Genomic DNA, 138,670 nt, shown 5'->3' with positions numbered 1-138,670 from the left:
AAAAATTAACAGAAGCTGGAATAATTAGTAATCTTGACTGACTGCAAATGATTCTTGCGTTGAAAAACAAGGAAATTGAGAAAGTGTCTGGGAAATCCTGGCACTTCCCAGCTCTCCCCATCAGGTGTCAGCTGTTCCCAGCTGGCAGATCCCAAGGAAACACTGACCTGTCAGTGTCCTGGTGCCGAGCCCTGTCCTGTCCCTGCTCTGCCCCAGGTGTGCAAACACTGTAACCTGAGACCAAGGTCTGAGACTGCTTAAAGCCGAGCTTACATTTTCCTAAGGGGCCCAGAGACGCTGAGTTAAATAAGGGCGAATCCCGACTGTGGCTAAGTGGAAATAGTTGCTGTTAGCCTATCCAACAGAAGTACAATTATATGTGATTAAAATGATATAAAAATGCATTGATCCACCACCGTCTGCAGCAATTTCAGCCCTGTCCAGCCCCCCGGGTGGGCAGCGCTCCCTCTGTGCCACCGAGCTCACCACGCCGAGGGATCCCGACACATTGTACGTGTCAGCACACATATATTTTGAGATTTTTTTTGGAGATGCAGGATGAATGACCTGCGCTGCAGGTGCTCTCTAGAGGGCACTCGGCTCCTGCGGCAGAGGCAGCGCTGGGGGCTCGGCTGGTCCCCTCCCAGCGGGATGTGCTGGGGACACCCCAGTGCCCCAAACACAGCCCTGGCATCCTGCTCCAGCCCCGCCGGAATTCAATGGTCACACTCTCACGAGGCTGCTGTGTCCCGGTTTTGTGTGTGACTGCAGGGACGGTGCAGGTGTCCCCCTGCCTCCCGCACATCCCAGGTGTTTGTGCTCCCGTGCGGGGGTGTGCGGGATGGGCGCAGACTGAAACTCGCTCACCAGTTTGCTAATACCTCTTTGTTTTCCAAACTGCACCGGAGTATTTTGCATTGTGTCGTTAGTGGGAGCACAGTGAAACCCAGGATCTCCTCATGGTTGTAAATGTGCTGTAATGACCCTTTGCTAATGAGGGTCTTGCAGCTGAGACCCCAGAGAGAGAGCTGGGCCAGGGGCTGTTTGGAGCCACAGTGAAGCAGCTCCAAACCAAAGGGTTTGTGCTCTGAAAGTCTCTTACAGCTCTGACTCACCTAATTACTGCTCCTATCACAACCACCATCTCTGTTGGGTGGTGGAGCTTTTGAAGGTGCTCTTTAATGTTTCATCACTGCTCGGCTCTGCAATAGGGAATGAGTAACAGATCAGGCAGAATGTGGGCAGGAATGATGCTTTTCCTAAAGGAGGGATGTTTGCTGCACTGGACTCTCCCACTGCCCTTCCCAGAGGGCAGCAGGTCACCTGTCCATGCCAAGCCCAGCTTTAACTGAGCAGTGGCTGAACGTGCTGCACTGGGACCATTGGACACAACAGGACAGATTCCAGGGATGTTCCCTGTGACCACACACCTTGGGGTGTGGGTGGACACCAAGATTACACCCTGTCTTGCAGAATAGTTCAGGAGAGGCGGGACTTTCTCACTTCAAAACAGATATTTTAAAACCCTTCGCTTAAGAAGAGCATAAATAGTTTTTTGGCATAAGGGAATCACAGAATTATTTAGGTTGGAAAATCCTTCTAAGATCCTCAAGTCCAGTCCTTCACCCAGCACTGCCAAAGCCACCACTTGCAGATGATTTTCACAGAATATCACTGAGATCTAAAACAATGCTGTGTGTTTTGGGCTGTGGGAACAAACCCAAGCACTCTGGTTAGGAGCCCCATGCCTGGAGAAGAATGAGGCACCATCTTTTGACAGAATTATTTCTAATTATAAAAACACATTTATAGAAAATCACACTTTTCACGGGAAATTGTTGGAACTGAGCATTTTCAACCTCAAATATTTCTGGATGGAACTGTTGCCAGGCACCCACAGCTGTGTTAGTGGGGGGACAAAAGACTCCAAACACATTGTACCCTCACTACAGAGTGAGCAATTATGAATTGTTGGGTAGGAATTACTTTTTGCTTAGAACTCTCAGTTAATCCACTATTGAAAGAATAAATGTGATTGAGCTCTAATATATTACAACTGATCTAAATCAGATTTTTCCATTTTCAAACATCTAGCTTTTTATTGGATAAGAAAAAGGTCCTCATCATTTAAATTTTAATGGGGAAGAGAACAGCCTAATGCTATGTGTCAGGCAGCTGGAGCTCACTGGAATGAAGAGTACAAACAAGAATGATGTTCATCCTCCAACACAGTCACACTGCACAGTCTGCCTTTCTTTTCTACTATGGAGAAATCCTATGGGATTACCTGGTGATAATAAAACTGCCTGATGATCATATAATGGGAATTATTTTATAACATATAATTACGAGAATGAGTCATATTCCCCAGTTAAATATTTCATCGTTTTTTTCTGTGTAGCAGCATAGAAGAATTGAATTTTCCAACAAGACCTGACCAGAAGCAGGAAGGATGGAAAAGGATCCCAATGAAGCACCAAAAACGGGGACAACAGTCCAGTTGTGACCCCACAAATGTGCTCAGCAGCCTCGGTGGTTTCTCCCAAACACAACAGTGTGGGGAGGGTGTGGAGCTGGGCAAGGTGGTCCTGGGGGCTGAGAGGAGCTGGTGCGTGCTCAGCCACAGCCCCAGCCCCTTCCTGCTGCCACACTGCCAAAGGAACAAACTCTCCTGCAGCCTCTGCTTCAGCCAATCTGGGCTGTGCAGAGCACAAGAGAACCCAGGCATTGAAATGCTGATGAATTCCTGCCGGTGCTGGGTGAGCCACTCAGGCTTAAATAGTCCATCCTACTCTTTGGGCAGGAGCTCAGGCTTAAATAGTCCATCCTCCCCTTTGGGCAGAGTTCGTAATTGTTTCATCACAGGCAAAGGGAGAGGCCTCATTGAAACAACTGTGGAGCCACCTGCCTCCTCCTCCTCCTCCACATCCCCATCCCCATCCCCATCCCCATCCCCATCCCCATCCCCATCCCCATCCCCATCCCCATCCCCATCCCCATCCCCATCCCCATCCCCATCCCCATCCCCCAAACTCTCCATCCTCTCATCCCAGTTTCTGGCTCTGCTGCAGTGAGCAGCACCAGCCCCAGATTCTGTAACATTTCACTCTTCCATTTCACAGGGACTGCTGGGGATCCTTCCAGTTCCTGAAGTTTATTGCCATCATTTTTATGTGAAGGTTTCCCAACCCTCCAGCTGCACTTCAGCAGCATCTCTGGATTTTGCTGGAATCACTATCTAAGATCACCAGGAACCTCAGTGTGTTGCAAGGGTCTAGACAATACTCTGAGACAGAACTGCAGAGAAAATTACCAGCTCATAAACCAGCTTCCATCTTACAGCAGCTCTGAAATAAAACATTCCTTTCAGGAACTGTAACTTCTATCTCTGATCCTGGCCAGGATTTCCAGACATGATGGATCTGTCAGGCTTCTTCAGTTCTAAGGAGCTAAGTTTCACTCTTGGAGCACATTGCCTTCACAAGTTCTAGGGGGGAAATGGCAAGAAATCTTCCTCTCATGTATTAAAAATGAAGCTACGAAATTGCACACAAGCATCCTCACTGATATCTAACCATCCAAAAATGTTCTTTTGTCAAGGGAAGACAGGAAGGTTCGTTTTCCTAAAAGGAATGACTGATACAGAAGATGTAATAAAGGTAAAGTAATAGAGGTAAAAAAAACCAAAAACCCAAACCAACAAACAAACCCTTTCTGCAGAATTATACAGAACAACATGGATTTGTTCCCATGTCTCTGTATCAGTTAAATGGGACATAACCCAAGTGCTTCTTGAGCCAAAATAGCTGTGAGTATACAAGAGAATTTCATTCCCTTTGGGAGAAAAGGATTTCTCAGTGGAGAAAATGATCCCCCAGACTCCACTGAGTGCTGAGGTGAACCATTGAAATTTCTACAATGCAGGGGAGGCCCTGCTCCCTCAGATGTTTCAGAGATGAAGTGGAGCAGCAGGTGGAACGTGAGGCATGTCCTTTGCGTGGGCCAGGGTGTGCTGGGAGGGGCCTCTGCCAAAAGCTGTTTCCATAAACAGTTGCTGTAACAAACAAAGCTTAATTAGCAACAAGCACCACCACAAAGGCTGAGTGAGAAAACAGTAATATCCCAAATCAATAGAGGAAATTGGGTGTCACAGCTCCACCTACAAGGTAACAGACTGGGATTTGCTAAGGATCAGGTACCTGGGCAGGAGGAGAGGGGTGAGAGGTACCCAGGGGAGAAATGTCTGAGGCTCAGAGTGCTGTGAGAGCTCACAGGGCAGATGTACAGCTGAACTATCCACTGCATTGGGCTAAGATACAATCTTAAAAGAAGAAAATGGAGGACAGCAGATATTTCCTACTTTTGATCATGTTATGTCTGTGAATAGAAACAAAATCTGAAGGAAAAAATGCTGTTTTGATGTGGTTTATTGACTAAATCCCCAAACCAGGAATTTTACCTTTCTCCTCCAAGTATTGTATTTGTGCTGCACAGGGAAAACATCCTGATAAAATTCTGAATCCCCTTCAGGAACATGACCAATCACACTCCCAGCCTTGTCAGGAGGGACCGGGTCTCTCAACCATCCTGTATCTGCACTTGGTCCAAGGAAGGGTTTTTCCCTGCCACAGCTTGCCACACTTCCTTCCCTCAGCCTGACACAGAGCAGTTCTGCAGTTGTTGTGATACCATTTTTCATAATTAATTTGTTATTTATAAAACACAATTATAGAGGTGTGATTGAAATAATTGCTGCCATGTGATATTTGCCATTATTCACTGAGTTTTTATGAGGTATTACAAATAAGTCAGAGTAGTTCTGTGTACCTACAACGTGCATCCTGCAGTGGGCTTTCCAAAGGTAATAAAGGATTGCAAATAAGGAGCATACAGCATAGGATAATGAAAAACCTATGAAAATCTCAGTTAGCTATAAAAAAATCAGCCAGAATTCCTTGACAAATATCTGAGGATTAGAAGAGAGATGGGAACATCCACTGCTGTCCTGGACTGTGGCAGTGTGGTGCTGTGCTGGGAGGGCTGTGACCAGGACGAGGTGAGTGGGATGAATTTGTTTCGGGTGACTGTCAGCCCATGCACTAGATCTCAACAGAGATCTCCCTAATTCAGAGCCACCCAACAGAAATTACATGTTTTGTGGTAATAAACAAATGGTCACAAACACTTAGAGGAAGGGTTAAGCTTCCTGTCACTGCCAAGCATCTCCCTTTGGCAAATTAAGGCTTGTAGCCACACATGGAAAGCGGGTACTCCCTTCCACGGTGACACCCACTGTCTCAGGTATAAATGCAGAGGAGGCTGGCTGGAACTTGGAGCTATGATTCCAGAACAACTGTAGGACCAGCTTTGACTTCTCACCTGAGTTATTTGCTGCTGCCACAATGAGCTGTGGCTCCAAGCAGCCCCTCAAGAGCTGCCTGCGAGGCAGCAGCGGTGGAGGGGGCAGCTCTCATTCCTCCTCGAGGACAGTCACCTCCAGGAGCAGTGGTGGTGGCAGGTTTTCTGGCAGCAGCTGTGGTGGAGGAAGCTCCAGGAGCAGCTGTGGTGGAGGCAGTGGCTATGGCAGGCGCAGCAGCTATGGAGGAGGAATGAGCAGCAGCAGCTGTGCAGGGAGACTGGGGGGTGCATGCTATGGAGGGGGAATGGGCCACAGCAGCATGGCCACGGGCTTCAGGTCTGGGAGTGGCTTTGGGGGCTTTGCTGGAGGGGGGGCTGCTTTCAGTGGGGGCAGCTTTGGCAGTGGTGGCTTTCAGGGAGGGAATGTGGGAATTCTCTCCTACGATGAGAAGCTGACCATGCAGAGCCTCAATGAACGCCTGGCTTCCTACATGGAGACAGTCAGGAATCTGGAAAAGGAAAATGCTCACCTTGAACAGTTAATCAGGGAGTGGTACCAGAAGCAAGGTCCTATTGGCCCAAAGGACTACAGCCACTATTATGAAAAAATCGAAGAACTGCAAAAGCAGGTAGGATGCTCTTTGCCAGAGAAGCAGTAGCACTGACTGAAAGATTCACAGGAAATGTTTTCCTAACATTTTGTGTCTCTTCTAGATTGTGGCTGCAGCTGTGGAAACCCACAAGGTACTTTTGGAGCTGGATAACACAAAGATGACTGCAGAAGACTTTAGAATAAAGTAAATATATATTGCTCTTTTACAGGCACTGACTTCCTTCCTCCTGCTTTCCTGAACTTAGCTTCATAGATTCATTCCATAAACAAATATCAATCCACAGGGACTTGACTTTCTTCTGCTTCCATGGCAGCACAACTGAAATAATTTGTGAAGCTTCAAATTTTTCAGTATTCCTAGAGTGGTCTTTGATGGGTATGCTGCCTATGGCTGCAGAGCCAGAGCTTACAGAAAGTTTTATTTTTAAGAAAATAAATATTGGGATTATCTATCACTGAAAGTCAGGTTAACCAGATAGATGGAATCTGCACAAAGTTGTAGTAAGAAGAGAGGATGAAAGAGACCACAGAACACATTTTAGTACTAAAGTTTGATATTAATATTAAACTTTGCATTTATTTAGTATAAAGAATAATAACTTCATGTTATTAAGTAATATTATTAATTAAATGGCTGACCTCTGTGCCTGTCCCTGGCATAGGTACGAGATGGAGAGCGGGCTCCGGCAGAACGTGGAGGGCGACCTCAACAGCCTGAGGCCCATGCTGGACAACCTGACCCTGGCCAAGTCCGACCTGGAAATGCAGTTTGAGTCTCTGAAGGAGGAGATCATCGATCTCAAGAAGAACCATGAGGAGGTAAGAGCCAGCTCCTTGAAATGCACACTGGAGATGTGGGAATCTGATATCCAACACTGACCAAGGGGCACGGCCAGGCTGCTCCAGGGTGTCCCTGAGCTCAGCCCCCTCAACAAGCAAGGACTGGAAAGTCAAGGCTAAATAATTGCAACACAAACCCTCCAAATATATATATAAAATATATGCATATACATATATACATATATACATACATATATGTCTGGGAGTTCCTGCCCCCAGGCACCCACAGCTGTTTTAGTGGAAGGACAAAAGATTCCAAACACATTGTACCCTCACTACAGAGTGAACAATGATGAATTGTTAGGTAGGAATTACTGTCATATATGTATATGTTGTTGAAAGGCTCTGTTTGTGTTCATTGTCCTGGGGCCTGGGTTTTCTCTGCAGGAAATGAAACAGCTGCAGTCCCAGTCCAATGGGGATGTGAATGTGCAGATAAACACTGCTCCAGGAGAGGATCTGCTGAAAAAACTGAATGAGATGAGACAAGAATATGAAGCTATAATTCAGAAAAACCGTGCAGAGGTTGAGAAGTGGTACGAAAGCAAGGTAAATGGTGACAGCTCTTGGTAAGAACTTCCTGTAAAGGAATGACACAACATCCATTGATTTTACAAAATAACAGTAGAGTCCTTTTGGTCAAAATGAAGTAAATCACAAGTGGGCTTGAATTGCTCTGGCAGAGCCACACAAGCAAGTTTAACAGCCCCATTCTATCAGTGCCCCTTCTGCAAATTGTTGTGTTCCAGATGGTCCCATGATAAACTGCCATGTTTGCACTGTAAGTAAAACTCAGAAGCTGCAATTCCCTACATTCATTTTTCAGATGGAAGAAGTGAGTCAACAAGTCCACTCAAGTAGCCAGGAAATAGAATCAAGCAACCAACAGATCTCTGTGCTGAGACGTGAATTTCAGAGCCTGGAAATTGAGCTGCAGTCGCAGATCAGTCAGGTAGGTAACAACTGATCCTCATCCCTGGTGAGCAAAGAACTCAGGAGCTCCTGGAATGCCAGGATGCCAGCTGTGACAGCCAGTGAGCATCCTTGGCACACCTGACACTGTAGCCACATTTCTCTTCACAGAGAAAAGCACGGCACAATTCTCCCCAGGAATATTTCTGGGTTTCACATTCTCTGAACGTCAGAAAAAGGGAAAACACAATTCTTATCATTTGCTGTGCCTGTGTGTGTACAAAAGTAGAATGCAATGTGGAGATTGTTTACCCACAGTGATAGTGTTTTGTCTCCTTGGCCTATCAGGGCCAGGTGTGTGTGTGTGTGTGTGTGTGTGTGTGTCAGGACTGTCACTGACAGTCACGAGATTCTGTGCAGTGTGAGCAGAGTGAGTGCTTGGCAGATTCAGCTTAGATGTAATGTAATATAATGTAATATATTAGAGAATAATATAATAAATATTATATTATTTATTATATTCGTCTATGCTATATTATAAAATATAGTATAGAATAATGTAATAAATAGAATAAATTTAATAGATATAATAATTAATTAGCCTTCTGATAAGATGGAGTCAGATGCATCTTTTCTCTCCCCTCGCTGGGCTTGCCTGCAAATCCTATATGACTTCATGTTGGGCATGAGAATGAGCTAATCCTGCCCCATTCCCTTAAACATTGCATTTTGTTTTCCCATTGCAGATAGACTCTCTGCAGACCAACCTGGAAGACACAGAGCGTCGTTACAACATGCAGCTGCAGCAGATCCAGAGCATGATCGGGCCCCTGGAGGAGGAGCTGGCCAGCATCCGCTGTGAGATGGAGAGCCAGAACGAGGAGTACAAGATGCTGCTGGGCATCAAGACCCGCCTGGAGCAGGAGATCCAGCAGTACAGGGCACTGCTGCATGAGGGGCAGCAGGGCATTAGGTACAGACATCAATTAATTAACTTTCTATCGATGCCATCACGGAAAGAGGACAGCAGTAATGCTTGTATTAGGAACTGGTGCAAGGGATTAATCAAAATATTTACTACAAGCACAAGAATTCACATGGAATCTAAATTTTAGCTGGCAGCATGCAAAGCTGTACTTGTACAAAAGTGTTTAGAATTGTAATTTGCCATTTCTTCCCCTAAGTACCATCAGGAAGTGATGGCACATCAGGAGATGCCATTATTTGGGAAAATGAAAGGTAAGAAAGAAATAACACACCCCTTCCTCCTTACAGCACTTCACAGGGAGGAGCTGGTGGTGGATCTTCAGGAGGAGGAGGAGGTCATGGAGGAAGTAGTGGATCTTCAGGAGGAGGAGGTCATGGAGGAAGAAGCTGTTGGTCCTCAGGTGGAGGAAGCAGTGGAGGAAAAACCGGAGGATCCTATGGAAGATCTTCCTCTTCTGAAAGCGGAGGAGGAGGGAGTGGAGGAGGAAGTTCAGGAGGTGGAACCTGTGGTAAAACTTCAGGTGGAGGAGGTGGCAGTGGAGGAGGAGGAGGAGGGGGTAAATCCTGCCTCTCCCGCTCTTCATCTTCCCAGTCCCAGCCTGGCGACTCTTGCGAAAGCCCAGGTAAAAATGGAATTAAAAAACACATCCTGCAATCCACAATTCTCTCTGAATAGCAGGAAAGGATCTAACAGCTTCCTTCCTGGAAATATTTTTGCTACTTTTCCCAGTCTTGTTTTAAGGCCACTGTGACATTTATTCTTAGTGATAAATCAACATGAGCAGCACAAAGGATGGCACGAAGAGTTGCGTCAGAGGATGGGTGAAAAGAGGAAATGGAGGGGGAAAAGGGAAAATAGTGCCAAATCCAAAGTATGCAGGGAATTAGGAAAGTCAGAAGTTAGAAATGTGACTGGTATTAAGCTGGGGTTATTTAAAGCAGAATAGAATAATTGGAACATTCAAAACATTTAAAAGTGTCATTGGCTGCAAAATACTGAAGCAGTAAAAGATGGAGAGTGACCAAAGGTCCTGATCCATATCTGACTTCCTGGCTCTGGTTCCAGGAAGTGTTGAAAACATGAAGCTCTGCCTGGAAGGAAATAAAACATTGGAGAGAGGAGCAACCATGGAGGAAGTGTCTGAAGCCATAAAACAGATGAGAAGGGGTAAGGGTCCAGGTCCAGGCAGCACCTCAGACAAAAGCCTGAAAGTGGTGAAAATGAGCAGAAAGATGTCATTTTTAGAAAGATTCAACTCCACTTTTGGTTTTCTATGAAAAGATGGAAAATGGTCCTGCTTTGAGGTTGGCATTTACTCCTTATAATGACCAGGTTCAGCCAGGCTCTGTCCCAGACACAGTTTCCACTGCAGACTGACAGTCAGTCATGACATGAGAGCTGGCTCTCACCCAAAGGGCCTGAAGCCATCAGTGCAAACAGCAGGAACACTGCACAGACACTTCTGATGCTGAAAACAAGGCAGTGAATTCAGGAGCATTTTGTGTCATGAGGAAGATTATTTGGTAAGATTTGGCGTAGATGAGCTGTAGTTTTTAAAATTTCCTACATAGGCTTTGCAAACTCCTCTGCAAAAATTTTTTCCTCTGATCAAACATCCCCTCTGCCCTGCAACACTCCAGGGCAGTGGAATGTTATATATTAATATTAATGTTATATTAATGCTTGGTATATATATAATGCTTGGTAGGCAAGATTAAAGCATATTATGTGTCATCTCTCTTTAACTTATAAAAATCTACTGTAAATATCCATACACACACAAATGCAGGTTCTAAGTTCACCTCTATTTGGTTTGTAGTGCTTCCGCCAAACTAATTTAAAGTGATTTGCACTGCCATGGCTGAGAACAGAAGCAGATCCAGGTAGTTAATTGCTAAACCTGCACACACACTGTACAAACTCAGGTCTGGCACTGTCTGGACCTTTCCAGAAGTCTGGGAACAACCCTGATGCATTGAGAACTGCACAGGTGATACTTAGGAAGTAACATAAGGTTAAAAATGCTGAATTCTTCAAAGAAATTCTTGTTTTCCTCCATCTTTCAACAGGGAGTTTTAGAAAGGTTGAGGAGTGATGAGCAAGACCAGCATTTTCCACTGCACAACCTCCCAGTGAGGCCTTTGGACCAAGCAAGACTCCACTGAGCAAGGCTGAACGTCCCCTGCCACGAGCAGGAGTGAACTCTTGTCCAACTTACTCAACTCTGCTCACTCCAGGGGCTCTTCTGAGCTCTCTGCATGTCCTGTCTGCTTCCTCCATCTGTGTTTCTGCTCCAAATCACTGTTACCTGAGTTAATCTCCACTGTGATTGGTGCTCCTGTGGAATAAATGCTAATAAATCTTTGCTTCTCTCTGATGCAACCAGAAAGCTGTGTCTAGTCCAAGTTTCTTTAGCAGAGATTTTTGTTTGAATCAGTTATAAATATCAAACTCTACCTGTGGAATACACAATGATGTATCAGATTACCCACAAGACCCAAAGTTTTCAGGGACATATTCACCACTTAAGACTAACTGGGCAAAACTTTGCAGTCTGCACTGCCAGGAACAATGCTCTGTTGAGGGAAAACTCAGTCAAAACCCTTCTGCTATTGATTTCCATCAGGGACAAAAGGGTGGGTTTAAGGAACTGACTATTCCCCATAAAACCTCTTGAAAATATGACCTCTGTTGGGAATTTCACTTGAAAATAACCCAGGGGGTTATTTGTATATTATGTATATTTGTGTATTATGTTGTATTTTACACAACACCTGCTCACAGATTCATCCTTTCTCCTGTGCACACCTCTCCCCTCACCTGCTTAAGCCCAAATAGAACAATCACTCTATGAGTCTTTATCTCTCAGTTTTACAACCATGAGGTTTGATTTTTCTCTCTGAGGAAGGCATCACTCATGGGAGAATGTTGGGAAAGCCAGACTGAGTGGGAGACCGTGGGAACAGGAATCCCAAACTCCTGAGTTCCAGGCAGATCTGTGCCAGTGATTCACAGTGTTGCCTTACGCTGGGCTCTCAGCCATGAATTACTATTGGAAAAAAAAAAAAAAAAAATCGGATTTTTTCCCTGACCAGTGTCCCTCTGGGGGCTGGAGGAACCAGCTCACCTGCATGAAGGACTCTTTCACACACAGGCACGTGCTGATGCACCTGGCCTGACATCACAGCAATAGTGGGGATTGTTTGTCAGGATACCCTCAACTCCCAGCTGTTGCAAAATCACCTTTTCATTTTTAACCCCTTGCAGCATCCCACCACACTTGTCTCTGTTCTGCTACCTGTCCCCTGAGCCTACTATCTCCAATTGCTCTGCTCATTTACCACCTCTGGCAGGTGGTGCCAGCTATTCCTCAGATTCTTCAGGGTACTCAATTTACAACCCAAATTAAGGAATATTCCCAATCCAGGAGCCCTGCTTCTCATCTCTCCCCTAGGAGCCTGCCAAGTTAACCTCAAAAATGTTGCTGCTCAGGGTCTGCTTCCTGGCTGTCCCATGGTGATTTACAGTTCTCTGGCCTCACACTGACACCCAGGAGGCTGTTGGGGTGCTTGGATATGATTTACTCAGAGGAGCAGCCTGTCCATGCTGGACTTCACTGCTCTCTGCCACTGTGGTGCCCCTGACACCTGTTTCTCCTGTCCTTTCCAAAAATACAACTTACTTTTCGTATTTTACTGCTGGTTATCAGGCATCTCTGCATTTAACCCTGCAGAAGAAATTCTCCTGAACTGACCCCTGGAGGAGCAAAGCAGAAACTGGGATTTGGAGCGTGGGAAGGGCAGTGAGGCAGCTCAGGGGCTGAGAACCCAGTGCTGAGCACAGACACGTACCAGGGTGCAGCATGTTGCAATACTCAATGCACTTCTGCTGCTGATTTAAATGCTTATTTTGATATGTTATAATCAGTAACAATTTCTGAGCCATAAGGATAAATAATATACTCCTACTACTTTTGCTACTCAGCATTGATTGTACTGTCTTTTCCTTATCAAAAATCTGTGGCTTTCTTAACAAGATGTTTTTATAATGTTTATACATTTAATGAGTTTGCATCTTCTACAGTGTAAATCAGCTTCATAATATGATTTACTGAATGCTATGGTATGGGACAAAATAAAGACAAACCACCAAAAAACTGACAAAACTCCCTACTTAATCATGGCATTAGGACTCATTACAGACAAAAAGGAGACTAAAATGAGATGGTTTCTTACCAGACCTCAGAAGAAAAGCCAGTTTTAAGGATTCTTTCCTTTTTACATTTTGTTTACAAAATCTGCACGTGGGTTATCACTGGCACTTGCTTACTGAGAAAACAGGCTTATATGGAGGAGCAGAGCTGGAAAACTCAAAGCAGGAGTAAAAAATACAAACATTGTAGTGTCAGGTGTCAAAGCTTGGGGAGGCTCAAAGTGGGGCAGCAGCAATACTGAGGAGTGAGGAGAACTTTGCACTTTTTATTTGCATGCAGTCATTAATCAGCATAATAAGCTTTAATTTTATGAGCACAAAGTGTTGCAATTCGGATGCTTATCTGGTGCTCCTATTAGTGCTCTGAGAAGATAATTGTCGTACATGTTGGGACAAGACCTTCAGAGCAACCTTAGGCAAAAAGCAATGTGCACACACTCCTGTGTTTGTCTTTAGAGCTCCCAAGCAATCCACGTGTCCATTTGAAAGCGTTTCCAAATTGCCTGTGTGTATATTGTGCTGATGCCTCTTTTGCTGAGCATTGATTGTCAGCCCTGTTAGTTGCCAAATGCTCCCCAGGCCATCTTCATGGGCTGCACAATGAGGACAGCAGGTACATCGTGTCACAGGAACAATGTGACAGGGGACAGGGGACAGGCAGAGCCCACCTGGGCTGTCCCTGAGTGTGTAAATCCTCTGCAGAGCTCAGCCCAGCAAGACCTTCCTCCCTTGCTGTGCTGCAAGGAGAGCAGAAGCCATGGATGTCCTCCTTCCCCACCCAGCATGAGCCACAGCAGTGCCACCCTCCATGTGCCATCTCACAGGACTCTGCACGGAGCAGAGCCAGCCAGGTGTGGGTGCCCACAGCTCTGGGGGGCTCTGAGGCTGCCCAGCCCAAACAGACTGAGGTACCTGAACCTCAGAGAGAGGCAGGGACCTTGGTGTTCTGACCATGGCCTCCAGCTGTTCTGGTTTGGTACCAGCAAAAGGAATTATTCCAATCTAATTCCTTCACTCTGTAGGAGACTGGGGAAATACAGTGGGACCACTCTGATTGTGGCTCAGAAACTGCTAGAAACACTGACAGCTGACAGGAGGGAATTAGCAGCCTGCAAAGTGTCCCCAGCAGTGGGGCACACACCCCCTGAGCCACAGCTCTCACAGCTACATGGCAAAGCCCACGTGTGCAATTTTAGGATCTGTTCTTCCCATCAGCCTCCTTGCATGGAGGGTCCAGGTTATCCTGCACTAAAGGTTGTCCTGGGAGAGTGCTGGAAGTTTTAAACTTCACAAACAAGCCCACTGCTGCCTTAGGGGTTCCTGTTTGCTTTGCTGGGTCTAATTTAAATTTCTTCAGAAACAACAGTGATTTCACTAGAACATTCTGAGCTGAAGCAGGAATGAGAAGTGAGCACCGCCTCTGAGGTGAAAACAGACCCTCTCTTCTTATAAAATTTTCTGGTAAGAATGATGGGAAGAGGTCATTAAACAGAAGAAAAGAAACTCTGGTAGCTGCCTGAGGTAGCAGAATGACATTGAATTCAGGGGAAATGTTTCAATTTTTCAGCACACAGGTACAAAAGGGAGAACACATTTTCTCCAGGTCTGTTTGGAATGCAGCAGCTCCAGCCTGTTGGAGAAGTGTCCCAGCTCTGCAGCATGGGCTGCTCCCAGGGTTTGTCAGCACTCTGGTGGTTGGAAGTCACTTTGATATGAATCACAGAGACCTGATTAAAAGGAGAACAATAACAGAGTGAGAGTGAAGGAACACGGCTGGGCTGAGCCTGAGCAGAGGCTGTGCACTCAGAACATTCCACTGTGCATCACACAGGGGAAAGAGATGAGAGATGGTCCTAAACCTGATGATTCCTTTTTGGGTAATTCCAAAAATTACATCATCCATATAATATATTAGGGAAAAGCATCAGAGAACAAAAATCTTTAAAGGCTCTTCTAATGAGCTCAGAAATCAAAAATTCCTTCTGTCCACAGAACAGATCTTCTTTGCTTTACAAGTATTTGCACAGTCAAATATTTAATAATCAAAAAGTGTTTAAAAATCAGCCAGGAGGGAATTCAGTGTGTGCAACTTTACAGGAAGATGAAGTATTCATAGTTCTCCTGTATTTTTGAGGCACTTCAGCGTCCTGCTCCAGAGAGACACACAGTGACTGTGACAGAAACCAAACATGCCAAGGGCTGTTCTCAGCTCCAGGAATACACAGGAATATGGCCCAGCCTCATGGCCACCAGGGTTCCTGTAAACCAAGGTGTTCCACACCCAGGTGGAACTACTAACAAAAATGAAATAGCAGCAGTGCTAAAGACAAAACAGGAGCACCCTACACGCATGTGACTTAAAAATTACCTTAGATCTATAGGCAAAATCTGTGATTTATGATCCTCTTTTACATACAAAGAGTGGCAACAATACAAAGCTAAAATGAAATGTCAAGGTGAGTGGAAGTTCTCCCCACTTAGTGGTTTGAATCTTTCCTTTCATTGTTCTTATTTTTTAAAGTATTTTCCAAGCCTGCAATAAGACTTGTTTTTATCAGAAGAACTCTTACATATGGACAAATCCCTGCTGTGAATAGTTACATATGGAAAAAGACATAGTAAGTAAAATAGGAAATAATGTGGGTTGTCAGAAGATAAAGAAACAGATTAAGATATTATTTTGGCAAAGTTTTTACTCTTTCTTTAATCATTCTGGGGAATTTTGCATTTGCTATCACTAACAAACCCTATTGATCTTCTATCTTGGCTGTGAAAAGCATGTCTAAGGCATATCCCTGGAATCAATGATGGGAATTTGAACATGAGAATCAATTTTACTCACCACAGCAGAGTTTGGGACAAAGGGTCCCACTGAGCAAAGCAGCACTACCCAGACCCAGAGGCAAAACAGCACAAGAAAAGAAAAACCATTTTGCCTGTAGCAAACTCCCTCTTTCTGCACCAATAACAGACTGTGCTAAAGCCCAGAAACTGTTTATGCTGCTGAGGTGTCACTACCAGCCTACAGCTGAGAATCAGGAGAAATTATTCCATCACCAAAGTGCTCGGAATCTTTCATCATCCTTCAGCCATTGAGAGATCAAATAGCAAGATAAAATCAGGAGGTTTTGAAAGCAATTGCACAAGCAGCAATAGAGCAATGCTGGCACAGACGTGGCAGGACAAAGGATGCGGTCAGGAAATGTTAAATAATCCTGAATTTACAATCAACATCCCACCAAGGCAGCTTTTGGGAAGCAAGGACTGTGCTGCATTGTCATCTCCAGGAGGTCTTGGCTAGGAGAAGGAGAGCAGAGCACAAATGGCAGATCCTTGGGCGAGCCCTCTGCTCCTACACCTGAGGTTTAGGGAGATTGTTGCATTCCATAACTCCCTACAGTCATTAAAGGCTCCATAACCCCACAGAGAGGAGGGCAGGCGATGAAGACATTTCAGAAAGAACAGAACTGTCACTGGGAAGCTGTGCACGTTCTCCTGGGCAAACTGGGGACACTTTGGGTCCATCTATAGCAAGACACAAATGCTGGTGTTGTGCTGTTATTTGCACATCTGCCTTCAGACACTTGGCTTTGGTATCCAACCCACTTAGTGAGGATGGAAACTCTTCCATCCAGCATCAGGGATCTGGGGATCAGGGCAACACTGGAGTGTGGGGTCATTTCTTTTGTGGTCTCAACAGTCTGATTTCTACTGGTTTGTGTAAAAAGTCTTTCAGCTTTCCTCTCAAGATGTTATTTTAATCTCAAGGATCTTTGCTTTAAGAACAGTAGATATAATTACTTTATCACCTACAATATATGACACATTAACAATAGAGTGAGCTGCTTTATATTAAATGATAAAAAGTCTTCCTACACACTAGTTTTTAAATCATTGTCTGAAATAAAAGAGCTTCTAATTGGGATACAAATGACTTTATAATACAATTAACACCTCCTTGATCTTCATTCATTTTAGATCAACAGTGCTTTGATGAAAAGAGTTCAGGATTATTTTTCTTTTTGAATTCTAGGACTTGGCTGCTTGTGAGCTGCCCTAGCACTTTCTTCACAAAGGAGGGATCTTGATTTTTAAACAAGAATCCCTCTGCATTGTTTGAAATAGCCTGTTCCTATTAAATAAGATGCTCTCGAAGTGCTGGCAGGGATAGCAGGGATACATGAGTACAATCTTCACAGACAAGTCACACAATCCTATCAATAAAACTCTTGCACTACCACGTATGGTGAGAAATGGAACATAAGCTGTGTAGAAAATCTGAAATGCACAAAGTTGGAAAGAACAAAAGAGAACAAACAACAATCTTTAGCAATAGCAGCTACAAAACCTTAGCAGAGGAATCACCTATTCCAGAAACTTCTAAATGAAAGGAATATGTCTCTCAAAAGAAGTGAGATGTTCAACCTTAACCAAGCCTCAGAAGCCCAGATATGGGCTGGATTGCCTGAGATATCTGCACAAAAATACTGTTCAGCAAATTATTCTTGGCACAAACAAGAAGTTTGGTAAATGCCCTGGGAGAAGGAAACACCCTGATGGTGACACCCAGTGTCAAATGTATAAATACAGAGAGCTGGGGATGAACACTTGCAGTCCTGAAGCTTATCAGGTTCTGCAGCTAAATTTGGGGTTGCGGTTTCACTCTTTCCTGCTGTCACCATGAGCTGTGGCACCAAATCTTCGAGCAGTACCATCAGAATTAGCAGTGGAGGAGGAGGTGGTGGTGGTGGTGGAAGATGCAGTGGTGGAGGTGGTGGAGGGGGTAGGTCTGGTGGATACTCCTCGATGTCCTCAAGAAAATACACCTCTTCTGGAGGCAGCGGGGGCTTTTCTGGGAGAAGCTTTGGTGGAGGAGGCTCCAGGAGCAGCTATGGGGGAGGCTTTAGCAGCGGCAGCTGTGGCAGGATCAGCCGCAGCAGCTATGGGGGCAGAATGAGTGGTGGCAGTTATGGAGGAGGAATGAGCTGTGGAAGCATGGGAGGAGGACTTGGATCAGGAGGGGGTGGTTTTGGGGGAATGGGAGGTGGTTATGGAGGTGGTGGATACAGTGGAGGTGGATTCAGTGGCTTTGGGGGTAGTGGTGGCTTTGGTGGTGGTGGCAGCTATGGAGGAGGCAGTTTTGGTGGCATGGGCTTTGGGGAGGATTCTGGATTGCTCTCCACAAATGAGAAGCTGACCATGCAGAACCTCAATGATCGCCTGGCGTCCTACATGGATAAAGTGCGGCGCTTGGAGGAGGAAAACTCCCAGCTTGAGCAGCTGATCAGGGAGTGGTACAAAAGCCAAGCTCCCTCTCAGAGCAAGGATTACAGCCAATACTACAGGACAATTGAAGAGCTGCAAAACCAGGTATGAGGTACTTTGATTAACGTAGAACAGGTAGTTATTGGAGTGGCGCTTTCCTCATGCAGCACAAGGCCCCCGTTTGGAGTGATATTCCCATTCCTGGGCTTTAGTCAGGAAGCAGAATGCTGTGGGGACCAGCTGCTGTCGTGTATTTGGTGCAGGGAGCATTGCTGGGTGCAGGGGCAGATCAGCACCAGTGTCCATCACACGGCCTGTGCCATGCTCCCTTCAATGCTGGGCTGCTGCTCTCTCGTTCTTCACTCTTGAACAGCAGACTTCATCCTTGTCATGCTATTATTGCCATATTAATTGGATGTTTTTGTGAATATAGAGGATGAGCCAGCATGTGCAGTTAGTCTCATTCCAGCCCTCAGCCATTTAACAGTCATGTATCTCTTGTGTGAACATGGCTGTTCTCAAAAGTAATGGAAATTCTGCTTTCTCACTGTTTTTTGTTGGTTGGGTTGGGGTTTTTTGTTTGGTTGATTTTCTTTATTGAATATGAGGAGTTAATTTAGTTATTCTTTCCAACAAGGTATTTTTAATGGATATTTAACAGTAAAGGCACTTTTTTTATCTGGAAGCAATAAACTCATCTCTCTCAGTAGCTCCTGCAGCTCTAGTCAGGCTTGAAGGCTTGACATTGCCATAAATCGTTTCTGCAAGGTGTTTGTGCACAGGTGTTTCTTGTCTCAGACATCAGACTGAAAAGACAACTGACTAACACCTGCCCTCTCCATTTCAGATTGTTGGTGCAAATGTGGACCTTAACAGGATGCTTCTTGACATGGACAACACCAGGATGACTGTGGATGACTTCAGACTGAAGTGAGTCACTCCCTTCCTAGTTCCATCCACTTTGTCTCCCTTTATCCCCACGAGTTTCCATTGTCAATTAATCTTTGTAGAAGCTGGAGACTTTTGGCTATGATCACAGGATACAGAAATGTTGGGAAAAGCATTCTGAGAAGGATTGCTTTGGGTTTTCATTATTATTTTTCTCCAGACAAGTTCTTAAAGAGACACATTTGAGAGACTCCATTCTAAGTTTCTCCATCCTTGCACATAGATTTATAAGCATAATCCTCATGGTATAAATCTCACAGAAACTGGACTGAAATCAAACACAGCTATTGGAGATAGAAAGAGAATGGGGTCCTTTATTCTAGGAATTGACTATAGATGTAAATGGGAACTGTCCATAACTGAGATACCAAACAAAGAGGTCTGGCAGCACTTTTACTCTTTTTCTTGTCTGTATTCAGGTATGAGACTGAATACACCCTCCACCAGAGTGTGGCAAGTGATATCAATGGATTACGCCCACTTTTGGATCAACTGACTCTGTCCAGATCTGACTTGGAGACACAGTTTGAGTCCCTGAAGGAGGAACTGATCTTCCTGAAGAAGAACCATGAAGAGGTAAGTTTCTTCACACTTCAATAATTAAAGGCAACTCAGTGAATTTCCCCTTGATTTTTCCACCACCAGCAACCAGGTTTTGATCACCCAACTTGACACAAGCCAGCTTTGATGTTGAGGAGTGTGCAGAGGGCACAGCTGCCCAGCTGCCCACAGCTTGTGTCATGAGACACCAGGTCAACATGTGAAACCAGGGGGATGAATGGCTTTCAGTACAAACTACAGTTTGCTTGCTGAGCTCATGGAAGGAAAATTGGATAGACTATATGGAGGAGTCAAAAGAAAGCATTTTTACTTTCTTCAATGAGATTTCCCACTGAGAAGAAAAGATTCTCACTGCATAGAATTCCTTACAACCCTGTGGAGGCAGTGCCAGGGTCACCATGCATGCAGTGCCTGGCTGTGAGCACTGGAACCTTGGGAATATCAGAATTGTTCCATGGCCAGGGCAGGAAAGGCCTTTTTGATGGAATCCTTTTGTGTGAGGATCCATGTCTTTTTCCTTCCCTTTATCTGAACTGATGCCATTCCTCCTTACCTTCACCCTGGGAGAACCTCATGGGGTTTTTGTGATTTTTTTTCAGGAAATGAGAGGACTGCAAGGCCAGTCTGGTGGAGATGTCAATGTGGAGGTCAATGCTACTCCTGGCATTAACTTAATGGAGAAATTGAATGAAATGCGCGTTGAGTACGAGAGGCTCATTGCAAACAACCGGAAGGAGGTGGAGAGCTGGTATGAAACCAAGGTAAAGCACAGGCAGGCTTGGCTAATTAAATCCTTCACAAAGTACTGGACCTATTTACAGCTGGTGAAAGGCAACTTATCATGTGTTATTTAAGGGACAATAACTTTCAATTACTTTAGGCAGCTTTCTACAACAGGTCAGTCCTGGAGTATCAGTTATGTGGTAAAACAAGTAGAGCCTCTGTGTTCCAGCAGCCAGTGAATTACCAGGGTGTTAGCAGAGTGGCTTGTGGGAAATAAACAGTCTGCATGGAATCTTTATTTTTATTAATCGATTTCCTGATGCTTTTATGATAACCCCACAGTGTTTTCTAATGATAAAAAATGCCTCAATTTTGGATGTCAATTTTTCAGATGGAAGAAGTTAATCAACAAGTCCACACCAGTGGCCAGGAGATACAATCAAGCAACCAGCAGATCTCTGAGCTGAGGCGTGAATATCAGAGTCTGGAAATTGAGCTGCAGTCACAGATCAGCATGGTAAGGAAAGACATTTGCTTTACCTTTTCACAGTCTGTATGTGAGAAGAAGAGCTACAGCCAGCAAGTAATCCATCCAAGGAGAATGGGATATTGGATTTCTTACCTTCAATGATACCCTTTTTTCTGAGGATTTGTGAAGATCTCTTTTCCCACACAAATAAATTAAAACCACCACATTCCCATAACCACTGCATTTTGTTTTCCCATTGCAGATAGACTCTCTGCAGTCCAACCTGGATGACACAGAGCGTCGTTACAACATGCAGCTGCAGCAGATCCAGAGCATGATCGGGCCCGTGGAGGAGGAGCTGGCCAGCATCCGCTGTGAGATGGAGAGCCAGAACGAGGAGTACAAGATGCTGCTGGGCATCAAGACCCGCCTGGAGCAGGAGATCCAGCAGTACCGAGCACTCCTGGAGGAGGGACAGCAGGACCTTGTGTACGTACTGATAGAACACCCAGCTGCTGGTCAGTCACCAGCAGGAAATGTAACAGGAGACATTTGCAAAAGAGATTTTGTACTGAAATGAGGCTGATGCAGCTGTCTTGGCCAATGGCCTCCCAGGTGTGAGATAGTTCATTCTGTCAGAATGTAACTCAAGTGAAGAAAAATTAATGCAGAAATTTGTTGAATTTGCAGGCAACCCCAACAAGGGAAGAGATGAGAATCTTGACTCCAGAAGGCTGATTTATTATTTTATGATATATAGTATATTAAAAGAAAATTATATACTAAAACTATGCTAAAAGAATAGAAGAATGGATTTCATCAGAAGGCTAGCAAGGAAAGGAATGGAATGGAATGACAATAAAATCTTGTGACTGACAAGAGTCCAAGACAATTGGACTTTGATTGGCCATTAATTAAAAACAAACACATGAGGCCAATCAAAGATGCACCTGTTGCATTCCACAGCAGCAGATAATTATTGTTTATGTTTCATTTCTGAGGCCTCTCAGTTTCTCAGGAGAAAAAGATCCTAGCAAAAGGATTTTTCATAAAATATGTCCATGACGTTAATTCTGAACTACCAGTTTGGGGCTGGACAAAGAAATCCATGTAAGAGAGCCTAGTACTGTTTGTTAAGCAAATGTAAATATTCTGTAAAACTATAAAGGCAACGTGTTGTAAATGTGTACTGCAAGGAATCCCTAGGCAGAATGTGGGAAAAGCAAAAGCTCTTGCATTCAAGTTGAAGTTGACAGAGGGGATAGTTTTTGGCACTGCAGTTGTTTTGCTGTGCCGTGCTGGGCTCTAACCAGCAGTCTGACCCAGAGAGGTGCTGGCTCCTGGGCAGCAGATGCAGCTCAATGGCTTTTGGATGGCAAAGTGCTGTTGATTAACTTTTTGTCCCTTCTTTTTCTCTCTTTGCAGAATCCCAGCAGGAGGAATGGGAGGAGGCATGGGAGGAGGCATGGGAGGTGGTAGAATTGGAGGTGGTGGTTATTCTGGAGGAGGAAGAGGAGGAGGTGGTGGCATGAGTGGTGGATATGGAGGTGGTAGCAGCGGAATGGGAGGAGGAATTGGAGGAGGAAGTTGTGGAGGAGGAATTGGAGGAGGAAGTGGTGGAGGAGGAATGGGAGGAGGAAGTGGAGGAATGGGAGGTGGAAGCGGCAGCGGATGCATTGGAGGAGGAGGAGGAGGAAGAACCTCAGGAGGCATCAGCAGCTCCCACTCCTACTCTTCATCTTCCCAGTCCCAGTCCTGCAGGAGTGGCGGCGAAAGCCAAGGTAAGAACTCTGGTATGGGCATAGTGCTCTCTCAGTCACTAAATTAGTTACATCCTGACTAATTTATGCACTAATTTATACCAACATACTCTTCCAGAGGCAAACAGTACTGAGGGTAAACTAAAATTTCTGGGAAGTATTAGATTTACTGTTGCCAACAATTCTTTCCTCTTTGTGTGCAAAGGATCAACTCCACTTGCAGAGCACACAGTCCATTTCTATTCCATTCTGTAGGTGATATCAGCTGGTCTTGTATTTTAACCTCAGCTGGTTTTTTTTCCATCTGTCTCATTCTTTGCAGACTCTCATAAATCCTGCAGCCTTTGTGCCATGCTGGAGTTTTCCTTTTAGCTTTTGGAATGCTTATGGCCACTCCCACATAATCCTAATGGTGTCTCAGACATTCAGTGCCAGGACTGATGAAGTTCATGCTTGTTTTGTCTCTAAACAGGATATGGAAGAAAATCTTTTGACTAAGAATTTACATCAAGGATCCTCCAGCACAAGACCTTTCAAAACGAAACTGGCCCAAATCCGCTGCATTCCCCACTCCCAAGGAAAGATGATGCTCTGAACAGTTCCTGGGAGGTGCAGATGCCACCTCTCCCCCTGCCCTGCATGCTCTGTGCTGCCTCTGCCCACAAAGCTCTGCAGCTTCGGTTATTGGCACTCAAACTGCTGCTTTACAGATCCAACCTGTTTGGTACTCAGGTTGCTCTGAATCAGGAAAATGTCTCTAATAAAATTTAATTTCTGTCTGATGCAACCAGAATGCTGTATGGGGTTTTTCTTTCCTTCTGTAGGTGTAAACACTTAAAAAACACAAAGTCATGCCAAGACACACCTCCAGGTAGAGAGGCTGATGATACACTCCAGTAGTTGATAAAAAAATTTAGAGTTAAAACACAAATTCTGAGCAGTAGGGGCAGATCAGAATCTTCTTGGGCTGTGCCTTTTTTTTAATGATGTGTCGGATATTCCTGGGAGCTGAGTTCTGAGACCCAACAGATGAATATCAACCTTAAAGGGGCTGCAGAACCTCAGTGCTCAATAACTCTAATGGTGAGCACATGAGTGTCCACAAAGGAACACTAATGATTACAGAGCTGTGGTTATAAAATGAAACCAATGTTTCAATTCACAAAACCTTGATGGATACTCCTTGGTTTAACCTGGAAATGCACAGATAAGGGATCTTGTTTTGAAATTATAAGAAGTGAAAGGGAAATATAATTTACAGGAACTTTACAAAGTTCATTTCCATAAAATGTTAACATTGACAGCAATTGCCTTTAACCTCTGAGAAATTTAGTACATGTAAAAGGGCCTGGAATATTCACCTCTGTATACAGCTACCAGTATATCCCAGCAGCTGAGGGGCCAAAATTCCAGTGAGGCTGCCCGAGGGGAGGGTGCATCTCACCTGCACACAACCTTGCAGGCTGAGCTGCAGGTGCTGGGCTGCACACAAGGGAGAGGCCTCTGGGGTTGAGTTGAGAGTGAAACAAAATGTGAGTTCCATACAAGAGGAGCAGCACTGCTGAGTAACACAACAGATGCACATAAGTATGGATTGAGAGAACAGATACAAAACTGATTTCCAGAAATACACGTCACACTGCCATCTCAGCACTTGGAAAGCATTCAGGGAAACAGAAACACTTGCCTTACACCAAGCCAAAGTGTGCTGACATTGTGCTGGCATGAATGAGCCTTTGCAGGCTTGCTAAACAGAGTTTGTGCTGCATAAATGCTGCCAAGGACATGCAACAGGAACAATGAGATTCTAGTAATGCTCATTTCTCTTTCTTTGGTTTAGAAACTTGGACTACACACACTATCCAGAAAGAGCCATGATGTTCATGATAGATGGGCTGAGGATTAAGAATTGTGTGTATTTCAGAGCCCTCTAAGGGAGGGAATTGCATTGTCACCTCCTACAGGTGCAGGGAGAGGGACAGGGACCTCCACTGATGTCAGTCCATACCTTAAACTAACCTTGGAAGAGTATTTATTTCCCTAACTCCTCATTACTTTGCTGCCCCACAAGCACTAAGTGCTACACACCAGACAGTGAAGTCCAGAAGGGGTTAAAACAGAATGCAGACAGCAGCTACTGAGAGACCCAGGTGGAGGGAAAGATTTCCAAGATCATTTTACATCCATAAGGCACAGTTTTGGGTTTGTGTGGCAAGGTGTGGGTAGCAGGGGATACAGGGGGATTTCTGAGAAGAAATCTGGTGAGAAGCTGCCAGAAGCTCCCCCCGTGCTCAATGGAGGCAGTGCCAGCCCAGGACAGCCCCAGTGCCAGCCCAGGATGGCCCTGCTGCCCCTCAGCAGTGGTGGCAGCACCTCGGGGTAACAGAGCTACCAAGGGTGAACAAACCTGCACAGCTGCAGCCAGAGAGAGGAATGGGCTTAGTTCTTCTTCTGTAGTATGGAACCTCTTCCTGAAACACCTCTAGGTTGAATCCATCCTCCCTCTCTGTGGATAAGCTGATTTTGATGTGGCAATTCACAGCAGGTCCCACCAGCTCCTTGTGCTTCCCCTGCACAGCCCAGTGACTCTTCTGTAGAACTGCAATGCTGATATTTAATGCACAGCTGGAAATCTGAAAAGTTGTTTCTCTTCAAGGCTTTTTTTTCAGTTTCACAGGAGCCTGATTAGTAAAGACGGAAAAAGCAGCTCACTGCCATTCCCTATTGCACGGGCAGTGGAAAAAAGTACACAAGGATTTCTGACTCTCTGTTGGGTGGTGCAAGGTATTCTGTCGTGGTTGCAAAACACCCTTCACTGTAATGAGCTCAGGTAATGATGATATTTTTTCAGATCTAATCTTTGGCTGTTTTAATCAAACTTATTTTTTCATTGTATTATATAATTCAAGGATGTATTCTGAGAATTTACTATTTAAAATGCAGTGATGAAAATATGCAAAGTAAAATATTTCTCCTCTCAATTTCCTCTGAGTCCATTTAAAACCGTTACAATAAAATTAGGAGCTCTTAGATAGGAAAAGATTTAGTATCTTTTTCCTTGGACAATGTTACTTTTGTGGCTGTTACACAGAGTTTTCTTCAAGAAGAAAAAAGACTGTGATCCACGTGCTGTATGTTCAGTGAAAGCTGAATGTCAGCAGGACCTTATTCAGAGTGAAAAATTTTGAGTCAGTCTTCTTCTGTAACAGACATGGCAATGTAGTTTTCAAAGTTTTAATTTTGGTGCATTAAAGTAGATTTCTACAAAGCTGATGAAATTTGAAATAAATCAATGAATGAAGAGTCTCTTGGAGGCTGCTGGTGTCATGAATCATGTCTGTGATCTCAGGTGGAAGACTAAAGCTGAGCTACTGAGCTTCAAAGCATAAAAAGTAATGGCCACAGACAATGAAGCAGAAGCTTCATTAGCTGCCGTTACCAGCGCGATATTGCCAGATTAACAGAAACTGTGACATACGACATTGTTCAACAAAGTATCCTACAAGGAGCCACCCACAATAAATTATAGTGCAGCTAGATGTGAATCAACTAAGACATATTTGCGCTGAATGGTAATGTCTTTTACTTACCTCAGACAAAATTCCTCTTAGCACATCACTTTTGGCATGAGCACTATGGCTGGCAAACCCCATGGGAAGCTGGACTGCCTGGCAGGTGACACCCACCTGGGCAGGTATAAATAGCCACCAGCAAGGACAGCCCGCTACACTTTGATTTCCTAAACCTCGCTGTGCACAGCTTCGCACCTGGGGCTGACTACTGAACGTCTGATCCTTTCACCATGAGCTGCAGCATCAAGAGAACGTCCAGCACCTCGTACCGGAGCGGAGGAGGAGGTGGCGGTGCCTGCGGGGGCAGCGGCGGCCGCAGCTCCTCCGTGTCCTGCCGGCGCTACGCCTCCTCTGTCATCGGCGGGGGCAGCTACGGCGGCGGCCTCAGCATGGGCAGCATGGGCAGCATGGGCAGCATGGGCAGCATGGGCAGCATGGCCGGGGGCTTTGGCGGGGGCTTTGCGGGCAGCTGCGGCCCCGGCGGGGACCTGCTGCTCAGCGGCAATGAGAAGGTCACCATGCAGAACCTCAACGACCGCCTGGCCTCTTACCTGGACAAGGTGCGGATGCTGGAGGAAGAGAACGCTCAGCTTGAGCACCACATCCGGGAGTGGTACAGGAAACAAGCTCCCAGCGTTTCCAAGGACTACAGCTCCTACTACCAGACCATCGAACAACTCCAGAGTCAGGTAAGATCATCCTGGCTCCATCTCCCGCATGCTCCTCTCTCCTCTAAGGCCTTCCTCCTTCCTCTTTGCTTCTTCCTCCTCCCTCCATCCCCAGCACTGGGCTCTACCACCTGGGGGAGGGCCGTGTTGGTGGTACCTCAAGCACAAACGTGCTGAGCTGCACCTCCCATCCATCCCCTGGCTGAGCAAACCCTCAGAGCAGCCCACAGGCAGCAGGGCACAGCCCCAGGCAGCAGCAGCTCCCCAGCCACAGACACGCTGGCTCACGCCATGAACATCCCACGTTGTGCAGCTGCCTCCAAACCAGCCATGTGTGGTTTGCAGCGCTTCCCTCTGCTCCCAGCCACATCAGCTGCATGGAGTGCAAAGCCAAAGTAGGATCTGAGCTGTCTTTGTCCCTTCACACTCCTGCAGACAGGACTGAGGTCTTCCATTACAATCCCATCACACAGTACCAGAAAACCAGATTAAACAGATACTGTGAAAAAGCACTTTATATAGAAAGGGCTGCAAACACTCTTTGGGACTCATAAGGGTTGAGTCTAACTTGAGAAAAAGAAGAGCATGGATTTGGCAGGATGGTCTGTGATAGCACAAGCTTCCCTAAAAAGTAAATCTGGATCGCTACCCTTCCATATGGCCCCTGCACTACTGCAAGAAATACTTTTAAAACCCTCAATAACACCTTACCAAAGCTTAGAGCCTTGTTACTGCTTGTCCTGGAAATAGAGAACACAGAAACACTTCTCTCCACCTTTCCCTTTTGCAGATTATTTCTGCCACTGTGGACAACAACAGAATGCTTCTGGATATTGATAACAGCAAGATGACTGCTGAAGACTTCAGAATGAAGTGAGTAGCTCCCTGTGAATCTTGCATGTTTGCTAAATCACTCTCATTATCATCTAGGAACAAGGGAGGACTGCCCTGGGTGCTATTACTGAATCATCCTGTTTTACTGAAATACTGATCTTAGAAAGATGTGTGCTATTGACTGTCAGTATTTCATTTCCCCATTTCTATCTCTGTGTGTGTGACACAGGTACGAGAATGAGCTGGTCATCCGTCAGACCGTGGAGGCTGACATCAATGGCCTGAGAAATCTCATGGATGACCTGACTCTGGTTAGATCTTCACTGGAATCTGAGCTGGAGTCCTTGAAGGATGAGCTGATTGCTCTCAAGAGAAACCATGAGGAGGTATGATCCAATGATAAATAGCACAGCCAAAGACACAACCTATTGATTCTTCATGGCTCCCATCATCACACATCAAATCCATTTCCCCTTATGCCATGGGATTGTTGTTCCTTTGTCCCTTAGTAGTGCTTTGCCCACAGTCCCCAGCACAACAATTGACCTGTGTGTGCTCTTGTCTCTCTCTCTGCACTCCCTGCAGGAAATGAGGCAGCTCCAGTCCCAAACTGGTGGCGATGTGAGCGTGGAGGTCAATGCTGCCCCTGGACAAGACTTGACAAAGATCCTGAATGACCTGAGAGATGAATATGAGCAGATCATTGAGAAGAACCGCAGGGAGGTGGAGCAGTGGTATGAAGTCAAGGTATGTAGCAATGCCCAGAGTGGAGTCTCCTTTGGTGGCACAGCCCAGACACCCTGGTACCAGGACTGGCTGAAAGGGAGAGGCTCCCTGCAGATGTGAGCTCTCATTCAGCAAATCTGCTCCCTTGGGGCTCAGCAAGTGTCTCTGGGCTTTGTCCCTGCAGATCCAAGAAGTCAACCAGCAGGTCACTTCCAGCAGCCAGGACATCCAGACCAGCAGCCACCAGCTGAGCGAGCTGAGGCGCGAGATGCAGAACCTGGAGATCGAACTGCAGGCACAGCTCAGCACGGTACGGGGGCAGCATCTGCAGGCCCTTCCCTCCCTGGCACAGGCAGGCAGCTGTAGAACTCTGCTCCTCATGTCCTGTGTTTGCCTTTCCAGAAAAGCTCTCTGGAAAACTCCCTGGCAGAAACCGAGTCTCGCTACGGATTCTTGATGCAGCAAATCCAGGTGCAGGTCTGCTCGGTGGAGGAGGAGCTGGGCAGCATCCGCTGTGAGATGGAGGGGCAGAGCCAGGAGTACAAGATGCTCCTGGGGATAAAAACTCGTCTGGAGCAGGAGATCCAGCAGTACCGGGCACTGCTGAATGAGGGGCAGCAGGATCTTGTGTATGTATTTCATATTATGGCAAGGGAGTCAAAAGAAACCCTCACGTTTATTTGCCAACAGAGACCGTTTTGTCCCTGAAGCTACATCAACATATCTTTCAACTGAATATCCAGTGTTAGTAGGTTTTGATGAATTCTCTGTTGGCTTTTTTTTTTTCACAGTGCCTCCCAAGGAGCTTTCCAAGGAGGTGGAAAATCCTCCCAGTCATATTCTGCTTCCTTCTCTCATTCCCAGTGTGGAGAAATGTCAGGTAAGTCAATACTTTGTAAGCATGTTATTATTAGTGGGTTACATCTGCCCCAATAGCTACAGTGTATTTGGTGAGAAAAAGGATTGTAGCTTGGGCTGGGAAAGATTCCAAGGTCCACTAGCCTGGGAATGAGAAATCTCATTACTCTGTTGCAGCAGAATCAGGGGTTAAAATACAGCAAGTGCTGCTCTTCCCTCTGCCTAAATATAAAATACAGTTTATAAACTTTATTGGATGGGAAATACTTTTTTGCTTACTGGAATAATAAAAAATACAGTTCTGAGAAAGCGCCCAGAGTGCTACTGGGCATGGAGCCTCTGCTCCTCTGCTGCTAACACTGTCAGGTGTAAGAATTCCACCCAGCAGGAATGCTCAGACTTCCCCTGAAGACAGTGATTTGCTCTGTGCTCACACAGGGCAGTCAAGAGTGTGCTAGAGCAGCAGGAGAGACCCTGGCACCGCCCGGCTGCGACGAGAGACACCCGCGAGTTTCTGCAGCACGGCCGAGGGAAGAGTTTGGAAGAGCCTGGTCACCTGCCCCAGCACCCCCTCCTCCTGCCTGCAATGCTTGGCTTACTCAACTTGTCTTTGGCAACTCATTCTTTGTCAAAGAGCTTACACTCTGCTGGTAACTCTGCTCTAATAAATCTTTATGTCTGCAATTCAAATCACAACATGTCTGAGAAAATAAATGTAAGCAACCTCGTGCGGGTACCTATCCAGATCATCCAGTAAAATGCAGGCTGTGGAGTTGTACTGGGTACATGATCTCTCAACAGTCCATTCTGCACTAGGAAAATGGACACAGTGCTGGGATAGAATCAGTGAGTGAAAGGAAATATCAGGAATTGTGACCATGGCTGTGTGAGGTGGGACAACAGCCAGCCCCTGCCGAGGGGAACTGCTGGGTGAGGCTGGCAGAACTCTCTCTTCACAAGCAAGAGATATAAGGTTGCAAGGAGAAATCTTGTTGCCAGTTCTTGACACAATTTTTCTCCTTCCAGAGATGTTAAAAACAATTTACCATTTTGTTTCTTAATGGTCACTAAGGGATTGCTTTCTGGCCCCTTGCCTTGCCACTTGTACTAAAAAGAATGAATAATATGACTGAAAGGAGAAAGAAAATACAAATAATGGGTAACTATCAGGAGATGAACTGTTAATTTACTAAACTGTGCCCAATGGTACTACTGTGAGTTATCTGGGTCCATTAATCTCATCACAGCCAGAGTACTGTGGGAAGGAAGGTGTGACTCAGGAGAGGTTCTTCCAGTATGAAGGGGCTTCCTCACAAGTATTTCTACACCTTCTGTTGCACAGAGAATGACGTATTGCTGACTTCTCTTGGGAGAAACAGACAGCAAGACAATGGATATGTTCCCTTCAGTGTCATGCACCAAAAGCATTCCAGTGTTTTATGATAGAAATTTCAATTGAAATACTGATATAATACCAAGAACCCAATTTCTGTTGGTATACACAGCTGGCTGATAGTCTGCCTTAAGAGAAATGAGAGACACATTCCTTTCACTGAAGGTATCTTCTATATTTTACTGCTTAAGAACATAAAATATGCAACAAAATTAGAGATGAAACAGCAATACTAAATTAGGGCAGCTCCTTTAGATATATTTTGGTTTCTGAAGATCACAGTGAAGCCCTTTTCAGACTCTGACTGTTGTGCACCAGATACACGAAATCAGCAATGTATCACTTATTGATACGTTTGTCATTTTGTCCCTACGCACTGATTAAACCTGGTTTCTAGTATTTCCCATTTCATTTCACACTGAAAGATTGATCTGTTAGGGTAATGCAATTAAACATTTTCTCATCACAACCAACTTAGAAGAGTTGGATTTTGCTTAGGTCTTCTGTCAGTAACCACATGCCTTGGCTCTGCCAGCACAGCACCCTGACTGCAGCCTGCAGTGAGTGTCCACAAAGAATACATTTTCTACTTCTGTTGAAAAACTGACTTTTATCAGTCCAGCATCAGGAATTTGTGTGAATAAAAGCCTGTCTATAATGAATAAAAAGCTCATTTCAGGTTTTAACTGTATAGAAAGTGATGTAAAGCAAATGCAAACATGACTTTTGTCTCTGGAGGCTGCCAGAGCTCACTCAGGTCTCAGCGGTGTTTACTGCAGCCAAAGCAGCTGAAGGAGACATCTTTTAAAACCAGATTATGGAACCTTAAACTACAGAAAATGTCTATAACTGAGGAATGTAGAATTCAATTAGTTGCCATCATCGATAACAGGAGTGCATGGAAGCAGAAAGAGAAAAGGGAACAGGAAAGGATCCCTCTGCTGGAAGAGCTTGATTTCCCTTGGGAAGCATGTCCAAATTTGTCCTTTTTCACTGGTAGGAAGGACTATGAGTAATGATTTAGATCAGCTGTGGAATTAAAATAGCTCACAGTTAATAGGATTTTCTGTAGGATTTTCTATACATACACAAGTTTATGAGCCCACCCCACAGAGTGACATAAGAGGTAGATGAGCCCAGAATGAGGGGTTGTGGAAATCCTACAGCTCTGAATGAACTGAGCACATGCTCAGGTTGAGTGATGCTGCAGGACAATGGATGAGGAATGCATAAATGGGGTTCCTGATGAAACTCTTGGGAGTAGCACTCTTCTTACTAAGACCACATTTGACTCATTTACTGTAAAACAATTAATTACCAGTAATTGTATCTAGGATTGTCCTCTCCCTCTGGTGTCACTGAAGACATACATCCAGAAATGGCATCACAGTCTCTGTGGAAAGCACAGGCTGCTTTGGGTTCCTCTGCCAATTTGGAGCATCCAGCTTCACCAGTGAGTAAAAAGCACTGGGAAAGGATTCACAACACTCCAACTTCAAACAAACTTCTGACTTGCAGAGGTCCATGGGGCACACTATGAACAAAATGTTTGCCAGGGGAAAATGTGATTTCAAAGCTCTTACAGTGCCTTTGAATGGCTGAGGAGCCTCAACATCTACAGCAGAACATGTCTGACCTGCTTGTCCACCGTGAAAGGTAATGGCTCCTGAACAGTCTTGGCTCTTTTGGCTCTTGAACAGTCTTGGCTCTTTTGGCTCCTGAACAGTCTTGGCTCTTTTGGCTCCTGAACAGCCTTGGCTCTTCTGGCTTGTGAACTAAATCAGCAGGTCCAAACTCACAACAGCCAGCTCAGGCCAAGAGCCACAGGACAGTGGCCAGAAATGCACATGGAGACACAGAAATACCCCTAAGTTACAGAACAGTCCAGAGATTAAATGTTTGAGATGCAGTTATGGCAGTAAGGATGGTTAGAGCACCTATTCAAAAAAGAGGAGAGGAACAGAGAGACAGAGAAAAGGCACATGGTGACAGCATGAAATTACAGCATTGGGAAATGTCAGAAATTGTTGGGCCGGGTTTGGTGATGCAACGACACTGAGGAGGAGATATAAAATCAACACCTCTGGCACTAACACCAATCAGCAATAAACTTCTCATACGGGAGAATAAAAGTGCATTTCAACAATCTAATGAGGAAAATATGACTAAGGAATCACACCCTGTGAGAAAATAATTTTTATTTTTTAATAAAGATGACTCAGTCTCAATAACATATGCAAAGCACCTGGTTCTGACGTGTGGATAATTAGAGAGCTACCAATAAAACAACAATCATAATTATGTAGATCAAAGGCTTTGTGATATGGGGGTGGTGGTGTGTCAAGAAAGAGGGTGAATGGTTTTCCATGATCCTTCAGTCAGCCATAACACACATTAGTAACTTTATGGATCTAATAATCACTGTGGCTAAGAAAAAAAAATCCTGCCTGAGCCACAGCTGCAGGGTGTGTGTAAGTAACAGCATAAATGGAGAAACCAACAACAAAAAATTGAGTAAATTATAACTTCCAAGTAGAGATGGATTTGCATCAAAGTTCAACCCTCACATAATGAGACCCCTTGTCTTTCAGGCTTAAATTCACATTTTCCAAAAGTTATTTAAAGGCAAAATTTCCTTTCCAAAGAAGGGCTTATCACAATCTGCCCCCTTACCAAAATGGTGCAGTGGTGCAGCACTAAGGGACAAAAGACTGAAGGTAAGGGGGATTTAGAGGGTCATCACAGCTACCTCTGTTATACAAAGATAAAATCCCCAACACCAATTGACTAGATCAGATTTGAAACTCTCTCTTCCATCCACAACTCCTGCAATGGAAACTCTTCAAGACCCTTCTGCTTCCCATAGTTAAAAATTTCCCCTTAGTTTCCAGCCCAAACACACTCAAATCCAGACTGTGCCCTTTCCTACATGGCCAGTAGGATTGTTCTGTATTTCAAAGAGCCCTGGTACCTCCTTCCTCAAGAACCAGCTGATAACAATCTCAGCCACTCTCTGGCCAAGCCAAATCCTCCTTCCCAGGATACAGCCAATGCAGCCATATAGATTTCATGTATGTATTTCAGTTTAAGATAACCTCTGACTGATTAGAAATATGCACAAAAATGTTTAAAAACTCACAGCTTTAAAATGGCATTACTGCATGCATACCAGAGCATGAGACAGGAGGATTTCCTGTAAGTGATACCACCAGATTTTGTTGAGAACAGAAATAACACAGCTGCTGTTAAGCTCATTCTACTGTGATTTACCACTAAGTATTCTGAGAGACAGTGCCCAGAGTGAGCTTTCTTTTCTAGGGAAAAGAAATTCTAAACCTGAATTCTAGATTCTGACCTAAAAAAGAAATTCTGAAGAGATTCTGTTTCCAGAAGTGGCAGTTCTGAGGCGAATTTCAACCAGCCTCACACAAAGGGTGTTTGAGTTCATACTTCTCCGAATCTGAAATTAAAGCAGAGTGATTAGGTGGTTCTTTCACCACCTGTTTTGAGGACAAAAGAAAATTACTCCAAAGAACAAAGAACAACTATTAAAATGAGTCTCACTAAGTAGCCAGCAACGAGCTATCTCTAACAAAATCTAACTCACAGCCACCCACCCGAAATTGCAGTGCAGGCTTGGGGTGAATCAGCATGCAAACCCAGTACCTGGGGGGAGGGCTGTCCCAAGCCCCAAAAGAAATTCCCCTTAGCACATCACTTTCTGCATGAGCACTATGGCTGGCAAACCCCATGGGAAGCTGGACTGCCTGGCAGGTGACACCCACCTGGGCAGGTATAAATAGCCACCAGCAAGGACAGCCCGCTACACTTTGATTTCCTAAACCTCGCTGTGCACAGCTTCGCACCTGGGGCTGACTACTGAACGTCTGATCCTTTCACCATGAGCTGCAGCATCAAGAGAACGTCCAGCACCTCGTACCGGAGCGGAGGAGGAGGTGGCGGTGCCTGCGGGGGCAGCGGCGGCCGCAGCTCCTCCGTGTCCTGCCGGCGCTACGCCTCCTCCGTCATCGGCGGGGGCAGCTACGGCGGCGGCCTCAGCATGGGCAGCATGGGCAGCATGGGCAGCATGGGCAGCATGGCCGGGGGCTTTGGCGGGGGCTTTGCGGGCAGCTGCGGCCCCGGCGGGGACCTCCTGTTCAGCGGCAATGAGAAGGTCACCATGCAGAACCTCAACGACCGCCTGGCCTCTTACCTGGACAAGGTGCGGATGCTGGAGGAAGAGAACGCTCAGCTTGAGCACCACATCCGGGAGTGGTACAGGAAACAAGCTCCCAGCGTTTCCAAGGACTACAGCTCCTACTACCAGACCATCGAACAACTCCAGAGTCAGGTAAGATCATCCTGGCTCCATCTCCCACATGCTCCTCTCTCCTCTAAGGCCTTCCTCCTTCCTCTTTGCTTCTTCCTCCTCCCTCCATCCCCAGCACTGGGCTCTACCACCTGTGGGAGGGCCGTGTTGGTGGTACCTCAAGCACAAACGTGCTGAGCTGCACCTCCCATCCATCCCCTGGCTGAGCAAACCCTCAGAGCAGCCCACAGGCAGCAGGGCACAGCCCCAGGCAGCAGCAGCTCCCCCAGCCACAGACACGCTGGCTCACGCCATGAACATCCCACGTTGTGCAGCTGCCTCCAAACCAGCCATGTGTGGTTTGCAGCGCTTCCCTCTGCTCCCAGCCACATCAGCTGCATGGAGTGCAAAGCCAAAGCACCTGGATGGAAGGATCTGAGCTCCCTTTGTCCTTTCACACTCCTACAGACACCAGGTGGAAGGACTGAGGTCTTCCATTACATCCAACTATTTTCATATTGAGATGACTTACAGCATCGGGCAAAGCCCACGCTGCCTCCTACACCCAGAGTGCAGAACCCCATGGGGCTTGGCCATTTCCCAAAATAAATGTTCTTCTGTTCTTTACCCCATCAATATACTCTTTCATCAAAACCTTTGAAAAGCCAAAACCTTGCACACTAGTCCCTGTGGCAATTGAGGAACTTTCTGTGGCCTCTGCACTACTGTATAAAACAATCAGTAACACTCTACTAAAGCTTTGTGTCTTTTTTCTGCTTTTCACTTTCCTTCTGCCAAAGTGTTCTTTGGTAGAATCTTCTACCTGTTCTAGATTCTGGAAATCTAGAACACAGAAAGACACCTACTTCCCCTTTTGCAGATTATTTCGGCCACTGTGGACAACAACAGGATGATTCTGGACATTGACAACAGCAAGATGACTGCTGATGACTTCAGAATGAAGTGAGTAGCTCCCTGTGAACCTTGCCTCTTTTGTGTCCCAAATTTTATGAGAATCATGAATGGAGGTGGATGAAGCCCTGTCTAAAGTGGTGTGATCAAGCCTACACATCGAAATTAAATGAGTGTGCAATGCTTTGCTTTCCTTTGGTACAGGTATGAGAATGAGCTGGTCATCCGTCAGACCGTGGAGGCTGACATCAATGGCCTGAGGAACATCCTGGATGGTCTCACCAGCACTCGGTCCTCCCTGGAATCTGAGCTGGAGTCCCTGAGGGATGAGCTGACTGCTCTCAAGAGAAACCATGAGGAGGTATGATCCAATGATAAATAGCACAGCCAAAGACACAACCTATTGATTCTTCATGGCTCCCATCATCACACATCAAGTCCATTTCCCCTTATGCCATGGGATTGTTGTTCCTTTGTCCCTTAGTAGTGCTTTGCCCACAGTCCCCAGCACAACAATTGACCTGTGTGTGCTCTTGTCTCTCTCTCTGCACTCCCTGCAGGAAATGAGGCAGCTCCAGTCCCAAACTGGTGGCGATGTGAGCGTGGAGGTCAATGCTGCCCCTGGACAAGACTTGACAAAGATCCTGAATGACCTGAGAGGTGAATATGAGCAGATCATTGAGAAGAACCGCAGGGAGGTGGAGCAGTGGTATGAAGTCAAGGTATGTAGCAATGCCCAGAGTGGAGTCTCCTTTGGTGGCACAGCCCAGACACCCTGGTACCAGGACTGGCTGAAAGGGAGAGGCTCCCTGCAGATGTGAGCTCTCATTCAGCAAATCTGCTCCCTTGGGGCTCAGCAAGTGTCTCTGGGCTTTGTCCCTGCAGATCCAAGAAGTCAACCAGCAGGTCACTTCCAGCAGCCAGGACATCCAGACCAGCAGCCACCAGCTGAGCGAGCTGAGGCGCGAGATGCAGAACCTGGAGATCGAACTGCAGGCACAGCTCAGCACGGTACGGGGGCAGCATCTGCAGGCCCTTCCCTCCCTGGCACAGGCAGGCAGCTGTAGAACTCTGCTCCTCATGTCCTGTGTTTGCCTTTCCAGAAAAGCTCTCTGGAAAACTCCCTGGCAGAAACCGAGTCTCGCTACGGCCGCATGCTCCAACAAATCCAGGCGCAGGTCTGCTCGGTGGAGGAGGAGCTGGGCAGCATCCGCTGTGAGATGGAGGGGCAGAGCCAGGAGTACAAGATGCTCCTGGGCATCAAGATGCGCCTGGAGCAGGAGATCCAGCAGTACCGGTCGCTGCTGCAGGAGGGGCAGCAGGATCTTGTGTATGTTGTCTGTTTGCAAATAAGGGCACAAATTTTATCACAAGCTTTTCTCTCTTGGCACTTACAGAAGATAGAGCAGAATATTTTACTTGTCTCTAGCTGAAATCTCAGTTCAGCGACTTTTATTCTCGGCATCTGCATTGAAATGTGTCTATCGAAAACCTCATCATCAGATCAAACATCAAGGGAAACACAGAGCAGATTGTTACTGCCAGGTTTAGAGTTAATCAGTTCCTCTTGACCTGTTTGCACAGAGTGAATTCCATGAGAGGAATCACCGTGCCAAACCAAATTGTAATGAGGTTCCTTCTGTCAGCAGACAAACAATCACAGCTGGACTATGAGAGTACAAGAATTTTACTGCAACAGTCTCTTGCTGTCTCTGCTTTTATAATTTTCTTGGAAAATACAGCTGAATTGAATGAAATGAAAATATATATATATAAATACATTTGCAAGATCCAGGAAAAGCTGAGCTGTTACATGCACTGCACATGATGTCAGTATGTATTTATTGCTCCCTTCATTAAAACTCCTTTCCTTTTACAGATCATGTCAAGGAGCTCTGCAAGGAGGAGGCAGTATGTCCTCTCACTCTTACTCTTCTAGTTCTCACTGTCATGGTCAATCTAGTGATAAGGCAGGTAAGAAACATCTTTCAAAGAGCATCCAAACTTATTGCTTTCACATTTTATGTTTCACCCCTTTTCCTGTTAATACCAACCTTGTGCTATGGTTTCCACATCTGCAATTGCAGCAGGGATTAAACCATTCACAGACAAAGCTCTTCATTTCAAAGTGGTTTGGCTCCAATTCCAGAGACAGGCTAAGCTCCTTTCCCATGCTTTTGCTAACAAATGGATATTTAAATAGTGGATGGGTCTGAAATGTCAGTGCTGAAAAGAGACTCTTGGTTTCCCTATCAGAGCAATGGTTTCTTCCTTCTTTTCACAGGGCAGTCAAGAGTGTGTTAAGATACCTCCGATGTGTTGGACTTCCCTGATCCAGTCAGTGCCGTGGGAGCAGCCAGCCCTCAGCGTGGTGTGACCTACCCTGCTCTCCAAATGCTATCCATGAAATCAAAATTAATAATTACTATACTTTTCCTAAAACTATTTACCCCTCCCTTTTGATCCTGGCCAGCACTGTGATCCCTGTGCTCACACACAGGTCTCTGCAGTGCACTTGGTTCTCTACTGAACAACAATCCCTCAAATAAAGCTTTATCTTTCTGCAATGCAAAGAAAACTCTGTGTCCAGCAGTCTATTTGGTATATTAATATCCTATTCACACTTAGGTATAACAAGTCAGGTACACAAAGAAATTAAGGTTGTGTGAATTGTATAATATGGCTCCAAAGAAATACGTGAATTCTAAATCATATGATGACTGGATAAAATCCTGGAGATGAATAAACACATCCACATTAAACTCAAGGGTGACACCTATGGGGAACAGAAGGGGGTGAGGAAACCCCTTTTTCACAGAACATGTTGCAAGGGGTGTGCAAGTAGTTGATTTGCCAATTCAGCAACAGAAATGAAAAATCAGGATTAATTAACCCCAACATTTCAATAAAATTTTGTCAAATCAAAACCACTTTTCCTTAGTCATTGAACAAGAAGTCCTATTCAGACAGCTCCTTCCCAGCTTCTGAGCGAGAGCTCTGTCTAATCTTGATCAATTAAGCTAAGTGTTAGATCAGGAAATGAGTGAGGAGTACGAAAACTCTACTAACCCAACATTCAGTTGGGATTATTCCTCCTGACATGTTGGAAAATTTGAATTTTATCTGGAAGTTCCACATGAAGGAGTGTGTTGCTGTATTCCATAGGGTCATTCCCAGATCCACGGTGTGTGGAATTCTGATGGAGAATGGCACAGTGCAGACAAGGTTCAAGCTTTGTTACTGAACCTGCCCCACTTCGTGTTCCACACTCAGCTTATTTGGGCTCAGCAGAGGAATAAAATGGGTGAAATATCTCAGTCATTTCAAACAGAAATCTGCGTTTCAGTGTTTGATTTGCAGGGCTAAGGAAGCTGCTGAACAGGGTCAGCCACATAGCAGGGGAGTGACTCCACTGCCGCCCTGCCCCAGACCCTGGGTGGGTCTCAGAGGCTCCATTGTTCCCTGAACACCTCCTAAATCACATTTCTTATCCTGTCACGCAGCTTTACACTTACACTTTGGCTTGCAAAGAGTCAGGACAGGTAAAACATCATCGTTTTGGATAACAAGGTATTATTTTAAAATACATCAGACCGTTCCATGTTACAATCCAGGCAGAATTCTCAGCACAGCAGGAAAGGGATGAGTCAGAGAAAATATTTCCATGGGAAACAAAGGTTTGTAAAGTCAAAGCAGATCTGCCACTCCTTGGAGATACAAGAGGACTCTTCTGCTCTGTGCAAGTAACAGAGATTCTTCTGCCTTATGATCCCTTTTACTCCTCTCTCTTATCAACCAATGCTGACTATCCCAAAACCCCTCAGCACTAGCCAGCTATAATGGACTTTGGGATCAAATACCTTCTTTAGGCACAGTTTAACTAGGAAGAATGTCTGTAATCCCAGAAAGGAGCCATTTGGGAACATTCCTGAGTCTCCTGCTTCCCTTCTGCTCTCTTTTAGGTCCAACACGTTTGCAGTGGCAGCATGAGGGAATGCTGTTATTGAGCCGTATCCTGCTCCAGTGGCATGCCCCACAGCTCCGTACCAGGGACAGGATTTATCTGTGGGTGACAGTGTGTCCTCCACTTGGGTCGGCTCCCTGGCATCCTCTGATGGCAGTTAAGGAAACAACAAGTAGGTTTTGTGACACAAACTGCTCGAAACACTCTCAAAATTAAATTAAAGCCTCGGTCCTGGGACACGGTTGGTACAAGGAAAGAACAGATTCATTAATAGGAAAATCGGCGCGTTTTTGTTTTTATTTTTATGTCATGCCTTGGATTCGGTGGCTGTGGTTAACAGCCGGGCCTGCAGGGAGCGCTCTGTGCCGCTCCTGCTTCCCAAAGCCCCAAATCCCACGGTTGGTGACTCAATTCTGGGAATTAATCATCTCCAGGTGGATAATCCAACATTTTCAGAAGGTTTCATGAAGAGAGCGGAATGGCTGTATGGGCAGAAATTCAAGAAAAGAACCAGAACTGAGTGGACTGGGTCGTCCAAGGGGCATCACTCTGGATCAGGATTCTGACACAGCTCCAGGATTGAGACCCACAGCAATGCTTCCATTTGCAAGGGCAGCTGTCAGGTATGGACAGGTACACAGCCCACTGCTCCTGCTGGTGCCTTTGTGCTCAGTCCTGCCAGGCTCTGGCACCCCCTGGCTATAAGGAAATGGAACCACAGAGGTGGCAAGGCAGATTTCCCTCTCGGCCCACCACCGACTCAAGGAATGAGAAAAGAAACTGATTCACTGTGCCTGTAACAAACAGCAAGAGGAAAGGAAGCTGCTCCTGTGATATTTCTGATATTTACCAGCCCACCATCACCATGAAAAATAGCAGCAGCTAAGTTAAGTAAATATGAGAATTCATGCAGGAAAATCTTTTCTCTCTCTAACAATTTCTGTTAGGTTTCACATCATGTATAACACTTCGGAGTGCTAATCCTAACAAACCTCAGAATTTCTTTAAGTGTTTCCACATTGTGGCTGCTGTATCCCTGGAGGTGTTCATGGCCTGGATCAACCTGTTCTAGTGGAAGGTGTCCCTGCCTGGGGCAGAGGGTGGGACTGGATGAGCTCTGAGGTCCCTTCCCACCCAAAGCATTCCATGATCCCATGATAAAGGACAAGTGACAGCAAACACGTAGTCTCAGGCACAGCAGAGCTTGTCACTGTCATATTTTCTGAAAAACTCCTCTTTGCCCAAGATTCTTCTCCTGGGAAGCTGAGATGCCTCAGGGAAAAAAGAAAATAATTATCTGATTTTCTTCTCTTGGGTTGGAATTGGAGATTGTTTATCCAACATGTGAGTTGTTTTGACTTAATCATGATCAATCATGGTCAGGCTGGACTCTGGAAGGAGTCACGAGTTTTCATTATCATTCTTGTTAAGCCTTTTGTCTTTATTCTTTCTTCATTCTTTAGTATAGTTTTAGTATGGAATTCTATAATATAATATAATATAATATAATATAATATAATATAATATAATATAATATAATATAATATAATATAATATAATATAATATAATATAACATAACATAACATAACATAACATAACATAACATAACATAACATAACATAACATAACATAACATAACATAATATAATAATAAATGTTATGATATTATATTATAACATGGAGTCAGATTCATAACTTCTTTCCTGCCACGGGGAACCCCAAAAATGCCACTGGAGCTGACTCTCAGAGCTGTTTTAGCAGTGCCTAAAGAGAGGTTTCTGCATGCTGCAATTACTGCTAATGGAGCAGTTGGGAGCCCACGCTCTGCCAAGCCTGGCTCCAGGGAACACCTTTCCCTGCACACACCTGCATTCCCAACCCATACAGGGCTGGCATCAAAGCCACCACAGCCTCAGCAATCAACATTTTCTGACAGCATTCCCAGTCTTAGTTCAGTGCTTTCCCACAGCCTGATGTCAGACTATTGAAAATCACAGCGCTCAAACACACACACACACAAAGATTTTAAATAAATTCCAACAACTCCTTTCTGTCAAAAATGCTGTTAGAAATCATGTCACCAGATTTTTATCAGTTGTTAAAGCTGAATCCATTAGGAAAGCACGAAAAAGCACTCAGAAAGCACTTCAGTCACTTGCTTTGCTGGTGGTGGGCTGCCCAAAACACAAGACAGTTGGCACAAACCTCAGTTTTTAATTAAAGGAAGATTTAAAGCTGATATGGGTGGCAGAGTCTGGTTGAAAACCACAGCTCTTAGTTAAGGTATAACAATCAGGACTGCCCAGAAGGGACTTTCCTGGTACACACAAACATGAGTAACTCAGTCCTTTATAAAAGAGGCATAAACTGTCAAAAGTACTGAGAAATCCCCTTTGTTCCCTTAAAGCTGTGTGACCAGCCAGGGCAGGCAGAAGCAGGGCTCCAAAGGGGTTTCCATGGGCTGAGAGTTGCCATGAGGACCAAGTGTTAACAGCACCTCCCTGGCAGCAGCTCCACAAACCAGAGGCTGCAGGACTTGCCCTCTTGGATTGTCTCACTGAGCCCAACCAGAGATCTTCAGGCTCTGAGAATTCCTGTCAAGAAAAGCTGAGCATGAAACCACCAGTAGGATCAGGAAAGTTCAAATACAAGGATCCACCAGGAGGGTACTAAGAGAGCTCCTTGTTTTCTAATTAGACCCAGAACTAATGTTTAAACTAATGTTTAAGGCTTGCACACTCAAATCTCTGCCTTTACTGGAAGCTGTGGCTTACTCCTGTGATCAGAATATATTCTTACAAAATTAACAAGAGAAATAATAATATAGAAGTCTATAAATACAAGTATATGCATGTAAATATATGAGCACAGAGATATAAATAATAGACACACAAGTGCTTCACTAATGGGAACAGAATAAAACAGCTCAGCTCTGGGCTATGAGCCCCATCCTACTCTGTGTCCCTCCCAGGTCTAGGATTTATTTTTGAGCAGGAATTTTCCATGTAGTGTATGGGAAGATCCCTGTGGATAGCCCCAGGGCTCCTCCCTCAGTGCAGCATGCAGAGGCCAGGCAAGAGTCCAACAGCCCCAGCCTGGGACAGCTTCAGTCCCTTGGGCTTTGGCACTGCCTTTGCTGCTGCCTGCACAAACCTGACTTTTGGAACACATCTTCCTGTCAGTTGGATGTTTGACTCTCAAATAATAGTTTCCAGCCCAATCATACCTTGCTGAGATTTACCAGCCAGATAACAGGTTAAAGGAAGTGTGGAAGTACATCCAGTGAGTTGATTTGCACTCCCCAGGGCTTGGTGCCCCAACTGAGCCTTCCTTCCCACACAATCTTTAATCACACGACAAGAAAATTTGGTTTATTTTCCTATCTCAGGTACTTTACTCCACTATTTACTTTATCATTAGAGTTCTGGAATGATGGAGGAGTCAGGAGTTTAAAGTTAGTTATGTTTCTAGGGAAACAGGGACAATAATGAAGCATTTCCACACCACAGCCAGTTTCAAGGATTTGTGAAATATTTACACTGCTCCCAGTTAAAGTGCTTGAGCTCTTCAGGAGGATCTTCTATTTATTTTCCTCATACCAATCTGTTTAAATGTTCTATAAAAGGCAATCATTGACAAATTAAATTCTGTGCCCCAATAGCAGTGCAGCAGCTTGGGCAGGAGTCATTCCAGAGCAGCTGAAATCATTGATCCATCATTTCTGTCCTGCCACAAACAAACCAGAGCCCTGGACAGAAATGTCTTGTCCTGTGTCTTAACTCTCACAATTTCTGTTAACACAGAACCCTTACACAACCTTGTTTCTCACCTCTTTCAGTGCAGAAATTATGCATTCCCTTCACCACAATCCCTCTGCTTCACAAATATAATAATTTTGAGCAAATTCCCTGTGTTGCTCTGCTCTTCCCAACCCTCTTCTCCAGCCACTCACAGCTGTGTGCGCATGTGCTGGGACCTGCCTCTTCAGCACAGCAGCATTCTTGTCTCACAATCTATTGGCACATTCACAGAATATATAGCAATGCCAGGTTTTGAGCATTAAAAAAAAAAAAAAAAAAAAGATTTATGATGGGCTGTAAAAGCCAGACAGCTGAGAATTGTATCTTGGGTAAACCATAACTGCAGTTACCTTGGTACCAACTGCAGATCAGCAGATCAGAGCTTGTTGTCACTGGTTCTTCTCACAAGGAAGTTTAAAAGAAAAAATAGAAAAATTTTGTGCTTGAATTAAAAAGCTGCAAATACTTCATGCCTCTGATCTTTAAAGGGGGAGAAAAACATCCCAAGCTGTGTTCTTAAGAGGGTCTGCGACATGATCAGTGGGGAGGGTGGAAAAAGTTCATGTGAGCAAGAGAAGAGATGGAGACTCCAAATGTGCACGTGAAAAAGCAGCATATTTTCATTGACGGAAGCAAAGGCAGAAATAAAATATTACCAGAAGGGACAAACAGTTAAAAATTGAAAGATAAATCCAGAATAATAAATTGGCTTTGCTCATTCACTCATAGGGGCATCCATGGAAATGCAGGCACCAACACAGATGGTTAAAATGTTCAGTAAGTTCATCAAAGTGTAATTAATTATCTATCCCTGGAAGCAAATTCAGCAGGATGTGAAAAGAGAGAAGGATACAGCAGTGTCCTCAAGGGCAAGAAAAAAAGGGTTTACGGGACAATTAATAAAGCTACCCTGAAACAACTGAATGGTTTTATAAAGCGGCAGTGACTGGCAAAGCAGAGAAGATAAAAGGTAAAGCAGAACCAGTCTTGGCCAAAAGCTTGGGTGTGTCTGGATGACTCTGCTTGAAAAAATGTGTCTCCCTTCCCCTCTGATAAGGTGCAGATAAGGGAAATTCCCTGTGCTGACCATTCCTTATTGGGAAAAAGCTGACCCTACCATAAATTAGGTTTATAGTACCAGCAGAAAAAGAGACCTACACTGAATGGTACCAGCACCTTCTTCAGCTTGCTGTACTGAAGGCTTTCCAAAGCATTTAAATACACATTCTCACCTTAAGGGAGCCCTTTGCAAAACAAACACATGCAAACATTAGGGTGAAACGGAAATTGAAAGTCAAAAGATTAATAATTAAGTTTTAGCAAAAATGCTGTGTGAGGGACTGATTTAGTACTAGGGGCTTATGCTGTATTTGGTGTTATAAATCAGATTAATCCATTTGATGGTGTGTCCCAATCCTTTCTTCTTACTGACACTTCAGCCGTACCTCCAAATTGCCACTAAGAATTGCAGTTCATTCTTTGGGAGATTCTTCCCTGTGAGCTCAGGCAAACCCAACCTGCCTCCAGTACCTGATCAATATTCTAACAGTGCAATATATGGGGATTGCTGCTTTTACTCAAGATGTTGCAGAGGGCATCCAAAAGCCTTCCAGATCCCAATTTTCATGAGCTGGATCATAAAGTATTATGCAGCACCACAGATTAGTTTTTCATTTTGCACAACCCAAAAATACACTGCATTGAGGTCCTGATATGGGAGTCCAGGGAATGCTGAAGGAATACCTGGAGGGACAGATGTTCATCTCTCCTTGCACCAGGACACAGATCTCAAAAAGAACACGCTGGTATTTATTCTTTCAGCTTCTTGCTTTTCTGTTCAGTGAAGAAAAGCACATGTACTGGTGCTCTTTATGCTCTAATTATATTATATTTAACAAAAAAATAACTGTTCCACAGTAGTTTTCTCTCAGTCACCTCCTGACACCAATATTTCATCTGTTCCCAGCCCTTGGAGCAGTTACTGGCTGGGCAGGTTTGTCCCACCCAGGGCTGAACAGGACATTCAGGTCTCCAGAAGGAACTGGTGTGTCTCTGGCAGCAGGAGCATCCCTGGGCCTCTGAGGAAAGGCTGCACAGCATTGCAGTGCAGGATGGAGAGCTGTGGGAGGCAAAATCTGCACAGAGAGCAAAGAGCTCTGCTGTGGTGTCCTGGGGCAGAAGTGTGATACACATCCTGTGTGTATCCAGTGATATATTCCACACCTGAGTCACTGCAGAATTCCTCCTGCTATGGCCTCCTCATTAGCTGGTGATACAGGTGCCTTGGCTGGCCTCCCATTTGCTGTTTGCTCTTTCCCTCCCTGAATTTGCCCCGCAGTTTGACACCTCTGTACACAGGGAGTGCACCTCATTGTGTAGCCTGAAACACCTGGAGCATTTTTCATGGATACAGAAAGGCCTGGCTGCTCCCAAGAGCTGTAAGTGCCGCCAGGCCGGAGCTCTCCTTCCATTCTCTCTCTTTCTCATTCCCTCCAAATTCTATGGAACTCCTCAGAAGTGTTTTGGAGGAAGGAAGTAACAAAAGTTTTTGAAAATCCATCTTGGATAATAGAGGATCTGAAAATTTTAGAAATAACATTTTCATAACTCTCAAAGACCAGAAGACTGAGTGATTCTGTTTCTTCTCTTTGCTTCTCTCTTTCAGTAGCAATCAAAGGACTCAGTGTGTAATCAGACACTTGTTTCTGCTCACTCCCCAGGTACTCAGGGATGTCACTGCTTTTCTCTGCTACAGGTACAGCCATGGCTGCTTCAGGAGGATTCTTGAGTCTGTAGAAAACCAGACTCTCAGATACAGCACGTTCTCTGTTAGCCCAAACAGAACCAAGAGTAAAGATAGAAAGAGTGAAAACTTCCTTTCTGAAAGAAGAAATTTTCTCAAGGGGAACGAGGGAAACAGAGGGGTGGGAACGTGAAGGTCCACACACATTGTTCACCATCTGGGCTCCTTACAAGCTCTGTTATCAGGCTGAATCACTCTGTTAAAACAAGGCTTTGTGTGACTCCCTCTGACCGCGGCTTGGCCGCAGTGGGTGCGCTCCTAACCCCTTTGTTTCCACGTAGGCAAACTCTAACCAGGTTTAGGAACGCTCCCCTCGGCAGGGAGACGCCTCCTCCAAATCCCACCTTTCGCTCCAAGCTGCAGAGGTCCGGGGGAGGGGATCCCTCCCCGTGTGGAGGTACTGGGGGAGGAAACAGCCCACTGCACGGCCACTGACCAATAAGGGGAACCGCCGTGTTGGCAGAAGGCTTAGGGCTGATAAATTCCATGGGTCTCAGATAACACATTCTGGAGACAACTCCCATTGTCACCGGCATAAAAGCGGTGCGGTGGGGGAGCTGGGCACTCTCCTGCTTCGGGATCACGAATCGCTGAGGTGCGGCTTAGGTCGCGTCCTTGCTCTTCCTCCCCATGGCTAGTTACAGCTTCAGGCAAACCAGCTCCTCCGTGGTGGGGGGACCCGGAGCCTCCTCCCTCCGTTTCGGGGGCAGCTTCAGGGCCCCCAGCATCCACGGGGGCTCGGGTGGCAGAGGCGTGTCCGTGTCCTCTGCCAGGTTTGTCTCCTCTGGCCCGGGAAGCGGCCTGGGGGGAGGCTATGGTGGAGGCAGCTTCAGCAGCAGCTTTAGCTACGGGGGTGATGGGCTCCTGTCGGGAAATGAAAAGGCCACCATGCAGAGCCTGAACGATCGCCTGGCCTCCTACCTGGAGAAAGTGCGAGCGCTCGAGGAGGCAAACTCTGACCTGGAGACCAAAATCCGGAACTGGTACCAGAAACAAGGACCAAGCCCAGCTCGGGACTACAGTCCTTATTTCAAGACTATTGAGGACCTTCGAGACAAGGTAGGTGTTAATATTTCTCAAAAGTCATCTTAGATTTCCACTTACAAAGGAAGCATGAAAAGCTAAAAATATCCTTAGGGAAGCCCTAGAAAGCATTGCAGGTCATGGGAGGGAGAGGGAGATGTAAATGCAAGGAATGGGTGGGGGGTTAAAGTCAATGTCAATATGGAGTTATCTACTTTTTTAATGCTAGCCAAGAAGAAGTACAAACCAGTCAGTGGGGAATGCCCAAGTACTGAAGACTGATAATGTTGGCTTTTAACAAAGCCTATGTTTATACACACGCTGGTCATGCACACACATATGACCAGTTAATGTATATATGACCATATATAAACTGATTTATAATGAGAGCCAAGCTGTGACAGCTACCTGCCTGTCTTTGCAACCTCTCACCTGCCATAGAGCTTGAAAACCCTCAGAGGCCCAGACACACTGCTTTAACAATGAAAATAAAAACGGGTTTAGAGTAATTTCTTTTTCACATTTCCCATACTCAACCTTGGAATTAAGTGAACTGAAACATCTGGCATAGGAAAAAAGGAAACAGCAGACATGAAGTAATCAATCCCATATATAAATGCAGGATTTGCCCCAAGAGCCCATGGGTACCTGATAACAGATTGCTGAAGTGATACACACCTGCATAACACAAGGAGTAGCTGATTAACTATGTAAATAAAAGAAAGAAAACTTGAGGTTTAGTTTTCTGAGTTCAGCCTGGAGTTCATGACCGCTCCCACGCAGGTTGCTTCTCCTTGCTTCAACCCATCCACATTCACTCCTGATTTAAAATCTGATGGCAATGGGATTTCCTCCTGTTAGTATTGTCTTCCCTCCTTTGTTTTGCTCCCCTTAGTTAGGTGTGGGAAACCATACAGCTGGTTTGTGGATGAACTTTTGAGTTTTAGAAGTGGCAGGCATAGAAGACATGCTTTCCAGGTAAAACTGAACAGAGATTCCTTTAAATAAAATTTCCTTCAGAGGCTTTCATAATGCATTAAAATAATAAATAAACACCATCCTGGTATTCTAGGAAATAAAAATGTGATCAAAGATGGTCTCTCAAAGTCCTTTCCCTCTAAGCCAGCATGTAGTTTTGTCTCACTGTGGAACTTCTACCAAAAATGGCTTTCACTTCATACACTGGACACAAGGATGTGTCCAAAACAGAATCCTGGCAGAAGTATGTGATAAATCTGTATGATGTGTTTGCTGTAGATCATGGATCCTTCCCTACACCTCTATTTGTTGTAGCTACAGGTGAAATAGACTCTTCACTCTTATCTGCACAGCAGGGAAGCTGATAACAGTTGTATCGGCCTCAGTAATGAGCTCTCATTGTTTGCAGATCCTTGATGCCACCATTGATAACGCCAGGATTGTGCTGCAGATTGACAATGCCAGGCTGGCTGCTGATGACTTCAAAACCAAGTGAGCAATTTCTGAGAGGGAAAAGAACTCATGAGTAGGCAAAAATCCTTGTTGAGCCAAAGGACAATGAAACAGGAATTGAATGCCCCTAGAACCCCCGTGTGAATATTGGTTTGATCCTGTGCACGCGGTTCAACCCTTCACGTTCTTGCTAAGAACACCAGTGAAAATTTTGCATGATGTGGGATATGTGGAGAAAGGTTTAATGCTTGATGGTATTTGCTACACCATAAATCCTACAAACCCAGATGCACTCATACTGTTTCTTGTGGGCTGGGTGATCAGTGAACCTGAATTTGTTTTGCTTTTTTAAGGTTTGAGACTGAGCAAGGCCTGCGCATGGGCGTGGAGGCCGACATCAACGGCCTGCGCCGGGTCCTGGATGAGCTCACCCTGTCCAGAGCTGACCTGGAGCTGCAGATTGAGGGATTAAAGGAGGAACTGGCCTATCTAAAGAAAAACCATGAGGAGGTAAACCCCAAGAAATGCGTTTGAAAGTGGCACTAGAAGAGTGGAGTCCCTCAGGATTGCCTTGGGCTCTCCAACAGTGAGGGAAAGATTCCTGTGTAGACTGGGATCCCTCCTGCCAGTATCCCAGGGGAGTCAGTCAGCCTTAGCCCTTGAAGAAAGGACAGAAGGTTAATAACGTTTTCAGTTTACAATTGTACCCTCTTTTGTCTCCTCTGCCTTTCCCCACAGGAGCTGAGTGCCCTGAGAGGACAAGTAGCCGGTCAAGTCAGCGTTGAGCTGGACTCTGCTCCAGGCATTGACCTGTCCAAGATCCTGGCAGATATGAGGGACCAGTATGAACAGATGGCTGAGAAGAACAGGAAGGATGCTGAGGCCTGGTTCCACAGCAAGGTAAAACCCCTCCATATTGCACAAACACTTACCAGAAAAATCCATGAAAGAAACAACTATTAAAACACACAGAAAAATGCTGTGACAGCCTTATGCCCCCCACATTTCTCACACGGTGTTTCCCTGTCTCAGACTGAGGAGCTGAACCGTGAGGTCGCCGTTAACACTGAACAACTGCAGAGCAGCAAGTCCGAGGTCACTGACCTGAGACGCACCCTGCAAGGGCTGGAGATCGAGCTGCAGTCCCAGCTCAGCATGGTACGTCAGAACTGGCACTGCCTGACAAACCCCCACTGAAAAGGGCCCGTATTTCCCTCCCCACACCAAGTCCTGCACTGGCAGCAACCTCTCCTGCCTGTGCTTTGCCCTGACAGAAAGCGGCGCTGGAGGGCACCTTGGCCGACACAGAAGCTCGTTACGGGGCACAGCTGGCACAGATCCAGGGGCTGGTTGGCAGCATCGAGGCACAGCTGGCTGAGCTCAGAACTGACATGGAGCGCCAGAACACCGAGTACAAGATCCTCATGGATATCAAGACTCGGCTGGAGCAAGAGATCTCTACATACCGACAGCTGCTGGAAGGCCAGGAGTCCCAGTAAGAACCTTTTGCTCAGACTGACCATGCCATGGTGCTCATTTGCCACAGCACCTTGGTTAACACAGTACTCCTAGAGTTATACAATTTGTAACAAACTAATTTTTCTGGAGCTAGAAATGTTGCAGTTTTCATTTACATGAAGTGAGACCTCAAAGAGTTTCTAAACAGGAAGGGGAACTGACAAGCAGCACAGTAGATTAACTGCAACTAACAGTTGAAGTGATCAGCTGCATCACAGTCAGAAAAAGTGCCATTAATAATGTTTTACAGAATATAAAAATTAATATCAAATCCCCATAAACTCCCTGTTACCGGGTGGAGAACTCTTACCCAACAGGAATCAGTGTGGGAGGAAATACTGGGAAGAGAAGTGAAGGCAGTCACTGAGTGACTCCCACATGGCAGCACAGCTCAAACTCATCTCATACAGCCTCAAGGAGGAAAAAAATGAGGCAGGGGTTGAAAGGTTTTGGTTTGCTCTGTTACTTCTTTTCCATAGTGTTTTTTCCCAATGCAGTTTAAAAATGTATTTCCTAACACAACTCCCTGTCCTTTGCTGAGAAGGAGCTCAGGTAGATGGGCATCTCTTCCCTGACTGCACACAGTGTATCTGATTGATAGATAATTTGCTTTCATCAATCCTCATCTCATTTTGCATTTGATGTATTAACTCTTCTTCCAATTGTTCTCTTTGTTCCACAGGATGTTTGGCTCCCTTTCGGGAACTGCCGGTAAGAATTCCTTCTCTTTCAGGAGAAGTTTTATTTTCTAAAACCACATAACTGATAGTTGTGTCTGTTCTAGAGACTGGGCTCTGCATAATTTGTCACAGAGAAAAAAAAAAAAAAGATGTCTCTGGTTAGAATGGAACAAATTTCAGCAATTAAAATATGTCAGATATCAGAAAAACATCTCAGACCCTGCTAAAGTAAAACATAAAACACTTAATCATTTCCCCAGATGAAAGGACAGGGGAATTGAAGCTTGGCCTGCTTGGGGGAATTGCAGGAACATGCCAGTAAAACCTGCCTTGAGCTGTTAGAGGTCAGCAGTGTCATAAAAGGGATGAGTCAAATCCAGGTGATGGAAAGGAAAAGTTCTGAGAGAAGGGAATGAGAGATGAGGCCCAGCCAAGCTCAGCGCCCACCACAGAGTGGTCTGTGTAAGCTGGGCTTAAATTATTGCTGTTCTTTCTCTCCATGTTACTGCAGACAAAAGAGACAAGCACTGAAGGTCCTTCAAAGGTCATCAGAAAACTGAGAAAAAGCAGACAACACGTGCATTGAGATGGAGAAATCATTTTGAACTGCTGGAAATGACTCTTGAAGCACAGAAGGTTCTTGGTCACAAAAAGTTTAGGCAGATTCATTCACTTAGCAATGATTAAGATGCAAATTGGGTCAGCTTTACAATTATTTCTAGGTTTTGCATGTGTTGAATTGCTGCATCTACTCAAATAAAGATGATATTCTTGCAATCTTTGCTTCTTTGGAGTTATTGTGATATTTCACTGGAGTTTGGCTTTACTCAGGCAGGAATCAGCCAGCCAGCCTCCCTGAGAGTGCTCACAGTGCGGGGAGCTTGGGCTCCATCCTGATTCTGCTGGCTCCTCTTGCTGGCAGGAGCTTGGAATACAGAGGCAGTGGCACCCCCAGCCCTTGGAGGGGGACACAAGAGTGACCTGGGTGTCTCACTGTGATGCTGTGTACTCTGCAGAGCAGGGGCAGCAGGATGGGAAGTGGTTCTGGAGAGCAGCAGGAGCTGGGAGATGTTCATAGAGTAAAATACAAAGTAAAATACTGGTTCATAGATAATTCCTGCAGGGGCACACAGGGGTGAGCTGCAGCTGGGAGAATTCTTCATTTCCATTCTCTGTTCACACAGGGCTTACAAAGCACCAGCACCAATTTCAGCCCACTTACCTCTCATGCCATTTCAAGGATATTATCCTAGCTGAAATTCCAACTGGAATCACTTTTAGTTCCAATCCACTGATTTTATTTGCTACCAAAATGACAGCCAAGGAAACTTCAGGGATTGTGCTAAAAGCAAACCATGGCTCCAGCCCAACCACCCCTTCCCAGCTCCTGTTGTTACCAGAGGCACAGTTTGCTCCACAGCTGGGGAGGACTGAAAAGAGAGATATGCCCAGACTGAAAGTATCCCAACACTGCTCTCCCCAAGAGTGGATCAGTTTGCAGTCTGTGATTCAGGGAGACATCATAAAATCTTTCAGCACTTCTCTCCTTGATCCTGGGGAATGTCCATGATCCCTTGTTCACAGCAGATTAATGGAGTGTGTGCATGGCTCAGAGCACCCAAGCTCTGGACCTCTCTCTCAAGGTGGGGCAATCCTCCTCAATCCAAAGGTGCTGGTGCTTGGGTTTGGTTGAGCAGTGACTCAGGTGACCTGTCAACATCATCTGTCACTACTGACACCGACAATCCAGCTTAGCCTCTGGAATGAAGCATGGTGGCATTAAGCAGTGGCTTCACTTTGACACGGGAAAACAGTGACAGGAGAGAAGAACAGACAAAAAGACACAGAGAAAGGGACAAGATGGGGAGAACAGGGGGAAAGATGGGCAGAATCAAAGGGAGGCACATGGGGTGCAGGGGATCCTTCAGGAGCTCACCCATTTCTGTGGGGTTCACTTCTGGAAGAGCCAGGAAAAGAACTTGTGCATTCCGTACAAGCAGTTGCTGAGCGCCGACACATTAACACATGGTTTGTACCAAACTTATTCCCTGCAACACCGAGACCTGGAAACCTCCCTACAGGAAAGAACAAACAGCTCCAGGTTTGTTTTTTAATCTTAACAAGTCCCATTCCCTGAGAGCAATTTCTCGTGACCAATCCAGTCAGGGTGGGAGCTCACTGTTGCAGATTTCTGGTATTGTCCAGCTGCAAATGTGCAAATCTGACAAGAAATTGTCATGCTCCAAGAATGCAAGCTATAAGAATCCTGAATTCTTGTTTCTATAGCTTAGTTCTAATTTTATTTTATAATTTTATTAATTTTTTCCTCTATCTCTAAGGCAGAGAAGGATTGCTGGTAAAATGTTAGATATAAATCACTCAGGCACTATAATTTTAGCATCTGGTTGAGGGAAAAAAAGTGTTTTCTAAAGGCATGTCACGTCTCCTCTGAGTGATGGTTTTATCACTCATAGAGGAATCACTGAGATGACAAACAAGCTGCTGCTTGACTGGAACTTGCTGTCCTGAGAGGAGGGGCTGGAGTGTGTCAGCCCCGTTAATCCCACAGCAGAGGTAACAAAAGAGTTTGTGCAGCACAGACATGTCAGGGAATGTCTTCCAGGAAATCCCTCTGGAAGATGACAAACCAAGGAGTTCAGGGACCACAGGTACAATTCTGAGACTGTGCAAAAGGATGAGTCCATCTGTCACTGGATAAGGAACCTCTGAGCAAAGGTAGTGAGACCAGAATAAAGGCATAAGCTTGAAAGAGCCTTTCTTTTTTTGATATTTTTTTTTTTATTTCAGCAAGTGATTGGCTTCTATTTCCCTGTACAGCCTGTAAGGAGAAAATGTGTAGAAATTGTTGCCTAAATTATGTTATGGGGCATGATCTGTACTAGCTGCTTGATTTATTTTGTTTCCCAATGGTAAATATGCAACAGAAAGGAACAGCTTCTATCTGCTACCTGGTTTTTGTAAGCGTTCATCTGATACTGATCCAGATGACGCCTGGGGCATGTTAGAAAGCAGCAAAGTGTGTTTCACCATTGACCTTCCAAAGGAGTTATCACACCTGAGTGAAAGAAGACTCAATGAAAACTCCCCAAAGTTTCCTACCAAATTTTGTGGGGTTTTGTTGCTTGGGCTTTTTAAATGGAATATGATTTACTTATTGTGGGCTCTCTCGGTTGATCAGCCCCTGGCAGTGCACACACTTCAGGGCATTGATAACAGGAGTTTTTAAGACATTTTTTTATCTTTAGGAGAGCTTGTGTAAACTTGTTTCATGAGCCACCAACCCTTGGAGACACAGGGATCTGGCAAGGTACACAGACCATTAATCTACCCAGCAGCAAAACTGAAGGGCTGTGGCAAAGGGCCAGGTTCAGTTTGGAACATGTTTCCAGAGCAGTGAACACCCACCCGTGTGCTCTGCTCAGCCTGGAGCGAGTGGCTGTGCCCAGAGCCAGCCTGTGGGGACACATCACAGCTGGACTCTGCCATTTCTTCCCCTCCAAGTGCTCATCTCTGAGTGAAAATGCTGTGCATTCCCTGTGCCTGCATTAACATCTCAGCTGGAAATGTCAGAAACCCCCTTGGTTTGTTCCAACAACTCCTGTGAACCTTGGCTTATCCAAAATCCCCATCCTGAGTTCTAAGCTCAGCTTCTGTACTGCCAGAGACTGTGCTAAAAACAATGCCTTCCTTATGATGTTTTTGCAAAGGTATAAGTTTTCTTTTTTAAGCTTTATTTGAGGTCTCTGTGCTGTGCAGAGATTGGGGCGCTCTGCAAACTCCACACTGCCCACAGCCTGTCCCCAGCAGGCACAGGGGCAGCTCCTGCTTCCTCACGCACTGCCCAAATCTGCCTTCCCTGCAGGCAAGCAGGGCTGCAGGACTGAATTCCTGAATTTCACTGGCAATTAGCTCAGTAATGTATTTCTGTTTCAGACTCTTGCTTTAAATGAAGGGTTAAGGTGCCTCTTCTGAGTGTTTCTCAAGCCTTATTTTCAAATGCTACTCCATTTCCTCATGCACATTGGCATTAAACACATGCATTGCCATCAGAACTGTGTTTTCTTAAATCCTTTCTCTTTACATTTTCCAAAGTAACACAATCTTAGTCCTCCCACATTTACTCTTTTAACTGAGTTGTTTCAATCTGTGTTACCTTTCTGGTTTATTTCAAAGTGATTAATAAATTTACTGTTTCCACTCTCCCCTGCACACTGATGGATGCTGATTGTTCCTCACACAGTGCCATGAGCAGATACTTTTTGTAACAAAAATTCATACTACAAAATCTAAATATTAGTTCCAAGAAAAAAATAAAGAATATTTCTAATTCAATTCCAAAATTTTAAAGGGAAAAAAATGCAGATAAAAAAGAAGGAATAATGGTGAGATGAAGAGATGACTCTACATTTTTCAAAGAAAGGAGAATTTTACTTAAGCCTCATTTTTAGAAAAAGTTGATTTTCTGAAGGTAGCCATGGTGAGCATTGTGAATAGGCAAGTGGGTGGGGCTGAACTCACTTTGTTTTTCCATTCTTAAATGTCAGAGAAGTAAACTCCAAGTTTCAGAACTATAGCCTGAAGAAAAAACATCTGATTCATGCCTTTTGTTTAATTAAAAAAAGAAACCCCAAGCCCAAGCCCCTGCGATGTGCTGCCAGCACTGCTTGTCAGGAATGTCATCACAATTGGCCTCACCTCTAGGGAGGAGGAATTTTGGAGGGAGGGCTGCAGTGGGGTTTGTCTCCCAACACCCCATCATGAGGATATAAAAGAGGCACCAGGGCAGCGAAGGCACAAGCTGTCTTCTCTTGCAAGGCTGCATAACTGACCTTTGCTCCTTCTCTTGCTTCAGCCATGGCCACTTCCTACATGAGCTCTTCCTCCACTTACGGGGGTGGCTTTGGGGGTGCCGGGGGCAGCAGCTGCCGCCTGTCCTCGGTGCGCGGTGGGGGCGCCTGCCGGGCCCCGAGCATCCACGGCGGCTCCGGCGGCCGCGGCGTCTCCATCTCCTCGGCCAGGTACGTCTCCTCTTCAGGAGGAGGCTACGGCTTCGGGGGGGGCTATGGAGGAGGCTTTGGAGGGGGAGCAGCCTGTGGTTTTGGAGGGGGCTCCGGCTTTGGAGGGGGCGCTGGCTTTGGAGGCGGCGCTGGCTTTGGTGGAGGATTTGACCTTGGTGGTGGCTTTGGTGGTGGCGATGGCCTCCTGTCTGGCAATGAGAAGATAACCATGCAGAACCTGAATGACCGGCTGGCTTCGTACCTGGACAAAGTACGAGCCCTGGAAGAGGCCAATTCTGATTTAGAAGTGAAAATCCGAGACTGGTACCAGAAACAAGCTCCCACCAGCCCCGCCCGTGACTACAGCAATTATTACAAGATAATTGAAGATCTCCGAGACAAGGTATGACATTCATATGTAGATGGGTTATCAGAAGGTAAGAGAATTATGGAACTCCCTGTTCCATGTCTTTAAAATAATTACAAAAGAAGTAGTGAATTTCTCATCCCAAATATATTGAGGTCGTGAGCATTCTAGCAGAATAGAGTAGCCTCTTCTCAATTTAAACACCAAATATCTTACCCGGACAATGTGATGTTTGTTGAAATTAAAATGATTGCAGTAAAAGTTAGCAAAAGGTGTTTAGAATGATCAATGCATTTTTTCAGGAATCAAATAGTAAAGAATGTGACAGGTAGGCCTCAAAGGCTGGAAAGATAATTCACCTGGCTACGGATAAGATCAGGTGTTGTACAAACACATTTCCCTGTTAAGGTTCTGATCTGTGTTGCACAGAGTATCACAGCCCTCTGGTTTGCTCATGGAATGTGGACCAAATATTTTACCATTATTCACAGGAACTTTTCTCCATGTTTCTTAATTGCAGATCCTTGCTGCTACCATTGACAATTCCCGGGTCATTTTGGAGATTGACAATGCCAGGCTGGCTGCTGATGACTTCAGACTGAAGTAAGTTCACCTGGAGCTCATTTGTCTTCACTCTACTTTTCTTCACTCTCCCAAAACAGTTTTTTCTTTAGTAACTTCAGATACAAAACACCCTGGCAAGCAGAATCCATTGATGAAGGACCAATTCAGAGTACAAGCCTGACAGAACACAGCATTCAATCACTGAGCTGTTTGCATGATCAGTTATAGCCCCGTCTTCATTTTTTTTGTGATACTCAAATATTTTCAGTAGCCTGAATCACAGGGGAAAGAAGGCAGGAATAGGTAGGATTTTCACTTAGAAGGAAAGTGGCAGGAAAAGATTGCTGTGGGGCTTCAGCATTTCTCTGCTGGAGTCTGAAATTTAGAGTAAGGTGGGGTTTTTCCAGCTCCTAGGCTCAGCAGTACATCAGATGATAAAGGTCCATGTGCAGCTGCCTTCCCTGCAGCAATGCACCTGCAGGTTTCTATTTTCTCTCCTGTATCCCAGGCAGCCCTGCCCCACCTGTGCTTTCCTACGCAAATCTGGGAGGACACTACAAAACTCCTGTCCTATGTGACAATGTTTCTATTGATACTGCTAATCAGTATTAGGTTCTGCAAGGTGAAATGTCATGTCCTCCCCAGGAACAAAATCATACTGCATTGTCTGTGCTTCCTTATGCCGTAGCTGGATATTGGGAAAGAACACCTTTATTGCTTTTACACCTCTAAATCTGTATGTTTTCATCTACAGTCCACTGTTCCTCCCATATGTGATCATTTTATAGCTCTGCTGAATACAAACTCGGACATGTTCCAGTGCTTGTTTCTTTTCTGAACTGCAGGTATGAGAACGAGCTGTTCCTGCGCCAGAGCGTGGAGTCCGACATCAACGGCCTGCGCCGGGTCCTGGACGAGCTGACCCTGTCCAGAGCTGACCTGGAGATGCAGATTGAGACACTGAAAGAGGAGCTGGCTTATCTGAAGAAGAACCATGAAGAGGTGAGAGTCCTGGAAGTGCAGGGAGATCACTCCCCTTTGGAATTTATCTCTTGTAAATGAAACATACATGTAAGTTACATGTAAGTACGTGTGTCCTGTGTGAGTACACAGAGACAGAGAAGCTGTTGCAATGAGAAAGCAAATGTGATAAGTGTTTTATGTGTGTTCCATCTGTGATACTTGATAGCACAGGCACTGTGTACCACAGCAGGGATTGCTGAGGGCAGGCGCAGTGTGAGAGGAGAGCCTGATCTTTTTGTGTCCTCTGTCTGCTGCCCATGCAGGAAATGAAGGAGTACTCGAACCAGCTGAGTGGAACAGTCAATGTGGAAATGGATGCAGCTCCTGGCATTGACCTGACCAGAGTTCTTGCTGAGATGAGGGAGCAGTATGAAGCTCTGGCTGAGAAGAACCGTAAGGATGCCGAGGCCTGGTTCTTCACTCAGGTACAGCCACACCAACAAACAGCACGGCAGTGCTCTGCCTCAGCACTACCGCCCTGGCAGGTCCCTACCTCCCCTTCTCATAATGATTGATTTTTTATACATTTTTATGTGATTTTACATTATTTTTCCTTTCAGACTGAGGAGCTGAACCGTGAAGTTGCCACCCACACCCAGCAGATACAGACCAGCAAGTCAGAGATCACAGAACTGCGCCGCAACCTGCAGAGCCTGGAGATCGAGCTCCAGTCGCAGCTCAGCATGGTACGGAGCTGTCCCGACACCACGAGGCACTGCCTCACACTGTCCCCTTCCTCCCTCTCCTCAACTCGACAAACTTCCTTGTAACCTGTTCTGCCATTGCTGCACTTTAGAAAGCCGGGCTGGAGGCCAACCTGCGGGACACGGAAGGCCGGTACTGCGCGCAGCTGGCTCAGATCCAGGCGCTCATCACCAGCGTGGAGGAGCAGCTGAGCGAGCTGCGCTGCGACATGGAGCGCCAGAACCAGGAGTACAAAATGCTCATGGACATCAAGAGTCGCCTGGAGCAGGAGATCGCCACGTACCGCCATCTGCTGGAGGGCCAGGACGCACAGTATGTCACTGTCCCCGTCCTGATGAGCAGATAAGGGTAACAACACACCAGAGCTGGGGCTGCCAGGCTGACCCTGGAGTGCTCGGACACGCTCCCTGCACAACACAGCCTTTGGAGCACTGGCAAAGTCCCTGGTACTGCCACCACTCAAGATTTATGGCTACTGACATACATCTGCACATCAGTGGTGCGGGGGATTTGAAAATATAAATGCCACCATTTTGATCATGATGAATTACAAAAGGCACCAGGCCCCCTATATATGTCTCACTTAATCCTCTGGTTGCACTGGTATTAGAGCCTTCAGGCTGAGACAACCTATAAAAACCTGCTCCCAGTATGTCTTTAGCTCCTGGTTGTCTCAATTTGTGCACAGAGGTGAAAATAAATACTCATCCTCACACACCAGTATCCCCAGCAAGAAAAGAGCCTGGAACAGGCTCCAGCTTCAGTAAAATCTGCATTTTCATGCCCACTTCTCATATCTGATCTATACATGGAATTATTTCTGATTTCTGAGGAGGAATCAGCTCCTTACATAGTTACTAGAAGAGGCATTTTGAGGAGACGAGCAGTATAAGGAGACACCTAGGACAAGGAACTGGTCTGACCACTGTTCCCATTCCCTTTCAAGTACATAGGGATGGATTTCAAAGCTGAAAGCACCTTAACACCACCTCTAGTAGCAACGCACCTCAAAACCAGCCATTGAGAGCAGCTCTGTGAAACCCTGCCCATCCACACAAATTCCTAAATGGTTCAATGGTTTCAGGGGACAAGGTCAGGAATGGTCATTAATCAAATCTTTCTTTTCTACAGGTTGTCAGGACTGAACCCCAAGGATGGTAAGAAATATTTTTATTTAATGAGGGGCTGAAATGAACAGGCAAAATAGGATTAAATAAACCTTTTAGTTTTGGGTTTCTTCTTACTACCACAGATTCCATTCTCCCTAAAATGAGCATGTTCTGTATCATGTAGAGACAAAAATATAATACTTTATGTTCATTTTTGAAACCAGTAGATTTCCAAAATGATTGCATGAACTGCTCATGGGATTCTAAAATGCCCAGATCTCCCAAAGATTCATTCCTTTGCTGATTCACGTAACATTCAAGATGCTTCCAAATCCATATCTGATGTGCACTCCTAAGGTTTTCTGGATGAGGACCAGGAGGGAAAGTAAATAAGATGTAAAGGCAGTTCTGCCTTTGATATGTGAAAGATCTTGTGAGGAAACAAACACAGCCTCATGGTTCAGCTCCTCAGGGTGTTGGCAGTGCCTTAGTGGTTTTTTTGTTCCCTATTTAATTTTTTTATTCCCCCTACAACAGCATTTGGGAGCAGTTCAGGACGTCGCTCTGGCACAGATGATGATGGAAAACCCGTTTCTACCCGTGACAGGAGATACCCATAAAGAAATCCCAAATCTCCACCTGGACCCAGTGCAGCCTCACACTGGCTAATGCTGAGATAAAGAACCTTTCACTTCCCCAAAGCACAAGAATGTATCCAAGAACGTCTTTCCTTAGATTTGCTCTGCCTTTGTACACGAGCATTGGCTCGCTGGGTCAGAGATGCCAAGCCTGTTTTCTGCTGGTGCCCTATTGTGTCCTAACAATAAAGTTTCTGTTCTGCTTCTGCAAATGAATCCAGTCTAATGGTGTTTTTTTGAAGCCATTGTGCCACACACAGCTCACAGGTTCTCCCAGCATGGGCTGCTGGAAGCCAACCAGGGGCTACTCAGGGAATAACAACAGCAATAACAATAATAACCTTAAAAATAATAATAAAGATGGTGATGAACGGACAGATAAAGTGCCATTAGATTCTGCCAGCCATCTGGAGCTGGTATCAGTTAAAAACAGAGAAGATAGCATAAACAAATCCTTAAGATCTTTGTCCTCAGTTCCAAGGGCACAACAGGGCTACAATTCATGCACAAATAAAATGCATCTCTGAAAAAAACTGCATATATTTGTGTTCCTGCACTGCCTGCAGCACCAAGGCAAATTCCCTCAGCTCCTAAGGAAGCAGCAGGCACAGTCCAGGTGAAACAAATTGCTCAGAGTTTGCTGCAACTGTTTTGGTTTTCATCCATCAGGAAGAACATCCCCAGCCCATGTCACTGCTCTGCCTGTGGTTTTAGCCACACCTTCTCCCAGCTACAAATCCCCCACCAGTGGAACTGAAGAGATGCTGATAAAACTTTAAGAGCCTGGTGAACCCCAGAAGCACACAAAGCAGTTACCTAAGCACGGTACTTTGCTCACATAAACATGTTTGAAAAAGGCATCCTAAGCCCCATCACTGGACATTCAATCCACATTATAATACCTGCAAAAATGATGTAATTTCTATAATTACATATATGATTTTCCTTCCAAGCTCTATTTTCCTTCCAAAAATAGAGACAGGATTGTTGTGTCTTCTATTTTCTGACATTTAAGAAAAAGAAAGATACACTGCTGGCATCACCAGTTTGGCCATGAGATCATGGGTGCTGCTGGTAAGAAATGCACATCCTGCTGGCATTCCCACTGGAAGGAGTTCAGAAGAGGTTCTGGCAAACTGCAGCAAAGCAACATCTCAATCCACTAAAGAGGAAAACTGAATTGTATAAATGATATTTTTCCTGATCCAAAACCTAGGTGACTATTGTTTGTATCACTCAGCAAGAGAGGGAATTCCTACAGCCTCAGGCAGCTCTGCATCCATTTGTATTCCTGATGGAGGAGTTAAATCAATCAGTGATTGTTGCAGGACATTGACCTGTAAAATATACTTGTCAAAATATTCTGCCTATATTTAAACTGCAGCCTCAAAATTCAGCTCAGTTTGCTTCCCGTGCTCCAATTCAGTAAAACACCCACAATTCCCTGATGAAGCAAGCCAGGTCTGTGGAGCAGCACCACTCCCAGGGAGCAGAGCAGTCCCCATCCAAGGGTGCCACCTGCTGACAACAGTTTATTTCCTTACTCCGGGCATCACTTCCATTCTCTGTTCTGGATTAAAGAGGTGACTAAACCCAAATTCAACATTGCAGCCTGACAAAGAGTCATATCAGATTTTGAAGTAAGTTGTTTGGTCTTTTTCATCGATCCTCAGCATGTGTGGATCAAAATTGTGGCATCTTTTCCAGTTTGGAAAGGCTGAGCTGCAGGGGAAGCACTTCCCATGTCTCACATCACCTGTACTTTGGATTAATTGAAAGAGAAAATAAAAATCTGGTTTTCATGATGTACTAATTCCATTATATTCTCAGGACTGAGGCTCTGCGGTCTCCCACATTGCCAGCCTCAGTGCCAGGCAGTGTGGGAATGCCAAGGAGTAATTTCTGGTGAAACAGAGTATTCATTTTATTTCACATTCTATTATGTACATCCCTGTGCAATTCCATCTCAGTGTGATAGGTCACAGACACCAGCTTGCTAAACTGAAAATTCAATCTGAAATTGATCTCTGGTGAGATCTGCAGGATGTCATCAGTGCTATTAAAATTTGAGGTTTATTTCAAGTTAGGGCCTCAGTTTTTGTCTGATGCTTCAAGCTCATCCCCCTCCCCAGCAGCAGGGCTGACCCCAGACTGCAGCTATGTGGCTGTAACCAGAATATCTGGGGAGAGCCAAACCTTGTGCTCGCTAGAAAACCTCATCTTCAGTGAATTCTTTCCCCAAATAGTTAGAAATGACAGGATTTCTACAGAAGGAAGTGTCTGAGGAAGAGGAGCGTGTGTTCAATGTACAGAGAGGCGGGAGAAAGGAAAGGAGCAGGTGCTGAGCAGAGCCAAGGCCGAGCCACAAGGAGGAGCCCGAATCCTGCTCCGACAGGAAGGAGGCCGGAGGTACCAGAGAAGCTGGAGTGCAGCAATTCCTTATTGCTGCAGCCTTCCAAGTGAAACAAACAGTGAAAAACACATCTCCTCCTGTTTCTCCCAGGACAGTTTAACTCTGCTCCATGCAGTCTCCCTGACCTCAGCAGTCAGGATGAGCAGCAGGGCCAGGGCAGACCCTGGGGAAGGGTTTAGCCTTCACTTAGGTAAGGAAATAGCTGCAGCATTTCTGGGAGAGCCTGTGCCCACTCAGCTTCATGCCTCTTCCCAAATCTTCCTCCTCTATTTCTTCCCTCAGTCATGGACTAGAACAAGACAAGGCAAACCCACTACACCCAGCAGTTGCCACGGGACCACTCCCCAGTCTGTGCTCCTCACCAGCATGAGGAACAGGACAATCTGCAACAGCCACCCTGCACCTTTCCCTGTTGGATGATACAGTTTGGCAGAAAGTTACTGAAACTTTTGAGAAAGACTATTCCTGCATGATTGCCAGGTCAGTTTTTAGGGCTGGTAGCTTTAAATAATCATTTGAATCTTTTGAGTGCTGTTACAAACTCATAGTGTAAACATGTTCTATAGCTAAGATAAATATCTTAATAGTATTAACGCTGGGAACAAGAAACCTTTGCACTGCTGCCTATTGAGACAAGACCACTGAAACAGGACTGCACCTCAAATAATGAGAAAATCAGCATTAAAATATCTAATTCTCAAGTATTTCCCCCGGAAATGGGCAGCTGAAGGGAACAGCTGGGCATTGCTGACTCTGGACTGGAGGTTTATTTGGTTTAGAAGCTGGATGACTTCATGAAAGCCTCACATCTCCCACAGGTTGAAGCTGTTTGGTCACTAAGCTGTTCGACAGCTGATAGGACACACTGCACTTGAGAATCCACAGGATTGAGGATCCAAGGGCTGCTAATTCTACAGCCTGAGAATTACCACAGAAAGTAGCTGAACAGCCCCATCCCAGCTTCCCATTTATTCTCTTCATGAGCAGGAAAACATAACATACTAACTACAGGGTTAGAGAGAAGTCTGAGGCAGAACTGATCCTGTTCCACACCTACGGATTTTGGCCACACCTCACTATTATCATATGAAAAGAAAAAGAAAAAAAAACCCAAACAAGCGAAAGGAAAGCAACCCGGTATGCAGCTGATTCCAAACAACAACAGCGTGCAGGCTCATAAATGCTTCAGAATTGACCAAGAGGAAGCACGTTTCGTGATGACACAATCTTGTTGCTGTAGTCATTCATCGAAGGGAAACTCCCACAGGAAAAGGCATAAAGCTGCTCAGGGAAGGCGAAGAGGCTGCTCAGTGCTAGGCAGCCAAACCTGGGGTTCGATTCACACAGAGCTAAGCATGAGCACCAGCCAAGGCCCTTTCCAGTTTTTTTCTGGGTCCCTGAGGGGTAGTACAGGGTGTGGTTTGGCCCAGCAAGGAACTTCTTACAGAGCATCAAGTGCAGATGGTGGTGCCAGCAGCACACATCCTTCCTTCTCCTCTGCCAGACCCTTCTGGCTGGCTGCAGGAGGGGCATCCTGGGGAGGCTTCGGTGAGCACTATGGGGAAAGCATCTTCCTGGGTGGGAATGAGAAACAGACTATGCAGAACCTGAATGAGCGCTTGGCTGCCTACCTGGACAAGGTCCGTGCCTTAGAAGCAGCCAACGCTCAGCTGGAGAGCTGCATCCTAGAGTGGCACAGGACAAAGTCTCATGGAAAGAGGCATGACTTCAACCAGTACGAGCAAAACGTCACTGACATGCAAAGACAGGTAAGTCAGAGCTGGGACTGTGTCATTCTGTGCTCTTCTAAGGAATTGGGGTTCTACTTTATGCTGATGGCTTTCCTTTAAAGAAGTTAAATAAAACCTTTGAAATGTTAGAAATCCTCAGGAAGGCAGTTCCAGGATAGTCTTTGTGTTCACAAGGAGGAGAATGGGCACAAGAAAGGCTGGAAGGGGGCGAGGGGGATTCTGCAGAGACTGGCTGTGCTACCAAGTGTTCCTTTCTGTACTGAAACTGGGGTTTGAGTAACTGCTGCTGGCAGAACTTGGTCTTTTTGACTGCACAAGTCTTGAGCAAATTACAAAGCAGGAGGAGTGCAGAGCCTGCCCCTCTCCTGCCGCTGTCTCCAGACAGACTGGGGCATTCCAGCTCTTTGATTCCTGCGGTAGCAGACAATGAAACTACAGGAGTTTTGGGACCAATGAGCTTATGTAATCAGATGGAAAAATACTTCATTGTAATTAAGAAAATAGCAGTGACAAATTCCTTGTGGATGTTTTCACTATAATTAAAAGGAGAATTTCTGGTTCCTGCCAGTAGTTAATATTAATGTTCAACAGTAACTCTTTCAATCTCCCAAACTCACGTGTCTTCAAATTTAAGCATAATATTAATCTGTATTCATAATGAACATCCTTAGCACTGTAACCATCTGTGTGACTAATCAGTGTAATTAACTTTACATACCCATATGGGGCAAAACCCAAAGCTCTTCCAAAAGCAATGTTGTCGTTTGCCCTCCACTTTTTATAATATAATTACTTGGCATTCTCAAGATCCTGAGAAATTCTTTTTAAAAAGGCTTGGAAATTGTATTAATTCACATCTTTGCTGACTGGGGCCAAGGACTTAATCAAACTCCATGCTCACAGCTAAAAGTGTTGCCTCCAGGCAGTAGGTGAGGTGCTCGGACCACAGCTTGTGTATGGAGAGCCAGAACTGTCATCACCCATTTCTGTTTTAAGGACAAAGAAAGGTCACCATCCCCAGAGCTGGCACTTGGGCGCTTTCCTTTTTAACAGCAAGAGAAATAAAAACTTGTTCATCAAGAACATGTGTCCAGGTTGATTTGGAAGTAGTAAATCAGAAAGATTTAGGAAGACATTAAGGAGAAAACCATGATGTTGATTGGGGTGAAGCCCTCACTTTTGAGTAGGTTGTACCCAAACCATTTATTTTTAACAGTCACCCCTTAAACAGCTCTCCCTGGCCACAGACACCTGGAGGCTGGTGGCTGTCCTGGATGGGAAATGAAAGGCCAGGAAAGGATCATTTACAGGTGACAATTCAGTGATTGAACCCAGAATTTTTACTTTCTCTATAAAATATTGCAATTAGCAGCATGTCCGCCAGTAAAACGAGTGAAAATATAGCATCTAATTATTAACCATAATTAAATTAATTAAATGTTAATTTAAAGGGTGAAACTAATTTAGCACCTAAAATAAAATTTAGGCTAAATTTAGGGTCCTATATCCAATAATCCAGCATGTCTATGATATGCTGCCGGTCTGAACTTGGAGGCATATAATCATTTGGCTTCTACATTTTTAACCATACTCTCCTGGATACCTGAATTCAGGATTAATGCCTGATGGAGCAACAAGTTTTGGGAAAAGCCTTGCTCCAGCCCAACTCCATCCTAACCCAGATACACAATGAAATAGCACCTGTTCTGCAGGTAACTGTCTCATTTAAACACCTTGTGCTGCTAAATAAGCAAAGTGATCTACAGAGCATTCCAGGAGATGGAAGAAAAGACAGGAGACATGAGAGGTGAAGTCAGTGCAGGAAGCCTTCTTGGGAAATCCCTGTTTTGAGAAGGAATTGGAGTGTATTTCCTATACAATAATAATGTGAGAGTTCTTAATGAAGCTGACAGTTTGCAGACTGGTACTAGAGTCTGCAAATGTTCCTGTTGGATGCAGTAAGGAATTCCATGTGATTGTTAAGAGATAACTGGCACATGTGAGATCTCCTGCTGGCTGCAGAGCCACTGGGGCCACACAGCAGTGGGCAAAGCACTGACCAGTGCTCGGATTGCACAGAGTCACACAGCAATTCTGTACACAGCACAAAACTGAGGAACTCATGTTGTTTTCAAGGCTGGATTCAAGAATTGCCTCTTCTTTGTCACCAAATTCTAGGCAGCCAGGCATTCAGGGCATTGTTAAAGTTCTTGAGCTGGCCTTGGTGGTGTCCCAGGGCAGTACGCGAGGTGCGGATAATTGCGCAGCAAGGCACAGTCTGTGAGCAGATTAGTTAAACATTCCACAGCACCTTCTTCACTACAGAGCTGAACCTTTGACACTTAAGGAGAATTTTATCATTTCCTTGTTTCTTTGTGATTCATTGAGGTGTGGGAAATTTACTCCAAGGTGTTGATGGCTCTGTAAATGACTTCTGTACAGCCACAGTGCCCCTTGTTTTGCTCTGTGGATGCTGAGGGAAGGTAGCTGGTGGGATAGCAACCACTCTTCTCTTTTCTCTGTGTTAGAAAAGGACACAATGCCCTGCATTTATGATTTCCTGATAGTTATGTGTGAGTTCCTGCTGGAGTTCTTTCAAAGATTTGGCATGAAATACTGAACTTTTCATGCTCAGATCTATAGTTAAAAGCTATTCCATGTTATCAGGGACACATGAGCCTTTCCAGTGAGTGCTGAGTGCACCAAAGAAATAAGATCATGCTTCATCCTGCATCTTTTAGGGCAATTTTCAAATCCCAAAGCAAAATCAGACACCTGAATCAATCACTGCATGCTGCTGGTCGATTCAGAGCAGCTATAGGTGCATAACTGAATGGACCACACCAACCAGATGCCAGTGGTACTGTGCAAGAAACTCCAGGCTAAAGCCTGTGGTGAGCTGAGGGTCCTGCCAGTGAGTGGCTGCCACCATCACCAGCTCAGCAGGGTGTTCATGCACAAGCATAACATTAACTCCAGTATTTTGATTGTACTCAGACACAGCTTAATGGTTCTTACTGAAATTTGCCCAAAAGAAGCCCAAGGCAGCTTTGACAGCAATGCTGAACAGGAGCAGAATCTGGTCTCAAAACCAGAGGAAGGCAGTGACTGTTACTCTGTAATAGACCATGAAATTTGTGTAATGAAAGTCATATCCTCTACCTGGCAGGAATAAGATGCCTCCTGGTTCATTCCCTCAAAAAAAGTAAGAAAAAGAGTAAAGTAAGATTACAGAGCAAAATTGCAAAACACCTAGGTGAATAAGGAAACTGAAATGCTTTTATTCCGGTGGTCACCTTAGCATGGGAATTCCACTATTTAGATGCTTCCTTTGAGCAGCAAAGAGGCTAAACCAGCACAGATTATTTACTGTCGTACCATGGCAACACCAACTCTCCTGTTGGATTCTCTGTTTTCCAGATTGAGGATAGCAAGATCACCAATGCCAGCATCCTTTTACAAATTGATAACGCTAACATGGCAACTGAAGACTTCAGGCTCAAGTAAGCTCTTCTTTGGTTTCCTCATTAGATTTGAAAGAGGATTAAACTAAACATTTATTTTTCTTGCTAATCCAATAGGGAAGAGATTTTACTGAGGCTTTCTGCCGAAACTGGATGAATAAAAACAATGTAGAACAGGGGGAAAAAAAACCCAAAAGCATGTAAAACCCACAAATGATTGCTGAAGAACCTTGAGTCACCCTGTTTATGATACTTAGTGCAGGTCCTGACGAGCAGGTTTGACAGCAGGCACTTGATACTTGTCACAAAAGGCACTTAAAACTGTCATCTGGGATTACAAATTATCCCCTCTAAGCACTGCACTTCCCAGTCCAGCCCAAATCTATTTCCTGGACTTATCACCTCTTCTGTCCAGCTCTGCAGGGAACACCTGTCCTCGTGTGGCTTCTGCTTTGGAGTCCCATGAATTGAGCACAGTAACTGAGCTGGTGCATCACTGGCTCCCAGCACAGTCTGATTTTCAGTACATTGACAGAGAGTTCTCAGATCAACTGAAAAGACAACAATTTTGTACAGAACACTTTCAGGCAAGTCTTTCCAAAGGAAAGGATTTGACACTTCTGTAACTAAGACTTCTTAGGAATCAGGAAGATTTTTCTTCTTTCTAGCAGTTGCTGATCCGCTATAAAAATATCTCAGCTTTTGATAATATTGTGACAAACTCGGATACCCTGAGCACTGCCAGCCTTTCATTATCAGTCAGTGGTGTCACAAAAGGAACCAGTGGAACTACTTTGAGGGATGGAACTCAGACTGAATTCACTGGGTGAATGGAGAAGCACCAATAGAGCCCACAAAACACAGAGTAAAGGGAGAGATGCTGAGGTGTGAAATTGCTTCCCATGCCCAAGGGAAGACACAGCAACATCTCCCTTCCTTTGGCTCACTACAGACACTGCAAGAGGTTAGAGAGGAATTTTAGTAATTGGCTTCCATCACATTTTTCTTGTTTTTCTGAAGGACTCAGAGGTTACCATTTTGGAAAAACTAAAGCAATCAGTGCTTACTGATAGTGTTTTCAGAGAATTGTATTCTCAAAGCTTCCACAACTGGGTGAATGCTAACATGCAAAAAGGGAGGTGAGAAAAAGAAATTTTATTTCCTACCATAGAGGAGAAGTTACGAGAGAGAGGAAAGTGAAATACCAAACTAATAAAACTCATTGTTAAGACTATCCAAAAATATTTAAATTACATATGTTAGAAACAGAATTGGTTTCTCTGGTTCCCTACACAGACTGAGCAAGTCTACTTCTCCTTATACAAGAGTCGGGCAGTTCTCAACATGCAGGTTGTGTCTTCTCTTTCCTCACAAAGATACGAAGCCGAGAAGTGTCGCAGGCAGGGAGTGCAGCTGGATGTGGAGAACCTGCGGAAGGAGCTCGACGGCATGACCATTATTACCACAGATCTGGAAATGGAAATTGAAGGCTTGAGAGAAGAGCACATCCTCAGGAGGAAAGACCATGAGGAGGTAGAAAAAGTTCCACTTGGTAAAATCCTATTGCACAAATCTTTACTACCGTGTAATTAACTGAGTAAGACCCACAATCTGTAAGTGGGATTGATGATTCAGGACCTAATCCTGTTTCTGAGGCACCAATCAGAGTCAGGTGAAGCAAAAAGCCTGTGTCTGCTTTACCAATTACACTGGGGTTTCAGAGAGAACAGATTGCTGGAGTCTCTACCACCCATCTGTCATACACAGCTAATAATAACTGACATATTGGACAGAAATGTTCTCAGAAAGACTTAGATATAAATACACAGAGTGCTGCTGGGTTTTAGTCATCACAGACTTTTTCCTCCATTCTGAATATATCATTTCCCATACTCACAGAAGCATGGAGGGGTTGAGGGTTGGAAGGGATCTCTTTAGGGCCCTTTATCCACCCCCCTAAATTCAAGCAGAGTCACCCAGAACAGGCTAACCTGAGCAAAACAGATCTCAAATTCTTGAAGGATCAAAATTAAAAAGAATGGTTGGTGAAGTCAGGCAAAATTACTCATTCTTGCATAATCCTAAACACAGTAATTAGATAATTTTTAAAAGCCACACTACTCTGAATTCTCCAAAGCTATACTCAGTGCTCTCTGTTATTCCCACATTTATAATTCCACTGCTTGAAACACGCTGGTTTCGCTTGATCTGGTGTTGTTTGCAGTTATTACCCAACACCGGACCAAACATCCTGCTCAGTGTCTGTGGGTTTTTAAAGCAGAGAATTAAACACAGGGTGCACAGTGGTGGGTGCAGCTGCCTTTGGCTGACCCCCCTCCAGCCCAGGAGAGTTCATGGACACAGGGGACCAGCTGATCTGCATTCCATGATGTCATACCCCAAAAGGCTTCTTTGCCTGGGTGCTTTGAAAATGGTACCAGGCACAGAAGGTTGTGCTACACCGAAAGGAATGTTACCCTACCTGCCCAACTGGTCCTATAATTATGTTGTTTACACAGTAATTATATGCTTTAATCCAATTATTCCTTTAACAATTACATAGAACTTTTACATTACTCTCCTGTAAACTTAGTTATAGTTCCATAAATATTAACATAAAGGGTAAGAAAGATGAAATTACTGTTAGATTTTCATCAAGGTTTTAGGTTTCTAATGGATAAATAAATAAAAAAATGCCAGTGCTTCTTCATTGAGTCCATTTCTTCAAGAAACATTCTATGAAAATATCTTCTTGCATGTTTTTTATTAAGTTCTGCCTCAGAAGCAACTATGTCATTGGTTTAATTCACATCACAGTATTATCAATATATAAATTTTTCAAATAATATTAACTTAATGTATATATATAACAATTACCCCCAAAACCTCTCTGGGACTCTGTGGCTCTCTGAAAACTTTCTACTTCTATAAACAAGTTTGCTTGTTCCCTCTGACACATGAACAGGACATGGAAGCCAATCGCTCCTCACAAGACTTCAAAGTCAATGTGAAAGTAAACGCGGCCCCTCCTGCAGACTTAGGCAAGATTCTGGCTGAAATAAGAGAAGATTATGAGGCCATAATTGAAAAGAATCGTCAAAGCCTGGACAACTGGTACAAAGAACAGGTAACAGCTAGTCCCTGCTCATTTCCAAGCCCCCTGTGGCTGCACCTGCCTGACCGGAGTCTGAGTTTTTCTCTTGCTTCTGCTCCACAGAGTGCAGCAATGTCCCTGGCAGCAACCCCTAATCCTGAGCAGATCCAGCGCAACGAGAATGAGATCAAGGAGCTGAGGAGAACTCTGCAATCCCTGGACATCGAGCTGCAGGCACAGATTAGTAAGGTATCTCCTGCAGACATCTTGGGTTGCTCACTCACTCCGTGTATTCTCAGAAGTTGTCATGGACCAATTCTACATTTAAATCCACAGCCTAGCATAACTTTGTTGCAGTTGTTAAAGTATGAGGGAAAGTGGAATTCAGATCATGCTCGACTTTGCCAAAATATGCAAAATAGATTCAGCAACCATCATCAGGAAGTGAAAAATGTATGTCTCTTCTTACAACAAAATATGAGGAGAAGAAGAAGAGATAGCTGACTCCAGGTCTAAAAAGAAGACAGAAAGAAACACAAAGAATGCAAAGTTCATATTTACAAGCCCTGTTATCAGGCATGAATTACACAAAGTGTGAAAAATATTGGTGGGGAGCTTTCACAAATATTACATGGCCTTACACAGGTTAAAGCTCACATCCCAAAGACCTGGAGACTTTGGAGCAATTCTGGATAGCTCATGCAGAACAGACAGGACAGACAGCAGTGTCAGGAGCAGAGCTTTGAGCAGAACGGATATGGCAGGGATAAATGACTCAGTTTTGCCTTTCATGCACACACGGCACAGCTTTGTGGTTCTGCTGCCTTCACAAGAATAGTTATGCAAATGCATAAGTGTTTAAATTACCACAGCTTTAATTTTGCAATCTTCTAGCTAGAGACCAAATTTGCTGGTATTTCTGTGTTGTATCTACCACATAAATAATAATCATGGTCTTGGTATTATCTGCCCCATCAGAAACACATGCTGGAAGACACCTTGGCTGACACTCGGAATTATTACGCTGCTGCACTTCAAAACATGCAGCAGATCATCTCCAGGTGTGAGGAGGAGCTGAGCCAGGTTCGTCACGACATGAAGCAGCAAAATAACCAATATAAAGTTCTTCTTGGGATCAAAACACGCCTGGAAAAGGAAATTTCCACATACCGCCTGCTGCTGGAAGGGAATGCTGACGGGTAAGGCAGAGCTGCCCCGACTGGAACAGATGAAGAGTCCTCATATTTGGATTATTTATTTGTTTGTTTGTTTATGCTTAATCAAAGCTTGTGAGTCCCATACTACATCAAGGGTTGGTATTTTAATGTGACGGATCATAATAAAAAGCTGGAGCTACTCAGAGTACAGACACTGGTACCCATGTAATTTGGATTACCTACATTAATATAACTTTTTATTAAAAAAATAATAAAATTCTCCACTCCCACAGCATGGCCATCTCAGCATAGCAGAATGCTGGCCTCATTTTTATTCTCTCATCTGATTTATATGAAGTCAAAAAAGGAAGATCAGCAGCCTTTAGAACTGCAACTCTCAGGCAGGCAGGACAGAGGGGCCCCAACTGTGAGGGTATTTGTCAGAAACCAAATTGGGATCAACCTGAGCAACTCCAAATACACAAGAACCAATGCACTTGTCCCTGGGAGCAGTAGTGAATGTGCCCAGGGATGCTTCCAGTGAGAGTATCTACCAAAGGGAAAGCTCACATGGCATAAAAGCATCATTCTTTTTCCTTCTTTTCTAAAAGTTTTATCTTATAGTGGGATGAGGTCTCCTTAGAAACAGTGAGAAGGGGACAAATAATGTTTTGAAATTGAATAATTAACATTATTTTCTATTTCATTATCTTCACAGGACAGCAAGAAAATCTGAAACTAAAGGTAAAAGTCCCTTACTTTGTTCTCTGTAGTGACTCTTAATTACTGTCATTTCCAATCAAATTTTACTCAGGGCAATTTTAACCTCACTTGAGTGAAGTGTGGAAGGTGTGCATAGCAGGCTCACACAGGCCTTTGAGAAGCATTTCAGCAGGTCCTGGCTGCTGTGAAGAGCTCACTGCAGAGCCCATGGGCTGTGCCTGAGCCCCAGCCCTGTCAGTGGCCACAGCTCAGGCTCCAGACTAAAGCTTTCCTGGGATATGGCAAGGAGACTCCACTGGGTGACTAAAACAGCGTTAGGGCTTGAGAGCAAACCAAAAATCTGCATGTCTGGAAACTTGTATTCTGGCATGGGCATGACCTGCAGACATCCAGGATAATCTGCTGGATTTGCATTGGCTGGGCTCTCCCTGTGTTATTCATTTGCCCTGACCTGGACCAGACCCAGGGTGACTTTCTGGCAGCACATTTCACACAGAGCAGTAACAAATATTGACTTTAAGGAAAACACGTAGAGAAAACTTTGTTGAGGAGGCAGCAGGCAAATGACTGTAAATAAGGCTTTCCCTGCATCACCTTGTCTCAGCATTGCTCCTTGGCTAATTAAACTTTGCTTTCTTTCAGAACACTCTGAGCTGAGCAACCGAAAGCTCAAAGCGATTGTCCACGACAGCGTGAACGGGGAGGTGGTGTCCTCCACCATCAACGAGCTCCCCCCACAAGCCTGAAGGAAAGCTCTGCCCACCAGCAGCTTCCCCAGCTCCCACAGCCCCTCTGGAACACTGTGCTGTGGGCTGGCTCCTCTGGGTCAAACAGGGATCCTGTAGTGAACGTGCTTCTCAAATGATCTGCAGCCTAACACTGCAAAGTGCCACACAGAGCTGGGTCAAGCTGACTTTGGTAGTTTAAGGGGCTTTTAGTCACCAAAATGCTGGAAAAAAGCTGTTGAATTAAAGTGACTGGCTGAGCTAGTGGCAGATGTATTGTGCACATCTCCCCAGGGCAGGAATATCCATCTGGGATTCAGTTATCGCTCTGCAAATTAGCTATAATTTAAGGGGAATAATCTCTCAACTTTTTTCCTGGTCTTATGCCTCTCATCATATACCTCACTGCAGCCAATAAATTTTTATGCATTATTTGTTCTGAACCTTGGAATATCTGATTTTGCTTTCCCTTACATATGTCCAGTCCACTGTGGTAGTGTCACTGACATGGCTCAGGACAGCCAAAGCCTCACTGTTTCAGGAAGGACAATACGGGAAGAACACAAAAAAGAAAAGAGGAGACACAAGTTACAGGTGACATTTACATGAGCAAAACTATTCAGCTCCCCTATACACAACTTATCAATGTCACCATTTGAAATAGCATTATGAGTAGGAGTGTTGCAAAGTCACTTCACTAAAAATAGTCCCCCAGAAACATTTCTTTATTCTTCAGTTTGAGAGAAATTTTCTAGCACTGTCTTTACACACTTTCCCTCAGAGCCTGTAAGTACTTTTCCAGACACTCAATCTTTCTTGATGACTCAGGTAATTCAAAAAACCATTTCAGTTATTTGGTCTCAAATTAATGTTCACTGGTTCTGCAGTCAGGCCAGACTGATGTTTACAGTGCATGTTAACATCAGGGAGAGCTGTTGGCCTCAGCCAAACTCAGGTTTCCTCCCTGTTTCAGCTCAGCCCAATGCCCGAGTCAGCAGCAGACCCTGACAGCAATAGAGCTATGCAAAGATAAAATCTGGGCAAGGAAAAGAGAAATACCATTAGGATGTTTAGATGAGGAAGAGTGTAAGGCAGAAGGAAGAGAGACCAAATGGAACATAATGAGTGTGTGAGGGATTTGCATTCCAAAGCCTGCGTGTCCAGGGCAGTCTCGCATTCATCAGTGACGTTGTCATCATGTCCCGTCATGGACTCTCACAAAAGGGCTCCTGATACCTGCCTTCCTTTGAAACAGAGCTCACAAAGGAAAGTGGAAATCTCAAAGGAAATGAAGATTAAACTGAACAAAGTCCACTTCTGTGAAACAGTGTTCTGCCACTGGCATGTTCCAACCAGATCCTGATCCCCCTTTGCCCCCCGCACCCCAACTCTCCACCCTTGTTGCACAAAGAGATCCCCAAAGCATTGGATGGATTACCTAATGGTTTCTTTAAACTGGGTAAAACTTGTAATACAGGATTAGTAACTCCTGGCTAATTAAGAGTGTCCTTCCTTATGGTTTACCAGATCTAACAAGCCAGACCTGGTGTTTGCAGCATCTGGACAAAATGTGCCCAGGTCTTCTTGAACAATTTTCTGTGTTATTTACAGATATGTTCATTTATCAGATTTACATAGCAGGGCCACATCGCCGTGACACAAATAATTATAAAAACTTCTAAGTAGCCCCTTATTTCTACATCAAAGGAAAGTATGTGCTTTGTGCTGGGTTATTGTGCTGAACTACAAAAAAGAAAGAAAGAAGAAGGAAAAGCAAATAATTGAAGTGCCTTATGGAACACGCCTGTCTTTATTTCACATTCCTGAGCAATGCTCTGGCTTCACTCTGCCCTGGTGTCCCCTCATGCAGAGGTGAGATGTGCTCCCCGTGCCCTGTGTCACACTCAGCTGTGGTCCAAGAGGTGTTGGAAAAGAGGCAGCAGAATTCCTGCTAAGAGGCAGCAGAATTCCTGTTCTCCTCTGCTGAGAGGCAGCAGAATTCCCACACCACTCTGATGATTTTAACCTATTCTTACACCTGTGCTGCTGCACTCTGTACAGGTCAGAGCAGTACAGCTCACAGCACCATCCTCACAGCTCACTGCATTACTGACACCATCATGCACTGATGGCTCCAACACAGCCATTCAAGTGTCTTTCACTAAGTGGAGTAAACCAATTAGTCTTTAAACATACAAATAGGCATTACACCACATTCTGTTTCTGGAAAAAATTGTTGATTTCTGGAGAATCTTTCACAGCTTCAGAATGCTCTGTAGAACTGCAGATCTCCTTTCTGTTGAACAGCTTGTGACACTGTGTCACCAGACGTGTGCCCTGTATCTGGTGGTTACTCATTACCTCTGAATTTGTGCTCTGGTAGATAAGCTATGCATTCCTAAATGTATTTAGGGTGGGTCTGCACCCTAAATAATAAATAATGATGCTAATATTTACCACTTGCATGCACTGTTAACATCACATTCTCACACCATGCTGAGAGATGAAGTCAGGGAGATAATGAATGGGGGCAGTATTATCATTCCCATTTTATTGCCTGAGAAATTGGAAAAAGAGATGACACAGCTCGCTCAAGGCTGCAAAGAAAGTCACTGAGAGCCACTAAATTAGAATCCATCACTTCACAGCTTCTACTTAGCCCAGCTATTAGATAATACAACTTCCTGAAGAGCCATTCCCCACTCACAGCAATCCTGTCAGTGTCTGATGGCTCGGAAGAGATAATGCCCTTCATTCATTCCAAGTGTTTATGGCTGGTCAGGACCCTGCACAAACTCTGATGATGTTCTTCAATGTACCTGTGCCAACAGCCTGACTGAAATGAGTCCTGCACAGAACCCTGTGCTGGCAGCTCTGGCAGCTCTGTAGTATTTGGGAGACTTTAGGAGCACAGGTAGTGCTGCTTCTGATTTCAGAGCAGTGGCTTGAATGGAAGGAAATATTCAGGACTGTGATGATGTATGGCTTGAAAAATGACTTTGTTAATTCATTGTATTGAAACTGATTAAACTCTGCCAGCTCTTATTTGTTCTCCTTCAGTATTCCATACACAAAGAAGTGGCATTTCTACACCAAGAAAGTGATGGACCCAGGCACAAAGAAAGTGCAATTTGAAAAATATAAAGTATTATTAAAAACAACACCCTCCAAGTGAATAAATTCTATTTCCCATAAATGGAAAAGGATAGCAAAGAAACATGAGCAGGAGAGAACAGCATTTCTCAGCCTAAGTGAATGATGCAACAATACTTCTGCAAACCAACAGGATACAGGAACTCAGCCTATAAAAGGAGGCTGAAACCATCAGCGTTCACAGCTGGCTCCTTGCAGTTTCACCTGCCATTTAAGGCAGTCCTGCACGGAATAATCCTCAGCATGATTTCCAAGAGCCTTGACTGCACTCCAGCCTGGGCATGAGTCACAGCTCATTTCACTTGTAGAATTGTTAAAACTTATTAAGGTGTATTACAATAGGCAGCTTTGGTAAGTGAAGTGTTGATCCCCTGGAAGAAGTGTGCGATGAGGTAATGCAGTCATGGTTTGTGCTATTAATCACACATTCTTTTGGGGAGCTGGCCTCACACTGCTGGGGTTCAGCCTTATTTATCAACAGCCACATCTGTACAATGAAAATTTTTGCTTTCTGCCTTCCTGGTTAACATGGATGCAAAATTAACAAAGTCATTTCAGAAAGAGAAGAAAAGAAATCTTGCCTTTGTAGCACTGCTAAACCCCCGGGTTCTATGGATTATTGAAGCAGAGAGAATAGGTAGAAGAGCCAGTAAAACATTTCACAATGTCCACACCCTGACCTATAAAGGTTCTAAAGTTTTGCTAGGAGATGCCTGTTCCTGTGTATGAATCATTTAGAAAAAGGATGAATCTATAAACAGGGAAGTAAGGAAAGAATAATGCTGGAGAGGCTGCACCCCCTGTCCCCCCATGTCCTGCATTATACCACAAAAGCATGTTAATTATTGACTCTACCTGAACAATTTGCTTGCTGAAATCCCAGCTTAAGTTTTAATGTCTGGTATTTCCTCACCATTTCTCTCTGTGTAAAAATTTTTATTCTTTTCAAGCTGTGCTTTTATGATATCCTTAATTGTGTGACTATACGGAAATGACCTACTTGAGCCCCTGGCCTAGGACTGCCACAAATCAACTGCAAAAATATTCCATGAAACAGAAGTGCCAATGTGGGACAGTTTAAAATGTCCTTATGGCAGGAGCTCCCAGAGTGAGAGAGAAATGATCTAATGGTGAGGCAGGTGCAGGGCTGCTTCTTCTGGACATGTTAATTTGATTTTTGAATGTCTGAATATGCATCAGAAGCTTAAAGGCATAAAATCATAACACCAGCTGTGGTAAAGACACTTTCAATAACTATATAGACTTCGGGGGTAAATTTTTTGGCTTTCCAATGTCCTAAGGACAAGTCCAAAAGAGTCAATGTGACACGCTGTAATTAGGCTCTATAGAAAGCAACAAAAATGAGGAATATAATTTGGAAAAATGTGTTTCAATTAAGAAGCATAATTAGCTGGAGCAGGCAGGGAAATGGAGAAACAAACAGGCTGAAGTAGCTACAAACTACAGTTCTTCCTTAGAACAGAAGTTAAAGGTGTGCTGCCTCTTGAGAAGTACCAGCTTTGGCTCAGCTCTGCACCTCCAAAACAACTTATGAGAAAATAAAAGATCTAGTGCATCAAACAAAAAACTGGGAGTGACTCTTGCCAGAGCAATTTCAAAGCAGGAAATCTGTAATGTTGCTGCAAGCAGACAGAAATTGTAATCATAAAGTTACCTGTGCAGGAAAGAGAACACATTCCTATGTCCTATTAATGAAAAAAATGAGTCATTTTTGAAAGCCATTCCAGCACCCAGGCTCTGCTTCCAGGTTAATCTCACAAGAGACAGTTTCAAGACATTCTGAGGATGTATCCTCTGATACTGTAGAGAACAAAAACCTTAAAAACACAACCAAAGAAACCTTCTCTTTAATGTCTACAGCCTATCACTGCTTAAAAATTTAGATACTCAAGCACCAGTCATATAAAAGGGTGCAATTCAAAAGGATAATGAACACTCTCTGTCCTCAAAGACTCACATATCAGAATTTAGAAAGATAGTCCATGCTTCTTGCCACTGCTTCCAAACCCACTCTATACACAGCACTGAACTCCATAATTATGGCTGGTGGCTCTGAAGGAAAATATTCCTCTAAACGTTTGGCCACACGAGCGATGCAACTACATTTCCTGTGGATATAGGGCCAGGAAAGTGGATAATAGGAGAAATTTCCTTATGTAATCCGTAAATTTTATTCTCTCGTTCAAGTTGCGCACAGATTCTCCCGCGGCGCTCAGCACGGGGAGGGCTGGAGGCAGCTCCGTTCCGAAGGCCGGTGGTGGCCTCTAGTGACAACCAGGCAGATCCGCACGGAGCCCGGTGCCTGTCCCTGCTCCTGCCGCTCCTCCGGGGCTCCTGCGGCTGGGCAACAACTCCCTGGAAATTTCTGCTGCAGGATTTGTGCGATGAACATTATTAACAGTGCCAGACTTCCTTCAGGGGAGTACGGAGACGGATTTTCGGCCTGTTTCCTTTATTTTGTTTTTTTGCTATCTGCGTTCCTGACACAGATCTTGATGCTGGGAGGGTATTTTGGGTTCCAAGCAGCCCATAGCTTGCTCCTGGTTGTACAAACCTCGGGAGTGGGGATGCCGTGGGATCGCTGGGATGCACTGAAAGGATATTCCAGAGGAGTACCCAAACAAGAAGCTGCAGCTGTGCCTCTGCCCAGGCACCTCCTGACATTATGAGTGGAACTTTACCCTGGGGGAAAAAATGAGTTTTTCTTCTGATTTGGGGGCTCCAGGTGTGACACAAGTGAGATCTCCAGAACCACAAGAATTTTTTTGTCTACATAGATATGCAATATAGTGTGTTTGTATGTATATTTTGCAGTGTACAATCAGTGTGCACTTATATTTGCACAGGGCCATGAAAATGGTATTTGCCTCCTGAATCACAGAAATATGCAACATTTTTCATGGGTACTGAACTACTCCAGCATTCTGGAACTGAGAGAGTCAGTAGGCTGAAATTCTCTCCAGTTCACTGTTTTTTTCATTCCCTTGACACTTCAGTTGCACAGGGTTTTTCCAACTGAGAGAGATCTGCCAGCAATCCTGTGTTAGAGCTGATCTTAATGGCACTTTTGGGGAAGAAAAAAGAGAAGGTTCGTTTGTGTGGCCTGGAGCTGTTTTTGTTGGCACTGACATCTGATTCTGTTCGAGGAGAGCAGCTGAGACAGGAAAGGCAGCTCCTGACTTTCATTTTCCACCTGTGGCTGGGGAGGGATGGAACCCACACACTGCCTCCCGCACCACTCCAGGAGCTGGAACACCTCTCTAAGTACCATAAATATGTAATATTTTAACTTACCCCTTTGGTCAAAGCTCCAAGCAGAAAGAAATAAGATGCAGTGGTTTGATGGTTGAGATATTTTCATTGGACAAAAGATAAAAAGGAGAGGGAAATGAGGGGAAAAAAATACGTGAGGCAGACAGTGTAAGATCTTAAATTGCAAATGCTCAGGGCTTAGGTGAATCCAGCTGAGTTGGTGACATCATCCAGAACTTACTTTGTTCTGATCCCATTCAGCAAAGCACAAAATACTTTGCTTTGCTCTTTGGAGAGAGCAGGCTTCACAGGCATTGGCATTAACAGGAGATGCAAAGGTAATTAAGAAAAGAAGGAGGGGAATATGTCAGACCCAGAAACAGTGAATACTGGAATAAGGCTGGAACACTGAAAATGGAATGCATCTCTCTTGAATGCACTTTGCACAGCCATGTCCTTTCAGGGCTGTAGTGTAGATCTTTCAGAATCAAACTCTTATGAGACAAAACCCAAGCACAGGGACCAACAAAAATGTGTTGGATTTCACTCCTAGAATGGATCATCTCTACACATTGAACTAGACTTTGCCTTATTTCAGTCTCTATGTCAGCCAAAAGAAAAGCATCTGTTCCACCTAAAGGCAGCAAAATCTCAGACCCACAGCTGGGTGTGTCTTTTTTCCTTGAACTCTCCAGACTGGTTGCCCATGGCTGGTTAGCACAGGTGAGTCAGATGGAATGGCATCCACATTATCAGAGCCCTGCAGAACTTATCTCCATGGTGCTCTAATGCACATTAAACTTCTGTCACACAGGTGACACTTCTTCATGAAATCAAACAAATCATTAGTGTGGCTATAAATGTTTTATTGTGTCTATAGGCAATCCACTCTGAGCAACCATGTCACCGAAGGGCAGTGCTAGCCGTGAACCCACAGACTGTTATCTACAGCTCCCACAACAGTCTGGAGCTGAAACTGCTGTGCTGAGCTAAGCACCAGCAAATGTTACAGCACTTCTTCAATGCTGACCAAAACTGCAGTACTGGGTTTTTAGGCTGCCCAACATCTATTTAGGTAACTTACTCTTACAAGCAATCAAGAAAATAAATAAATAAAAATGAGGCAGCCCATGTTCTTGCAGATAATTCCTGGGCATAGTCCAGGGGTGGAGGACACTGAGGCCACTCCCAACTGGTGCCTTGAGGAGCCCCTCGCCCTCCAGCCTGGCTGGGGCCTCACCCTCCCCTCACTGCCATGGCTGCAGCTCCAGGGCTCCTTCTGGCAGTTTGCACTGATTGATACAACCAGTCAAGATGTGTTACATGGAAAAAAGTGTACTAACCAAAACCAGGAGCAAGCCCCACCTCTGAAGTGAATCTATCTTGATCCTAGCAAGTATTCTAGCTTTTTGGGGAGGATAGAAGCATGTATGAAATTATAAGACCAGAGAAATTGTCAGTAAACAAATGAGGGATGAGAATAAAAAGAACACTAAGAAAATTCAGCCTTGTATCTTTTCACATTGGGTTTGCATGATGCCACTGCTCCTTGCTTCCTCTTGCATACATCTTGGGATGCTTCAGCTGAATAGTCTAGAGGAAAATAATTGCTGGAGGTTCAGTTTCAACAAAAGCAACAGAGCCATAACACAAGGCAAATGTCTGACCTAAGCCTGATGCTTACCTTAATTCAAATCACTGACTTCTTTTTTCATTTGCTCACTCAATAAAAAAAATAGAATCTCCAAATGATGTTTAGAAAAAAATATCACCCAGGTAACATGGAAACTAATTTTAATATTGAGAAGACAAAGCAGAATATTTGCTCTTAAACAGACTGCCACACAATCCTGCAGAGATCTAGGCAGTGAGATACAGAGCCAAGGGATGTAAGACCAGCAGGATCTCTTCTGTACTCCTCTTACAGTCTAAAGGTGTAGACTCTGCTCTACTAAAATGAGCAATTCTTACTCAGCCTGAATAACTTCAATGGACAAAAGACAATCCACCCTGAGTCTCTGTAATGACACACCAGATGTCATGGCCAGTGTACTTTGGTTTTACATCTCATAAAGGCTCTTTTATTACAAGTTACACCCAAAGAAGTTCAAGGTCCAAAGACACTCCACAGCATCCTCTTAGAAAGAAAAATCCTGCCCTACACACTGATTGCTTTGGTTTGGAAGCTGTGTTTCCAGAACAGCCAAGTACAAGAGTTTAACTCTCTGCCTTGAGCCAAGACCTGTTAGACTAATCCCTAGCACAGTAACTTAAAGACTTGGCAGTACTGATTCCCCAATATATTGGGTATTCCCTAGTACCCAACTATTCTGGGTTGGGTGCTCCCAGAAAGTTGAAGGTGCCTCCAACACACAGTTCAGTGCCTCCAAAGCTCCGTGTCTCACCAATTTCCTTGCCCCAAGCTGGGAGATGAGTACATACAGCAGCTGCTCTCACTAACACAAGTCATGTGTGCTCATTGTTCTACCTGACAACATCAGTAACACACAGAAGCAGTGTCAGTGCAATGCCCCAGGAGCTGCACCTCCACACTGTCCCAACACACACCTGCCACCCACTCTCCTGCAGCACTAACAACCCCTCAGCAATCAGGTTCTTCCTTTGCTTTACAAATTCTCCATGCACTTTCTGCATCAAGTGTACAGCACAGTCAGCCCAGGAGCCTCCTCCACACGATCAGCAGTGGGATGGTTGAGTCTCTTCAAGCCATGGAAAGGCAGCTGGTTTCCTGTTAATGACCACAGCCCCTGGGTTGGGGACAGACCTCCCCGGTATGGCACTTGTTAGCTGGTGGTCTCTGATGAGGCAGGAGGGAAACTCGTTTTGCTTCAACTTCATCCACACTGGAGGGCTGGAGGCTCATTCTGCTGGAAGCTGGAACTCAACACTTCCTGCCACTCTATGGACCTCAGCATCTTACATGTGAAGCACAGTGGGCTGTGAAGGTTTCCGATGTTCTCATTCCTCCTACCTCACTTAAGGACAAAGAAATACCCATCCCACTCAATCTCAGCTGTACTGAAACCTCTCATTCCACTTGCAAGGGTTTTCTAATACCAGATGAATGCACATTCAATCCAATCTGATGGCAACAGCCTCTTCACTGGCAGTGCAGATGTTGGTTTGTGCTTACTATGAAACGAATTCACATGGTAGTACAGCTGCCTCCTTTCTAATTATTTATACACTGTTCTAGACTGTCCTAGGCCCAAGTTATTGCTTACTCAACAGAAATATAAATATTTTAAGTCTCTTGTCACATATAGGCAACTCTCATTTTAAATTCATGAGCAGCACAGGGAGGGGGCTAACAACCTTCTCATTTGTTCTAAAGGGCTACAGAGAGGGTTGGCTGCAGGTACATGGTTATAAATGATTCAACAGATCATTTTTTGTTCATCTGTTATACAAAATAATAAAGCAAGCAAACTACCCAGGGAGTGTTCCTCAAACACAGACGAACAGATGAGAACCCCTTCAAATCATGGGGAGGGGGGGGCAATATCCTGTGTGCTCTTTGTGCCAATACCAGCAACACTCTGCGTCAACATAGGTGGGGTTTCCAGCCACTGTGCTTCCTCTTGGACCTGTATAAAGGTGCACAGTGCACACTCAGCTCCTCAGTGGCGTCTCTATCTGTGCTGATTTACCTGCTTCAGCCCAGAAGACAAAGAGCAGAAATGGCATTCTCCGCCCGCAGCACCCAGTGGAGTACGAGCAGCCGTGTCCAGCCCTCTGCACCCAGTGTCAGCGGTCTGACCTCCAGGAAAATGTCCTTCCAGAAGATCCAGGCACCCAGTGTCTATGGGGGGGCTGGGGGCTATGGCACCCGCATATCGACCAGCACCAGCTCTGGCCAAGGCCTGGGAGGGAGCCTCCAGCTCAGCATCACTGGGAGCGATGTGCTGCTCACCGGCAACGAGAAATCCACGATGCAGAACCTGAACGATCGCTTGGCTGCCTACCTGGAGAGGGTGCGCTCACTGGAGAAGTCAAACTCCCTGATTGAGAAGCAGATCAGGGAATGGTATGAAAAGCACACCGTAAGTGTAGGGCAGGACTACAGCTCCTACTTCAAAACAATCGAAGAACTCCGAAATCAGGTAAGAGATCATAGAGCCCTCCTTAAATATAAGAATTGCAATTATCAGTGAGATAGAGAATAAGCTATTGTAGAAAATGTACTTTTCCACATTGTAATTGGCCTAGCTGGGAAGAAAAAGTTCATTTTTTATCAGCTACTAGTGACAGATTATCAATAATTTGTAATACCAGATATATGCCTGCAGTTGTGAGTAATCTCATACCTGAAAAATCTGTGACTCTAACTAGTTCTATGATATTTGCCTTAGGTGGCTTTAACTAGAGAAAGTAATAATGGTAATCTACATATTTAAATATAGTTTAGCAACAGTCTATTTCAAAGTGGTTTATTAGAAAAGAAGGGCAAGCACTCAGGAAAAAAATTAAAGATCACTACTTAAAATAGTAAATTTCCACTGAAAACAATGAAATACTCCCAACAATCAACTGACAGGTTTGTCAAAACATGTTTCCAGAACTTCCTTCAGTCCTTTCTTTTTTATTTTTTTATCAGTTCTACTTCCCAACATTTAAAAGCATATCCCTTCAGAGAACAGTTCATCCTAACTATTTATACACTTATTTTATGGCAGGGCAATTAGTCTTTTAGACATCTCTAATTCCTTTCATGCACTTCAGATGGAACTTAGCTTAAAACCAACAGAGAGCTGAGGTGAAGGAGGATGAAGCCCACTTACAGTATTCATTCCCAAGAAAGGATCAAGTGTGAATTTCTGTGCAAAGTTTCATTGCTTGTCCACCATTCCTTTTAGATTTCTGCTGCCCAGATGGAAAATTCCAGACTTGTCCTGCAGATCGACAATGCCAAGCTGGCTGCTGATGACTTCAGGCTGAAGTAAGTTCCATGGTTTTATATCAATTCTCTTTCATGCTGCTCTTATTTAGGAAAGCTTCCACTTACTGGAATTGGTGCCAAGAAGTGAACATTTTCCAACTTTAAGTTCAATGAAAATTTCACAATGACAAATTTCACAATGACTGCGGTAGTTACTGATTCTAACATTTACTCCAAACTGTTGCATTCCAATGATGACAAAAGGCACTGTATTGTACAGGTTTGAGAACGAACACCTGCTCAGGCAGAGTGTGGAGAGCGACATCACCGGACTGCTCCATGTCCGTGACGACCTGACCCTGACCCAAGCTGACCTGGAGTCCCAGATTGAGAACATAACTGAGGAACTTGTTTTCCTTAGGAAGAACCATGAGGAGGTGAGAACAGCTGACCACTGCCATGGAGAGGGGTTTTGAGTGGCAAACAACCTCACTAGGAAGCATTTCTATCCTTCCTGGAAGCAGCATAACCCTGTGTGACCCTAAGGGACATGCAAGCTGTCAGGGATCAAAGGCTGAACACTCCTCCATTCCAGGAATGAAGGAGTAAAGGTTTTCTCTAAGAAAAATTTATGGTTCAGGAATTGCTATCTCAAAAAGCACACAAATGGGAGCCGTGACTTCTCCCCTCATTCCACAGATCTGGTTCTGAGGAAATAATTTTTATGATACATTTATCTATGATATAACATTTATTGCTACCAAGTAGGCAAACTGTTCTAAGATGAGGTGCACTAAACAGTATTTACAAGGTGATTAAGTTGCCTTGCCCCAAGGTACTATTGAGGATTAGTCCTGTGTGTATGGATGTTGAGTTTGTGTCCCATGCCCAGGAGTGACAGCTCCCTGCAGCTGGTGCTAACACAGTTCCCATTGCTGCAGGAACGTGACAGGCTGCGCAAAGAGGCGAGTGGCTCCGTGAACGTGGCGGTGGATGCCGCTCCCGGCATTGACCTCGCAGCTATCATGGAAAACATGAGAAAGCAATATGAAGAAATGGCAGAAAAGAACCGCCAAGAAGCCAAAGAACATTTTGAAAAGCAGGTAAAGTCAACAGCTTAAACACCAGCAAGAATCTCAGTCATGCCTGGCTGCAGTTCACAGTCCCTCCATTCTCCATTCCAGACAGCAGAACTGAACCAGGAAGTTGCCCTCAATGTTGAGCGGCTGGAGGTGCAAAGGAAAGAGGTCACAGAACGGAGACAGATCTGCCAGAACCTGGAGCTGGAATTACAGTCCCTGCTGAACATGGTAAATTACAAAAAGCAAAATAAGGACTGTGGATAGCAGAGAGTTACACAGAGGTGTAATAAATAGAGGATTAAAAGATAATTAGAGGAATGAGGGGCTTTACAATCAAAAGGTTATTTTAACACAAAAATGCATTCTCTGAATAATGTGTCACTGTTCTTGCCATGCACTACAGAAACAGACCCTGGAAGCGTCTCTGGCTGAAACAGAAGCACGGTACAGTCACCAGCTTGACCAGATACAGGGAGCAATTTCCAGTCTGGAGGCTCAGCTGAGGCAGGTCCGAGTCGACATGGAGGCTCAGAACAATGAGTACAGCATCCTGCTGGATGTCAAGACTCGCTTGGAGATGGAGATTGCCACGTACCGCAGGCTGCTGGAGGGAGAGGAAACCAGGTGAGCACACATGTGGCTTTGTGTGTTGGTTTGGGTTTTGTGTCAAAACTGCCTCTTTCAAACTGCTTTGAGGTGGGGAAGCCCATTGTCCAGTTCTCAGCCACACAATCAGAGCAGGCTGCTGTTCAGGCTGGGCTACTGAAGCTGCTGTGGAATTTTGAGGTGGCTCTTCCAGCCTACAGATGGTCATTGTGAGCTGGGGAGTTGGGTACATGTTCACATGTCAGGAACACCTGTAATGCAGTTTTTGATCAGATTGTCTGTGTGGGTTAAGCAGAAAGTGGAACTTCCCCCCAGATTCTACTTGTTCAGCTGTTCTGGCTCAGGAACTAGATCGGGTGTACCTGGCATTGCAGAGATCAGTCTGCAGATTAACTGTACCTACAGCTTATGCTTAGCAAGTTTCATTTCAACTGAGAGAACTCGTTTTACTGAGTTGTCTTATGATTCAATGTCTTGATGAAAGGGGATTAGCTGTCCTGATCAAACACATAGGAAATGCACATGGATGTTCAATACATGAGTTGCCATATATTTACATTTTCTAATTTACAATTTGAACAGGTATTTAGAAGAGATGCCAACAGTAGAGGTGACAGAAAAAGGTATGTCCCACCAACTTCTTTCTGTTTTGATGGTGGCCTGTTGAAATGTTATGGAATGAAGTAACCTGATATAAAACAGCAGATTCAGAGCAAATAATCAGCCAGTGGAATCTCACATCAAGAAAGCAATCAACTGTTTGGTTACCCTATGAGGACTGATAAACCTGGGTTTATATATACAATTCAGGTGCCCAGTATAAAATCACAGACTCACCTTACCCATTCTGTGATTCTGTGAGTCCTTAGAGACCCAAAAGAACAACAGAGAGTTACTGAGTTCCCCTCTGGAGAACTGCAGAAGCATCTGCTTCTCCCTGCTAGATGCACAGGGAGACTGAGACTTCCAATTAACATATCCAGTTTCATAATAAAAATTTCCAGTTTGGTGTAAGTCTATTCCAAAGTTTTAGGTCTACAAGTCTGTGCTAAACAAAAGCAAAACTATCAAGATTGCTAGAGAGTTACTGAATCCAGTATGCAGTCTATGGGCAACATATTCGGTATCCAAAAGAGAAGCCACACCTCAAGTTCCCTCAAGGACCTGTGGATTGAAGATGCTTTTTGATATTTCCTCATGTAGCAGCAATATTACTCTGTCAGTGTACATTACATTAAATTACTTCTCTTTTCAATTTCCTTAACAGAATCAAGTAAGTTTAAGAAGATCAAGACAATAGTTGAGGAGGTGGTTGATGGCAAGATTGTCTCCTCTGAGGTCAGAGAGGTTGAAGAGAAGATGTAAATGGCACCAGCAGAGAAGATGCCTCTGAGTTCCATGGTGGAGCTGATGCCAAAATGAAAAGGGTTATAAAGAATCTGAAATAATTCACTCTTAACCCCAGATGGATTAAAAATGCCAAAATCTCAAATCTGTTGTTGTTGTTGTTGTTTTTGTGGGGGGAGCATTAATAAAAATCTGTAAGTCACAACATAGAAGACTTTAGGTTTACTTCTATAGTGACTAAGTACCTTGATGGAAAAAAATGAAATCAGCCTGGCATGAATGCATAATTGCTTCCAACACAGATAAAAATGGAAGTATTAGGTTTTTAAAATGCATTAAGGCATCAGTTCAGCACGCCTTTTCTGAATGTGAACTCCCACTCAAACATAAAGCAATTTCACTTCATTAACACCTGATTTTCAAATACATAAGAAGTGTCAATTTGCTTTTCATAATATATTAACATGAAAAAATAAAATGAAGAAGCCTACTTGATATTTTTCACATTCTGTGAATGATTATGTCACCAGGGACTATGGCAAGCTATGATATTTTATGGATAAAAATATATTTGAAATTATCTCCCTCTCTCTCAAACCCTCCTGTGCCAATAATGTTCTGTGTCCCATAGGGAGGCCCCTGTGCCACACCTGGATTCTCAGTCCCAGGAGTTTACATTTTCCTCTTGAGAACATAAACACACAAAGCTCTTCCCTATGAAACCTCACCTGTCCAGAGCTATGTACTCTACATAAACAGCTGCCAAAGAACTAATCCTGTGCTTTCACTGCCCCGAGTCACTGAGACCAGGCTATCAGCTCATTTCCACACAAATGCTTTACTTACACCTTTGATCTTCCGCTCTTTTCTGCCCCAAAAGCACCCCATGCTCCTGAGTGCAGATAAATCAAAAATTAACACATTTCAGTTGACAAATCCAATTATAGAATTAAGCCAGGACAAAGGAAAAATTATTTTCCATTTATCAAAATGACTTCAAAAGAAAAATATACTGCCTTTGGAGGGTTCCCATGCCCAAACCTGCACCCAGAAGCGCTACATTTGATCTTTAGATTTGTATTATAGAAAGAACCAAATCAGATTTCTTATTTGGAGATAAAGCAAACTATTTAGCACACAGAAAGGTCAGTTCCAGCTCTGAAGTACAAACTCTATATGCTATAGACTACAAGTATATCAGTCTGAGGTATTTCAGTGATGAAAGGGTTAGGACATAAACCAAATTCCAAATGCTATTTGGTATAGGTATATTTATATATTCATATTAATGATCACCCTGCAGCTCACTGAACATCCATGTGCCCTTGGACACTTGATGGTCACTTTTCTTAAGCATCCAGGAGCACTAATCCAGCAAAGACTCCTGGCTGAAGAACATTATGAAAAGAAAGACATTCCTGCCATACAGGCTGAGAAGCAGGGATCAAAGGGATCACTCTGCTGACTTAGCAAACTCCTGTAAGAACAGCCCCAAATGCAGGAAGCACTGCATCGGCAATGACAAAACAATTATTTAGGAGGGATTTAAATGCTCCATTGCACATGGCAGAACACAATCGTGATGTCTCAGCTCCACTCCACCCATTTCCCCTCATACAAATACCTGGAGGGCACCAGATTTCCACTCCCATTGGCAATTTTGGTTGGCACATATCATTTCGGTTGGTCAAAACATACTAAACTGACATCCCCCCCAAAGAGGAGGGAGAGAGAGAGTGAAAGCTCTCCCCAGGAGGTGGGGACTCCTCCTGAAACACCCACTGCTGTCCCTATAAAGCTGCCCCTGCTCCTGCTCTGCTCTCTGTTGTATCCTGCACGGGGCAGATCCAGGCACCTCGAGCACCATGGCCCTTTCCGTGCGCACGAGCGGCGGGTCCCGGCAGTTCTCCTCTCGCAGCGGAATCGGAGGGGGATCTCTGAGGATGTCCAGTTCTGGTGGTGGAGGAGGCTTTGGTGGCAGTGGGCTTGGCTTTGGTGGGGGGTCTGGTGGAGGCTTTGGTGCAGCTTCTCTGTTGGGTTCAAGCTCTGGTTTTGGTGGGGGCTTTGGGGGCAGCTCAGGTGCAGGACTGGGGAGCAGCTTAAGCAGTGGTTTTGGTGGAAGCTATGGAGGTGGTTTGGGTGGTGGCTATGGAAGTGGCTTAGGCAGTGGGTTTGGGGGAGGTTTGGGAAGTGGTTTTGGCAGCAGTTCAGGTGCTGCTTTTGGAAGTGGCTTTGGTGGTGGCTTAGGGACTGGTTTTGGAGGTGGGTTTGGCCCTGCTGGTGCTGGAGATGGTGGCATTCTTTCTGGCTCAAAAAAAGAGACAATGCAGAACCTCAACGACCGTCTGGCTGCATATCTGGACAAAGTGAGGTCTCTGGAGGATGCCAACACTGAGCTGGAGCGCAAAATCCGTGAATGGTATGAGAAAAATGGCCCTGGCACTGGCACCCCTGGATCTGGGAATGACTACAGTAAATTCTACCCCCTCATTGAAGATCTTCGAAACAAGGTAGCAAAGCAATGTATTAAATGTATCTTTATAGTTGTAACTCAATAGTATTAATGAAAATAACAAATTTCTTTCAGCAACTAAGAGCACGTTTATCCTTTGGTACTGACACTTGCAGTGACCTCTGTCACCTTGCACTGGTGACGTGGTGAATTTTTCCTGTACATTAAAGCAGTTCTGTAGCTGTGATTTGTCTAATCTGAATACAGGAGAGGGCAGTGATGGAATGCAGTTCTACAAACCCTTGTAGAACACAAAGTTTAAAGCCATTGCAAAGCCATGAAGCCTTTGGGCTGTAACATCATTCTCTGAACACTGTATTCTAGATCATCAATGCAACCATCGACAACGCGAGGATCATTCTGCAGGTCGATAATGCCAGACTGGCTGCTGATGACTTCAGACTGAAGTAAGGATATCTTAATGTTATAAAAACTCCTTAAGGAAAAAATTCTTTTGTACTAAAAATCTCTTTCTTTGTAGAATACTTGTAGTAGAATTATTAAACAGTATTATAATAATTATGTGTATTAAGTTTTCAAATTAAAGCTAAAATAAAACACATTAATAGTCTGCATTTGACTTCATTGGCCATGTAAAAATTAATATTTAATTCCTTCATGCATAGATTTGAGAATGAAGTGGCTCTTCGGCAGAGCGTGGAGGCTGACATCAATGGTCTGCGCAGAGTCCTGGATGAGCTGACCATGACCAGGGCAGATCTGGAGATGCAGATTGAAAGCCTGAATGAAGAACTGGCTTATCTCAAGAAGAATCATGAAGAGGTATTTTTTTCCTTTGTGAATTGATAACAAGATACATGAAATTGTGACACATCATATTACTCCCTTGTTTAAGCCAGTGGGAGTTCCTGGGTTTCATTATAGGTTCTGTTTGCTGTCAATTTTTGAGTTTGCTGAAAGAGTACGACAAACAATCTACAGATCCTTGTTGAAACAGAATTTGTATCATTTATATTTCTTTACATATATTTTGGTATAACTATTTTGTCTTTTATGAACAGAACCTTCTCTTTATTTTCAATGTCTCCAGGAGCTTCAGGGCATCCAAAGCAGTGAATTTGGCCAAGTCAGTGTGGAAATGGACGCTGCTCCAGGGACTGATCTGACCAAGCTTCTGAATGATATGAGAGGACAATATGAAGTCATTGCTGAGCAAAACCGTAAAGAGGCCGAGGCGTGGTTCAACGAAAAAGTAATAACCAGAGAGAGCAAACTCAGTGAAATGCATGGGAAAATGAGTTCAATACTTGGAACAGTAAAATTACACCCCATTCTTCCTTGTCATTTCAGAGCGGGGAGCTGAAAAGGGAAATCTCCACTCACACTGAGCAGCTCCAGTCAGGAAAGAGCGAGATCACAGATTTGAAAAGGACTCTCCAGAGCTTGGAAATAGAGCTGCAGTCTCAGCTTGCCATGGTACGTTCTGGGAAGCTGCTGACTGCTCAGAGCCAATTCAGCAACTTCAAAAGTCTTTTTAGACCTAATCCTATTCCATAGAATTGAGGATTTGCATTTCTTTCCGATTAAATCCTATATTCTTTTAGTTCCTAAATAGCAGTAATATATCTAACTGGATTGCAAAGAGCATGTCGCAAAGCAGATGAGTTTTACATTACATTTAGGGAAGTGACAAGGGAAAGTTTTCAAACCAGTGTTTTCAAAAAGCAAATAAAACCTTCTGAGTAATGCAGCTGTGCTCACTCCCTTAAACTACTTCAGTTGGTTTTGATAAGAGATTTTTTTCCTTAACCAGAGATTATTTAATATCTTTACACAGAAAAAATCCCTGGAAGACACTTTAGCAGAAACAGAAGGTGGTTACTGCGCTCAGCTGTCACAAATCCAAATGCAGATTGGGAACCTGGAGTCGCAGCTTTTCCAGGTCAGGGCTGACATGGAGCGCCAGAACGCGGAGTACCAGCAGCTCCTAGACATCAAGACTCGTCTGGAAATGGAGATTGAAACCTACCGGCGCCTGCTGGATGGAGAGTTTGCGTAAGGAACTGCTTGACACAAAATATCTCCTTGCATTTATTTTCTGTAGCCAAATCCTTTCCAGGATAAAAAGAGGTGAAATAAGTGCAACATTCTCCAAGTGACAATAAGGCACATACAGTGATCTGAAATATCACTGTGACTGAGGAGAGTGAGCCATTCTGCTCACTATTTAAATAACCTATCAATGTCACCATGAAAAGGGAATTTATCCTGATCCTATCGCACATCCTGCAATAGTGATGTCTCTGATTCCCTTTTAGGGGTGCTGGACAGGCAGTTACACTTGAAAGCTCATCCCTGACAGGGTCCAAATCTCAAACACAATCACTGGACTCTTCTCAAGGTAGGCAGAAATTGATTGAATAATATTTTGTTTCTAAAGTCATTCTTACAAATCAAATAATACATGTTATCCTGTTTAACTACATCAGAGAGTTCATTAAAATCAGAAGCCAGCTGGAAAGGAAAAGGGGGAAAAGGGGGTACCTGGTCATGTGCTGCTTTGGTTTATCATTTTTAACACACTGATAAATATTCTTTGTTTTGTTCATGATGTTTAGATCCAACCAAAACTAGAAAGATCAAGACAATTGTCGAAGAAGTGGTAGATGGAAAAGTTGTTGCATCCCACGTTAAGGAAGTTGAAGAGAAGATATGAGGCACAATCTGATGTGGCAAAGGATCCATTTGCTCCCAGCCAAAATGGATAAATAACTTTATTCTTTTGTATGAAGTGATAAAACACTTGGCTTTGTACTCACAATCTTTTAAATAAGACAAAGTTGGCACTTTGTCCTTTCATTCCTTGCAGACATACAATACATTTCCTGCTTCACTCTATCAGCCTTACCTGTATGATTTCCATTGTGTTCTTTAAAAATATCATCAAATCTCTGTTCAATAACCAGAAATATGAAGCACACATTTAATCAGAATTGCCTTTTTATAATCTTTAGTAATCAATAGATAAAATAATTTTGCTGTTCTAATCTCATTTTTCAGTTTTCATCCCTAATAAAAAGTACTCACAAGCTTTAATGTATGGGTCTCCCTTTATTCTCCACGACCCCCTCCAGCTGTGTGGTGAGCCAGCAATAAAACATGAACATTGAAAGCAGCTAGAATTCAAATTTCCATAAGTCCTAGGAAAGATGCAACTGCTTACACCTACCTACCTTTAGCCTTCAGGAATCTCATAGCCAGGTGTTCCCTTTACACCTGAAAAAAAAGATAGAAAAAGAAAGCATTAGTTTATACCATCCCAAGTGCAATACCTTATGTTTGTCTGATGGATTCCTAACTGTTTTCTTATGTAACTGTTCTCATCCCATCAACGACAAAAACTGACAATATTTTGGATTTAGAACTACACAGAACAAGGATAATTAAGACACTTTTAGAAAAGAGAGTGGACAACAACGGGAAGACAGTCAGCTAAGGAAAAGAAAATCCAAACACAGGATCCTTTCACATGTGCCAACAGACACAGCCAAGAACAGGGAAGCCTTTTTACAGCAGGAGACTTTTAAGTGGTACAATACTTTGACTTTAAAAAGATGTGTGTCTTATGAAAGTTTACTGCCTGTTTTATTGTATATTCTCATTTAGAGCCAAAAATGCATTTCTCTCTTTACTAAATTTTAAATTTCTATTGAAATTGGAATTTTTTTAATGCATATCTCGTATTGTGCACTACTGAAAAAAAAAATAAACAAGAGGTAAAAGGAAATAGGTAAGAGTCACTCTTAGCAGACAAGAACATTGGGATCACACAGTGCTCCAGTGAGCAGGAAATGAAGAAGCACAGCACACCAGACAACCTGTGCTGGACCTGCCTGGGAGCTGCCAGGAAAGGGGAAGAACCCCACATACTTTGTGTGTTGTGTGTATTGAGCACACCAACACCTGGCACAGGTTCTGAAACACCATCAGAGACAACCCAGACCCTTTTTCTGACAGCAGTGATGAGTGTACATTCACCAGAACTCACCCTGCAGAAGAGGAGCCAAAGCCCTTACCACAAGTTGCACCAGCACTAATCACCACCAGAAGTGCTGGTTCCTCTCCCTCCTTGTGGTGTTTCTGCCCATAAAAGAGGATGCCCAGGAGCCCAGCTCGTTTCTGAAATGGGACAGTCCTCAACAGAGCCTCGAAGCTTCATCTCACTGTGTCTCAACTACCTTCAGGGATGGAAATTCTGTGACATCCCTAACAATGGTGGAGACACCTGCCAGTGACACTGCCAGCAACCCAGCTGTGCTGCTGGAAAGCTCTGCCTTTCCATGTCCTCTTGCCAGAGCACTTCATGCTGGGCAGCTGCAACTTTATCCTTTGCTTTCTCTCTCTTACCCTCACATTTCTGAGGTTATAAAACCCCACAGTTACAGCGTCACAAAAGCCATTAAGACGTTGATATATTAATTTAGGCGCTTAATTTAGGAATAGTTCTTTTAGCGCTATCCTTTGCTGCAGTAACCTGCTGCCAGGACGGGCTGACAGGCTCTGAGCCCCGTGCACTCCCCAAATTGGGCCGCTGCCGCTTTAACGGCCCCGCGGCCGCAGCCCCGCGCCGCCGGCAGCGGAGCCGGGAGCCGGGGAGGATGGGAGGAGGAGGAGGAGGAGGATGGAGCCGGCTCGGCTCCGCCGAGAGATCAGGGCAAAGTATGACTCGCTCATCACCCGAAATCAGATAAAGACCGTCAGCTCAGCAAGGACGCAGGTAATGCCTCCTCACAGCCACACACCTTGCAGAGTACGGAGCCATTCCCTGGCCGTACAGTTCCTCCCGCAGCCTCTATGAGGTACAGTAATTCCTTTCAATGCAGCAGATTTTCGGGGAAGGGACGTGGATTTTACCGCAGTAAGATGTGAACTAGAAGAATCGGAAATAGATTTTGTCAAGGGTGTGGATTCACGCTGAACGAATGCTGTGTAATTCATCAGGATGCTTTCTGTCCCTGCAGCCGGGCTATTGCTGGGATTTAAGGGATGATGACATAGGCTGTAACAGGGTAACCTCTAGCTCCATGTACTTATCTCAGAGGAAAAAAGAATCCTGAAGAGAATCCTTTTATATACAGCAATCTTTGCCATTTTTAGCCCTCTGCTAAAGTACACTGTACCTTTGCAGGAACTATTTTCTATTGCTCACAGTAAAAACTATGCTTTGCTCTTCAGCAAATATCAATTCTCCCATACAGCTTGATTAAATGTTACCAACACACAATGCTGCTGTTAGGGATTTACATACAAACAGCTCTAAACCCAGCTGAAATCCAATAGCAAAACAATTTGGAGCCACCAAATGTAAAGAAATTCAGGGGGGAATCAGGAATTCTGTCACCTTGTAGTCAGGTATTGCAGGGATCCCAGAGGTTTGTTTTAAGGACAGGCCAGGCTGCTGCAGCCTGGCTGATCCAGCAGCAGTGCCAGACACACGGCAGCTGCACACCCGACAGGGAAGCCAAGTTTATCTTTGTGTTGGCACAAAGCAGCCAATGCACATTGGTTTGATCCTGTCACATAAATTCTGCAGTACCCAGGCAAGAAAGGGGAAGCAAAGAACATTGGGGGGTCACTTGTGGATGAGACAAACCTAGATTTTCACCAAAATGATCATCTGGTAAAGTTGCAATAGGTCAGTATGTACATGGGAACTAAACCCTTATTTTCCTTAGTTCATAAGACTTGAATTAAAGAGATTATTTTCTTAAAGTCAATGTCATCATAAGGGCCTGCATAAAGCAGCAAAATATGCAAAAGAGCAAGTGCTGTTTCAAAGGATTAGGGCATCTTCACCACTTGCAGGGAAACTCAGAATCAAAAAAGAAAAATAACTTCTGTAAGCCAAGCAATCATTTTGGAAGTTACATGCAGGAACATATTATCAAAATCAAAGATAAGTCTAAATTTAAAATGACCTCACACATGATCAGGAGTGGTTTTAAAAAACTATTATCAACAGGATAAAAGGAAAAAAAAACAAAACTCTGAAATCAAAAATGCATTAAAATCAAAGCACCTTATTCAAACTTGGAAGCTTGAACCATCTGCAACTCCTCTAAATCCATTTACTCCAGAGGTAAGGTCTCAATACAATTGGGTAATTTGTATGAGAATTCCTCTAGGACAAAGGTGCCAAGGATGGTGATGTGGCCAACCATTTCCCACCTAATACAGTGGGATAAGGGCTTTCCCTCTACACAGTACAGAAAATATTAACTCCTCACTGTGACCTTTCACACGTTTATACAACTCTAACAAAACTTCCAAACATTTTTATGTGCCAATTTATTATTACTATTTAAATATTTTTAATATTGTTGTCTTTTGCATGTGCCCTGTAGTTAGAAGAAGGTACAAGTAAAAGAATGGACAAAGATGCAGAAGCACTAAAGGCAGCCAGAGCAGAGCTGTGCGAAGCCCGACGGCAGTGGCACCACATGCAGGTGGAAATCGAGTCTCTCCATGCTGTGGTAAGAGTCAGAAATGAAACCTGAAATCTCACGGAAAAAAGGAGTCCTGTCCTTGATGTAAACTATCCCACAGTCAATTTCTGTGACAGTCACAGCCACCATACTGCAGAAATCCCTCATTTGGGGGGCTGCAGCTCCTCACAGAGCCCTCGCTCACACACACTGACCCAGCACATGTTCTGGAGCAGGATCTGCCACTCCAGACACATGTGGTGTCCTGTTTTCACACCTCTCAAGGATATATTTGCATGATAATCCCTCACCAAGCTCGTGGTCATTCTGCCTTACCAATTCAAAGCATGTTTATGACTTTTTTTTTAATGTGTGGACCAGATTTATCAATTCATTTGTGATAAAATGTCAGCCATTTGCTCAATTCAGCAGTACAGAAAGCTCCAAGAGCACACAGACACTTCATACAGCACTGAGCTGGACATTGTTTAACTGTAAAATCAGAGATCTGTAAACTCAAGGCAGTGGATTGCTGTGCAAGACATGGCTACACTTTCATCTGATTTTAAATTACCACAGATTTTACTAGAAAACTTCTCAGCCGAAGTATTACCTTGAAATACTTTCACTCCTGTTCTTAAAGAATAATCTTACAAGAACTTATGTAAAAATACAGTTTGTTAATGAAACCATGTATGTCTGTAACATCTTTGCACACAAACTTTCCAGATCTTAAAATATGACTTCAATTTCACAGGAAAAGGGTTTGGAACGTTCACTGCGGGCCACGGAGCAGCAGTACCACATGCAGCTACAAAATTTGGAAGGTGAGATTGAATGCTTGGAGAAAGAGTTGTTGGAAGTGAGAAGAGGAATTGAGAAACAGCTTCGAGAGCATGAAATCCTCCTGAACACGAGGATGAAGCTGGAGGAGGAGATAGCGACATATCGCAGTCTGTTGGAGCAAGAAGAGAGCAGGTACTCGCTGCTTACAGAAAAAGCTCTCATCTCACATTTGTCTTCCATTTCTGAAGGTCTCAAACAATCAGAATTGTAAATACATGAGCTAAATATTAAAAAAAAAACAGTATAAAATCTTAGAAAAAGTTTCATTAGAAGGTAGCTACACTGAGTGGGGAGTTTCTGGAGCTCAGTGTCTCACATACATGGCAAAGAGCAGCTCAGTCGAGGCGCTGTGGGTCACTGGGATCCTGTGTCCCCTGAGGTGTCACAGCACATGGGGACAGTCCACACATGTGAAGTGCTGGGCAGGGAGTCCCTGTCTCACACCAGGACAGACCTCTGCAGGAAACTGCACAGATATTGTCAGACACTTCCTCCAGTTCTGGGCTCAGAATGAGAAATCCCAACAAACAGTTACCACGATCAAACAGAGCTTCTCATGATTCTCACACTTTTAAATTTCATATGACAAGTTAGGAATTACAATCATTCAATAGTACTAGATGCCTGTAATCTTTTTTTTTTTTTTTTTTTTTTTTTGGCAGGTTCCGTTGCTCAATACCTGCCCAGAAAGATGACAAAAAACCCAGCACTAGCAAGATCACCTTTATGCTGCCTTCAGGTGAGTTGTTTCAGGCACCTTCTCCTTAAGGGATTTTGGCCCTAACTGTTCACAACTACTGACAAACTCCTGAATATTAAAAAAGGACCTTTTCCAATGCATGGGAAATACCTCCAGGTCCTGTGTACTACCCTTGCTCACTGTATACTTGCATATTCTTTTACAGAGGATGTAAAGAAGCACAAACCAAAGAAGGTGGAGCTGATGACAAAACAAGCAATCCTAGATGGAAATATCATGAAGGAAAGTGCTGAAGCTCATGGCACTGTACAGTAAGATAAACAGGAATTTCACAAAATAACAATTGGAAGGAAAGGGTGGAGGTTACATTTCAGCAGCTTTGAGTTTTCCCTTATTTGGTATCTGTTATGTCGTGCCCATATAGCCCAGCAGCTTCAGAAGCAGTGAGAGCTCCTGAAGGTGCACTGAATGGCAGTGTTTAACAATACATTACATTTAAAAGTTCTTTTTATTAACACTGGCATCATAAGCAAACAATACCATGCTGGTGCTTCTGATTTGTAATTTCTATTTCTGTTAAGAATGAAACTATGAATAATTCATCTCACTAAGGCTGAAAGCAAAGAGCCCAGACCACATTTGGGAAGTCCCTCTGGGGCATATTTATGCACATAAATTCAGGCTCGGCTGCTCCAGCTTGCTCCTTGGAAACTCCTACGTTTCCCCAAACAGGGGAGGGAGAGCCTGGCTCCCAAGGAGGCATGTGAAAGTCTGTAAGGATGTGTTATTCACCTGAAATTACTTTAATTGTATTGGATTTACTCAATTTTTTTTCCCTCCTGCTCTTTAAGCTTTTTTTGTAGAGTAATTTAATGTTACCTTGAAACACAGTGTAGTGGGCCATTCCTAGCACTGAACCATAATCAGCTGCTGAAACAATTAATGTCATCATAAGGTCCACCAGCCTCACCCCATAGGTGACATTTATTTTTGTGCAGGAGCTTTGTCCATCACACACCCAGATCTGCACAGAGCTACTCTGCTGGGTGCAGTGTACTCAGCTGGGTGAGGCCCCAGAGCCCGACTTTCAGATCTGAATTCTGACACACACATAGAGAATTGAATCAACAGGATTTGGGTGCCTCAATATTCCTGCATCAGCCTATTTTACTTCAGCCCTTTTTTCTCTTTAATGTAATATAGCCCCACATTCTGAGGTTTGAGCCTAAACTAGATTTTCTCCTCCCTATTCTGAAGGTTTTCAGATGCAGGAATTCTGTCCTGCCCACTACAGTACTGAGGTTTCTTGCAAAATTTTTGAGCTTGGATTCCAAACTTTCTCCTTGGAAACAAACTGCCTAAAGTATTTGGAGCAGTGGTTTTGTAGCCATGTCTACCTAGAAGCACAAAAAAAAAGAACATAATGAACCCTCACCTTTTATTTCGCTTCTCTGGAGAATGAACCTGGAAAAAAAAGACACCACTGCTATCTCAGTACATATAAAATAACTCTTTATGATGCCATTTCTCTCTGTTTTAAAAGCAGTTCTGAAGATAGGTAACTAATACAGCCTGAAAAAATCATAAATACATTTTCTTTATTGTTTCAGGACAGAAAAAGTGGATGAAGTGATCAAGGAATGGGAAGGTTCTTTCTTTAAGGACAACCCTCGCTTAAGGAAAAAGTCCGTTTCCTTGCGCTTTGATCTCCACCTGGCAGCCACAGAGGAAGGGTGCTTGCACACAAAAAAGAAAACCCTCCCTGACATTGAAGTCAGGCTGGTGATGAGGAGATCCTGCAGCATCCCATCCATCAAACCTTAACTCAGCCAGTTCCCTCAGAGTGCATCCACAAGGGGCTCTGGAAATAAGCAGTAGATGGACTCCCAGGGCTGCTGTCTGCTACAGCCACAACAGCTCACCCAGCACTTGGATCAATACAATCAAACCATTCAAGTCCTTTAAAGGAAAGGGGGTTCCAATTCCAAGAAACCCAACTTCTACTGGTTTTATACTCTGGGTACAGCCCTTTCATATTCTCATTGTTGTTGTTTTGTAGAATTTCACCAAATATTACAAAAATTTATAGTTTGACATATTCTGCCTTTGTAAAAGAGAACTTGTTTTCTCTTTCCAAAAATGAGAAATGCCTATTTGGTTCTCTTATTTATTCAATATTCCATTCATATAATGACTGGTGAATCCTTGCAATAATTTATATCACAGCTGTCATACTTCTAGAAATATATTTTAAAATAATTCTTTCTAACAGCAAAACTTACATATGAAAATACTCTTAAAATACACGAACTATTAACAAAGAGTTTTCTTTAAAAAGTGGCTAGTATTTTTAAATTCCTTTTTTTTCAGGCAACAACTGAGCAAAAATATCTTTACATCCATTTTAAAAGTCCTGTTACATGCAGTAACATTTTAGCCATATTGTTCAACTGATTTTGAAGCAGTAATTTCCCCTGAAAAATCAATCATTTTCTTATGTGTCCAAACACACCCTTGTACTACAAGTCTTTTAGTCAAGGCAAATGAAATTACTCTCAAATTGTTCAAAAGGGAGGAGTCAACCATTTGAATGCGGGTATTCCATTAATTTTGTTTATAATAACAATGTGCATTAAAATATCTTCAGCAAATTCCACTTCTGACAAACACCACAGGTAAGTGAGGCTGTTGATCTAGTCCATGTGACAAGTCACTGTTACACCAGGGTACAACTGTTACTACTTCAAATTGACTGGGCAATACAAGGGCTACAAATTCAAGTACAATTCAACCAGACCCCTCAAGAACCCCCCACTCCTACCCAAAGTAGCTGTGGGCAAACACAAACCCCAACAGAAACCCTGCACCGGTACACAGAGGAACAGCCATCCTTCTCTAAAACCTTACAGGACAAATTTCAAACAAAGACTCAAACAAGATTGTATGAAGCTGACAATGATTGTTTGTGAGGATTCTGAAGAGGATGGATGTCACTGGTCCCACTGGAACACAGGGATTGCTGGGGCTCAGAATCCACACACAGGATTTGCTGGATTACAGCAGCATGTAAAGGATTGAATTCAGTGTCAGTATCTGCCTTATTACTTATGGCATGTGTACAAAAGTGATACTGCAGATTCTTTCAGAGTTAATTTATGCTTCCATCTTTTGTTCATGGTAAGAACAATGCATTGATATTGCCCTGTCCTGTCTGTACTGTATCAAACTCGCTAATTATCCTTAACCTGAATCATGAGCTGATGTTGTTACCACTTGAGTACTTGGCATCCTGAATGTATCAGCCTGCTCCAGTATTTTCACTATGCAGCTTTTTTTTTGTGCTTAGACTCTGTACATTTTACAATACTTGAATTTAAACTAAGTTTTAATTGCTTTAAGGCACTTTAAACAGGGATACGAATTTACCAAAGTAAATGATAGTACTACAATAAAAAAAGTATTAAAATGGAGTTTGTCCATGCAGATTTTGTGTGTGTCAATATCTTCTCCTTAAGTGGAAAGGAGTAAAAGAAAAATGCAAAATAAAAGTTGCAGAGAGGAAAATCTGTAGCATTGTAACAAGTGTTCTCTAAGATCCTCTCTGCAATTAGAAAGACACAAATTCCCTCAGAATCTTTACCATAACATGTGAGTGTCTTCCTGCTACAAAACTTACTCTTTTTACCTGGTAAATCCAGTCACCCTGGCTATTTTCTTTGTGTGTGACTTCCTGATACTGACTTCAGTAGCTTCTCCTACTCTAGGCCTGGTTCAAGAGGACATTCTGGTTTTAAATAAGATTTTCACCTCTTTCAGTAAGTACCTATTTTTGCATTATTCACAAATTCCATCTCTCAAAATGTAAAGAACTCTCTTTTGTTCATGTAGTAGTGAAATTCCACAAGTGTCAGCGTGAACTCCACGTGGGCATCAAATAATAACATCTCACCCTCAATTTTAGGTCACTTTAAAGCTGAATTTGAAAAAAAATAACACTGAAGCTTAATACTGTGGCAGAGAATGCTTCATTTCTGTGGTTCTAATTAAACCCAGACCAGCTGAGCCTCTGCCAACCAGCACCTGCACACGGCTGATGTAAAAACGAGTTTTATTGTCTCAATCTACTTCCCAGTGAATGTCTGTCCTCATTCCAGAGCTTATGAAACTGCTGGTAATTAAAACAGTTGGGTAAGAATCAGTTTTTACATCCCCCCTGGTGAGCATGGTGCAGTATAAACAATTCCATTAAATCAGTAAAACTACTCATATATTGTACAGGATATTAAAAAGTGTATGCTGGCAAAACCTTTCACTATCACAAGATGGAATTGAGGTAAAGAGCATAGAAAGAAAAAAAGGGGAATAAAACAAAGTAGGAAATACACTGATGGCTTTGAAAACAAATAATGACTTAGAACTATTAGTGTGGAATGTGAGTTTCCATAAATGTACTTGAACACCATAATAAACAATTCCGTTTTAAAAATAAACACATATGAAATAATTCAAATTTTAAAATTAAAGTTAAATTTAAAAATAGTTAATAAATATTTCAAAATTTCAATTTTTAATTTAACATTAAATGCAATTTACGCTGTCAACAAAGCCATGTTATTAATAAACTAGAAGTGAATGTGTGAAACTAGGGGGAAATCTAGTCAAAAGCAGGAGGGAAAAGCAAGTTATTTTTCACCTCTTACAAGTATTTTCTCACCTTTTCTTCACCTTTTCCTGCCCCAGTGAAGCTGGTGAACTAGTGCAATGTATTTTGCTGGCTGAGGAATCTCTTCAACTCTTGCTTTAGTATCAAATTGAAGTCACAGATTATTCTGTTGCATGGCAACAAATGTCCATTGTGGGTACAGTCAGCAGAATCTAAGCAGATGAGGACAGAGCTCTTGTCTCTTTATTTGTTCACAAAAATAAGTGTATTTAAGCATGAAAACAAACTGAGCCTGTGGAACTGCAGGCATTAAGAAAAATGGACCCAACTTGCAGCAACCCATGTTCAGTTACTTTTTCTTCTTTTCACCTTCTACCATCCTTTTGGGTTAGGCCGGTGCCATCCCCCTTGGCTTTCCTTCAGATCCACCCAAATTCTCCCTCACGAATTTCTAGAAATACATCCTATTGGCCACGGGAGAGCATTTCAATGCCAAACATTCAATTTCAACGTCAAACACTCAACATGAAACTTTCTATTTCAAGTTTCACTGACAAAGTTTTCATATTTAATTCAGTCACCTTGATAATTTGCAGTGTAAAAGGCTCTTAAAGCTGAAAGCTGAGGTCTGGAACTCGCCGTCCTCCTCACACCCTCAGAGCCACACCCTTCACCTTGGTTTGGTATTTCTGAGGGTTTTACCTATGTGTGATAACTTTGCTGATTTCTGCAAAGAATTGTGGACAATTCCACTGCTCCCAGCCTACTGGGTAATTTATAATCCTGTCTGATTCCGCAGCAGAGTGTTGTGAGTTGGTCAGGCTGATTTAGTTAACAATTATCATATATTATCATATTTATTACCCGGGGTCCATCTGGCTGCCTTCACAGCCGTTTCTAACGCCATCCCCTTCCTCTGACATTCTCCACACACCGGCACCTTCCCGCTGCCCTCAGAGCTCATCGTGCTCCACTCAACCGCCTCTGCAAGCGCTGCCATCCCAAACAGCCCTTTCGGCACCACACTCTGCACAGACCAGGACTCGGCAGCACTGACGGACGGTTCACCTGACTCCATCGCTGCTTTTTATGGGATACTATTCGGGCTCGGACACGACCCCGCGGCGTTTTCCGTGGCCTCACAGCAGCCCGGGGACTGAGGCGCTTCAGGGGCCGCCCACAGCCCGTGAGGGGAAAAAGGCGCCAAACGCCCCTGAGGGGCCGCGCGCAGCCCGTGAGGGGAGGAAAGGCGCCAAACCCCCCTGAGGGGCCGCGCGCAGCCCGTGAGGGGAGGAAAGGCGCTAAAGCGCAGCGGGCACGAAGCGTCCGCAGGCCCTCCCTGCGCGCCTGTTCTGCGCCGCAGATTCGCCACCGGCAGCCAGCACTCGGGGCACCGTGACCGGGGTTTCCCAGCGCGGGGGAAGGGGATGAGCGCGGTTTTGGGAGCCTCGGTAGCCCCTGGGACACCCCGCGAGCCAGCGCCTCCGTGCCGCTAATGGCGGGCGGGGCCGCCCCTCGCGCGGCGCTCGCGTTGCATCCCGCAGATTCGCCACGGCCCCTGGAATCGTCGCTGTCCCGGGGGGTGCGGGAACGGCCCTGGCCCCTCGGTGGGGCGCGGGGTAGCCGAACAGACCCCCTCCATAGTGAGCAGGGAGTCACCGGCGGGCCGGGGCCGGCCTGTCGAAAGTGCGGAGCGGAGTGCGCAGGCGCCGTCGCCGCCGCCCCGGCCTGTGGGAACAAAGGGAGCGCGGCCGCGCCGAGCGGGTGAGTCTGGGGGGCCCGGCGGGGCTGACCGGGGGGCTCGGGACGGCCCCGGCCCCTCTCCGGCAGCGCTGCGGGGCTCGGGAGGGCCCTCGGGACCGGGGAGGGAGCGGTGGGGCCGAGGGAACCCCCGGTGGCCGCCTTGGGCCCGCTCAGGCTCCGCTCGATCTCCCCGAGCCAGCCCCGTGTGCGAGCCCGGAGCACGGCGTTAGTGGGGATTCTGAAGGAGATTGCGGCTGCCGCGGTGTGATTTGAAGAAAAACACCGAAAATCCACTTTGTTACAGCGCTGTGTGACGCGCTGCCGAGTTCGGTGCTAAAAGGTTAAGCCTTGCCTGTCAGATCATAGCTATGGGGGTCGGTAGTTGTTTAATGTACCCTGTAAAGGTAATGCATCATTGGGTCATTTATGTATTAATAGCAGATTTCTGAAACAATGCGTGTAAAATAATGGGATATGTTCTTTTTATTCCTTACAGGATAAAATATATTTATTTAGACCCGTTCATATGAACGTGACCTAAACCTGTGTGCTCTTGCACAGCTATTTAAGGCCAGATTCCTTGGAAAATCCATTAATTTTTCAAAGAGATAACACCTTGGTTTCTGAAATGCTTTTGTCTGTATTCCAGAATTGACAAACTTTGATAATCACTGGTATCGATTAACAGTCGAAGCTTCGAATATCTGATGGGGGAAAGGCACAACACTTACTAGCATGATCTTCTTTTGTCTTGCAGAAGTACAAATATAATGTCAGGTGGCTGAAAATTTGACTGTCAAAATGTCAAGTAAGTTTTTTTAAAATATTTTTCTTTCTTTACCTTTGATGTTTTACAGATCTGGTTCCACAGAATCTGTTTGTGAGATGATGCCATTATTCCTGGCATTAAAAGAAATTAGCAAGTGTAGTGACTAAACTCTTGGCCTTAAATCCTGCTGTGGCTGATTCCTGGCATATTGTTTTTGTAGGAAATCCACATATCACAGCTTCTGAATCCTGTTGGACTGCGTTTTTGCTTTCTCTCCATGTAATTGGTGTGCATATAAATGAATTTTATTTTCAATCTTGTGCTTGAATAAAAGCCTGGGACAAGAGTAATGGGGAGATTTCAATTTTTCTTTCTTTCCTTTTTCTAGTGTTGCTTTTTGCTGTTCAGTGACAAAACACAAAGTCTTTCAGAGTAGAATTTTCTTGGTTTTGTAAAATCATTTAAAAATATTTGCCATAGCAGATGCCTTAAGAATTCATTCAGATTTTCAAGAAAAAAAAAAAATGTGCTTACATTTCTATCTTAACAGAAAGGCCATCCTATGCCCCACCTCCTACCCCAGCTCCTGCAACCGTAAGTATAGTGATTTTTCTCATTAACACAGAGCCTTTAGTAACTTCCCAGAACAATAATTACGGAGTTGCGTCACCTTCCTATATGGGAAACACAATATTAATGTCATATGAATTGTTAAAATTAATATAATTCTTATTTGAGAAGTTTGGGAAAGAGAATCTGAATAAACTTATTTTGCCTTTAAGGCTGGATTTGGCAGACACTGAATTTTCTGTGAGCAGCCGCTTGTCTCAAATGACTCCCAGTGGGTTGCAGCAGTACTGGAATAGTTAAAATCAACTGATATATTTGATTATAAAATGTCCTGCTCAGCCTGTGCCCAGATCATGGGCAGACAGTGCATTTTTCCACATCTCAGTTGTACTCAGCTGCTTTTTTTTCTTTGCATTTGAGTGGAATGCAGGATTATGAAACATGCTGTTATATTGGGTCAGAATAATGAAACACTCCTGATGCCACTCTTGCATTCCTTGAAATCTCTGGTATTTTGGAGTCTAGGACTTGGGAAATATTTTACTTTCTAGTAAAGTGGCGTGCCCTGACACTGAGGAAAACATGAACAGAGCTTTGAATCCTGCCCAGTGACATTCCTGGATGTACAAAGGTGCTGCAGTACCAGTGTGCTGGGGGCAGGAACTGTTTGGAAGTAAATGTACATCTTTGGTCACATTTATGGATAGTTTGGGTTTTAGGACAAATCCTTTGTACAGAAGATTGAGCAAAGGATGGGAGTTGGAAGGAATGTGATCCTTCCAAGTTTTTGTGCCATACTTTACAGGAAGAGGCTTAACAATTACATAATACATAAATACAAGTTATGTTTTTATAAGTTTACATAAATAAACTTGATTTTCATAGTTTGCTCAGAGTTTTCATTTTGCACACAGCAAACTAGATCTATTAGAAGGAACATGATGGATCCTGACCCCTGGATTCCTGCATCGAGAGCTGTGCATACCCATGTGGTTCCTTTGGGATATAGCATGGATACAGATGTTTAATGGTTCATGTTGATGTGGTACAGTCCTTCAGAAGGATACATGAAGCACATGCCAGGACTGCAACCAGTGACATGCATTTCCTGTTTTACAAGCATCTTTTATTTTGTATTATATTTTATACAGTCCTTCATGTGATGGTCTGTGCTCTGTTAATGCAAGTCACAAAGTAGCCAAATAACCTTGCTTGTTCTTCCACAGCCAGTTCCAGGTTCTGCAGTCAACAAAATCCCAGTAATTCTCAAAACTGCAGTACTGTACCTGAAATAAAAATCCTCCATGTGATGCAAGGTAGTTCCTGGTAACATTTAAATCCTGTCTTGCAGAAATAAAGAATTAAGCAGACGGAGATTACAATTGTCACCTGGTTTTATTGAAGAGGTGTAGTCAACATATTCAAAGCCTGTTGTTATGGTAATACAAAAAACTGTACTAAAACAGTGCCTTATGAAGTAGTGAATGTGTATGTCATGAGCCCAGGCATACAGATGAGCACATCAGCTGCTGGGACTGAGTTAAAAAGCTTGGCAATAAAACCTCTGTTGAAGACTGACTGTTAAAGGATAATTTTCCTCTGCACTTGTGTGTTTAGAAATAAACTCCTGCAGTGTGTCTGCATTGACTTGAAACCTTCCTAGTTACTTTAGTCAGCTCCTAAAACGCTTCTGTTCAGCGTTTGTACGTGTCATACTTTGGTTCTTAAGAGTCCTGAACCTACTTGTCAAATTTGTATAATTGTAATCTGGAGCAAGTCCAGTCAGTGAATCCCTGAAAGACTTCTTGGAATGTTTATTAGGGCTGCTGGAGAGTGGGACACTGTGGGAATGACATTTAAACGTCCAGAAACACTCCAGGCTCTTGTGAACTCATGGAATCATGGAACCACCACAGTCAGGACTTAATCACAATTACCATTAAATAGCTGATCTTTTTTCCAACAAAATAGTTGATCTTTTTTCCATCTGACTGGAAAAGAGGGGGATAATGGAAAAAAGAAATTTATTTGAGGAGGGGAATTCAGGTAACCTGATGAAACTTGAATGTCCATTGCTATTGCTAAGTGAGAAGGGAATGAAAAGAAACAAGATTTTTTTTTTTTTCTGCGTGACTGAGGTGAGAACAAATCAATCCACTTTCATGAATGAATGAAGATGTATTGAATAATTTCTGAATTATCTTGGATTTGGTGATCTGTTCAGACTAGTTTAAAGTTTTTAACTTACAGGTCCTACTGCAGATGTAGAGTTCCTCAGCTCTGTCAGTCTACAGCCTGCCTCATAACAGAGAGATGTCTCTGGGAATTGTCTTCAGCCACTGGCAGTGGAGCACAAATGGTGCTTTGAGAGATTTCCTCCCCTGCTCTATTTGTTGGGAAGGCAGAATTCTGGGAAGAAAAGCAGGCAGAGATTTTCACTGGTGTCATAAATGTGGGTACAGGGGATTTCTGCCCCATCACTGGGTGCTGAGTTGCCCAACTTTCACCCTTGGGAGACAAGAGTCTTCTGAATTCCTTGGTGGCTTATGTTGGAAAACTCTCATTAGCCATGACCTGAATTTACAGAGTACATGTTTAAATGAGTTCCACAGTTAATAGAAATAAAATCACCAATTTTCAGACAGAAATTTGTAGTGACACATTTGCTTAAAAGTCCTGTTTCCTTACTAGGTTTATACTGGAGTAAGTTTTGTGTGTTGGGAAGACACCAACTGCTACACCTCATTGCTTGTTTGAATTCTGGTTGCTTTTGCATGCCATATTGCAGTTCATTTTCATTTCTGTGTTCTCCTCGTTTGAGCTCATTTCTCATTCGTGTTTTTGTCTCATTTGTTTCCATCAGCAAATGCCCAGCACCCCAGGGTTTGTGGGATACAATCCATACAGCCATCTGGCCTACAACAACTACAGGCTGGGAGGGAACCCGGGCACCAACAGCCGGGTCACGGTAGGAGAATCAACTATTACATCCTCCAGCAAACACCAGGAGCTGACCAGAAATGGCTTTAGGGTTAGGTTCTTCGGAGTCTTGGCTGCTGCCACTTCTTTATAAAAAAAACCAAAACCAACTTCTTATTCCTCACTTTCCTCCCCTTCCCCTTCACTCTGAAACCTTTTGCAGGAAAATGGGTTTTTACTCAACTGGTAATGGTATATGATGCAGACATCCAAAAAGACAGACTTTGGTCTTCAGTGACCACTGCATGCATAGGAAAAGCTTCTGTAGCTGGGTATGAATTTTTGGAGGGAGGGAACTGCTCTTTTTGCTGAGGTTTATTGGTACAAAAATAAGGAAGAACATTTTGCAAGCTGGAGATCGTTGATAGTCGTTGCATCATTCTGTTGAGCCATGCAAGAGGTACAGCCCTTTATTTTTCTTTCTAGTCTTAGTCTGGTAATTACTGCACAGTCCCAAGTTCAGTCATTATTTTTTCAACAAAAGTGTGATGTTGATAATAAAATAGCTTCAGCTCATATATGTGTCAGTGTGTGGGAAATGGATGTTACATTCATTTTTCATGGAGTAAACAAAGTGAGATGGAGACAAGTGATGAGGGAGGTGACAGCTTCTTTCAAACATGAATCAAGTCCTAGCATTGTATGCAGTTAGGAAACAAAAATAGACAGTGGAAATATAACACTCTTAACAACAGAAACAGAGTAAATCCCTGATACTTTCTTAAATATCTCACAACTTTAAGGTTTCTCCATGTAGAACTTTGTACCTCAAAACTTCTGATCAGTTTGGAAGGTGATACAAAGATTTCTCAAGGACCAAATACGTGGTGCTTTTTGAAAGTGTAGTCTTTTTTATGCCTCTCATATAAACCTTCTTTCAAATGAAGTTCATCCAATTTTTTAAAGCATTTACAGAAAGGATCTTCCCCTACAAGCTGGAATTGACTGTTCAAATGGATACTTTATACAAGACTAAGTCAGGTTTTGTGTGAGAACTTCCATTGTTTCTGTATGTCACAAGCATACACAGCCTGCTCTGCCATGCATATCCCAGTATATGGATGGTGTCTTTAAACCCCTCTTAATTTAAAAGCATTAAACAGTTTCCGTTAATGTTTTTCCAACCCATCTGTATGTGTATCTATGTATACATTTTGGTAATGCATATACCTCATGCACATTATTTATACACAGTTCTGTATGCATTGTTCATAGAGCTCCATAAATTCAGCAAACAAACAAACAAAAAAAAAAAAGAAACTATCAGGAGGAAAACAGTATTGAACTGAGCCTTCTGGGCTACACCCAAGTATTGATCTACAGGCCACAGCCCTGAAAGATCTTGAACCTGCTTTATATTTTCATGTCAATACTCCCACTTAATAAAACTCCTGGCATGTGGAAGTGCTGGAAGAGTGGAGGGTTTCAGACCCTGCAGTTGACAGGGGCTGTGATGTCATTGCACTGCTTTAGGAGCAAGCCCTGTCAGATGTTCTGTGGCTTGAAGGGATGCAAGGAGACCCAGCAGCATTAAAGCTCAGCAGCCTTTTGTGTGGTGCCAGCTTTGTGTCTGGCAGAATAAGCCAAAGGAAGACAGAGCACAGGAGCATGTTCCAGGCTAATTGGGATAATTCATTAGAGCTTGGCTACAATTAGAGCACATATTTACCTTATAGCTGCATAGAATTGTTTTCTTTTCATAAAGAGTCAGTTAATTGGCACCAAATTACCACTGACGATTTTACAGAAAAATAATAACTAAAATTACTTTATAATGTCTTTAACTTAATGTTTTTTACCTTTCTTCATATCTTTTTAAACCTGTACAATAGCCACATTAAATTTGTCAAAACAGATAAAATAAGTTAGTCATCAGAAGTGAAAAAAAACAACCTGCTGGGATTAGTGTTTCCTTGTCCGTTCCTAAGCTATGTAGTTCAGTTTTAAGAACATGGAGCCCTTTTGAGGATTTATCTAGCTACTGCTCTGTAAACTTACAGAGGAAAGGACAAACTTACATTGGAAATTATTCCTCTGAGGACCAACTCTAGCTAGTGCTTGTTCACTTACAGCCTGGGTAATTTTTCTGGTGATGTTTGCTTCTCTTGGTGGGGGTGTGTGAATGCACAAGTGTTTTCCAAAACGAGTGCGTATAGAAACTGTTCAGCGATCCCATTAACGAATGGATTTATCCGGTTCTTTTATAGGCTTCCTCTGGTATTACCATTCCAAAGCCCCCCAAACCCCCAGACAAGCCCCTGATGCCCTACATGAGGTACAGCCGGAAGGTGGGTATTACAGTGTCCATCAGTAATAAAGTCAGTGTTCGTTTGTGCTAACAATTAATTGCTATGATCTTAGTTTCAGCTTCTAAACGTTGACTCCTAACAGCCTGCGCTCTCTTAAGGGGATGTAAAGTACAGAGTCTGCCCTGCAGAACAAAGGCAGCAGTAGTCTGGTCACACAGTTGCCAATTTCTGGGGGGAAAATTGCTAAAATGCTAATTCCTACCACTGTCTGCTGACAAGGATCCACCCCGCCACATTCAGAAGTTCCTGTGACTTACTGACAGAACTTTTTTATATAAAGGAAGTATTCCTTGCGTTTTCTGGGCTTGGTGCAGTGCTGTAGCTGGACTGAAGAGTAGCAATGAGTGGACTTTGCATGTTCTCCTTCACCACCCTAGCCCGTGGCAACGTTTGCTTCGCTATTCTGTGAACTGTTTGACAGAAAGTAGGAGAGAGACTCTTGTGGAGTCTGGAATCTGATGGGGCATGGGGAGGGCATGGCAGCCTGGCTGAAGCAGGTGAGCCAGAAGGAATTTCTTCCACTTCTGGTAAAGTATCTTTACCAGCATGTCTGTCTTAGGCCAAAAAACATCAACACACACACAAAAAAAAAAAGTCAAGTGGCGCAGCAAGAAATTACACTGGCAGCTCTCCTTTTTTTTCCCTATAAAGTTAGGAACCTTTTTGGTGGAGTCAGAACTTGTTGGAACTCAGATTGATCAGCAAGACTGAAATATTGTGAAATGTTACATTCTGATCTGAAAAGCTCAGTCTCTTTGTCATAATCTACTGCTGGATGTGTTTACTCAGTAGCATTTTTTTCCCCGAGATGCAGCGATGTTCATTTAAGAAGAGAATTGAGAGGGTTAAAGGCAATATTCCCATGAGACCAAAGCCACTCAGCAATTGCCTGGTTCAGTAGCTGGCTTCCTACTGACTTCCTGCCCCAGAAAATAATCCAGATAGTTTAGCCAGACTCATTCCTAACTTTATCCTGTTTTTCATGGTGATTCCAGAAAGAACACTGAGATGACAATATAAAATGTTTAATTTGGAAGTATTTAGATATCATTAGTAAAGCTCCAGCTGTTTCTGTTAAGGTCTGGGACCAAGTGAAGGCGTCCAATCCTGATTTGAAGTTATGGGAAATTGGCAAGATTATTGGAGGAATGTGGCGAGATCTCACTGATGAAGAGAAGCAAGAGTATTTGAATGAATATGAAGCTGAAAAGGTAAATGGAAGAAATCTGGGATGTTTATTACAGCTGATTCTTCTAGGAACTGGTCTGAGAAGAAAAATTCATCTTCCCCATGCAGGGGTGTTTGAGGCATTCACGAGAGCCCTGTATGTAACTTAAATGGAAGTTTGTCCTGACACGTCTCTTAGATTTTTTTAAATAACTGTGCATCAACTGTGACTGGTCAGTTTTTAGACCTAATTCAAAATGAAGTATTTATAATTGAGTGTCGATTTTAACTGTGTAATGAATGGATTTGATTGTACAACATCAGTATTGAAAAGATTGTCTCAACACCAAAATCCTCTTTCAAAACTGGTGCTCTGCAACTACTGCTGTTGTCATGAACATGTTCCTAAGAGACTTCCAGTCACGTGGGGTTTGGTTTTCCTGGTGGAACTCCACGCTGTGGCATTAATGTTTTGTTTCTTAATAGAAAATGCTACCACTTGTAGGGTTTTCTTGTGCTTTTGTTTTGGTTTTATTGATCTTAATGACAAGAGATGACAGCTGCCTTGTGTCTAGGTTGGTAAGTGTTGAGCACCTGTACAAGACTGTTGTTGTGATTCTCAGGTACAAAGGGAGAATTGTCCAGCTGATGTGTTGTGCTTACACCTGGCAGGCACCTGAGGCTCTGGCTACCTGGTCAAATCTCAGCTGGTTTTATTCCAAGGCAATAGAGAAGTACTGCAAAACTCAGTGCTCTTAGCTGAGAAAAAAAATAATCCAGGAATTCTATTTTTACCTTGGTAATGATGTTTAGATTGTAAGCTCCTTGGGGCAGGGGCCAGCTGGTTTCTGTTGTGCCAAGGCAGAAGGATCCTGGTCCTGATCATTTACAAGCGTTTTAGGTACCTTTATCAATATCATAGATTATATCTATTTTTTTTATTAGAAGTATCTCAAATCACTGTACGAAATCTTAAGAATGAGATTAAAGAAAGCAATTCAAAGAGAAAAGGTATTTCAAAGAAAGTGAAAATAGTGGTGCTGTCCTGCTGCCAGGAGGAGACAGGAGTCTGGCTGCAGCTTTCTGTGCCATCCCAGAACAGGGATGGGTCAAAGAATGAACAAATCTTAAATGATTTTGGAAAGTGGTTCATGACATACTGGCATAAGGAAAGAGAAGAAATCAGAACCACAGATTTAGTTAGAACTCCAGAGAATTACTAAGAATATTTTGTGAATATTTCATCTTACCAGAACTTGATCTTAAATGTTCTGAGGTGTTTGAATTTGAAATCTCAGAAAACAAAGCTATCATAATACTAAAAGGACCTAAGAACCAGCTGTGTTTTTAAAACACAAATGACTATAGAAGTTCTAATTTGTAAAAAAGAAGGACTGAGAGAATCTGATCATTTGTATCTCAGCCAGACGATGCAGATTCAGCTTTGTCTGTGTAACCGCGCTGTGCGTTACACAGAGCGCAGTTGTGGCCGGGTGGGAATCACCCAGTGGTGCAATCAAACCATGTTGGTCACCTTGCAGATCGAGTACAACGAGTCCATGAAGGCCTACCACAACTCCCCTGCCTACCTGGCCTACATCAACGCCAAGAGCCGCGCCGAGGCGGCGCTGGAAGAGGAGAGCCGGCAGCGGCAGTCACGCATGGAGAAGGGGGAGCCCTACATGAGCATCCAGCCCGCGGAGGATCCCGATGGTAAGGAGCTGGTGTGCACTCCCAGTGGGACACCCATGGCATGGAGATACAGAAAACCACCTGTGTTCACTTTCTGCAGCGCTTCATGTGGCTTCGTTTCTGCTTTGGTGCTTTCATGTCAATTCTCATTACCACTTTTTATTCTGTACAGCTGACTTGGTTCCCAAAAGTAAGGTGGCACCCGTGGCAAAAGTTATTCCAACCCTTCTTAATTAAGTGTGAAGTAATGCTCAATAGTTCAAACCAGATCAGTCTGCTTACTGCTCCATAATGGCTTTAGCACATGCTTTAGAAAAGGCTTAGGTGCCTGATTTAATCCGGCTTGGATGGAATGTTGTGCTTTATTACCAGAAGCACATAAATCTGACAGGCAGAGTTCTGGTGTGATTAAGAGCACCTGAACTTTGAATGTGTTCAACAACTGTCATTCGAGATTGTTTGGTGAGTGAGGTGCCCTTGCTGCTGACAAGTTGATGAGAAAATTCTGAAAGTTTATTTGACTGCAAGGAAATGCACCCCACCCAGTGGGAAAAGTCAGCCTCGCACACCTCATGGCTGCTTTTAAATGCATCACCGAATACTTGTTGAAACCTGAGGGTGAAAAATGTGCTCAGTTACACCCTTTTTTTTCCTTCCCCCTTGTGAAAGCACACCCCTGAGATAAATCTCATAGCAAACAGCACTTTCCCCCGTGTGAGGTAATTGCAACATTTATGTAAATACATTTCATGCCGGAATAACTGGAACCTGGGGACTTGAGATTCTGTTCTGTGCCACCAGTGCAAAGTAGACTTGGGCAAAACCAGCCATTACCTCTTTTTTTGCTTTGTTTAATCAGATACCTAAATGAGATACAATATACACTTGGAAATAAACTTTCATTTAACTAGTTCTCTTCTTCGGTAATATCTCCTGGCATGGTCTTCAGCTTCTTAAGATTTCTTTGAATAGCTGGGATAGTAATCTCCAGTAGGAGTACTTAATGTAAAGCAAAATTAGACCTCTGGACTTTTCTATGTGGCATTGTTCTGGGAGATAATTCATACTTGTTGTTTACCTGGTTTCTCTTTAGAGAGATTCACTTACTAATAAATAATCAAATTCTTTTAATACATGACTGAAGTTTCAGTGATGAGTAAATGTGTCTCATGGCTTCATGCTTTCAGTCCTCAGTATTTTAATAAATAAGTAGTTTTGATCTGTGCTACAAAGGTTATTTATAGACGAGTCACTATCCTGATGGCATTTTGTTCTGGAAACATGATTAATCAGGAATGGGTCTTTTATTTGGTGTATTAATAGTCCCTCTTACTGTGGAAGTGTGGAAAGCAACAGAGTGAATAACTAGGTCAGTCCCAATTTCAGCTGTGGGAAATGCATGTGAAATTAGCTGTTAGAGCTGTGCCAGGTGAATGCTGCCCTGGCCACACTTTGTCTCGTTTTGAAATTCCCTGATGCTCTGTGTGTGTTACTGTGAACTTTGTGACATGACAACTGCTGCTGTTAGGGCTCATATTTTAGTTTTTGTGAGTGATAATGTGGATACAGAGTGGATAATGTGGCTACATTGGGCTCAGCTCTCATTTTGTGGGATCAAAGCAGTTTCCCCTCCAACTCCTGTTGCAGATTACGATGATGGGTTCTCCATGAAGCACACGGCCACGGCTCGGTTCCAGAGGAACCACCGGCTCATCAGCGAGATCCTGAGCGAGAGCGTGGTGCCCGACGTCCGCTCTGTGGTCACCACAGCCAGAATGCAAGTCCTGAAACGCCAGGTTCAGTCCTTGATGGTTCATCAGGTAAAAAGAAAGGATGGAGATGCAGCTAAAACGTGGTGGGGTTGGGCTGGACTCCAACTCTTTGGATCATTCAATCAACTACGTGACTGTTCTTGCTGGGTGTCAATGTTCTGTGTGCTCCAGGAGCTAATCCCTGGGATTTCTTGGGAGCTACAGAACATGAGACTTCACCTTTTGTGTTGTTTTGTTCTTTGTGTTTTGTCCTAAGAGTTAGTTCCATAGTTCTTCATTATTACACACAACCCCCTGTATGCAGTTTTTAAAGTCTGCTGGTTAATTAGTACTGGTAGTGTTGTGATTTCGGGTACCTGACAACTCATCTTGTTTGTAATGATTCTTTTTTTGAAGTAAATTGTCCCTGTTCTAATGTTTTTCACTGTAAGTTACATTTATACAAAATATATGGTGCAGTCACACCTGCATGTTTGACCCAGCATTGGTCACATGCCTGTGTTTTCCAAACACTCATGTTACCAAAAGAACCCTTTCAGCATAGTCAGTGTGTGTGGGGGTGAAGCAAAACCAGAAATAGGTAGAGATTTGTTGGGGTTTTTTTAATTACAGGAGATTTAGAGGGTAGAGGGGATAGTTGTCCTTCTTTCCTGTGAATTGTGGTCTTTCTGTGTTAGAGACTGCAATTGATGTGGGGTGTGTGTCTATACCTGTGAGCTGTGTATATACAGACCTGTGGGATATGTATACACAGACCTGGGGGGGCAGAATAGGAAAGAAAATGTGCAGATTTGATGCTGGAAGCTTCACCTCAGGTGCACAGTGTTTCCTTTACAATATGCTTGAACTGCTGCGCAGACCCACCTACTGTTCCTACTTTTCAGTATGAACTTCTGAGCTAATGGGTATCAGAGGCAGGCAGAAGGATGTTTACATATTAGACCAGTATTTAAAAATAAACCCATATGAAAATTTGTATGCTTAGCTGTACCTCTGCCCAGTTTTTAGGTGACTGCACAGTGAGGTTCTTGCTTTTGTTTCACTTCCAGCGTAAGCTCGAAGCTGAGCTGCTGCAAATTGAGGAGCGTCACCAGGAAAAGAAGAGGAAGTTTTTGGAAAGCACAGACTCTTTCAACAACGAGCTTAAAAGGGTACAGCTCATTTTTCTCACTTACTCTGAGGAAGCTGCTGGTTCCACAGTGGTACAAGTGCTTCAGTTCTATGTTCGGTTCTGAGCAATTGCCCAGCTGCTGGGGCAGTGCCCTGGTGTGGGTGGTAAAAAGCACAGAATGATTTCCTGCTCCTTCAGTGACCTTTAGGGCCAGTACAGTTTAGAAGTGCCTCCAGGCTGGGCTGGGTGAATTCACTCAGAGCAGCTGGAGGAAGGTGGCCCTGAAGCCACTGGGGAGGGCACACTGCTCTCCTTGGCTGCACTCAAATAACCAGTTTAGTTTGTTTATTCCCTCTCCCCTTTTTTTTTTCTTAATATGCCTGTATCTCCCTCCATAGATACTTCCAGTATAAACTTTGTAAAATCAAAAGTTCTGTGCAGTGTGTAGAAATAATGAAGTCATCATTGGGGTTTACTGATTATTTATTTCTCAGGGTATCTGCAGTAGTAAAAGAGCTAAAGTTTTCCTTTGTTTTGCTTTGTTTTTAATTGCTAGTTATGCAGTTTGAAGGTGGAAGTGGATATGGAAAAAATTGCAGCTGAAATTGCTCAAGCTGAGGAACAGGCTCGCAAGAGACAGGAGGAAAGGGAAAAGGAAGCAGCTGAGCAAGCTGAGCGCAGTCAGAACAGCCTGGCAGCTGAGGAGGAGCAGGCAGCCAGCAAGGGAGAGGAGAAGAAAGAAGAGGAGAGCACTCCAATGGAGACAGGTAACTGCACCTGAACAGCTGCAGAATCCTCCAAGGATCAGCATTAAAGGGTCTCTGAAGAGAGGCGTTCACTGCATCTTGGTGAACACAGGAATTTGCTTGCTTCTCATTAAATTACTTGTTTTTAAGAGAGGAGAAGATAAGATCCCACAGAGCCCCATGTCATGCTTTGTGTGTGATGTACCCGGGGAAAAATTAGTAAACCTGAGGTTAGACTGCTTAACTGGGAGCAGCTGGGAGTGTTTCCTTGTCCCAGTGTCAGTGTCCAGCCAGAATGATGCAACAGCAGTGCTTCCTATGCAGCTCTTAGACAAATTTTCCAGCTGTTTTCTGCTCTGGACAGTGGCAGTAAGAAATGCTGCTGGATCCAGGAGTCCCAATGACTATTGCATCAGTGAGTCACTGCTGCAACAGCAGGAGCATAAGGAAAGAGGGGCCAAGGAGTTTGAATTCCAGTGCTTCTGCTTTAACAAGGAGCATGGCTTTCTTATGGCTGGAATTCTGAGGTCAGGCAGCTGTGGCTGACATCAGGATGTGTGGCAGGACCATATATGTCCTCAGCACTGAAAGATCCCCGAGTTGTGCCTGTCCCTGCATGTTCTAGGTGACTGCTATGGAATACTCGGATTTGTTATAGCTTCTGTTTCTTCCTAAATCCTAATTGCACAATCTAAATAAATATTGACATGTAAATGACACTTAGAAATACATTTTTTCCAGAAGAGCCTCACCCAGAAGAGAGCACAGACAACCAGCAGAACGGTGAAGAAGGAACCTCCACCCCAGAGGACAAGGAGAGCGGGCAGGAAGGGGTGGACAGCACAGCTGAGGAGGGAACCAGCGACAGCAACACGGGCTCGGAGAGCAACAGCGCCACCGTGGAGGAGCCGCCCGCAGACCCCATCGCCGAGGAGGCAGAGAAGAAAGAATAATCACTGACTCAGTTCCTGTGTCTCTGTAATGAAGTACTGTTTGATTTCAGAGCGTGCTCTGCGGCTGTTGTACCTTCCCTGCCTCTGTCACTTGTCTCAAAGGATGCCAGGGCTTAGTGACACTCCAGGTTATCAGCATAGCAAGGTGAAGGGGCCTGGAGAGGTACAGGGTGTCCTGCAGCAGGCAGAAAAGAAGCCTCATGTGTCTAAACACAGCTGTTACAGTGTGGAGAGGTCCTTGTATCATTTGTATTTCTTCCCTAGAAAGAGTAGAAACCACTGGTTTTGGTTTCTGTGAGAAATCAGGCCTTTTCCCTTTCTTCTGGTGCCATGGACACTCTGGCACTTTTCCCCAAAGGCCCTTCCTGCCCCTTTGTGGCACAGGTGTCTCACCTGTGCTGCTGTCCTGGCCTGACTGCATGAGGGACCTGCTCCTGGCAGGGGCACTGGCTTTCTGGAGAGGCTGGACTGTAACCAAAACATTCAGATTTTTTCTTACTATGGGGCAAAGACTTTATGTCTCTCCAGGGTGTCCCCTGGAGCCTCTCCTTCCCTAACAACTCCAAAAGTCCCCTGTGTCCCACAGCTACTGCTCTGCCTGTCAGCAAGGGCAATTTCTGCTGCAGCCTACCCAGTCCATGCTTTTAAAGAAAGCTCTCAGTCCTCAGGAACAGCTCCAGAGTGAGTCTGAAAGTCTGGGGTTTTGGGGGTTTTTGGTGTAACTTGTTTTCCTAGAGTATCTCTCTGCTGTGGTGGAAACTTGCTCATGGTCTGTGTGTGGCATGTCAGGAGATGCAGTTCCAAAGGGCTCAGTGTAGTCTTACAGGAAATGACACATCATGAGGGATCTTTTTTTCTGTGGTGCAGGATTCTTTTCAACAAGCCTTTGCTTTTCTTTCCCAATTAACTCCTTTATTTGCTACCAAGAGACCCTGGTGTGGCCTCAGCCAGAGACCTGGCACAGAACAGAGCAGGAGAGTGTTTAGACACGCACATGTTCTCTGAGCAGACAGTCACTGATATGGCACAAATGGTAAAAAATAGTAGTTTTGCTTGTCATGAGCTTTCAGAACCTCTGGAGACTCTACAAATGAAAAGGCCATAATTTGCCCTATATAAGCAAAACCCCACAGATAAATACACTGAATTGTGGCAACAGCCATGGGCCACTTCTTGACTTAACAACTGAGGGAACACATAATCTTTCAATGAACTGATGTGTATTTGCAGAGCAGTGGGTCTATCAGATGGTGTTTTTTAAATCTTTTTTTTAATGGTCTAAAAAGAATAAAATCCAACATGTTTGGTTTTTTTTTTTAAAACTGACAGTGGTCTGTTCTTGTCTTTTAAGGTAGTGCCAGTGTTTGGTTCAGATCTTTCATCAGCTGTTCTCCATCTCAAGCCAGAGGAAAATAAGCACACAAGCTTTTATTCCTTACAAAGAACCAGCTGCTTGCTGGACTGGAGCCCCCCTCCCTCCCCCAGCCCTGTGGGGCCCAGGTGGGGTTCCACACCTGAGCTGCTGCAAACCCTTGTTGTGAAACAGCTTTTATCTGCAGCAGCCCTGGCTTCTGTAGGCCGGGGATGCTTTTCATCTGCTCCAAATTCTCAAGGTGTATGTAAATAACTAATTATTGGCAAAGACGGGTGTGTGCAGCTCAGGGTGTGGACGTGAAGGAGTGGGTGTTGTCTTCACGAGTGAAATAACCTGTCCAAGCACATGAGAACGTGAAGGAATGCCCAAGGGCAGTGCTGGAGCACTGACCAGCCCCGTGGGGCCTGGCAGAGGTGCCTGCAAGGGACAGGAGCATCAGGGACCAGCCAAGGACAGGGACAGGCCTTGGGAAATACCTGGCTCCTGCAGCAGCCCTTCCTCAGAGCTACCTGAAACTTCTGGTGGGCCCTGTGTTCTACAGGTCCTCACTGGGATGTTCTTGATGGAACCTGTGGCCACCTGCAGGTCCCCAGCAGGACTAGGAACCCTTCCTCCCATGAGGAAGAGTCCTCATGCTTTGCTGCTGGAGCTGCTCTGTTTCCTGTGTGCCCTGTCTGGCAGGAGGTGGGTGCAGGCTGGGGCTCTGAGGTGCAGCCATCCCCCGTGGGGTGCTGAGAGCTGCTGAGTCCCTCACACCCCCAGGGGAGACCGAAGCAAAAAGGCAAATCCAAGCTTTGCATCATGCGAGGGAGTTGTTTTCTTCGGTTTGTTTTTCTCTTCAAGAAAAACCAGGGGTTTTCAAGTCTGACTCAGGCATTGTGACCTCTGACATCACTTCTGGTTTGCTCTGCAGGCAAAGGTTCTTGTCTCTGTTGGGTTGTTGTCAAAAATATGCTTTTATCTCACCACAAAAACACACTCAGTAAAAGTTATTAAGAAGCCTGGGTTAAAAAAAGAACTGATCTCAAAGTTTTTTTGTTGGGTTTGGGGGTTTGTTGGGTTTCTTTTTTTGCATTTATGTAATTATTAGATTTTATCACCCCAAAAACCTTATAACCTACAAAGCTGGTACAGTAATGGGTACATAGCAAAAAGCAGGCCCAAAGGGTAAGTTTTGAAAGGGATTTAGATGTTAAAATATGAACCAGGCACTTTGTGAGGTTGTTCAGAAATTATTCACCTGGTAAAATGAACCGAGAGCCCAGGCCTCTGAGAGCTTCATGCACCCAAATCCCTTCCAGACCCCTCACCTACACACAGGACTGAGCTTGGCTTCCCAGAAAGAAAGAAGCCTCATGTTTGTGCAGTAGCTGACCTTTCAGAGAAGAAAAAAAGACTGACAGAGAAACAAACAAGGTTGGGGTTTTTTAAAAAATGGTAAGAAATCACCTGTGTATAACCTGGACAAGTCTTGCCAAGTTGCTCTGCCTGGAGCCAAACGAGCTGCAGACACTGCTCGCAAGAGAGGATTATGCTGGTGACAGAAAGAAATAAAACAGATTAAAGGAGCTTTACAGGAATAAAATATCAAAGCAAATCCAAACCCTGGCACAAAGGGGCAGCTCGTGTGTCAGGGAAGCAGAGCCTGTTCAGAGCCTTTTGCTGCAGCAGAGAGCAGAGAGGCTGACCCTGTCCTTGGGAGGCTTGGGGGGAGCAGGTCCAGAGCCCCTGTGTGGTGATAAATTGGGGGTGAGGAGGCTCCTGAGAAAGGGAGGTGTGGGTGGGCAGCACACAGGGAGCAGGGTCAGACCCTTGCTCTGCTCAGGCCTTTGCTGACGTCCCTCCTCTACCCCAGGATGTGCTTTTCCATTTCCCACCAGCTCCAATGCAGCCTCTGTGCCTGCCCCATCCCAAGGAGTCAGCAATGGTTTATTTCTCCTCTTTCCCCAGGTTTTGCCCTGAACTTGCAGCCAGGCAGGCTTTGCTGTTCAGTGTTTTATTAAAAAAGCCATTTTTGATTTTTTCCCTCAATTTATCAAAAGCTACTCAGCCACCAAACCAAACCCCCACACCATCAAATGGCAGCGTGGTGTCCTTGCTCCTGTGTGACCTCCCTTCATCCCCTTAACTGAAAAGTGCTTTCCCAGCAGTCCCAAGTGCTGGAATGCTGGGGAAAACACCCCTCATGGCCAGCTGGAGATGGAATTGGGGCAGGTTAAGTGCTGGCAGAGGTGTGTGAACTGCAGCAGGCGCTGCCACCAGGAGTCCCCATCAACCTGCCCGAAGGACACGCAGCCCCAGCCTTGGCTGGGAAAGTGAGCAGTGCTTTTCTTGTACAGGATCCTCAGTGCCAGCCAGCAGCAGTTGTGGCAGCTCATGCTCAGTGCTTGACAGAAATTACTGACTTCTGGAGTCGTAAGTGAAACTTTACATGATGATTTACAACAAAATAAGAGGGTGTAACTCCCCTGACCCTGAGAGATGCTGGTTGTACCAGCTCAGAGCGAGATGCAGTTGTACCAACTCACAGTGTGAGGCATTTGTAGCAATTTGCCAAATCAGGGTGAGATGCTCACAGGTCAATCACCTGCAGCTTTGAGGCTCCTGGATATGAACTGCAGGTGTTGCACTGCAGAAGTGGGGGTTGATCATACCAGAGGGGCTGGAATTCCATGTGTTCTCCCAGCCAGGCACCCAGCAAGTTCCAGTTTCATCCTGGACTGTTACAGGCAAGCCTGTTTGTGCCTCCAAGGAGTTGCAGCACCTGCTCAAGACTTGGAACCCAGAGCATCCCTGGGTTTGAAATCCCCTGTGCATGCAGAGTGTTACTGACAGTAACTGGCAAACCTCTCCCATCAGGACATGATGACCAAGTGGGATCAGGCACTTGAATCTGAAAGCCCAGATCCCGCTTCAGGTCTGTCTTTTTGTGCTGTTTGTGCTCTCAGTTCCCCTCTTTCACTTTGACGTTTTTTTCCACAGTCTTCGAGGGGTTTTTTGAAGTGGTTTCGCGCGTTTCACACTGATGTCTTATTTTGTTGTAAGTAATCACGTAAAGCTTCACTTGTCACTCCAGAAGTCAGTAATTTCTGTCAACAACCACTTTAAATTTGCTTTTATCACCCGATTCTGTTAAAGAGTCAAGAAAAAGCCATTTTAGTTCTGGCACCAGTTTTAGGGTGGGGAAAGCCAAACCAGAAAGAATGACAGTAACAAAACCAAGCAAAAAAAAATCACATTATCATGGGTTTATTACAATCTTTTTAACCCCAGGGATAAGAAATACCAGATCTGTAACAGAGAAGGCTGGATGAGCTCTTCTTGGAGCAAACACTGATGGGATTATTTCCAGTTTCTAGATCCAGTTTTCAGCCAAAGGCAGCATCAGATTGGTGTTAAACCTTCCACCTTTTGAACAAGGGAACACAGCTCACAGGAATGATGTTTGCTGGATGCTCAGGGACACTTCAACTCCCAATTATTTTTAAGTCATAATGCTTTATCTCTTTAATCAATATCCCTTTATCTCCCTAAACCATATCTTGTTTTGTCTCTAAATTATTCACTGCTCACTAGTGTTTGATATCCTGTGGGAATTGCCCAGCACTTTGCACAAACCATCTCTAGACACAGCTGGTGCTCATATGCCCCCCCAACATAGTTTCTGTAACATTCCAGTATTTATGTAACATTCTTTATGTATGTATGCACAGAATGTACATTGTATGTATGTATGTATGTATGTACAGAATGTACATTGTATGTATGTACATACAGAATGTACATTGTACATATGTATGTACAGAATGTAACATTCTGTAACATTCCAGCTTTTCTTCCCATTTTCAATCACCTCTCCTTTCCCACCCATCATTTTGAGGTGACCACTGTTTTTCCTTCATGTTCAGGCCAGGAAGGATCTGTTTGTTCATCACAGTCCCTCTGCACACAGCTTGGGCTCTGTGGGCAGACAGGAGGGAACAGATGCCATGGGAAGCTGCCCAGCCCTGCCCCGAGGGAGACAGGGACCAGCAGTGCACATGGTCAGTGGCTGGTCACCCCTCCCTGGGGTTGGAAAGGGGAGTGTCATTGTCACTGTCCCTGCCAGCCTGACCCCTCCCCACTGCCATCTCCAGGTGTGCTTCCCTCTTCACACCTCAATTTCTGGGCTCCAGGATGAGGGAGCTGCTCTCATGGAAGAGAATCATAGAGTTATTTAGGCTGGAAAAGACCTCCAAGGCCACCAAGTCCAACCTGTCACCCATCCCCACCTTCCCAACCAGACCAGAGCACTGAATGCCACATCCAGTCATTCCCTGAACACTTCCAGGGATGGGAACTCCAGCACCTCCCTGGGCAGCCCCTTCCAAGCCTGACCACCCTGCCCATGAAGAAATTCTCATTGATGTCCAACTGTTTAGTGCAGGGCAGATGCCAATTTGGTAAATCTTTTCTTTTTCCTCAAAAAAAGAACTGGAGAGCCAGGCCATCACCTAGGACATGATGTGGGCACAAAGCAGGTGAATTCCTCGTGACATTGGGTGTGCCTTTCTCTGCTGTGGCTGACACCATGGGCAGCTGTGCATCCCAATGTGAGCCTGGTGCTGCACAGATTGCTTCCTCCCTCTGGGAGATAAGGATCTGTTAATAACCTGGTGGTGAGATCACAATCATGAGACGTTTCTACACCTGCTCAAAGAACTCGGCTGGGTGAAGAATCCCAGCTTGGTGCCACTCTTAAGGTCAGGAATTTACTCACGATTTCACTTCTGCTATTTTATATTTGCCTGAGGAACAACAACGTCAGCACCCCCCTGGAACGACCCTGCTGACTTCCACCACAAACCCCCCTGGATGTCCCCAGAACGTCAGAGGAGGGGCAAGACCAGAGCTGGGACATCCCAGGCACCTCGGGTTGGCACTGCCAGGCAGAGGGAGCAGCAGGACAGACGTCAGGGTCCCTCCTGATGTCACTGCAAGGATGTGACTGAGAAGTACAGCTGGGAAAGGGCACCCTGAACTCATCAACGCTTCTGTCTGGGCACCCCTGGCTTCCTCCAGCCACGGGGACAAACCTTCCCATGGCTCATGTCAGCCAAAGGGAGGAACAGGGGGACAGAGCTGGTGTATCCATCTCAAATCAGCTAAAGCAAAACTGGTGGAAAATATGAAAAAGTTTTGAATCCAGGATGTAAGAACATCCTGTGTTGTGCTTCTCTCAGACTGAATTCCTTCTCCGTTGGCAAAGCCCTGAGTTCTGATTTCCAAGGTGCCCCAGCCTGCACGAGGCACCTGGGAACCCTCTCCTGGAGCTCTGGGGTATTTCCCACCTCAGGATGTCTGTGAGACTGTGTTGAATTCCTGGACATCCCACAGGAATTCCAGTTTTACACACAGGCCAGGGATGGGAAACCAGAGCTAACTTCCTTGTGATGTTCCATTGCTGAGTGAGTTGCAATTTAATGTCAAGACAATTCAGGATTACACAGTTCAGTTCAACTCAATATTTCAGTTCAAGTGGAACCAATGAGAACTGAACCAAAATCTCTCTGAGCAACTTCCTGTGGAATTTATCAGGGGCTGCGTTTTCTTTGAGTTTATGGATGAAAGCTGGCACCCAGCTCCTGCTGCAGCCTGGCAGCAGGTTTAAATCACTGACATCACTCTCCTGGGTGCTGGAGGGGAGCAGAGGCACCCAGAGACTGGAATACCTGGTAATTTGATTCCTTTTATACAGTTAATTAACTTTGGAATAACAAAGAGGTTCTAGTAGCACAGTGCAATGGTTTTCATGGGCACAGCTCAGGCCTGGCACTGTCTGCTCACACAGGATCACAGTTTTGTGAAAAGCAGCTCATGGGGCACCCAAGTTCAGGCAACGTGTCCAAGAGATGGAATCACTCAGGCAATAAGCTGAAAATATACACAATCAAATTAAGCAAATATTTAATAAATGTTCTGAGAACCCTCTGGGTGTAAAACGTGACTGTACAAGAGGTTCGGTGTCATACACAGACAAATTGTTTATTTTAAATATTCCCATTTAAATATTCCAATTTAAATATTCTCATTATTTTTAAGAAAAAACAGTTTGCTTGGATGGGCTCTAACACCACAGAATTTAGCATGCACCAAAACTTTGAAGCTGAATCCTGGGACCAAGTGCAGAAACCAAGCTGCCTCTCTCACCCTTGGCTTCAGCCAGCATGGAAATGGGGATGGATCCACCAGAACTCTGCCTGCTGCCTCTCCCTGGAGCAGGGTGAGCACAGAGCACCCCGAGGGGCCCCTGCACATCCCAGGCAGAGCTGTGACCTGGTGTGAAGCCTCTGTTACACCCCTGGATTCCGGGTACTCTGCCGGTACCCAAGGGAAGTCTTTCATCTCAGGTCCTCCTTGGAGGAAGTGGTTATGAGATAAAGCTCTCGAGGCAGGGTACCTGCCTGCCTACCTGGTGAGCAAAGGCACACAGAGCAATAAATAGCTGCAGAGATGGGAGCAGCACCTGAGATAAGTGCTGGGTGAGATAAGTGCCGGGTGAGGTGCAGAGGAGTCGGTGCCGTGCACTCAGAGAGCGCCGAGGAGAGGGAGGGTCACCTTGTGTGAGCAGAGTAAAACTGTCACAGCTCTCCTGCCCCAGAACTCTGCCCCAAAAACCCCAAAATCCTCACCCTGAGGACCTCTCAGCACCCCAGAATGGGTTCAGAACCACAGCAGCCCTGGGAAGGGTTTGGAGTCGGGCTGGGATCATATCAAGGGGGGGTCTGAAACTGGATCTGAGTTTTCAAAAAGAACCTAAAACAGCCCACAGAACCCTCAAAACTACCCTCAGCTTCAGGTATATTTAATGGAGGCTGGGATTCCATCCTGTGGTGCCCTGTTTTTCCACCTGGCTGCAGTAACAGCACTGAGCATAAGACAGAGAGGACAAGATGCCAAAGGCATCACTTCTAGGTGAGCCTGGCTCAGGAAAAAAGTGAGTTTGTGAGGAGCTGGAGACATTTCTGTCTGAGGAACAACCCCTCTATCTGAGGCGTCTGTTCAAGAGCAGAGCCCTCTTTGACTCCCAACCAAACAAAACTGGGTTGGACAGGTAGATCCAAACAAAAAGCAAACACCAAACGAAAGCCACTGGTTTGCTCTGGGGGAAGGCATGACACCGACAAAGTGCAGAACCTTCTGGGGAAGATAAAAATACCCAGAAAAAGAAAGGGGGGAAGTCACTGAGCTGCTGACAGTGTAGGGAGGGAGAAGGGCAGTGAGCAACAGCTCATGGGCAGTCCTGTGCACTGAGATTTTCATCCTGAACAGCCTTCCCAAAACAGGTCTGTAGGTGGGATGGGATGGGATGGGATGGGATGGGATGGGATGGGATGGGATGGGATGGGATGGGATGGGATGGGATGGGATGGGATGGGATGGGATGGGATGTTTCCTGTTTCCTGTTTCCTCCAGCATTGAGGGCTCCACTGATGAAGCAGGATTTGCTGGAGAGGGGAGGTAAGAAAGACCCTCCTTCCCCTGTTTCCTTCACCACAGACCATTCCTCATGTGTCAGCCCAAAAGCAGAGCCCTCTCCACTTCCCCAAGTGTCAGTGACAGCTCTGGGTGTGCAGAGCACGCCGAGCAGCACCTGAGCACCCCCAGAGCTCAGCACAGCTCTGAACACCAGAGGAGGAGTAGGAGGAGGAGGAGGAGGAGGAGGAGGGTCTGCTGCATGCCAGTGACATCAGGGTGCCCGTGAGCTCCTCACGGGGGTGCAGGAAGTATAAATCAGAGTTCCCCGAGGAGGGTCCCTGGCAGGAGCAGGGCAGGCTGTGCTGCAGTGGGTGATGCTCTCCCTACCTCTGTGACTGGATCCTGCTGGAACCACACCATGGATGGGGGTGAGTACCTGGGCTGCAGCCTTGGGCTGTGCCTCCAGCTTTGTTAATGATGCCCAGTCCCTGTCCTGTGACACAGGAGTAGAACACTTCTATTAGAGTATTTAAACAGTATAAAAGACTTTCACCTTCCTCATTTTTACTATAAAGAAAAAAAAAAATCATAGTTCTGTTTTAGAAGCTCCAAAACCTCAAATCACTTCAGAAACAGACACAAAAAAGAGGTTGGGAGGCAATTGGCAATTTTAAGGGGCCTTTTTGTTCTGAAGCAAATGGAATCTCGCATAATTCACACCTTTTCTTCTGTGTTCTTAATTTTAAAAAAATAGAGATATGTAGAGAGAGAGAGAGAGGGAATACTCTCCCTGACAACATTTTAATTCAGTGAATCAATCAAGGAATTGGGAGGAAGAAGAGCTGAGTTTGTTCATTAGGTCCATCCATCTTTTGCAAGTTATTTCTATTTTAAAATATCTCTAGGAGCATTGGGGACAGCAGGATGCATTGGAGATGCAGGAGGTTCTGGAGATGGATGCAAGAAGTTCTGGGGAATAAAGGAAGCTCTGGGGATGCTCCAGAGATGCAGATGCAGGGAAAAGAGGGAGCACGTCCCACAGGACCCTCCAGGCAGGAGCAGGGAATGAGTTTAGGGAATTTCCTTTCTCCTCAGAGCCTCTGGAAATCTATGGCTTAGGAAATTCCTGGATTTTGGAATGCCTGCATCCAAACAAACACCAAATTGGACCTGCTCACCACACATCATTCTTCTCGTTTAAACTTCTGGCCTCTGCATCATCCTGCGGGTGCTTTGTGGGCTGCTTGTTCCAAGGGGTTCAGTGTCTGGGGGCAGCTCCTGGGAAAGGTCAATCAGGACAGGGAAAATAAAGAGTTAGTGAGAACCTGACCAGATTATGATAATGTTCCTGCTTTGGGTTTTTTGTTCTACTATTGTATTTCAGAGGAATATTTCATTTTCCTGGAAGATGCACCACCGTGGTGCTGTCTTTAAAACACGCCTGGCTCACTTCTGCAGGAAATTTTTTTACTTGCTTCTTTCTCCTTATCTTGTCTTTTGATTCACAGTTTCCTGAAAGGAGTGGAGGTCAATAATTATTAACTTTCTTCTGTGATGGAGCAGTGAACACATGAAATAAGAGCATGACTGGGTTTCACTGGCTCCTCTCACTCCTGAGATGAGTGTCCTTCCTCTGCCAGTTGTGAGGAGGGGAAGGGGGAGAACAGGCTGCTAACTGCCAATACTCGTTAGATCACTTAAGTATGATTAACTTTTCTCAGAAATATCTGGTTCTTCCCCCAAAAGCCTCCTGTACTGCTGGAGAAGGGGCACCAGAAGCTGGTACATGTATCACACACAGAGAGCAGGTTAATCACTGCCTGCACGTGTGCTGAGGCTTTGCAATTCCAGGTGGCCCAAAAAACCTTCTTTCACCACGAGGGTTTGGCCAGAGCAACTTTGCTCAGCTTTGCCAATGCTTCCTAAAGCATTCCCATCTCCTGTTTTTCTGTCATGCATCTGATCCATAAAGCATTCCCAGCTCCTGCTTTGCCCTCGTGCATCCCTTGGCTGTATCAGCAGCCAGAGCCTCAGGAGCTGCCCTGCTCATTTGTGTGATCTCATTAATCACCCTCAGGGCTGTGTCTCTCTCCTCTTCCAGGCAGGTGTCCTGCCACCAAATATTTCCACTCTCAGAGGCCTTTCTGGGTGCACCTGATGGGATTCACTGCCCCTGCAGCTGCTCTTACCTTGCTCACATTTAGGAGCTGATGCTGAGGGAGATCCAGATGAGCTGGGAGGGATCTGCCTGTCCAAAATTCACCCCCATTCTGCCACAGCAGTGTCCCCAAGTGCCCACCCCAGGTGCCCACCCCAGGCACCTGAACTGGGGCTTAAAACCACCTGGTTCTTTCTCTTTGCTATTGAGAGAGCCAGAACATCTCAGCAGCTGTCAAGGGATGAATCCCCCACCACCTTGGGCTTGGTCTGTGGAGGAAAATTGTAAAACTGAGGGGTTCCCATCCCCTGTCATGAACAGATCCCTCCTTTCCTTCACTCCCATGGAGCAATTCCACTTTCCATCCATTTCCAGGTCCTTCAGGACAGGAATGGCCTCAAAGCAGCTGAGACACACAGGGGGCTGCCACGGGGCTGTAGGGCCAGGCTGACTCATTGGCTGTGGTGGGGTTTTGGTGTATTTTTATAAATGAGGTTTCTAGTTCAACTGGCTGCAGGGACTTTTGAGAGGGTTTTTTTTTTCCCTCAATATTTTGAGGAACAAAACTTTTAGAAAACTTGAAGAAAATACCCACAGCAGCCAACTGCCAGGAGGTGTAAAAAGGAAAGAAAAAGTAAAGAAATGCACCTAAAATGCCTGATAAGCTGCAGAGCAAGACTCCTGTCATGATAATTGCTTCTGCCCCAGACCACAGGACAAGCTGGGGAGATGCAAGTCCTGTCCAGTCTGACTGAAACCAGTGACACCAACGTGCTCAGACTGGCACAGAGGGAGCAGGAGGCAGCAGGGCCTCTGTGGTTGTCCTTTTGCAAATGTGTAACCTGAGGTGGGGGCACAGAAGAGGGGCAGAAACAGCACAGGGCTCTCTTCATATTGAAAAGTCGTTTGACATTTAAGACAGTTGAAACAGCAACTGAAAAAGTGGAGAAAAAAGAAACTTATGATGATCTTCAAAGGAATGATATCAGCTGAACTGTTTCAGGAGTTGGTTGAGTCACGTTCTCAGTCCTGTTTTTCTAGACCTTCACAGGGTGATAAGAAAACAGAGGAGAGCAAAGGAGCCCTCACCAGGGCTGGGGCTGGGTCTGGCAAAGTCAGGGCTGGACCTGGAGTTTGCAAACCAAGCCACAGAGAGAGGATGGAGTCTGGTTTATGTGCATGCTTTTCCTCCATGGGATGAGGGTGATTCTTCTCTGCCTCTCATCCAGCAGCCACAGGGGCAATTTCCTGCTGGGGCTGAGCTGCCAGCACAGGAACTCATCACCCATCCACAGGCAGCCAGGAGCACCAGCTCCAGCAGTGCCAGGGAAAGCAGGCTGCTCAGAAGGTGCAGCAGCAGGGTAAAGGCTGCTGTGGTGTTTGCAGGGTCAGGGACTCTGTATTCCAGGCAGGAAGGGCAGTCACAACTTGCTTAAACTCACCTAGTGGGTCCTAGTCCTTGGGGCTTTTCGTGTATTTCCGGTATCATATGCAAAAGCCAGGGCAGCAGTTAGAGGGGTGACAACCACAGCAGACACCAAAGCTCTTCCTGCAGTCTGGGACTGATCAGAGGGAAGGCATTGGCTGGACAGAGCAGCCAGAGCCTCCCTTCACCCTCAGTCCCTGCCCTGCACTCCTGAGTCCCCCCAGGTTCCTCCTGAGCTCCCATGGGAACCCCTCAGATACCCCCAGGAGGGTCTGGAGAAGGTGAGGAGAGGATGAACACAGCTGAGCACACAGCTGCAGGAGCATCAAAGATGAAAATCAGGGGGGAAGGTGAGACAGAGCTTCCAGGAGGCCTCAGGGGAGGTGCTCACACAGGCCTGGGGATGAGCACCACGAGTTTCCCACGTGGCTGAGGATCTCTCTGAGCCACACATCACCCTCAGGTATCACAAACATCCCCACTCACAGGTAACTGTCTGATATTAGTGAAGCTGTTGTATGTGACTTAACACGAGGACTTGGTGCAGTTGCCTGCAGTGGGAGTTCATCATGCACTGGTGCAGTGCAACGTGAGCAGGAGCCTGGCACAAAACTGCAACCAAGCAGGCACTGAGCACAGGAATCGGCCACACTCATGAACAACCAGGCCATGAGGAGCAAGGCAGAGTTCTAGGAGGAACAAGCCAAAGGTACCTCCTTGCTCAGCACCCCCAGAGCAGAAAACCCACAGGGAGTGAGGGGCTGCAGGGACCACCCAGTGCCTGGAGGGACATCCTGGGCCATGACACCCCTCAGGGAGGGACACATCTCCTCCTCACACCCAAGTGGAGCTCAGGGCTGTCTCACTGCCACCTTCCAGCTGAGCAACTTTCAGCGGCAGCTGCTTGAGGTAGATGCTGGTAGGAGCTGTAAAACCAGTGAGGAGAAAGCTTTCCCTGGCCCCTGCCCTGCTAACCACAGCAGGAAGAGCTGCTCGGCTGAGATTGCTCTCACCACCACCATACCTGGCTCTAAATTCAGTTTTCCTCCCAGCTGTCAGCATCCTGTATTTTCACATCCCAAGGCAGCAGAAGCCAACTCTTGACATTTAGAGACAAGCAATAAATTTCAGCCAGCTCCAGTTCTATCTGTCCCAGGGGAGCTGAGCTCTCCTCTCCACAGCCCAAACACCACAGGGGCATAGCTGGGCCAGATTTATGGCCCTCACAGCTTGGTATTTTCACATGGATTGAGCTGCACCCTCACTGCTCAGACACAAGGGAACAGGCTGCTGGCTACCTGCAGGAAGAAATAATGGATAAAATCAGAATGGGTGCATTGTGGCCAAGTTTAGAGTCCTCAGCTCTCAGCTTTCACTGCACAGGGTCCTGAAGACATCCCTGCTCACTGCAGGGGGTTGGACTGAATGACCTTTGGAGATCCCTTCCAACCCAAACTGTTCCATGAATCCGTGAAGCCAGAGGGACCAAACTCCTGAGACTCCACCATGCTCTGACAGCAACGCTCATGACCCTGGGTTATCTTGCTGGCATCTCCCCCAGGCTCTGGTTTCCTCAGTGGTGAGGGTTCTGCAGGGTTCACAGTGCCATGGACAGCATTACCCACTGCTTTTTCAAAGTAAGAACCATGTGGAAACCCCCAGTCAGCCACTAACACAGCATCTCCTTCTTCCCTAGGCAAGCAGCTAAAGGTCACCCTTGTTTTCAGCCTGCCACTCGTTTTTCAGGTAAGATGTTTTCAACAACATTGTTGAAATCCAGCTGGTTTGTGCTGTGGGTAAAGGGAGATCTCAAAAACTCAGAGCAGCCACCCACAGTCCCAGAAATGTGTGGGGACACAGCTGCTCACCCCAGGATCCATCTGGGGGAGGTGGGAAGTGACAGCAGAGCCCAGCTACAGAAAAACAAACACGAGAAACAAAACCAAGCAGAGAAAAATGGTGGGAAATGCAGTTTTTCAGATGTCCTGAGCTGTGTGAGTCCATTCTTAGCCCCAAAAGGAGCATTTCCAGGACAGATAGGAGTGCACCACATTGATTGCAGGGAGCAGATAGTTCCTGCTCCCTGCAAATTCCTGGTCAAGGAGCTGGCTCTGACCAAACCAGCACTGAGAGGGATGGACCTGAGGAGGAAGAGCTCAGCATCCTGCCCTGCCTGGTGCTCAGAGTGCCCTGGCCCAGCAAGGAGGACCCCAAACACAGAGCTGTGCCACGGTCTGCTCCCAAATCCAGGGCTGGTCCTGGTGTCCTTGGTCCTTTGGCTGCAGTGGCCACCTCCCAGCCCATGGGGCTCTCTGGGACAGAGCAGAGCAGCCCCTGCTTTTCCCTTTCACTGCTGGCAGCCTGGCAGGATGTGGTGAAAGCCAAACCTGCCAAGATGGAGAGCACCGAGATGCTCTCCGATAAAGGGTGGGGGTATTCCAGGGGAAACCTTTCATGTCTGTGAGATGGGGAGAAGGTTCTGGAGACTAATAAGTCACAAAAGCAGGGCACGGATACCGCAGGCTCTGTCTGCCCCACAGGTTATGGCAGTGTAGGAAGATGAAACAAGAATAATCAGAACTGAAATCGGGGGCCTGAATGAGATGTTGGCCCGACACGGAAGCAGCTTCCTGCTGCACTCACTGCATTTCCTCACGTTCTCACAGGCACCTCCGTTGATTTTTAATTTAGCTCAAGGATGCTTTATTTCTCACATTTTATCTGACAGCCAGCTGTGCACACACAGCTGGAGGTGGGTCCTGGAACACTCTGGAAAGCTGCCACACATCTGAGGGCTTGCAGATGTTACTTTGGCCGAGCACGAAACATTTCTGGTGGAATTCCCACTTGGAGCCCCCCAAAATGCCCCAGACCTCACATATTTATGGGAAACACTTTCAGCCACAAGGTTGTGTCAGCTCTGTTTGTGATGTTGGCATGAGACAGCACTTGGGAACTCCCTGGGACTTCTCTCCAGGCTCCTTTCCTTGCACAGCCACACCGCCAACACAGCCCTTGTCCCAACACACTCTTCTTCTTTTTCCTCTTCTAGTTCTGTGCTGGGGACAATGTCACTGATTACTATGACTCCAACAGCACCATCGACTACAGCATGTTCGAGTCCCTGTGTGAGAAGGAGGAGGTCCGAAACTTCCGTGCTGCCTTCCTCCCAGCCATGTACAGCCTCATCTGCTTCACTGGGCTGCTGGGGAACGGGCTGGTCATGCTCACCTACATCTACTTCAAGAGGCTGAAGACCATGACAGACATCTACTTGCTGAACCTGGCTGTGGCAGACATCCTCTTCCTGCTGACCCTTCCCTTCTGGGCTGCGAGTGCGGCCACACACTGGCTTTTTGGGCCTGCTGCCTGCAAAGCTGTCTACTGCATCTGCAAAATGAGTTTCTTCAGTGGGATGCTGCTCCTCCTGTCCATCAGCATTGACAGGTACTTTGCCATCGTCCAGGCTGCCTCAGCCCATCGCCTGCGGCCCCGGATGATCTTCATCAGCAAAGTGACCTGCTTCATCATCTGGCTCCTGGCCTTCATCCTCTCCATCCCTGAGCTGGTTCACAGTGGTGTGAACAACTCGGAGAGCAGCCCCCGTTGTTCCATCATTGCTGATGACTTGCAGACCTTCAACACTGGCATCAAAGTGTCCCAAATGGTGTTTGGCTTCTTAATTCCCCTCCTGGTCATGTCTTTCTGCTACCTCATCATCATCAAAACGTTACTCCAGGCACGCAACTTTGAGAAGAACAAAGCCATCAAGGTCATCATCGCCGTGGTCATCGTCTTTGTCGTCTTCCAGCTGCCTTACAATGGTGTCATGCTGGCCAAGACCATCTCAGCCTTCAACCAGACCAGCTCCTGTGAGGAGAGCAAGAAGCTGGACGTGGCAGATGACGTGACCTACACCCTGGCCTGCTTCCGATGCTGCCTCAACCCGTTCCTCTACGCCTTCATCGGCGTCAAATTCCGCACCGACCTCTTCAAGCTGCTGAAGGAGCTGGGCTGCCTGAGCCAGGAGCGCCTCTGGCAGCTCACCTCGTGCCGTGACAACAAGAGGAGCTCCTTCGCCATGGAGACAGAGACAACCACCACCTTCTCCCCGTGAGCCCAGCTCCAGGCACGCCTTGGTGGAGCTTGAAATGATTTTGGACATTTTCTGGACTCCTGGCAGAGCAAGACCTGCCACACTGCAGAGAAGGGGGAAATGCAGGAGCCTCCTCCTGTTTCAAGCAGCAAGGGCTGCTGGCCAATGTCCCATGGGTGGAGAGACTTCACAACAGAGCTGTCACTAACAGCAAAGCAAGGGAGAGGTGGTGAGTCTGCAATTCCTCCTGTCATTTCACCTTCAGCTTAGTCTTTCCCTGTCAAAATGAGAAACGCTCAAAATAGAACATTTACCCTAAAAGCGACAAGTACCAAGAGAAAACAGACGTTGGTGCAGCAGAACTGCCTGGGAGCATCAGCCTTGCTTTGGATGCTGATTTTAACAAGACCACAGCTCTACAACCCCAGAGAAATGCCCTTGCACTGAGTCAGTCCGAGGCCAACCCACACCCGCAGCCTCGGGCTCGATCCAACCCCAGCTGTGGAGTATCCAAGCACACGACTGCTCTGCCTTCCCCCATGAAATGTGAGACATGACCACAGCTAATGCAAAATCCATACAAACTCAAGCCATAATTTCAATTACTTTTTATAACATTGTAGCCACTCATAGCTCTGTCAGGAAAAGTACAAATTCTACTTTACTTCTGCCTGTATCCTGTTTCTGGGCTATCACCTGCTGACCTTGAGATAAATATGAATGTGGGTTTTCTCCTCCCATCCCAGCCCTTCTAGCAGGACTTCAGCTGCCTTTGAAGTCAGATCTGTATTTCACTCATAAGCTACTGGGGCGTGTTTTGCATCGGTGCTGTCGGCACCAACAAAGACACGGCTGGCTGAGGTTTGATCTGAGCACTGTTCCACCTCTGCCAGGGCCACAAACAGCAGATTATTGTCATGGAAAATCAGACCTTGGAGGAGCCCAGACTGTAATTCCAGTGGGTGCTTTCACAGGAAGAGCAAAGATTCCTGATGACAGATGAACGCTCTGGGAACCACTGAACGTCAGCTGGGAGGAGCTGCTGCACAGCCGGGCAGCTGTCCCTGTCCTTGTGCTCCTGTCCCTGTCCCTGTCCTTGTGCTCCTGTCCCTGTCCTTGTCCTGTGCTCCTGTCCCTGTCCTTGTGCTCCTGTCCCTGTCCCTGTCCTGTGCTCCTGTCCCTGTCCTTGTGCTCCTGTCCCTGTCCTGGTGCTCCTGTCCCTGTCCTTGTGCTCCTGTCCCTGTCCCTGTCCTGTGCTCCTGTCCCTGTCCTTCTGCTCCTGTCCCTGTCCTTGCCCTGTGCTCCTGTCCCTGTCCCTGTCCTGTGCTCCTGTCCCTGTCCTGTGCTCCTGTCCCTGTCCTTGTCCTGTGCTCCTGTCCCTGTCCTTGTGCTCCTGTCCCTGTCCCTGTCCTGTGGTCCTATCCCTGTCCTTGTGCTCCTGTCCCTGTCCCTGTCCTGTGCTCCTGTCCCTGTCCTGTGCTCCCATCCTTGCCCTGTGCTCCTGTCCCTGTCCTGTGCTCCTGTCCCTGTGCTCCTGTCCCTGTCCTTGTCCTGTGCTCCCGTCCTTGCCCTGTGCTCCTGTCCCTGTCCTTGCCCTGTGCAGCTATCCCTGTCCCTGTCCTGTGCTCCTGTCCCACAGCACCCAGCTCTCCCAGAGCCATTACCAGTGCAGAGAGAAGTCTCAGCCTGGAGCTGCTCCTGGGGCTGCCAGGGGAGACATGTCCATGTTCCCCTGAACACACAGAGCCCTGAGCAGCAAAACACTCACCAAGCAGACATTTATCCTGTTTTTCAAAGCCTGGATCCATCAGGAGTGTCACAGAGAACTCTCTGGTTCATGGGTTGGAGAGCATTTCTTTAGAGAATTGAGGATTAAACTTCCAAGACAGAATTCATTGTCTGGGTTTGAGACAGCACTGGCTGTCACCAAATCTAAATAAACTCTCCATAAACCATTTAACTCTGGTGTATGGGATTTTTGTCAAGGGCTGAGATTCGGGAAGAGAGGATTCTGCTTTGTGTTACCTATCTGTGTTCAACTGTTGAACTCATTTTCATTTACAGTGCCCAGGTAACTGTACAAAGTACTGCTTCTCTGTCACATGAAACAGTGGGTGACAACTGACACTGAACAGCTATTTGCCCTTGGTTTCTTTCTCATCCTTATTTGGGCAAGACACAGCTATCATGATCTTGACCAGAGCCAGGGACACCCCCAGCACAGGGTATTTGCAGTTTTCCTCATCAGTAACAATATATTTTGTTAATGTATATTCAATATGTAAAGCTGCTTTACACAAAGTTCAGTCTGTTCATGAATGTACCCCAAGAACACTTTTCATGCAGAACCAGTCACCTCATTCCAGGCAGGAAACTGCTCCACCAGCACATGGAGCTCTACTTGTGTCCTGTAGACAAAACCTGATAAAACCCATTGCCCTCCTGCAAATGAAGAAGTCTTCAGGTCCTTAGAGACCAGATGAATTCCAAATAGGATCACACACAGCTGCCTCAGTGAGGCAGGGCTGATGTCAGCGCCTGGCTTTCCCTGGTTAAATTTAACAGAACAAATTTGCATCTAATTTAGATGAGTCATGTTAACGTTTGCCTAAGATTCCAACCTGGAGTGACCAAAAACTGACTGTATTTTGCTACTTGAGAAAAATAAATTATAGCCATTTAAACAAAATACTTCTGGTTTTCCATTGTGTTTTCTCCATCCTTGTCCAGTCCTTGTCAATCCCTTTGTCCTCTCAGGAGCTGTTTGATCAGCTCAGCTTCATACCAGTGCTGCCCTGCAGGAAAGAGAGCGTGGAAAATAAACTAAATAGAAAAAAGTTGGTTTATTTCATCTGCTGATGGATTATAAAAGAAACAAGTCAGCAGCATGTTAAGGAGATTTTATTTTAACTATTAACCCACCTGT

The 138,670-nt window shown here is 44.9% G+C and overlaps 12 protein-coding genes across 16 annotated transcripts; all 12 read left to right on the top strand.

Moving 5' to 3' along the window:
- The first annotated feature begins 5,353 nt into the window (after positions 1-5,353).
- LOC132084163 (keratin, type I cytoskeletal 9-like) lies at positions 5,354-11,100 on the top strand. Of its 2 annotated transcripts, XM_059489204.1 has the most exons (9): positions 5,354-5,987; positions 6,073-6,155; positions 6,634-6,790; positions 7,199-7,360; positions 7,638-7,763; positions 8,470-8,696; positions 8,999-9,333; positions 9,777-9,878; positions 10,781-11,100. In XM_059489204.1, the coding sequence occupies exons 1-9, from the start codon at positions 5,403-5,405 to the stop codon at positions 10,804-10,806; spliced, it is 1,803 nt and encodes a 600-aa protein (XP_059345187.1). In that variant the 5' UTR covers positions 5,354-5,402; the 3' UTR covers positions 10,807-11,100. The 2 variants fall into 2 exon arrangements, with proteins under 2 accessions (XP_059345187.1, XP_059345188.1); XM_059489205.1 differs by lacking the exon at positions 9,777-9,878.
- A 6,503-nt stretch (positions 11,101-17,603) lies between these two features.
- LOC132084162 (keratin, type I cytoskeletal 17-like) lies at positions 17,604-23,442 on the top strand. Its single transcript, XM_059489203.1, has 8 exons — positions 17,604-18,293; positions 19,036-19,118; positions 19,556-19,712; positions 20,297-20,458; positions 20,812-20,937; positions 21,152-21,378; positions 22,315-22,670; positions 23,122-23,442. The coding sequence occupies exons 1-8, from the start codon at positions 17,604-17,606 to the stop codon at positions 23,145-23,147; spliced, it is 1,827 nt and encodes a 608-aa protein (XP_059345186.1). The 3' UTR covers positions 23,148-23,442.
- Positions 23,443-26,421: 2,979 nt separating this feature from the next.
- On the top strand, positions 26,422-29,958 carry LOC132084182 (keratin, type I cytoskeletal 15-like). The gene is made up of 8 exons (XM_059489232.1): positions 26,422-26,910; positions 27,680-27,762; positions 27,953-28,109; positions 28,309-28,470; positions 28,634-28,759; positions 28,852-29,078; positions 29,241-29,329; positions 29,746-29,958. The coding sequence occupies exons 1-8, from the start codon at positions 26,452-26,454 to the stop codon at positions 29,763-29,765; spliced, it is 1,323 nt and encodes a 440-aa protein (XP_059345215.1). The 5' UTR covers positions 26,422-26,451; the 3' UTR covers positions 29,766-29,958.
- Positions 29,959-34,562: 4,604 nt separating this feature from the next.
- LOC132084183 (keratin, type I cytoskeletal 15-like) lies at positions 34,563-38,499 on the top strand. Its single transcript, XM_059489233.1, has 8 exons — positions 34,563-35,051; positions 35,890-35,972; positions 36,126-36,282; positions 36,482-36,643; positions 36,807-36,932; positions 37,025-37,251; positions 37,801-37,895; positions 38,206-38,499. The coding sequence occupies exons 1-8, from the start codon at positions 34,602-34,604 to the stop codon at positions 38,223-38,225; spliced, it is 1,320 nt and encodes a 439-aa protein (XP_059345216.1). The 5' UTR covers positions 34,563-34,601; the 3' UTR covers positions 38,226-38,499.
- An 8,539-nt stretch (positions 38,500-47,038) lies between these two features.
- LOC132084193 (keratin, type I cytoskeletal 19) lies at positions 47,039-51,918 on the top strand. Its single transcript, XM_059489247.1, has 8 exons — positions 47,039-47,548; positions 48,900-48,982; positions 49,297-49,453; positions 49,682-49,843; positions 49,976-50,101; positions 50,218-50,438; positions 51,144-51,172; positions 51,653-51,918. Exons 1-8 carry the CDS (start codon positions 47,120-47,122, stop codon positions 51,670-51,672), a joined length of 1,227 nt encoding a protein of 408 aa, XP_059345230.1. The 5' UTR covers positions 47,039-47,119; the 3' UTR covers positions 51,673-51,918.
- A 4,052-nt stretch (positions 51,919-55,970) lies between these two features.
- On the top strand, positions 55,971-60,781 carry LOC132084176 (keratin, type I cytoskeletal 15-like). The gene is made up of 8 exons (XM_059489219.1): positions 55,971-56,562; positions 57,047-57,129; positions 57,936-58,092; positions 58,377-58,538; positions 58,674-58,799; positions 58,910-59,130; positions 59,950-59,975; positions 60,465-60,781. Exons 1-8 carry the CDS (start codon positions 56,017-56,019, stop codon positions 60,545-60,547), a joined length of 1,404 nt encoding a protein of 467 aa, XP_059345202.1. The 5' UTR covers positions 55,971-56,016; the 3' UTR covers positions 60,548-60,781.
- A 3,336-nt stretch (positions 60,782-64,117) lies between these two features.
- LOC132084171 (keratin, type I cytoskeletal 23-like) lies at positions 64,118-74,324 on the top strand. The gene is made up of 8 exons (XM_059489214.1): positions 64,118-64,747; positions 68,150-68,232; positions 69,570-69,726; positions 71,159-71,320; positions 71,411-71,536; positions 72,266-72,486; positions 73,163-73,188; positions 73,810-74,324. Exons 1-8 carry the CDS (start codon positions 64,118-64,120, stop codon positions 73,911-73,913), a joined length of 1,509 nt encoding a protein of 502 aa, XP_059345197.1. The 3' UTR covers positions 73,914-74,324.
- Positions 74,325-84,019: 9,695 nt separating this feature from the next.
- Positions 84,020-88,334, top strand: KRT20 (keratin 20). Of its 2 annotated transcripts, XM_059489238.1 has the most exons (9): positions 84,020-84,442; positions 85,196-85,278; positions 85,499-85,655; positions 86,160-86,321; positions 86,403-86,528; positions 86,704-86,924; positions 87,787-87,797; positions 87,966-87,989; positions 88,174-88,271. In XM_059489238.1, the coding sequence occupies exons 1-9, from the start codon at positions 84,020-84,022 to the stop codon at positions 88,269-88,271; spliced, it is 1,305 nt and encodes a 434-aa protein (XP_059345221.1). The 2 variants fall into 2 exon arrangements, with proteins under 2 accessions (XP_059345221.1, XP_059345220.1); XM_059489237.1 differs by lacking the exons at positions 87,787-87,797; positions 87,966-87,989 and adding an exon at positions 87,489-87,529 and having other exon boundaries at positions 88,174-88,334.
- Positions 88,335-90,358: 2,024 nt separating this feature from the next.
- LOC132084231 (keratin, type I cytoskeletal 12-like) lies at positions 90,359-93,442 on the top strand. Its single transcript, XM_059489298.1, has 9 exons — positions 90,359-90,455; positions 90,516-90,763; positions 91,090-91,172; positions 91,392-91,548; positions 91,817-91,978; positions 92,077-92,202; positions 92,564-92,775; positions 93,045-93,127; positions 93,345-93,442. The coding sequence occupies exons 2-9, from the start codon at positions 90,578-90,580 to the stop codon at positions 93,440-93,442; spliced, it is 1,107 nt and encodes a 368-aa protein (XP_059345281.1). The 5' UTR covers positions 90,359-90,455; positions 90,516-90,577.
- A 1,952-nt stretch (positions 93,443-95,394) lies between these two features.
- Positions 95,395-102,188, top strand: KRT222 (keratin 222). The gene is made up of 6 exons (XM_059489265.1): positions 95,395-95,503; positions 97,131-97,259; positions 97,969-98,189; positions 98,720-98,796; positions 98,963-99,068; positions 100,368-102,188. Exons 1-6 carry the CDS (start codon positions 95,408-95,410, stop codon positions 100,579-100,581), a joined length of 843 nt encoding a protein of 280 aa, XP_059345248.1. The 5' UTR covers positions 95,395-95,407; the 3' UTR covers positions 100,582-102,188.
- Positions 102,189-105,099: 2,911 nt separating this feature from the next.
- Positions 105,100-120,553, top strand: SMARCE1 (SWI/SNF related, matrix associated, actin dependent regulator of chromatin, subfamily e, member 1). Of its 3 annotated transcripts, none has more exons than XM_059489241.1 (11): positions 105,100-105,184; positions 105,921-105,971; positions 106,483-106,526; positions 109,366-109,470; positions 111,689-111,769; positions 112,870-113,001; positions 114,499-114,670; positions 116,297-116,469; positions 117,471-117,572; positions 118,089-118,299; positions 119,023-120,553. In XM_059489241.1, exons 2-11 carry the CDS (start codon positions 105,965-105,967, stop codon positions 119,229-119,231), a joined length of 1,236 nt encoding a protein of 411 aa, XP_059345224.1. In that variant the 5' UTR covers positions 105,100-105,184; positions 105,921-105,964; the 3' UTR covers positions 119,232-120,553. The 3 variants fall into 3 exon arrangements, with proteins under 3 accessions (XP_059345224.1, XP_059345223.1, XP_059345225.1); XM_059489240.1 differs by having other exon boundaries at positions 105,101-105,184; positions 119,020-120,553; XM_059489242.1 differs by lacking the exon at positions 109,366-109,470 and having other exon boundaries at positions 105,133-105,184; positions 119,020-120,553.
- A 14,147-nt stretch (positions 120,554-134,700) lies between these two features.
- On the top strand, positions 134,701-135,765 carry CCR7 (C-C motif chemokine receptor 7). Its single transcript, XM_059489253.1, has one exon. It carries the CDS (start codon positions 134,761-134,763, stop codon positions 135,763-135,765), a length of 1,005 nt encoding a protein of 334 aa, XP_059345236.1. The 5' UTR covers positions 134,701-134,760.
- Positions 135,766-138,670: the final 2,905 nt, after the last annotated feature.

The sequence above is a fragment of the Ammospiza nelsoni genome, chromosome 26, assembly GCF_027579445.1.
Source record: "Ammospiza nelsoni isolate bAmmNel1 chromosome 26, bAmmNel1.pri, whole genome shotgun sequence".
In the NCBI taxonomy this organism is placed as follows: domain Eukaryota; kingdom Metazoa; phylum Chordata; class Aves; order Passeriformes; family Passerellidae; genus Ammospiza; species Ammospiza nelsoni.
This window is presented reverse-complemented; position numbering and strand designations above follow the sequence as displayed.

Coding starts and splice junctions, on each gene's coding strand:
- LOC132084163 (XM_059489204.1), top strand. CDS start 5,403: ATGAGCTGTGGCTCCAAGCAGCCCCTCAAGAGCTGCCTGCGAGGCAGC. Junction 6,791..7,198: donor TCAAGAAGAACCATGAGGAG/GTAAGAGCCAGC, acceptor TTTTCTCTGCAG/GAAATGAAACAGCTGCAGTC. Junction 7,764..8,469: donor TGCAGTCGCAGATCAGTCAG/GTAGGTAACAAC, acceptor TTCCCATTGCAG/ATAGACTCTCTGCAGACCAA.
- LOC132084162 (XM_059489203.1), top strand. CDS start 17,604: ATGAGCTGTGGCACCAAATCTTCGAGCAGTACCATCAGAATTAGCAGT. Junction 19,119..19,555: donor GTGGATGACTTCAGACTGAA/GTGAGTCACTCC, acceptor GTCTGTATTCAG/GTATGAGACTGAATACACCC. Junction 20,938..21,151: donor TGCAGTCACAGATCAGCATG/GTAAGGAAAGAC, acceptor TTCCCATTGCAG/ATAGACTCTCTGCAGTCCAA.
- LOC132084182 (XM_059489232.1), top strand. CDS start 26,452: ATGAGCTGCAGCATCAAGAGAACGTCCAGCACCTCGTACCGGAGCGGA. Junction 29,079..29,240: donor GAGGGGCAGCAGGATCTTGT/GTATGTATTTCA, acceptor TTTTTTTCACAG/TGCCTCCCAAGGAGCTTTCC. Junction 29,330..29,745: donor CCAGTGTGGAGAAATGTCAG/GTAAGTCAATAC, acceptor GTGCTCACACAG/GGCAGTCAAGAGTGTGCTAG.
- LOC132084183 (XM_059489233.1), top strand. CDS start 34,602: ATGAGCTGCAGCATCAAGAGAACGTCCAGCACCTCGTACCGGAGCGGA. Junction 35,052..35,889: donor TCGAACAACTCCAGAGTCAG/GTAAGATCATCC, acceptor CCCCTTTTGCAG/ATTATTTCGGCCACTGTGGA. Junction 37,896..38,205: donor TCAATCTAGTGATAAGGCAG/GTAAGAAACATC, acceptor TTCTTTTCACAG/GGCAGTCAAGAGTGTGTTAA.
- LOC132084193 (XM_059489247.1), top strand. CDS start 47,120: ATGGCTAGTTACAGCTTCAGGCAAACCAGCTCCTCCGTGGTGGGGGGA. Junction 48,983..49,296: donor GCTGATGACTTCAAAACCAA/GTGAGCAATTTC, acceptor TGCTTTTTTAAG/GTTTGAGACTGAGCAAGGCC. Junction 49,844..49,975: donor AGGCCTGGTTCCACAGCAAG/GTAAAACCCCTC, acceptor TCCCTGTCTCAG/ACTGAGGAGCTGAACCGTGA.
- LOC132084176 (XM_059489219.1), top strand. CDS start 56,017: ATGGCCACTTCCTACATGAGCTCTTCCTCCACTTACGGGGGTGGCTTT. Junction 56,563..57,046: donor TTGAAGATCTCCGAGACAAG/GTATGACATTCA, acceptor TCTTAATTGCAG/ATCCTTGCTGCTACCATTGA. Junction 59,131..59,949: donor CTGGAGGGCCAGGACGCACA/GTATGTCACTGT, acceptor TCTTTTCTACAG/GTTGTCAGGACTGAACCCCA.
- LOC132084171 (XM_059489214.1), top strand. CDS start 64,118: ATGCAGCTGATTCCAAACAACAACAGCGTGCAGGCTCATAAATGCTTC. Junction 71,537..72,265: donor TGCAGGCACAGATTAGTAAG/GTATCTCCTGCA, acceptor CTGCCCCATCAG/AAACACATGCTGGAAGACAC. Junction 73,189..73,809: donor AAGAAAATCTGAAACTAAAG/GTAAAAGTCCCT, acceptor GCTTTCTTTCAG/AACACTCTGAGCTGAGCAAC.
- KRT20 (XM_059489237.1), top strand. CDS start 84,020: ATGGCATTCTCCGCCCGCAGCACCCAGTGGAGTACGAGCAGCCGTGTC. Junction 84,443..85,195: donor TCGAAGAACTCCGAAATCAG/GTAAGAGATCAT, acceptor CATTCCTTTTAG/ATTTCTGCTGCCCAGATGGA. Junction 87,530..88,173: donor AGTAGAGGTGACAGAAAAAG/GTATGTCCCACC, acceptor TTTCCTTAACAG/AATCAAGTAAGTTTAAGAAG.
- LOC132084231 (XM_059489298.1), top strand. CDS start 90,578: ATGCAGAACCTCAACGACCGTCTGGCTGCATATCTGGACAAAGTGAGG. Junction 90,764..91,089: donor TTGAAGATCTTCGAAACAAG/GTAGCAAAGCAA, acceptor ACTGTATTCTAG/ATCATCAATGCAACCATCGA. Junction 93,128..93,344: donor ATCACTGGACTCTTCTCAAG/GTAGGCAGAAAT, acceptor CATGATGTTTAG/ATCCAACCAAAACTAGAAAG.
- KRT222 (XM_059489265.1), top strand. CDS start 95,408: ATGGAGCCGGCTCGGCTCCGCCGAGAGATCAGGGCAAAGTATGACTCG. Junction 95,504..97,130: donor TCAGCTCAGCAAGGACGCAG/GTAATGCCTCCT, acceptor TGTGCCCTGTAG/TTAGAAGAAGGTACAAGTAA. Junction 99,069..100,367: donor GAAGCTCATGGCACTGTACA/GTAAGATAAACA, acceptor TTATTGTTTCAG/GACAGAAAAAGTGGATGAAG.
- SMARCE1 (XM_059489240.1), top strand. Junction 116,470..117,470: donor AGTCCTTGATGGTTCATCAG/GTAAAAAGAAAG, acceptor TTTCACTTCCAG/CGTAAGCTCGAAGCTGAGCT. Junction 117,573..118,088: donor TCAACAACGAGCTTAAAAGG/GTACAGCTCATT, acceptor TTTAATTGCTAG/TTATGCAGTTTGAAGGTGGA.
- CCR7 (XM_059489253.1), top strand. CDS start 134,761: ATGTTCGAGTCCCTGTGTGAGAAGGAGGAGGTCCGAAACTTCCGTGCT.